A 142731-nucleotide genomic window follows, 5' to 3' on the forward strand; every position below is an offset into this window, starting at 1 on the left:
GAGAACCAAGCCAAAGAGGCCCCTGCTATAGAAAATGGATGGGCAGTGAGGTAAAACCTCCAGAATTGCCAGAGGAGGGCAGAGCTGGGAGTGGGAATTATGCTGTTGAACTGTATTTAGGGTCTTAAAAATAGTGTTTTTGACCAATTTATGTTAATAAAACAAACCCCCCGGAGGGACATTTTAGCCCTGTGGAATATTGCATTGAAAGCTCAAAAAGGGAAGTGAGGCTGAGTCCCTGCAAATAGCACACCCCTGGCAAGGAGGCCCTCCTTCCCTTCGGGCCTCTATTCCCAGTCTCCAGAGACACTTTCAACAGATGGACTGGATAGTCCGATCTCCTTCCTGGGGCACCATGACAGGAGCCTTCATTAGGACAACATGCTGACAATTCACAATCATCAACACCATGTCGTGAGTTTATAGAGTGTCTTCATAAAACCCAAGAGACCTTTATAATGGCTCATGGAGGAGTTCAGTTTAAACAGTTAATCTGTAATCTAAAACAAATCCATCAAGGCAACATATCTGAAGATATTGGTTTATGAGCAGTTTGGTTGACTAATGTCAATGGGGTAGGAAGAGGGTGGCTTAGGATAAAAGGAATACAGAGCGACACTTATCGCTATGGTTATATTGAGTTTGCAGACTAAATTTATGTTGTGAAAGTCGAAGGTGCAGAGAAAGCACAGCAGCATAATAGCTGATTCTATTCAGGAGGACTGAGACATGAAAGGGAATTTCAAGAAGATTTTTAAGCACTAGGTAACTGCCTTTCCAGGAAGAAGAACTGGTAACTCCAGGAGTCACCACCATCACAAGTTCTGTCCATGTCTGTAGCATTCCAGCTTCCATGGGGAGCGAGAGGCATCCAGGTGTGTATCTATGCAAAACCCAGCACCCAGGAGAGAAAAGTTATGCTAATTTTGAGAGAATGCCTGGCCATTGTGAGCTGTCTTAATTTTTTTTTGAAACCTAGCTGTAGGGCTGGAAGTTTGCAGGTGTACACAGACACTCACCTGGTTGCATTAGATGAAGGGATCCAATGGAAAAACTAACACTGGAGTTTGGCTGTCCCAGCTTGATATGGGAGAAATCATAGAATATCAGGGTTGGAAGGGACCCCAGAAGGTCATCAAATAACCACATAAAGGGGGGAACAAAATAGCAGGTGCTCTATCATGCGAGGATGTGGGAGAGCCTCCAAAACCTGCCTGCAAGAGTACATTTTTGCAGTTTAATGTTAAAGGTAGAGCTGGGACATCTGAACCTCTGTCCCCCAATCAATAAATTACACAATAAAGAGGAGAGTGTTTTGAGAGAGAAGCTACAGTCCAACTGAATTAGGTACATGAGTTAACACCTTGATAGTTGATGGCTAACAGGAGTGATGCAGTGGGTAGAATATTGATATTTGAATTGGGTAAGCGGCAGGAAAGGGAAAAGTCTACAGAGATGCCTTCCACCAGGCATCAACTGAGGCAATGGGATGAAGAGCAAAGAGAAACAAGCTGAATATGGGGAAGAACTTCTTAACTCTGGGATCTATCACAGACTGGAAAAGTCTCCCATAGAAAGTAGTGGAGGCCGATGACTTGAAGCTGAGAGCTACACTGAGGAAAGAAGCCTGCCGTTTCAGATGACAGGAGACCAGATGGCAAAGCAATCCATACGTTCAATGGGGATGAAGTTTATCAGTTTAGTCTACATCTTGCCATCTAGCTGGGAAAGTGTTTGGAGATGAGAGGAACGAAGTTACTGTGCTCAAACTTCTAAAATTCATTTTGTCTCTTGTACCCAGGTGCTGCAATCCAATCCCACATTGGCTTGGACGGGGCCTAGATGACCTAATAGGTCTCTTCCATCTCTAACTTCTGAGATTCCATGACAGAGCAGGTGTCTGCTGGGTCTCCAAGTTAAAAGTGACTGGCCAATTTTGCCTGGAATACCCTATAAACCTGCCATGCCAAATGCACCTCTTCAGGGGAGCAATAGTAGAAATAAGCAGGAGATCAAGGCTCCTGACTCCAAAGCACGTGCCAGTTGGCTGGGAAGTGTGACTGAAGGTTATTGCTCCGGCATCTTCTGCCTGACAGCTAATGGACCGCAATGTTTTTAAAAAGCAGTCTGAGGCATGACTGGCCAACCTGCTCACTATAAAAACCCCCAGCACATAAATATCACTGATTAAATAGCCACGGTGAAACAGAGCAAAATTTCTTTGGCTTCGGTAAGGTTTTGGAATGGACTTTCGTACCGGTTAGGTTGTGGACGAGGTTTCACTTTCTTTCTAGCAGCTGCGCTACTTACCCTTCTTGTACATCACTGAAAATCCTCCCTGTTAGCCATTGGCTCAGGTAAGCGCGAGAGGGCCCCTACATGTAGGTGGTGGTTGGGGGAACACTTCTCGCCCGGCCTAGCCCCATAGCATGGAGGTAGATAGTTTCATTTTCCTTTGGGAGTCAGCGCTGCTAAACAAACCACATCCCCTCCCCTCCGGGAATATTAGCCCTTGGGGGGGGGGGGGGGGATGTTGGTGGTAGTTGGTTGGCTGGGCACGGGGGCTTTGGGCAGACTGGGGAATAGCAGGGGGCACCAGCAGTCTTCCCCCTATCACAGCAAATTGGAACTTTGTTGGATGGTAAAAATACGTATTTCCCAGGGTGGCCCTTTCACATTCACTGTTTTACTTAAACACATTTAGTGCCAGAGACATCTCTTCCTCTAGGACAGGAGAGAGGCGGGTCAGACCGGGTCTGTTCTCCGCAGGGCTTCATTTGTAATGCAGGAGGTGCTGGGGCACAAGCAAGGTTTTTACATTCATAACAGACGCAGCAAGCCCAGAGCTGCCAGGGCTCAGCCCCGGCACAGATGAAGCACTGGTGCCCGGGGATGCTCAGATAGCAAGTGGGACAAATTGGGACAGGGGTTGGGGGAAGGGCATTCTGTGGTGAGATGGAAACCCTGGCACATGTCTACCTAGAGCCGGCTAGCTTGCAGCCTCTGTTTTGGTACTTCAGGGCCTCCTGAGGGATTACTTTACTAGGGCTCCATCTGGGGGCCAGAACCCCTATTACTTATTCAATTGTTCCGTGCTCTACTGGGCTGTATATTGGCCTTTGCTGAATAAACCCCATAGTCTTATTGGTATTGCCCCTCACCTCTGTCTCCTCTTTTTTTGCATCATCTTAAAATTAGCGTGTACGCTCCTTGGGGAAGGGGTCACCTCACACACTCTGGGGTACTGTTAAAATAGTAACCAAGCCAGCTGAGGATCGCTGCTCTCCACCATATAACAGCACTCCGAGGTAGAGAGAACCAGTAGGGTCAAGGACCAGATATGACTTGAGGCCTCCCAGCACAGCAGGGCTGTTTGGAATTCCCCCAGGACTGGTTTGAGAAGCCAATAATTAGTTTGGAGCTGGGGACATAGGCCAGAAGTTTCCACTGGGCCCCAGGTCTGTCTCCTCCAATAGTAGGGAGAAACAAGCCAGAATGTGGTGCAGAGAGAAGATTTCCGGGCCAGGCTCAGAGGTTGCTGTGCCAGACCCAGACTGTCTCACCCATTGCCTGATCTGCTCTGCTCTCTCCTCTATAGCAGTTTGGGAAGCCCAGATGGCTTTAAAAGCACCTGCATGCTGTGGGTGCCTCTAGAGGTGAGCCCATGTGCCCTAGAGCCATGGGAGGGCATTGGGGCATGCAGGTGCCTATTGTCCAAGACTGGCTCATTTTCCTGCCCTCATGGTGGAGGTCTGGAAAGATCCCTCAAGTCCCGCTGGCCCTAGGAAGGGGGTGGGCGTGGGGCAATCTGGGGGGCCAGGACTAGATCTACCAGGGAGATTCTAGTGTTTAGTAATACTTGAAATGGACTGGAGTGACCAACATCAAGGCACTGTCATTGTAAATGAAGTAGGAGGAAAAGAACTCTGCACAGCTAGGGGAAGTTGCCAGAGGGTAGTTTAACCCTCTCATGCCAACCCTCCCCTTACTGATGGCATTTTGCCCTGATGCCAGGCTTGCCTAGTTTAATGCTGCTCTGCTCATTTTAGATTTGCCCCTGGAGGTGGGGGCGGGGAGGGAAACACAAAACCCAAACAACTTCCAGTGGCAATTGTAGATCTTCCCTCTCCCCAGCACCATGGTAGAGGTACCCTGGGTAGCAGGATGGACCACTCAGGAGCAGAGTGAATCCCCATCAACTCGAGAGAGCAGGTGTGTGTGGGGGGAGGGGTGGAAGAGTGTTGTCACTGAGACAGGGTAATTGGTGGTCCTGAGTCTCCTAGACGGAGTGTCATGTCTCTACTCAAGGAATATAGATTTAGGGAGGGAGATGGGATCGTCCTGCCCTTGAAACAGGCAGTTTCTGACAAAGGGGACAGCAAGTTCTGGAGCCTGAAGAGCCGGTGGCACGTTTGTGGAGATGTGGCGGGGAGGTAAAGAGAAGGATTCTTTGCTCTGAAGCACCTTGGCAGTTCTGGGTCTGAAGAATGAAGAACTGCCTGAGCAGATGAGACCAGTGGGTCCATCCAGTCCAGTATCCTGGCTGGAACGCTGGCACATACCTGATGCTTCAGAGGAAGGTGCAAGAACCCCCAAGTGGACAGCCATGGAATAACCTGCCCTACATCAGATTTACACAAATCAGTTTCCAAGTGAGTGAGAAATGGCTCATGGTGGTTTGGGGGACCTGTTGGATCATATTAAAGAAGTTCTGTATTAAAATCACAAAGGAGTTTGATTCCCCAGAGTTTGAATTCCAGGGTATTACTAATTAACAGGTCTCTTGGTTTTTGGTGCTGTTTCTCTCCCTCTGTGTGAAACTTGCAAGCTGCTAATTGCGTTAGTACAGTTCTAAGACAGAGTCTGTTCTCAAAGCAATTCACACAGAGACTCAAAAGCAATACTCTGTAACAACAGAAATAGCACTCAGACTCCCCACCCTTTTGTTGTATTAACAATTGTGATTAAAATAGAGATAGAGGATGGATGTGGATGGATGCTTGGTGTAGATAATAACAATGATCAGGGAGGTGCCAGCCTAAGAATCCAGTGTCCATCTGCTGAAGAAGGCGACAAGTGGAAATAACCAGAGGACCCCCAGAGGGCAGACTGGAATCCACCCAACAGCCTCAAGAATGGGAGAACCAAAGAACAAGATAACATGTAGCAGCACGGAGCCCTCAGGAAAGTGCCATCTGCTGATTGATTCAGCAACAGCGTAATGAAGCAATTCCCATAGACTGGCATAGGAAGAAATTCCTATAAAAATGGACTCTAGAATGTGAGAACTTTGGGGTCTGATTCTGCAAACCAACTTCCAGGAGCATCAGATGAGCATCTGACAAGGCCCTGCTCCCTCCTCATGTCCAGGCCACCTGGCCAGTGGCTTGGCATAAGCAACTCTAAGGCTGATAACTATAACAACCTTGCAGAACTTCTGTGTGTGTATGAATGAATGTGTGAATAAATGAGATTGAATGGAATGTTATAGCTATAACTGCTTACTATGATTCTTTCTGTATTCAAAATAAATGTGGTATTTTGCCTTTTCCTCTTTAATAAGAATCTGCTGGTTTTTATTTTATTGGTATAACAGACCTACCTGGACTCTGCAGTGTGGTTTACACACATACAAATTATTATTTTCTAAGCACTAGTTTGTTTAAAAGATCATCCTGTGCCTTCACCTTAGCTCTGTACCCTCCACGCCCAAGTGGTGCCAGGAGAAACTCTTGCACCTAGCGGAGAGCTAACAATGGAGGGCTGTTAAACCCTAATGATCAGTTCAAATGGAAGTACCTGTGGACTAAGAGCTGGCTATTGCCAGGGGAAACTAGATTTCAAGTCTGCCCCCAGAGGGGTGGTGACCAAGCAACAGATCACCTGATGGGCAGGGCTGACGCTGACTCGGGGTGGTAGGGTGTCACCTGGCAAAGGAGGCTGGAAGTCTGGCAAAGGATGTAAAAGGGGTAAACAACAAGGGTGATGTCACGGTAGGGGTCTACTACAGACCGACCCGGGAAGAAGAGGTGCATGGGGCTTTTTTTTAAAACAAAATCATCCAAAGCACAGGACTTGGTGGTGATGGGGGACTTCAACTACTTAGACATCTGTTGGGAAAACAACTCAGCAGTGCACAGATTATCCAGCAAGTTTTTGTAACGTATTGAAGACAATTTTTTATTTCAGAAGGTGGAGAAAGCTACTATGGGAGAAGCTGTTCTAGATTTGATTTTGACAAACAGGGAGGAACTGGTTGAGAATTTGAAAGTGGAAGGCAGCTTGGGTGAAAGTGATTGTGAAATGGTAGAGTTCATGATCCTAAGGAATGGTAGGAGGGAAAACCACACAAGACAATGGATTTCAAGAAGGCAGACTTCAGCAAACTCAGGGAGTTGGTAGGTAAGATCCCATGGGAAGCAAGTCTAAGGGGAAAAACAATTGAAGACATTTGGCAGTTTTTCAAAGAGACATTAAGGGCACAAGAGGAAACTATTCCACTGCATAGGAAAGATTGGAAGTATGGCAAGAGACCACCCTGGCTTAACCGGGAGATCTTTAATTACCTTAAAAAAAATCCTACAAAAAGTGGAAACTAGGTCAAATTACAAAGGATGAATGTAAACAAACACAAGTATGTAGGGACAAAACTAGAAAGGCCAAGGCACAAAATGAGACCAAACTAGCAGGAGACATAAATGGTAACAAGAAAGCATTCTACAAATACATTAGAAGCAAGCGGAAGACCAAAGACAGGGTAGGACCGTTCCTCAATGAAGGGGGAAAAAACAATAATGCAAAATGTGGAAGTGGCAGAGGTGCTTAATGACTTTTGTTTCAGTTTTCACCAAGAAGGTTGGTGGTGATTGGATGTCTAACATAATGGACTACTAGTGAAAATGAGGTAGGATCAGAAGAGGCTAAAATAGGGAAAGAAGTTAAAAATTACTTAGACAAATTAGATGTCTTCAGGTCATCAGGACCTGATGAAATGCATCCTAGAATACTCAAAGAACTGACTGGGGAGATATCCGAGCCATTAGTGATTATTTTTGAAATAAGTCATTGAAGACAGGAGAGATTCCAGACGACTGGATAAGGGGAAGTTAGTGTCTATAAAAAGGGAAATAAGGACAACCCAGGGAATTAGAGACCACTCAGCTTAACTTCTGTACCTGGAAAGATAATGGAGCAGTTTGCAAACACCTATAAGGTGATAAGTAACAGTCAGCATGGATTTGTCAAGAACAAATCCTGTCAAACCAAACTGATAGCCTTCTTTGACAGGATAACAAGCCTTGTGGATGGGGGGCGGGGGGGGGGGAAGAAGTGGTAGACTTAAGAGGTAGGCTCAAGGCTACCAGTTCAGAGGATCCGACAGAGAGTTTCCAAAGGAACAGCCTGCTGTTTGTCAGCGTGCTCTGTAGGGAGTTGGGATTCCAGTAAATGTCTCAAGTCCTCGTGACAAGACAAAGACTGCCTGAAGGAGAAAGCTAAAGGGGACTATGCTTATTCCTAGCTACATAGTTTTCAGCACAGTTCTGCAGTATTCCCAGGCCTGAGTACCTTTGAAGAAGTTTGAATAGGGCTGTGTGTCATAAGCAGGATCTGGGGAGAGAAGCTTTTAGCAAGATATCTTACTAGCCCACTGAGCGCATCACAGAATCTCAGAGTTGACTTCTTACTGTACAGCCAAAACATTCAACTGAGTAGCAGAGCTAACCACCAGCCATTTCCAAAACAGCACTAAGGAAATGAACCCTGCTTTGTTATAGTCTATGTAGGATTTTATACCAAGCACATTACCATAGTATCTGAGCATCTTCCAGTCATGCATTAAGCAGAGTGACTAGCATCTCATGTGTTTGCTCTCCTTCCCCTCAGGGGAGAAGTGTGTGCAGGGGAATGCGTTGTTGTTGTTTTTTTAAGAGTATACACAGTGCTGTATTTGGTATTGGTAGAGAAAGTCAGGTCAAAAACTCCTTGGCCTTAGGGTGGAAAAATTTGTGATAGACCTTGGATCCTGTGGCAGTTCATTCCACAGGTTAGGAATCACTTTCCAAGAAAGCGGTCAGTTCTTTAAAAAGGCTACTTGTGCCCATGGAACTAGAAAGGGAGGTTAATTCAGAAGCCAACTCAGAGTGTAGTTAAGACAGCCATTAAACAGGTCTGAAATTGACACTGGTTTCATTTTCTCTTCCTATATCACAGAAGCCTGCCTGCTTTTCAGAGAATCAGTAGCAGGTTAGCATGTCAGAGCGAGTTTGGCACAGGAAAAGTATCCCTTCCTTGCTTTGTGGATTATACACTCTAGCCCTAGTGGACTCAAGGGTGGGACTATTAGATCAAGAATTTGCACAGAAGTCTTTCAACAGCAAGCTTTCCCCATTCTTAAGCTAGGATAGTATTTAAAGCCTCCAGAGAACTTGCAGTATTAGCTAATGATCACTGCACGTTTGTAGAGAACAATTAACTGAGCCCAGAAATCAAACATTGCTTCAATATACCCCTGAAGAGCATTTTGGTTACTTCTACCTCAGGATCCTTATCAAGGACTTTAGCTACTTTGCTTTCAGGTAGCTATTTGGTTGCAGTGCTCAGAGCTAAAACTCTGCAGACCCAGAGTTTTAGATTTGCTACCTGAAGCTGCTGGAGTAATTTTAACATGAACACTAACAAGACCACAGACTTGTTTAAAGCTACAAGTCCTCCTCTGAAGGAGCCATGTCAGTGAAAGTAACAGATTTTCTTATCACATTCAAGTTGCCTGCTCCCTTACAGTGAATATTTTAAGAGGTTTCATTTCTGCTGCCTTAGTATGCAGATACTAGCTACTGTTTCCTAGAGACCCTCACAAAAATAAAGAGTTGCATTTCATGAACCTCTCCTAATTAGCAGTTTATGCAAGAGAAAAGAGAGCACCAACTTGCAATCCTTGCTCACTTGATACAAGCCACTATAAGAATGAATTTTTGCTCCTAACATTCAGCAGGGATTAGGTCAGAAAGAGAGATGGAGTTTAGGGACATTCATTCCGAAAAACCAGTAATCTAGTATGCCTTGCTCTTCAGTTCTATACCTGGCTCTAGTTTCTAACTAATCTCAATATTAGTTTACTCTACTTCATTAACATTTACTGCTCCTTCTTTTCAAAACTTCCCTTCTCTCAGCACCAACACTCTTCCCCAACCAGCCCTTCACCAAACACTAGCAATATCTACTACTTTAGCAATCAATCTGCAAATACCCCTACCCCTCCCTGCGCCTTCCCACTACTTATAGATCCAGGGAGGCACTTAATTGCAATCACCTGTGCTAATTCTGGCCGGCAAGCAGGACACATCCTTCTATAAAACAGCTGATTAGAAGTGAATCCCACCTGGGAGTACGTTTGGATTTCCCTTCTCCTCCATCCCTCTTCTGCAGTTGTCTTACTGAGCCATAGAAAAATTGTGGTCGTTTTAAGTTACATATCAGATTCAGAGCAGTTTTGGATTATTGACAAGGGATTTCTACAGCAAGCTGGTTAGTGTACTATGATCTGAAGATACCTAGGTGTTGTATGCATGCTCAGTGGTATTATTGTTAACTGGTGTTTGTTTCTAACAGGGGCCCTGGTGTCTCTTTAATTCTTTACAAAATGCTATTAAAAACAGTGTAGAAAAGTTTTTCTTTCTGCTTTCTCCGTGAGGGGTATTTCAGCAAGGAAGAAAGACCCAGCCTTTCAAAGGTATTTAGGCTTCCAACTTCTGTTGAAATCAGTGGGCCTTATGGATCTAGATTTCAATTGGAGTTAGGTGCCTAAATACCTCTGAGGATCTGGGCTAAACAAAGTCCCGCTCACGCATGTGCTGAGTGATATACCCGAGCATAGCCTCATTGCACCTGAGGGGGCTGCCCAAATGAATGAAGTTAAACACATGCAGGATGGGGGCGAAGTAAGGTGTCTGACCCGCCTGTGTGCACAGAAGCTCCTTGCAGGTGTGGGGCCCAACTGCACAGAAGCTCCTTGCAGGCGTGGGGCCCAACTGACTATACAGAGGAGCAATGAAAAGGATTGTATGAAGCACTGCCAAAGTAAACAGCTGACAAAAGAGAAAGGGGAGGAATCTGTTGCTAACTTCTTCCAGTTATTATAGGCCTGGATCCTACCGTTAGGTCCCAGGGGTCCCCCTGTGTGGATCTGACTGTAGTGGGGGGCATTGTCACTTTAGGGGTTACCAGTCGCTCTAGTGATTCCAATATGATTGCTTTGAGCTCCTGGGAAGGAAGGGGCTACAGAAGTGCAAAACATTTGTTGTTCTACAATGATTTCAAACTTGTGGCCCTGGTTCAGGAAAGCACACGTGGATAGTGTTTTCCTGCTTCTGCTGGAACTTCCTTCCTCCTGCTGCTCTCCCCAGGCAGCCAGCAGGTGGAGATAGGCAGTGAGGGCTGAGCCTTGCCTTGCTGTTTGCTCTCTGAACCCGGCAGAGGAGCAGGAAGTGGAGGCAGAGTCAGCCTTGGGGAGCTGAGCTGTGTGGGGCATGGTGCGTGTAGGTGAGCAAGCGGTGTCTCCCTGTGGTTCACCAGTGGCGGGTCAGAGGGGGTCTGTTCTCCGCAGGGCTTCATTTGTCATGCAGGAGGTGCCGGGGGGGGGGGGGGCAAGCAAGGCTTTTACCTTCATAACTGATGCAGCGAGCCCAGAGGTGCCAGGGCTCAGCCCTGGCACAGATTAAGCGCTGGTGCCCGGGCATGCTCCGATAGCAAGTGGGACAGATTGGGACAGGGCTTGGGGGAGGGGCAATAGGTGCCTATATAAGACAAAGCCCCGAATATCGGGAGCGGCCCACTCAAAGCGGGACCTCTGGCCCCTCTGCGCTTGGGGCTGAGCTTGCGGGCGGATGGTCGCTCCGCAGCTGTTGCGGGGCTGAGCTGGTTCCCGTCCCCTTTCGCTGTGGGGCTGATCCGCCCTTGGGGTGGGGGGTGCCGGGTTGGCTAGCCCTGCCAGAGCCCCGTAACGCAGCCGCTCACTCCAGGTCCGCACTGGAGACAGAGGTGCCAATGGTGAGAGCCGTGCGTGTCGGGGGAGTGGCTGGAACGGGAATGGGGTGATGCCGTGTTCAGAATCGTGTTCGGCTGGGTGCTCCTGCAAGGGCTCTCGGTGCACCAGGCTCTTCTGGGATTCTTTATTATTTGTATGACTGTAGTGCCTAGGAGCCCTGCTCATGGCATGCTGGTTTCCCTGCAGTCCTACACACTAGGAGTAAGGTTCCCTAGGGCTGGTTGTTTCCCTGCAGCCAGGCCTGAGGTCCCCCTGCAGTCACAAGGGTCTGGCCATCGCCTGGCAAACAGCTGGGAGGTGTTGTGCGTGCGTGTTCCTCGCTAGCAATGGCAGAGCCGGGCGCAGGCTTTCTGATTTCTACCCTGCCAAACTCCCGGCCACCGCTGTGTTCAAGCAAAGATGCTGGGTCCAGCGCAAAGGGCTTGGAGACCTCTCTTGGAAAGATGGAGCAGGGACTGGCTTTTCATTGTGTGCGTCCAGTGCCTAGCCCAATAGATCCCTCATGACAGCCTCTAGGTGCTGGCACGAGACGTGCAATAAATAATAATTATGCATGAACCTGTGAGTGACCTGAGGATCCAGGCCCTGCTGTGATCTAGAGGCAGGCTACACAGATTCCGTCCATCCCAGATCCCCAGAGATGGCCCCTGGTGTGCAGTGCAGCATGGCGAGCCCTGCAATGGTCATCGCTCGCAGTGCTGGCCGCGGGACTTGGCCGTGGCTTTGTTCGTTGAGCTGGGCCGCTGCAACCAAGATGCAGGGGGTGGTACGGAGAGTGGAGGGCAATGGCGTTTCCGTGTCCCCGGAATAACAGACCAGCCCTCTTGCGCAGGGTGCAGGACTGCGTGGCGCTCGGCCTCCCCACATGTCGATCCTGTCCCCTTCCCTTTAGGGGCTGTCACAGGGACATGGTGATACTCCGAGCAGGCCTCTGCCCCGGCCTCACGGCAGAGATGATCCAGCTTCTGAAAGCCAACAGCATTGCAACAGGTAACGGGGCAGCCCGGGGGCTCAACAGTAGGGTCTCCCCCACCTGGACTTCTGGGCGAACCCCAGGGAGTAGTCAGAGGAGGGCACAGAGCTCTTTTGCCCGCTGGCCTGTGTTGTGGGGCTGTGTTCCCGCACCAACGGGTGGGACTGGCTGGGAGCTCAGTATTGCGCTCAAGGAGCATTCCCAGATCCTCCTGCTGGACTCTGTTCTCTCGCTGGAGCAGAGTAGGGAGGGAGATGGGGCTCATGCCTTCCTCAGCAGTGACGGGGGGCATGTGACTGAAGCCCCAGCCCGTTAAGGCAGCCAGACGCCACGGAGCTGTGTCTGTCTCCTCTCTGTAGCGGAGGCTATGTCTGCGCTGCAGTCCGCGCTGTGAAGGCAGCATAGCCGTGACCTAGCCGGCTCGAATAACAATAGCAGTAACGCTATGGCAGCGGCCACGCGAGAACGTACGCGGGGTCCCAAGCGGGTGCGTACAGTGTGCCGTGGCTTCCTTGCCACAGTTCTCTGAGCTCGCGAGCTCAGGGGTGTCTGCGCGTGCCGCAGTCACGCATCCTGTTCCCGGGGACACGCCCCCCGAGGCTTTGGCGTCGTGTCCAGCACCGCAGCGTTTTGGCACTTGGCACACCTTGTAGATTGGATGTCACGCGTTGTCTGCTGGGCCTCTCCAGGCTCTGCGGGGGCGCTGTCATGCTGCACTTAGGCGCTGTCTGCTATTCCCACGCCACTCTGCCAACGCATTTGGATCCTGCCGGGTTGCGCTCCCTGCCGTTGCAGCCCCGCGCATCTCCTGAGCAGCTAACGCCGACGGTGCAGTGGGTTTGCTCGGCCCCAAAGGCCGTTCGCTTTTTACCCTGTGTTCCTTTGCAAGCCCAGGAGTGAACGTGTCTCAGATGAGCCCTGTGACATGTTCAGTGAGTGCTCCTTTGATTCATCGCTGCTCAGGGAGTCCTGCTAGCCCTTGGGCTGAGCTCAGTTAACGCAGCTCGGTGTCTGTGTGTAGGTGTGTACAGCTGCATGTTATGTCTTCTGGCCCAGGGAGGACATGGCAGAATAGCCTCCCGCTGTGTTGTGTCTAAGGAGTTCCCTGGCATTTCAGGGCTGTTACATTTTGGCCTCCAGCTGCTTATCTCTGAACGTTACTTGCAGTGGTGGATCTTGTCTCCTCGGACCTGGAGGAAGTTGCCCGGAAGTGCTCCCTGTCCTACAAGGTGAGAAGAGATTCCTTGGTGTTGATCTTTAATCTGGGAGCTAAAGCTGTAGCCTGCCGGAGAGAGCCATGTTTAATCAAATGCTTTGATGTGGGTCGTCTGTCTGCAGAGACCTCACCCTAATGCATGAGTGGGCTAACAGTGCATCACCCACTCCAGTCAGTCTGTCTGCTGGGAGCTGTAGATCTGACCCGATGTTCCTTAGGGCCTTCCGTCTATCTGCAAAAGCTCCTTCTCTGGGGAAGTCGTCATTCTTTGTACTGAGGTAGTCCCCTAGCAGCCCCAGTCATGGACCACAACCCATTATACTAGGTACTGTACAAACCAGAACAAGGACAGTCTGTGCCACAAAGCTCTCTCCGAATTCTTCAGTGTCCCATTTGGGGATGGCCGTCTGTCCCCACAGGCCCTGGTCGCCGTGAGACGTGTGTTGCTGGCACAGTTTTCAGCTTTTCCTGTCAACGGGGCGGATCTCTACGAGGAACTCAAGAGCTCCACAGCCATCCTGTCCACAGGGAGTGAGAGGTGAGGACGTCGCACGTGAAGGGGAGTGGGGCAAGGGTTAAAGCTGAAGGGTTCGTCCCTTCCCCAGCCAGAAGCCAGGTTGGATTTTAAGCTTCAACCTGGAGACAGCTCGAGCCGCTTGGCTGAGATCTGAGCTGACGCGGTATCTGTCAGGGATTCCCTCCCAGCAGGGGCTGAGCTGGGGACCTTGTGCACCTGGAATCAGCCGGGCTGCCTCTTGAGAGGAGAGAGATTCAGCTTTGCTGGTCCACAGCGTTAGCATGTTAGCACCGGGCACCTATTTCAAGCCACCAGCCTACACTCCTGCAATTGAACCTTGCTCTGACCCCCCTGCCAAATGTATTAATCTCCCCATGCACTTGCACAGCTGCTGCATCGGTGCCGGAGAGTTTTATCCCATTCGGTTGCAGAACGTTATCAGCATTTGCCCAGGTGGCGATTTGAGCCATTAAGGATGGTTACTGCTGCCGGAACAGCATTGAGTTGTGATGGCCCTGAGCGTGAGGACCAGGCATAGAAATTAACCGTTCGATACTGGGTATCAACCACTCCGCCTTTCTCCTTCCCTTCTGCTTGTAATAATCGAGTGCGACCCCTCAGAGAAGCCCACCTGTTGCCTTCATGCTCCAGAGCTTCCCCATTCCCTGTTCAGACTCTGTTCCTACCCCTGCCCTGCTGTCGTTTGCCCTCCCTCGCCAGAAGCGGAAAGGGGAGCGAGGGGAAGGTCGGGGGAGAGTCTGTGGGGATGTGAATGTGCTGGCTAAGTACATCTGAGACACAGATACCCAGAGGTTTCTCATTTCCAGCCTTCATTAGCTCAGTATAGTTGATTCTCGTTGTTGTGGTGTGTTTCTCCTTTAGCTTGGACAAGCTGCTGGACTCTGGCCTGTACACTGGGGAAGTGACCGAGCTCACAGGAGCACCTGGCAGTGGCAAGACACAGGTGGGCCGTTCTGTGCCTAACAGAGCAGATGTTATAATGCCTCCCCCTGCCCCAGTTATTTAAGGTGGCAGCTCCCTACACCCTGTCACCTGTGGCATATTCGGCATCCACAGGGAAGAGGGAGCTCGGGCCTCATTCGTTATTCCACCTTTCATTGTTTGATGGTTGATACTGTGCTCACTGGTGCTAACTGGGGGATATTTACAACAATTGACCAATAAACAGCTGTTGCCGGACATATGGCGAGAATCCAGACTCATCCTACCCCCTGTGGCCACTGATCTTCTTCAGCTACTAGCCCAAAGAAAGAGACGCGTTAAACTGACTCATCTTGCACCATGTCTGAAACTTAGGGCTGTGAACCAGGCTTTACCTAGAGCACATGGCAGTAGCCTGGATGGAGTCAAAGGCCTGGATCTGTTTGGGGAGGCCTGCGTCAATCTCCCGACCAGCAGAGGTGAAGGGCCCTGGGGGCTCCGCTGTCCGGTCGCTGCGTCATAGTGGTTTGCAGACAGCGAGCCCGCTCCTTAGCTTGGCTCAGGTGCAATGTGCTGGGGTTCAGTATGAAAACAAGCCCCTCCGCTAGGAAGGATGGCTGGAATGGGGTGAGATCCATCCACGCGCTCTCCCTCCTAGGTGTGCCTCAGCATAGCCGTGAGCTCGTCCCATGACCTCAAGCAGAATGTCCTCTACGTCGACTCCACGGGCGGGTTCACGGCCTCTCGCCTGCTCCAGCTGGCTCAGACCAGGACGGGGGATGAGGAGGAGCAGGTCAGTGTGGCTGCATCACTGACTTGGTGCTGGGAGCAGTTGGAGAGCCACAGAGCTAGTGACTCCTCGGCTGGTGTTGCTGACAGCGGCGTGCCCCAGAACCCAGAAATCCAATTTTCCCTCTTATAGACTTTCAGGCAGTTCCATGCTCCAGCCTTTTGTCTTCTTGGGCTTCTCCTGGCTCCCTCTATGAGCCCCAAATCTTCTTTTCCTGGCTCAGTGGAAGCTCTGGGTGCCCAGCACCTCTTGAGAATCAGGCCACCTATTCAGGTCCCTTGTTATAGATTTAAGCTGCCAAACGCTGGCCTTAATCATTCTGTGCCTCAGTTTTTCCACCTGTAAAATGGGGATAATGGCACTGCTACACGGGGGCAGTGGGCAGGGATGAGGACCCTTGGATTAAAGATGCTTGTAGATGTGCTGGCTGAGAATGCTGGGCACCAGCTTCTAACGTATTGTAGCCACCCGGACTTTGAAAGGTTTTGTTTTGGGTTTGGACGTTGGTGCGGTTTATGGAGAGGGTAAAGGCCGGGTCTGAATGAGCTGTCTCTGCGTGATGCTTCTGCTCTCCTCTCCCTGCAGGTGGAGGCTCTGCAGAGGATTCAGGTGGCCCGGGTGTTCGACGTCTATAAAATGCTGGATGTGTTACAGGAGCTGCGGTGCAGTGTGTCCCAGCAGGTGGGTTTCTCGCTGGGATTTGTGTCAAGATCCACCCAGTCCGAGCGGTGGCCTGATCCTGGGAAGCCAGGGGGCTGCTCGCATGAATCCGAGTGTGCAGGATGGGGCGGACTGTTCTGCTGACATCAGGATTTCCAGGCTTCTTCAGGACTCCAATCTATTCATCCTGCCCCAGAGCTGCTGGTGACCACGCATCCCGTGCTGGCACAAGCTTTACCGGTGCCACTCTGTGTGTGTTGCCCTCACACTTTGCTCTGGGCTTTGCTCCCTAGGTCCTGAGCTCCTCGGGGCCGGTGAAGGTGCTGGTGGTTGACTCTGTCTCAGCTGTGATTTGCCCGCTCCTCGGAGGCAGGCAGGCGGAGGGTGAGTGAGGGGCACCGTGGAGCGAGCACGGTTTGAGGATTCGAAACTGGATCTCTGCAGCAAGGAAACACTGCAGCTGCCCATGGTGTGGACAGACAATTCCAGTGTTTTTCTTCTGGATCTCGCTAATTACCTGCAACATTTCCAGCTGGTATTCTGTGCTGTCGATGATCCCCAGTATAATCTGATCCCTGAGCCCCCATGGGATGGGGAGGGGAAAATTTTGTTGTTGTGTTTTATTCCAGGGCAGTGTGGGGTTATATAATGGTGCAGCAGATACAGTACACTTACTGGAGACCACCTAAAGATACCCCCCTTATTCGCTCCCTCCCACCTTGAACACCTAGCTGATTTCTTACTCATCAGAATTTTGTGGGGCTGCTGAAAACCTCTACAGATTTTGTCCCTGATTTCTAGTAAGCTGGGGGGTGGCGGGGCTGGATACTGCAGGTGATTGATACGGGAACTGGACGGCCGCTGGTAAAACACTTCACATAGGCCAGAGGGTAACTTCTAGTCACTACTGACTTGGGCTGCATTTGATTGTGCCTAAGAGTGAAGGATTCCATTGCCAGTCCTCTGAGCCATCTGGCCTGTAGTTATTGGAAGTCAGTGGAGAAAATGTCACCTAGCAACTGTCTGGTGGCTTGCAACAAGCAGGAGACTTGCAGTCTGTTTTCTAGAGGACAAGTGTGCACACTGGTCACCATCACAATTAGGGCTGCATGGCAGTCTCAGCAGAGAGGCAAAGGGTTGAATGGGTCATGGACAGTCATGTGGCCTAGTGGGGGAAGGCATCGTGGCCTAGTGAATATAGCATTCAACTGGGACTCAGGAGTTTTATTCCCGTCTCTCCAACTGGCTTATGGGATGACCTTGCATCAGTTGCTTCCCTTTTCTGTGCCTCAGTTTCCCCATCTGTAAAATGGGGATAATGCTACTGACCTCCTTTGTAAAGCACTTTGAGATCTATGGATGAGAAGCACCGTAGAAGAGCTAGGTGGCGATATTATTCTAGCACTGGTCCCCCCTGGCTCATGGGGGGTGCCCGTTAATGGGGTATGTGTTGGGGCTGGAGGAGGGAAAGATAGAACTGCTGCTGCCTATGGTAGATTTGCTCCCTGGTTATGAGAAATATCCAGGGACTGACAAATACGCACGTATCAACTGCACTAAGTTCCCATATTATATCGGGGTCACCTGCCTGAGTGGGAGTGCGGAGGACTGAGGAAACTGCTCCTGATCCATCCTCTCAGGAGAGGGTCCTAGGTCTCTAAGAAACTGCCGATGGAAGCCGGCCCTGAAATACCATTGTATCGTCTTCCACAGGCTTGGCCCTCATGATGCAGCTGGCCAGGGAACTGAAGACGCTTGCCAGAGAACTTAACGTGGCTGTGGTGGTGAGTTCGTTGGCCTTTGCCTTGCTTTTCCTGGGCTGGAAGCAGGGGATCCGGAGTTGAAAAGAATTTGGGGGCAGAGGATTATGACAGAGGTGACTCTGTTCAAAGCTGGACAGGAGCAGGCAACGGGACTCCTGCCACTCTGCAAGCATCCGTGGCCGGGGACTGTTCTCTGAACTGCAGCTCCACTTCCACAACCACCATGTAACCGCATGGTGAGAACAGAGCGGAGCAAGCGGTGGCTTTTAGTAACTCTGCCAACAAGCTAGTTCTACTCATTGAACTCCAGGAGGAGTTCAGGACGGGTAGATGACGGGACTGTTTGCATTGCTCTCTGATGCAACAACTGTTGTAGATTCCTATGAAATCTAGGTGTCTGGCTAGTTACCAGAGTGGCCCTTGAGCCAGTTGTCTTTGGGTAGGTACAGGGCATTACAGCATTTATAAATGGATGGTGACTAGAAAGGCCCCTGTGCTCTGTCCTCCTTTGGTTCTGGGGCTGGGTGTTCGCACTGAGGGTTTGACTCCTCGGAGGAGTGCTGTGACCCTGATCAGTGTGCCGAATGGAGAGGTCCTGGCAGAGAAAAATCATGAATAGTCAATATACTGGAGCAGGCATTAAAATGTATTGGGAGAATCCAGCTTTGCTGTTGCTCTGATCACCTATAAAGCAGCAAGCAAAGAAGCAGAGGGGGAAGAACAATCACAGATTCAAGGTTAAACGCACCACCTGGAGGGACTGCAGTCCTGAGGAATGAGGGAGTCTGCTATACGTTGGCCTCTCCTTGCTTCATTGCCAGTCTGGGGCCAGCATTCGTTTTAAGCCAACGCCCAGATCTTATTGCAGCAGTTTGTGTAACCCATGCAAGCGCGCTGTGGCCTTTTGTCTCCCTCTAATGGCTAGACCGTGTTTTGTGAGTTGAATCCTTTTGAGCTAAGAGACCTGGTGCTTTACCTCAAGTAGTAGAGGTTCATGCTTCTAAAACATAAAGTGGTGGCCAGGCAGGGATTTGGACTGTGGTGGACTGGAGAATTGCCTGCTTGGGGAAGCTTGTCCAGTACTGCTTGAGCTAAAAGATAAGCTTGGCAGCAGTAACGTATTTGTAAACCTGTATACATGGCATAGCCACTGGAGAGGCACAGAGAGCCACACCATGTTATATTTCGAAGGGCACAGGGCTTAATTTGTACCAGGGGTGAGCCCCGGCACCTCTAGGCTTGGCAGTTCATAGCCCTGGCACCTCTAGGCCTCCCGCATCAGTTATTAAAGTAAAAAAAACTTGCTTGAGCCCCGGCACCTCTTTAATTACAAATTAAGCACTGGACGGGCAGCATGGCCAGTCATGACAAGGAGCAAAGGAAGGAAAGGAACAAAAACCAGTGGAAGCAGCTGATTGCATCCATTCGCTCCCTCATCATCAAGAAAGGGATAGATAATAAGACAGAAAATATCATACTGCCTCTATAAATCCATGGTACTCCACACCTTGAATACTGTGCGCAGGTGTGGTCACCCCATTTTGAAAGAGATATATTGGAATTGGAAAAGGTTGAGAAAAGGGCAACAAAAATGAGGGGTATAGAACAGCTTCTGTATGAGGAGAGATTAATAAGACTGGGACTTTTCAGCTTGGAAAAGAGGTGACCACCGGGGGGATATGATTGAGGTCTATAAAATCATGAATGGTATAGCGACAGTAAATAAGGAAGTGATATTTACTCCTTCTCATAATACAAGAACAAGGGGCCCCCAAATGAAATTAATAGGTATCAGGTTTAAAACAAACACAAGAAAGTATTTTTTCACGCAACGCACTGTCAGCCTCTGGAAGTCCTTGCCAGAGGGTGTTGTGAAGGCCAAAACTATGATGGGGTTCAAAAGGGAGCTAGATAGCCATTGATGGACCCATCTTCTACTAATCTATTAGCCAGGATGGGCCGGAGTGGTGTCCCTAGCCTCTGTTTGCCAGAAGCTGGGATTGCGTGACAGGGGATGGATCACTTGATGATAACCGGTCTGTTCATTCCCTTTGGGGCACCTGGCATTGGCCACTGTCAGAGGAGAGGATTCTGGGTTTGATGGACCTTTGGTCTGACCCAGTGTGGCCGTTCTTATGTTCTTACGTTCTAAGTGTCTAAGTTTTCATTGCAAGAAGTAGCCATTATTGCTGATAACTGGCTGGAAATGATAAGCTGGTTTGTTGCATTCCAGGTGACTAACCACGTGACGAGAGATGGCAGCAGTGGTCACCTGAAACCAGCCCTAGGTCGCTCCTGGAGTTTTGTGCCCAGCACCCGGGTGCTGTTAGAGAGCAGAGAAGGCACTTGGGGAAAAGCTAGCACCCGTCGCATTGCTTCCTTAACAAAATCGCCCCGGCAGGTGAGACTTTCCGGAGAGCCCATCTGGGAGTGGTGAGGATGGCCGTGGAGAAGGTGGCTTGGAGTTAAGTCAGAGATAGGATGCCAGGCAAGGACTGAGTCCTTAGGGAAGTAATGCAAGAACTCTGGCTTCATTCAGGAGTCACCGGCAGGACGCTGTGATGGGCTTTGGGGACTTGAAGAAAATACAACCAAGCTATAAACTGTGGAAGTGCATGTATTTTCCCCCCCTGCTTCTAAATGGCCCATTTTATAATTCCAGACATACTAAATCAGTTGTTCCATTTCTAATTTGGGTCACACTGACTCAGTTGTTCCATCGAAACACTCCTGACTACGCATGGTCATTAAAGATCCCATATACCTACTTGCAAGAAGAACATTGGCTCAGATGTCCTGGTCAGTTACTAACATGGGTGACTATATCGTATTGTTCTCACTGCAGCTTCCCATTAGATACTATGGGCCAAGCCCTAAGATGGTGTAAACCCATGTAACTCCATTGAAGTCACTGGATCTATGCTGATTTATACCACCTGAAGATCTAGCCCTATATTCTGTTTCCCTTCCTGAGCCAAATTGTTGTCAAGTGTATTTGTATTGCAGTAGTATCCAGAAGCCCAAATCAAAATCAGAGCCATATTGTACTGGACACTAAATAAAATAGTTAGAGACGATCCCTGTCCCCAAAGAGCTTACAGTGTAACACTGATACTAGGTACGGATGTGCCCTTAATTATGGACTCTTAGGGCTTATCTACATGTGGACATAGAGGAAAGTTAATCTGAATTAACTAAATGTGTGAATTTGAAATGGATTAGTTAAACCACATTAAATCCCTGTGTGTATTTACTTTTGGAAGTGAATTAAAATAAACTGACTTAAAGCCACTTAATTCTGAACGAATGTGTTCACACCGGGATTTAATAGTTTCACTAATCCAGTTCAAATTCATACCTTCAATTAATTCGGATTAACTTTCCTGGATGCCTCGGTATAGACAAGTCCTTCAATAATGTGAGCTTAATTTCCTCTTGGCTTCCCTTACAGCCAACTGGGATTGAGGTGGAGCTGGACATCGGAAGCTGTGGGGTATTGGATGAGAGCCCAGCCGCTTCCGGAGCGGGATGCTGATGGAGAGTGAAAAGTGAACAGCAGATTACAAGGGCCTTTACTGTGGGCAGTAATATTAGCTGCAAAGGTGAAGACTGCAGAGCCATCCCAGGAGAGATGCTTGGAGTCCCAGAAGAAAGGACTGTAGAAACTGGGCTGTTAAGGAACTCCCTCATCCTGGACAAGAGAGGTTTGGGCTTCAAGGAGAGCTCGGAGGAATGCGTTTGAGTCGGACAAGCGCGGTGTGTGGCTGTACCACTCTTCTGGAGTGCGTTAAAACCACAGGCCCTTTCCTGGGGGTTTTGTGGATTGTCAGGGGAACCTTTGTCTCAGGGTGTCGTGAGGTGAAAGGGAATTTTGCTGAATTCTTTGCTGGGTAAACACCAGACCTGTTGGTAACGTGGCTTTTTATAGCTGCCTGATCCCAGAACCTCCAGCCCTCTGGTGAGGGTCCCTGGGAGGCCTCAATAAAGAATACCATCAAGACCTTCAGGAGCTGGAATTCCATCTACTGTAGCAGCCACTAGTTTTAGTCCTGTTCTACCTCTAAAGGGTCATCACTACAGCAGCTTTCAGGCCTGGGTCCCGCTCTGCTTATTCTGTCGCAGCATGAGGGTGGACACAGGCTGCTGAAGAGAAACCACAAGAGAAGTTCTCAGAGCTTTTTATGGTCACATTTTTGCTACCCAGATTGTCGGTGGGAGTATTGGTATTTTGGTATATTGCATAAAGAATTGCTGGAAAAAGGTATAAGTATCTTGGGCCAGATCCTTAGCTGGTGCAAACTGGGTGTTGCTCCTGACTGACAGCAGTGGCAGAACTGGTCCTGTGTTTACGCACTTCTTGGCTGATGTATTTGATACCACTTTCTGTATTCCTTTGACTCATTTTTAAAAAAATTATTATTATAAGGAATATTTTGCGTGGAAAACAGGAACTTTGTTTTAATGAGGTTATTCTAGACCAGCTGCTGCGCCTGCAAATGATCACGATTTCAGGTGAGGACAGATGGACTCTAAGGCCTGGCCTGAACTCAGGGAACAGTACAAAAAAACACCCCCCCCCCCCCCCCGATTTAGCTGAATCAGTGTTTGCACCGGTGAGAACATTAGTGTAGACAAGGCTCTGGTCTCTGGATCCATTTTTACCATCACGTTGATTAGACTTGCTTTTCGCTAATGCTGCGATGTAAACCGGTCCAGCTTCTTTCTATACCATGGCTCCCATTCCTGCTGGCACTGCTCTAGCCAAACTGGTGTTTGACTCAGGAAGGAGTTTTTGTAAATTTCCCCAGAGTACAAATGGACTTACGGTCTTCTATTTTCGTCTGCAGGCAAATGTCCCTGGTAATGAAAGGAGCAAAGAAACACACAAAAGGGATCTGAGATTTCGGTCTAATTGCCCTAAATTGCATGTTTTTCAGAATTTCCCAGGAGGCAGCAGCAGGTCTGGGTTTTGCTACCATTGGATTTTGTTTGTCACCTGTGTGTTGCTACAGTGCTTGTGAGAACCCAAGATCTCTGTTCTCTCAGGGATATAATTCAACAAGAAGGTGTACAACACCTTCCATTAACTCAGCCAACCAACAATGTAATGCGTATGCATTGCTGTGTGAGATAACAATAAGCACAATAGCTAAGTCAACGTGGTAGTCTAGGAAAGTAGCAAAGAACCATGTGACCAGATATAAATAAAATAGGTTTATCATCATTGGAAGCCATTTGTAATTATTATTTGTATTGATCCGGCACCAGTACCCGTGCTATGCGAACCCAAAAAGACAACCCCTGTCCCACACAGCTTGCAAACTGACTTTTGTCTTACAATCTTACTTTTCTGTGCAAATAGTTGTCATGCGTGTCTGGTGGAGATACAGGGGCCCGAATTCTCTGCTGCTGCAGATTGGCCCAGCTCCCTTAAAGTCACTATCAAATTTGACCTGTTATGTCTTTTGTACCAGCTGTGTTTACACACCGGTTTATAAACCTTTCAGGTAAACTCCTATCTGTCATTATTACTTTTTCCATTTAGTTTGGGAGTCCGAGGTGGAGTACAAACTGGGGGAGGTGGAGTAGGAAAGAGAAATTATATAAAAATTTCCAGATGCTGTCACAGATCCATAGAGGTGAAGACTAGAAGGGACTATTAGATCATCGAGTCTGACCTCAACCTTATGTAACCTGCATTTAGCCAGAGATTTTTAAAGCTACCTAAGCAATTTGAATGGCCATTGGGCATGCGGAGCCCTAAGGTGGCTTTGAAAGCCTCAGCATTAAACCATTGACACGTGCCTGCAACTTTAACCTCGCCTTAATGACATTTTGTGTGTGTTCTCTTCTGCGTACTTTGTGAGTCTTCTCGGATTCAGTGCACACATTTTCCAGGAGTGTCCAAGTCATTAGGGCAGATAGGGAAACGTCTCCAGAGGCAAAAAAACAATTTGTTTCTGGGCAATTGCTGTGCTCTCTCTAGTCACCACAAGTGCCAGTCAGAGGAAAGCTTCAGAGGTGAGATAGGAAGAAGTGCAGTGACTTGGTGGAAGGGAAGGAGGAGGGGAGAGAACTCTAGCTAGCTGGACCAAGGTCAGTGAAAGAAGAAACTGGAGAGCATGGACTGTGGGGAATGAGTGGGTTGGGAAGTAGGGGATGTGTGGTGGGAGATAGGGGGAGAACAGAGGGGTAGACATGAGGAGCTCTATGAAAGACCGCCTCCAAATGTCAGGGTGGCTATTTTGAGTGGGTGGGAAGTAGGCAGAGAGGCAAGGGGAGATTGGAAGAGTTCTGTCCTTCCTTTCCTGTCTCCTTCTTCCAAAGGCCCTAAGCCCTGTTGCAATAGTTTGATTTCACAGCTTCCCCACACTATGGATGACTGTAGTGACTCATCTCATGCCCCCAACTGGGGCAGAACACATGCAAATATTCAGAAGCAAGGAAATGAAGAAGAAACTCGAAGCAACTGCTTGTTCTCAGAGTATGTTTCACAATCATGGAGCTGTGATGCAAAAGGTTTGGAGGAAATTGCTAAGCAGAGAAGGCTTAAACTGCATAAAGCCGAGCTATACTGCTACAAGCTATCAATCCTTACACTTCAGGGAATAAGCTGCTCACCAGAAGGGGTCAGGAAGAAATGTCCTTCCTGGATCAGTGTACAGAGCCGATTTGGTGTTTTATGCCTTCCTCTGAAGCAACAGAGACAGGCTGCTGCTGACAGCAGAATACTGGACTAGACAGACCATCGCTTAGAGTGGGGCAGTTCCTACCTTCTTGGTGGTGGCTGTGAGGTAAATAACGGGGGCGAGTTTCATGACAGAGATAATGTCCTGAGTCTTCTGGCTGCATTTCAAGCACTTTGAACAGGTAAAGTGTGATGTAAGTGGCATGTATTGTTTTATCAGTGATGTTATGGTTATAGGGTCTTGCCTTCAGCTGAAAGGTAGGGGTTAGTGCAAGAGGCAGGATCTTGGATTCAGCAGCCAGAGCTGTGTGGCAAAGCATGACTTCCAACCAAAGTTGACTTTCCCTACATTTATAATGAAATCATGGCTGAACATGGCTTGTGTCCTAAATATCATGAGAATCTGGCTAATCATCTTGGTGCCCACACCCAGCTCTCCTCTAATGCAAGCTATGCAGTGTGCTCTTTGTACAGAGGGAGATAAGGCACCTTAGATAGTTTTCCAAATGCAGGAGATGAAATTGAAAACAGAGTGAAAAATGCATTCTGAGACATCCCTATCAACTGAAACAAAATCTGATGGGAGCTGCTCTGGCTGGAGGCTGCTAGGGCAAACAAGATGGTCAAATATCTCATAGAAGTGAGATTATCTTGCATGTACTTGACAGTACCTTTCTGCAGGGAGGACTCAATAGCACTCCACCACTGTGATATGTGCATGCAGCTGCAAGTTAGTGGAAAACCGCAAAGTGGCCAGGGATTTTTAATATGCACCCAGAGCAGACATGATCTCACTCTTTGCCCCCAAAAAGCCAGAAACAGTAATCGCAGTGGAACTCAATGCATCAAAGAGAAGAAAGAGCAGCTGTGACTCCGGCCAGGATCTGAACCCCCAGCAGGGCTGGTCTTGGGTTCAGATTTATTCCCCCAGTTGAGTCCCATGCAGGGATTCAAACCCTAAGCCAGCTCTTGCTTGGGGTAAATGTTTGAACCCTGATCCCTGTCCCACGGGTCAGGGGCGTCAGATCTTAGACCCAGGCCCTGCTTCACGGGATGATGTTGGAACCTGGACTCTGCCTGGGGGCATTCAGATTTGATCCTGAAACAGGGCCCTGCCCAGCGTTATGAAGCTCCAGCTAGGTCGGGCCTGGGGCTTTGCTCTTGGAGTCCAAGGGTGGGATTTACAAGGTGAGGGGACCCTGGCACCAGGCTCTGTAGTGGGGTGAGGCTAGGGTGACCAAATGTTCCAATATTAGGGGCTTTATTTTATATAAGCAACTCTACCCCACTCCCTGAAAGAATTCCTGATTTTTCACACTTGCTAGCTAGGTGAGGGGACCCGCCCCTGCCTCGGGCGGGATTCGAACCCTGTTTGCCAGGGACTAGTTATTTCCGCCCTCATGGTCTGAGCACCACTCCCGGCCTGAGTTGCGCTGCCCCCGCCTCCCCACCAGCGGTCGCTGTGGCGGCGCCGGCCGGCAGGGCCGAGAGGCCGCTCTAGCCCTCCTCTCGCTGGCTTCCACCGCTCTGGCCCACGTCTCGTTGGCTGGCGGCGCCGGGTGGGGAGTTGTCATAGCGCCGCCGCCGCGCGGTGCGGAGGGGGAGGTTCGATGCAGGCGCCAGCGCCCTTCCCCTCCCCCCCCCGCCCTCGCCGGAGGGGACGGCCCGGGCCGGGTGATACCAGAGACACCCCCTCCCGGGAGCGAGGGGCAGAGCAGGTGAGGGGGACGGGGGGTGGGAGAGAGGCGGGGGGGCTGCCCGGGGTTGGGAGGGTGGCCCGGGGTTTTGGGGGGGGGCGGGAGAGAGGCGGGGGGGGCTGCCCGGGGTTTTGGGGGGGGGCGGGAGAGAGGCGGGGGGGGCTGCCCGGGGTTTTGGGGGGGGGGCGGGAGAGAGGCGGGGGGGGCTGCCCGGGGTTTTTGGGGGGCGGGAGAGAGGCGGGGGGGGCTGCCTGGGGTTTTGGGGGGCCAGGAGACAGGCGGGGGGCTGCCCGGGGTTTTGGGGGGGCGGGAGAGAGGTGGGGGGCTGCCCGGGGTTTTGGGGGGTCAGGAGACAGGCGGGGGGGCTGCCCGGGGTTGGGGAAGGCAGGAGGGGCGGGGGTCAGGAGACAGGCGGGGGGGCTGCCTGGGGTTGGGGGGGCAGGAGAGAGGAGGGGGGGACAGGTGGGGGGGCTGCCTGGGGTTGGGGGGGTGGGAGAGAGGCGGGGGGGCTGCCTGGGGTTTTGGGGGGGCTGCCCTGAGTTTTGGGGGGAGCGGGAGGGAGGGATGGGCTGCCCGGGGTTGGGGGGGCAGGAGAGAGGCGGGGGGCAGGAGAAGGGGGGGCTGCCCAGGGTTTGGGGGGGCAGGAGAGAGGAAGTGGGGCTGCCTGGGGTTTTGGGGGGGGCGGGAGAGAGGCAGGGGGGCTGCCTGGGGTTGGGGGGGCGGGAGAGAGGCGGGGGGGCTGCCCGGGGTTTTGGGGGGAGCAGGAGGGACGGATGGGCTGCCTGGGGTTGGGGGGGCAGGAGAGAGGCGGGGGGAGCTGCCCGGGGTTGGGGGAGGCAGAAGGGGCGGGGGTCAGGAGAGAGGCAGGGGGGGCTGCCTGGGGTTGGGGGGGGCAAGAGAGAGGCGGAGGGGCTGCCTGGGGTTGGGGGGCAGGAGAGAGGTGGGGGGGCTGCCCGGGTTGGGGGGGCTGTCCCGGGGGGGTAGGAGAGAGGTGTGTGGGGGAGGTGTTGGGGGGTCATTGGGCTTTGTTCTCTCTTGGGCGGGGGGTGAGGCGAAGGGGGCTGTATTGCTGCGGAGGGGTTGGTGAAGGGTTGGAGAGCCCCTTAACAAAGTCTTGTGGGTAAAGCCTGAGCTTGTGGGGACTGGGAGTTAGGAGCTGCTGTATTTCTAACCCTCGCTGCAGTGTGCTGGCAAGTAAGTCCCCTTCCCTCTCTGTGTGCCTCGCTTTCCCCATTTGTCCAAGGGCCACAGTGACACTGAACGCCCTGGCAGAGGGTTTTGAGGCTCAGTTAGCTACTATGTGTAAATTCTGCCAGACAGTGGAGTGCTGTGGAAGTGTCAAGTGTTGTTATTTTGCCTAAACTGTTTGCTGTCATGTGCATTTTATCATGTCCAAAGTCCTTGCTCATTTGGTACAATGCCAGTGGCACCAGGATGCTGTTTTCTTGATGTAATGGAGCCAAACTAGTTTCTCAATGAATAACTTTACCCGTATAGTAGAAATACCCTTCCTGTTTTTATGTCATAAACAAAATCAGGCAAAAATTAAATATTTATCTTAACAAAGTGTAAATAACGATGGAAACGTTAACAGGAAGGCAAAGGGGCATTATCTGTGAGCCAGGTGAAAAGTGAAGGTAGTTTGCCTGTTCTTCAGAGGCTTTTTCCTGTAAGCTAGACAAAGTGTTGCTGGGGAAGTAATGACATGCCTTGTCAAGGTAGGCTTCTAACAAACATTGCAGTATTGTGATTAATTGTACATTAGTGTCTCACATTGAAAACTCACTTACACATAGTCCAGTCTGAATTTGTACAGATTAGGCACTTGGTGGGCGGGGAAGGAAGCACCTGCAAGTACTTTATGGAAGGACGTTCATGGAAGGACTCTTGCACTTCATGACAGTTCATGTATCTTAATCTAATGTATCTTTATGATAGCAGAAGGCAAGCCAATACTGTAGAGGTAAGCATGACATAAGAATTTAGCTAGCTAGAAGAATTTAGCTTTACAGTTCACAGATTCTAGTAGTGTGCAAGGTGATGTTTAATCTGCCAAGAGAGATGGAAGTGTGTGTCATTTATGTATTGTTTACTAAGACTCTGCATTGCCACTAATTTTTTTTCACAGAATATGTATATGTTATGTCCTAGAGCATGTTGTGCAATTCTTAATTAGATGTTCTCTTTAGAGAACGATAATGCTATGGTGTATTAAGTTGTGTTACTCGGTCTTTCTCACTTGACTGGATCAATAAGGAACTGGACTAAGGGAAATACTTCTCTAGTTTCAGCACTCCCTTTCATTACGCTGGTGATTGGAAAGTAAAGTAATTTTTTATTTAGGATTATCTTTCTGCAGGTTTGAAGGCAGTGGGGGGTTTCTTTTTCTTACACTAGCTGTACTAACTGCAAATTGATATGGCATAGATGGCTACAGTAATCCTTTTTGGTTTTGTTCGAAATTTACTCAGTGTCATAATTTTCACTAGTACCATTTTATTTTGTCAGTTCCAAATAAATTGAACCCATATAAGTATTAGCAGAAGAGTAGTGGGGGTGAACTATCTGTGTTCAAACAATATTTTTATATTATTTCCTGTATGTTCTAGATCAGTGGTCCTCAACATTGTGGGATACACATGCAGCTCTCTGTGTTTTGTGGGCCTCATCCACACACAACACAATATACCAGGAGTGGCCAAACTTACTGAACCTCCAAGCTGCATACAATAATCTTCAGAAGTTTGAGAGCCGCAAGACACACACAACCTGCCCTATGGGGCGGCACCTGCTGGGCTGTGGGGCTTCTGTCCCGATGCTCCCCCCGAGGGCTAAAGTCCTTAACCCCCTCCCGGCAGAAGCCCCATGTCTTACCACACTGCCGCAGGGCAGAAGCTCCGAGCTTCTGCCTTGCCCAGTCTTGAAGGTGGAGAATGGATGGGATGCTCGGGGAGCTCCAGGAGCCGCACTTCGACTGTGAAAGAGCTGCATGCGACTCGTGAGCCACCGTTTAGCCCACCTGCAATATACTCTACCTGTACGTCCCTGAAAATGTCACATGGGCCGCAGCTCTGTGCTGATTGGGCCGTGGGTTGAGAACCACTGTTCTAGACCCTCCCTTCTCTCATATTCAAAATACTATGTCCCTATAACAACTTCTGTGTTCACAGTGTTGGTGGTGAGAAGGATTTGTGGTTATATCAGCAAGCTGCCCTATGGATAAACATAACTGGTTTTAATGGAACAACTGGGTCCAATGAAACAAATTGATCCACCTAAATCCATTATCGTGTCTACTACACTGGCCAGTGCTGGCTGCTTCAGGATGCATCCTGTGAGTGGTTGGGGAACTGTCTAACTATAGAGCAGAGGGGTTTGGGCATTTCCTCTGTCAGTATTAATCAGACTTTAATGAAAGCAAAGATATCTTCCACTGTAATTTGTCTGTGGATAAATGTTTATTTACCCATGCCTTTACTGAGGTGAAATAGACTTCCACAGGTTTCCACAAGAGTTATGCCCTTTGAATGGAGTGTCCCCGTACCCTCTCTTCCTATGCTTGCAGGATTAAAAATAAAATTAAGGCAGAAAGCCATACAATAATATCTTTAAACTATCTGGGGCTTGTTAGCATACTAGATGCATTTATTTTGTCAATCTAATTCCTTCCTCCCTTCCCCATCCCAAACCTGTATTCCCTGTCTTTGTTGTTGGCTTTGGAAGTACATGCTTTTAATTTTCATAGCTAAAGATGTACTGATTACTTGTAATACTGTAGCCTTGTAATTCAACCCACCAAGTTTGTTGGTTTCATTTACTTATAACCTAGACCGGGGTGGGCAAACTACGGCCTGGGGGCCGCATCCAGCCCTTCAGACGTTTTAATCTGGCCCTCGAGCTACCGACGGGGAGCGGAGTCTGGGGCTTGCCTTGCTCCACACGTGCCGTGGCTCTGCACGGCTCCCGGAAGCAGCGGCATGTCCTCCCTCCGGCTCCTACGCATACAGGCAGCCTGGGGGCTCCGCACGCTGCCCCTGCCCCAAGCGCCAGCCTCGCAGCTCCCATTGACTGGGAACTGTGAGCATTCATGGCCCGCCATACAATTTCCATACCCTGATGTGGCCCTCGGGCCAGTTTGCCCACCGCTGACCTAGACTGTAAATTCTTTGGGGGCAGGGACTGATTTAAATGTTTGTTCAGTGCCTACATATTTTGGAAGGAATATTAAATCTAATGTTTCAGGCCTTAAACTAGTCTCTATAGAGATCATGGTGAAACCTCATGTCGAGGCAGGCTATCCTACAGCTGTCTACTGTGGGGATCATACACCTTTCTCTTGAGGTATCTGGTTAGACTTACTCAGTTTCTCTAAACTGGAGGTGAGGCTGATCAATCTGTAATTCCTGGAAACTCCTCAAGGCTTTTTTTTCTAGAAGATACATTTCCACATTAGTGACTTCAGAAAAAATTTTTGCTTTTAGAGCAGGGGTGGGCAAACTTTTTGGACTGAGGGCCACATCTGGGTATGGAAATGGTATGGAGGGCCATGAATGCTCACGAAATTGGGGGTTGGGGTGCAGGAGGAGGTGAGGGCTCCAGAGGGGGAGGGCAGGGGCAGCGTGTGGAGTCCCCTAGCTGACCCTACCTGTAGGAGTCGGAGGGGGGACATGCCGCTGTTTCCAGGAGCAACGTGGAGCCATAGCATGCGCAGAGCGGGGCAAGCCCCCGACCCTGCTCCCTGGCGAGAGCTTGAGGGCCGGATTAAAATGTTAGAAGGGCTGGATGTGGTTCCCGGGCCGTAGTTTGCCCACCCATGTTTTAGAGACAAGATGCATCCTTTTCAGGATCTCCCAATATCTATTGAGTACCTAGTAATTTACTGCACTTGAGTTTCTCAATTTGCTCTAGAATACTAATTAGATTTCCTTTTTTGGTAAAGCCACACTGACTTCCTATGTCAGGTAAGGTTTGAATAGGAATTGGTATGCCTTCATTTGTTTAGCTTGCCCCAAGAGCTAAACTATGTAAGTTGGGTTTTAACCTATGTAAGAGTGCTCACACACAAAAATGCATTAATTTAACTACATTAGTGCAACATCACACCCTTAGGTGCACTAGTGCAACTTGTATGTGTAGATCAGGGGTCGGCAACCTATGGCACGCGTGCCAAACACGGCACGTGAGCCGATTTTTAATGGCACGCTGCTGCCTGCCGGGTCCCAGCCACCAGCCCCGCTCAGCCTGCTGCCGAACCCCTGGGACCCCGGCAGGCAGCAGTGTGCCATTAAAAATCCTGCCTGCCCTGGCCTGCCCTCCTCCTCCCCCCCCACCCCCGTGGGGACAGGGTGAAGAAGGTTATTCCTGCTGGCTACTGCTGCAGGGCAGGCAAGCTCCCTCCTCCCCTGCCTCTTCCCCCAGCGTGCTGGGTTGCTGCCCCTCCTCCTCTTCCTCGACGGAGGGGGAGAAGCCGAGCCCGCAGTGCAGCGCACTCGCTGCTTCCGGGAGGAGGTGGAGAAGAGTTGGGGACAGGGCCTTGGGGACGGGGTGTGGAATCAGGGCATGTCCCCTCCAGCCCCCTGCCATGAGCCACTCTGGGCAGGGGGCTGGGAGCACTCCCATGACCCTAGCCCACACCCCCAGCCCTCTGTCCTGATCCCTGCACCCCCCTCACACACTCCTAGCCCTGACTCCAGCCCCCCCCACAGACCCAGCCCCCCCACACCCCATGCCCTGATTCCTGCACCCCCTCACATGCCCCCAGCCCTCTGCTATGACTCCTGCACCTGCCACACCCCATGCCTGGCTCTTGCACCCCCCACATTCCCACCCCCACTCTGAGCACCAAATGGGAGTTCCTGCACACTCTCCTCCCCCCCCCCCAAACATTCCCACCTGCACCCCTTGCACCAAATGGGAGCTGCCCAGGTAAGCACTCCACACCCAAACCTCCTGCCCCAACCCTGAGCCCCCTCTGTCATTCTAGCTCTTGGCCAGGCCCAACACCCCAACCTCCAGCCTACTCCTTCACCCCCAGCCCTGTGCTCAGTGCACTCCCACCCTCAGCTCAGTGCAGAGAGAGAGGAAGAGAATGGGCGAGAACCAGGGAGAAGGTAGGTACCCACTCTATGTGGGCAGGGCTGGGATCCCAGACTGGCAGTGGCCTGAGCCACTCGGCCCACTGCCGGTCTGGGGTCCCGGCCGCTGGCCCCGCTCAGCCCGCTTCTGGTCTGGGGTTCTGGCTGCCAGCCCCTTGTCAGCCGGGGTCCTGGTCGCAGGCCCCGCTCAGCCCGCTGCCGGCCTAGGTGAACGAAATCCCAGGCTGGCAGCAGGCTGGCGGCGTAAGATCAGCATTTTAATTTAATTTTAAATGAAGCTTCTTAAACATTTTGAAAACCTTGTTTACTTTACATATGACAATAGTTTTAGTTATATAATAAATAGACTTAGAGAGAGAGACCTTCTAAAAACATTAAAATGTATGACTGGCACGCAAAACCTTAAATTAAAGTGAATAAATGAAGACTCAGTACACCACTTCTGAAAGGTTGCCGACTCCTGATGTAGATCAAGCTTATGTTGATATTGTCCCTTGTCAGTGTCAAAACAATCTGCTCTAAAAGCAGTCATTCTATGGTATCAGTAAATCGCTTCTTCGTACCATACCGTTCAGTCAGTTTTGTGATTGTTAAAATCACCCACTGTAAACATTTGCTAATGAGAGGTTATTTATAGTGCTTTCGGTTTATGTGCAATGATGATATGTTTTGTAGGCTTGCATCATGCATTCATAGTTTTCTTACACATTCACGTCAATATTCCTTTGGAACTTTTTTCTCTTTAGATATCTGTGGCTCAGGCAAGGCACTGAGCAATGGAATTCTTTGGCTGGGAGGGGTGGTGGGTAGCAAGTTAAAGCTGCATTGTACCTTGCAACTAGTGCATTCTGATACAACACAACTTTGGTAACTGCTGTGGTCCCCGTGAGGAGAGTTGGATTGGTGGACCCTTTGTCCTTTAACTAGTTGCAGTGAGCTACTTTTATTCATCACATCTCTAATGGGGTCTTCACAGGTACCTGGTTTTGTAATTTTGAGCACAAATGGGTCCTGGAGTCCTGAAATAATTTTTTTTAGAATGATCAGTATCTCTGTAATTATAGGAGGATGAATGGCTTCTGTGTTTAGACAATTAGCATTTTTTTCTCATGTGAATCCAGGAAACTCTTCCCATATGTGCCTGACATTCTAGGCTAATTGCAGAGTCGGGTGAAATGTGAAGCCTAATAGATGGTTGGAGGGTGTTTTGGGGGGTGGGGTGATTAAACAATAATGAAACTGTTAGATGCTTGCAGGGAAACACTGCTGCCTGTGTGTGGACTTTGCACTGGAGAAAGTTTCAATTGTTCCAAAGCAGGGCTTGCTCTAAAATGTAGCTTTTGTGGCTGCTAGTAGCATAGTTGTCTAAATTACTGACTCTCTTGAGGCCATTATACAAGCATTGCAAAATATTTTTGGAAACAGTTTATTTTATGATTCAAATAAAGCTTTGTCTTAAATGTCCCTTCCTACTTTATAATCAAAAACCTAGAAATTGAGGAAAAGAATTCTTATATTTTTTAATTCACAGAATGCTGCAATTCAAAATTCAGGTTCTTCAAACTGGAGTCTGATATTTGCGTAGTTCATGCCTTGTAGTTTTTAAAGAAATTGAAAAACTTGTCAGGTGTTGTATGTGATCACTTGTTTCCTTATAAGGTCAGTCAGCTTCTGTTCTGTGTTGCTATTTCATATCATTTTGGTGCCCAGGGACCTCTGTTACCATAAGTAAGGGCAAGTTTACACTACAAAATTAAGTCAACCTAAGTTACGTTGATGTACAGCCGCCACAATAATTAAATCACTTTTACACATCCACAGTACACTCCTTGTGTCCGTGGTGCATGTCCTCACTAGCAGAGCTTGCACTGATGCAGAGAGCAGTGCACCATCTGTAGTTACCCCACTGAGCAACTTGCCACCGTCTAGCGCATAGTATTTTGGGAAGGGTTTGCACTGCGTCTTGGGGGCAAATGAGTCACACAGGGCTGACTGGAAACATGGTGCAGTTTTCTCTAACCCATAATGTTATCTCCATCCCATAGTTATCTCCATCCCATAATGTTTCACGCCTCTTTTCAAAAGCCCCACAACCCACTCCATCTGTGTGAGAAGGATGGATCCTGCAAAGCTCTGCATTGTTGTGATGAGCCTTGCAAGCATGGCACGCCTGATCCTGTGGTATTTGCAGAGCTGCCAGAGGAGCTACAGGGAACATGATGACTCCTTGCAGGCTAGGTTGCTGTGGGACATAGAAAGAAACAATTCAAGGTGGTTGTTGGATTCACAGAGCAGCTGCAGAGGTGGAGTGCTGGTTCGGAACCTTAGAAACAAGCACTGACTGTTGGGATCACATTGTTATGCAGGTATGGGATGACTCGCAATGTCCACAGAATTTTTGGATGTGCAAGGCCACATTCCTAGGTGTGCTTGTGTGTGTGTGTAGCTTTCCCAAGCCCTCCAGCAGAGTGACACCAAAATGAGAGCTGCACTGACCGTGGAAAAGCAATTGGCGATTGCTAGTGATCAGTTGGGGATCAATTTGGAGCAGGGAAATTCACTGTGGGGGTTGCTGTGATGCAAGAATGCAGGGCCATTAATTGCGTCCTGCTATGAAGGACTGTGACTTTGGGCAATGTGTAGGACATATTGGATGATTTTGCAGAAATGGTGTTTCTGAACTGTGGTGGAGGGATAGTGGCACACACACCCCTATTTTGGCACCAGACCACCTTGCCACAGAGTACATCAACGGAAAGGGATACTTTTCTATGGTATTGCAAGCATTGTGGATCACCAGGGATGTTTTACTGACATCAGCGCAGGATGGTAAAGGAAGCTGCATACACACACATCTTTAAGAACATAGGCTTGTTCAGAAAGCTGCAAGCAGGGACTTTCTTTCCAGACCGGAGGATTACCACTGGGGATGTTGAAATGCCAGTAGTGATCCTGGGAGACCCAGCCTACCCCTTACTCCCGTGGCTCATGAAGCCGTACACCAGCCACCTGGACAGCAGCAAGAAGCGCTTTAACAACAGGCTCAGCAGGTACAGAATGACCGTTGAATGTGCCTTTGGCTGTTTGAAAAGCTGCTGGTGCTGTCTACTCATGAGATTTGATCTCAGTGGAAAGAAAATCCCAATGGTTGTAGCTGCTTGTTGTGTGCTTCATAATATCTGTGAAACAAAGGGGGAAAAGTTTCTGCTGGGGTGAAGGGTGGAGGTGGAATGGCTGTCTGCTGATTTTGAGCAGCCAGATATTAGGGTTGTAAGAAGAGCTCAACAGGGAGCTATATTGATTAGGGAGTCTTTGAAAGACCATTTTAATAGTGACCCACAGTAAAGTATGTTGCTGTAGTGTGCTCTTCTTGGCATTGGTTTTTTTGAACCCCGGTATGAACCTTATAATGAGTGCTCAGTGTGTAGTAATATAACATTGAAAATGAATGTACCTATTGCCATTATCTGTGAATGATGTCAGACTCACCCAGCATATGTTGTGAACTAATAAAGATGAATTAAGTTTCCATAAATAGACTTTTATTCCAAACCCATGCAAACAGACATATTTATAAATGAATTAAACTTTATAAATACAAGGAAAAGAACCTTTGAAGGGGAAAGAACATTCATTTTCATTTCACAAACACCAACTGTATCTCTCACAGGTCAGTGTATGTGTGGCTGTGATTGCCTGTACTCTCCTTCAGGGTGGAGTGATGGGGTAGTGCATCAGCCCCGGATTTCCTGGGAATGTGTGTAGGGAGGTCCCAGAATGCAACTATCTATGGGCTGCAGAGGAAGGCGAGCACGGATGAACCTGAAGATCAACAGGAGTCTCCAGCATCTCTCGTTTGCTGCTTGAGAAGTGCTAGTAGCATCTCCTGCTGCTCTCGCTCTCCTTTTCCTTTGCTTTTCTCCTCTCCGTTCTATCCCTGTCCTTTCTGTCCTTGAGGGTGATCCTCCAAGCTCTGTGCTCAGTATCTGAAGCACCAGAGGCTTGCAGGATCTCTTGAAACATGTCACTACACGTCCTCCTCCTCCTTCTTCTTATCTGACTGAGCCGCTCCGCTGGTGTGGATGGAGAGACCCTCAAGGTCACATTTCCAGATGCAAAAGATACAGTACACAGAGGTACTATTGAGAGTGTAATCACAAGATAAACGGAAACTTGGTATCCTGAACTCACTCCCCTTCATCCACACAAGTTACAGGCACTACATTCTCACTTCTCCTTGGGATTCATAGAGCACAGCGGCAGTCCCAGCCATGGTGAATACCGCCCAAAGACGGGGCGAGTTGGGACAATGGGGGTGTGGTAGCTCATGGGCATGACTATATGTGGTTAGGGGAATTGAACTGAATGCTGGTACCGTTTTCCACAGGCAGTGGTGATGTTAGCTGAGATCTCACTCCTGCGTGTAATGGAGGCTGAAAGGGAACAGCTCCTGCATGCGTCTGTCTGCAGACCGGGACCCTATGCTGCTAGCCTGTGCGCTGCAATGGTGCCTGCTGAAGTAATTGCTGAGTGGTGTGGGAAAGTGTCCTATTGTGGCGGAAGAAATAAGGCAGCCCCACCCAGAAACCTTGGGCAGAGGATTGCAGGCTACCTCCAGAAAAGTTTCCTCGAGATCTTTATGGAGGATTCATGGGACATCCCAGTGCACTTAAACAAATTATTGTGCAGGGCTCCCTTGGCCTAATTGTACAAGGGAGTGAGAAGCAGATAGCAACTTTGCATCTATTGATTATTTCACTACGTGTTCAAGCATGATTTAAAAAAGAGTAAATGAACAGAGGTGTCCCTGCAGTTTCAAAGCAAATTGCGCACTTACCAGAGGTTCCTTTCCCTGCATCAGGCTTGCCCATGCTGGACTGTAGGGACTGGCTCGACTGGTCTGGAATAAACAGGTCCTGGCTGGCTGCACCACTGGGTCCCCCGGTCATCTGTCCCCCATACTACTCCTCCCTTGTCCAACATCACCTCCTCACTATTCACTCAGGGGCCTGTGATTCTGACTCCCCCGAAGTACCCCGGGGCTCTTCGGGGTGGTCTCAGCCGAGGATGGCACGCAGCTCTTTGTAAAAGTGGCATATCTGCAGCTCGGCACCAGAACAACTGTTAGCATCCCTGGCCTTCTGGTATGCCTGCCGCAGCTTCTTGGCTTTCATGTGGCACTGCTACGGGACCCTCTTTTAGCCCTTCTCCCTCATGCCCCAAGCGGTCTGCTCGCAGATATGGATGTTTCTACAGCTAGATCATAGCTGTGCCTGCACAGTCTTTTCTCCCCACAGACACAGGACCTGCTGTGTCCTCCAGGCAGGAGCACGTCTGTGGCGTGTAACCAGCATGGTCAGCTGGGCAGTCGCTAGGTGAGCTGTCCGTGCTAAACAAACAGAAAATGGAATTTCAGAAATTTTTTGAGCATTTAGAGTAGAAGGGTGTATACCTGTGTACCTGGCTGCTGGGCAACAAAGTTCAAAATGGTGATCATGGCGGTCACAGCAGGGCATGGTGCGACACCTCCCAGAGGCCACTAAAATTGACATAAACAATGCAGTGTCTAGACCGATGCTGCGTCGACCTAAGTACTAGGCCTATCGGGGAGGTGGAGTTATTAAGTTGGCGTGGTGGGTGGGTTACATCAACAGGAGCCACATTTTAGTGTAGACGCTTACAGAGTTAGATCAACATAAGCTGCCTTACGCCAGCCTAACTCTGTAGTGTAGATCAGGCCTAACCCTATTTATTATAGAGGCTTCCTTTACACAGAGGAGAACTGCAATTTTTGTGTTTATACCAAGACTTTTCCCCTCCCCATCTCTCTTTTTTTTTTCTTCTTCTGTTTAATCATTGAAAGGTCACAATCCTCTGTGTATGACATCACTATATTCCCATGAAAATTACACAAGTCATTCAATCCGCATTGTGACTTCCTTCTAGGATGAAGTAAGAAATGGCTAAAATGTGTTGCCACTGATGCTATTAAATATATTGGAGCTCTAAAAGTGAATTGAAATATTTTAAAAACACATACAAAACTGTAAGATGTCAAAATGTAGGTAATTATGTATATTTAAATATTACAAATAATTAATGCATTTTGGAGCATAATGAAATAATCTTTGCATTTCAGAGCCAGTTTGGGTATGAATTTCAGGTTTATCTTGAATAAAACTAGTTAAGCAACACGTTTGCTGTATTTGTAAGTCACTAGTATTGTATCTACCTCTAATTAAAACTGTGTCCAAGTAGAGTAAAAGCTTACAAACATTAGAACAAGCTGAAATCAGATTTTTATCAGAATACAGATGGACAGCAGGGCTTTAGGTTATGCTTACAGCTCTACTTGAGTTTTATACTTTGATGCACAATTCTTCTGCAGTATCATGGATTTCGACTCCTCTTTTCCAGCATCACAGTTCCGTCAAATTTGTGGTATCATTTTTCCTCTTCCAGTGTATAGAGTGTGAAAAGAAGCCCATTTCATGTATGACTAGCAGCATTGCTCTTTATTTTTAACTTCAAAAATGATTTTAGAAGTTGAAGCTCAATTAAAAAAAATACCACCACCAGGACCACCTAGACTCTGCAAGGTTGTCATCCTGCTCTTGTGCACAGTGACACCTCCCAGGGCTTTCTCTCTGGAGGCTTGGCTCCAAAGCCTGCAGTCCTTTTTGTCAGGGTGTTTCCAAGCTACCTTTTCCGATGGCAGGTAGGGAAACTCAGGCCCTCCCTCTCCTCTGGGTTCTAGTCCATGGACCACGTGGCAAGCAGCGAAGATCTGCTATTGCAGACTCCTTGCTGCCTCCCTGGGACTTCTTCCTACCTTGGCCTTCCTTCAGGCCTTTTCCCACAGCTCCTTCCTGGGCTTATTGTACAATCTGCCTGTTTCTAGGCGCTTCCTTCACTCTCTAGTAACCAGAGAGGAACTGCATAGTTTTTCCCTTCTTTTCTTGCAGCTCCTTTCTGATCTGGGCTTCCTCCCTTTATTCTCCCCACCGAGCTTCTTCCTTAGCTGGGCCCACCTGCAAGATGTAACTATGTGCCTTAATTGAATTCAGTAGCTCCCGTTAAATCTCTTAGTGCTAGTGTGGGGTATATACCACATCACAGGTACATGGTGTAGGAATCCTCCTGAACTTCTATTTGATACTAAACTCTCAAATTGAAACATTTTCCACCTCTGATTCGCTAGGAGACTACATCCTGTGGTGGTCCGAATGGACTTTGAGACTGGACTGTTGCAACATGTTATACTTGGGTAGGAATCCACAGATACTAAAGAAACAGCGAGTGTATAATGTAGAAGGCCTGCTGACAGGAAAGTTGGGTGGAGTTTGTTATGCCATTGTTGCGTTTGTGGTGCTGGCTACTGATCAAGTTTAAGGACCTGATGCTTATCTTCCAGGCCCTCGGTGGGCTAGGTGTGAGCTATTTTACAGAGCTTCTCTTCCTCTTTTCAAGATGTTTGTAATAGTTTCATTGTCCCTTAATATCAGCTGATAGAGGCTAATGGGAACTGGAGATGGAGACTTCTTGGCAACTGGTGAAGGTCTGTGGAACTCCCTTCCCAAGGAACTGAGGATGACCACAAAACTGACTGTTCAGAACTAAATGCAAGCCTCACTCCTTTCCCATATATATGTTTTACATACATAGATGCAGAGAGAGAGGACACACACTTACACTTGCATTGTTGTTTTACCTTGGTTAGGATTGGGGGAGAGGAGAATAGTTGTAAAGTGAAGTTCCCAGCCATCCTGCTGGCTCCAGGGCTTTCTCTTCTCTCCGTACTGTTCTGTATGTATGTTCATATATATATATAATTTTTTGTGGTGATGAGTGTGGAATAAATATCTAGATAGTATGGTTATATTAATGTGAAAGGATATTCCACAGGAACAATTTTCATATCTTTAAAATATGAATGAGTGAATATTTTACGTAATATTATATGTATTTGTTCCTCAGCATAGTCTAGGGGAGAGGGGAAAGGAGACCATCATTGGTAAGGTTCTACCAAATTCATGGCCATGAAAAACACGTCATGGACCATGAAATCTGGTCGTTTGTGTGCTTTTATCCTATACTATACGGATTTCATGGGGCAGACCAGTGTTTCTCAAATTGGGGGTTCTGACTCAAAAGGGAGTTGAAGGGGGGGGTCACAAGGTTATTTTAGGGGATGGTCACGATATTGCCGCCCTTACTTCTGCGCTGCCTTCAGAGCTGGGCAGCTGGAGCGTGGCAGATGTTGGCCGGGCACCCAGCTCTGAAGGCAGCGCCGTCACCAGCTGCGGGCAGAAGTAAGCATCGCAGTACTGCAGTTCCCCCCCCCGCAATAACCTTACAGCTTCCCTACAACTCCTTTTTCGGGCCAGGAACCCGACAGTTACGACGCCATGAAAGTTCAGATTTAAATAGCTGAAATCATGACATTTGCCGTTTTAAAAATCCTGTGACCATGAAACTGACCAAAATGGACCATGAATTTGGTAGGGCCCTAATCATTGGAGGTGAGTGGGAGATCTTTGGGGTGGTGGTGGTGGAATGAAAGAGCTCAAAGGAGGTAAGGGAAAAAAGGCAAGATTGGGTGAAATAAGCCAATTTTATTTAAAACATCTCAGATACAGATAACGATATTCATCTTTAGTATTTTTGTATGTTTTGAGTTAACTTGCTCAAAAGAACCTCACTGACTTACAAATTTTCCACTTTCCAATATTTGCAGATTTCCAGGGACCCTAATAATGACTGATAGCAAGATGAGCACTTTACTTAACATTTCTCAATAAACAAAACACAACTTCAGGTCAGTAAACAGTTATTTGATTCAGATTACGCCTCTCCCCCCTCCCCCCAGTTTTCCATTCTGCATTTATGCATCTTTTCTTCTGCCTTCAATCAGACAAGGCTACAATTTGGGTATTGTCCAATTCCTCCTTTTTTTTAGACAAGATATTGCACAATAGGCAGTTCTTGCAGCTTCTCAGGTTTTCACTCTTTATTACAGAAGTTTCAATGGGTACTAACTGCAGATTTTTTTGGGAATGTGTGGCAGCCAAACATATCAGAGATGTGATTTAAATATTAATTCCTACCTTGTTCTCTGCAGAATCCAGCATCAGCTTAAGCCTTCTATTGTATTTCATTCTCCGATAACTTAAAATTCTACTCCCTCCTAAGTGGAGGAATGGAAAGATCTAAAATTGAGGCATTGCATCCTGTAATGCAATTAGTTTTTACTAATGCCTGGTCTAAGCATAGAGTTATGCTGGTTTAACCAAAGATGCAATTTTAAACCAGATTAGTTTAAATGGGTCTAACTGTGTGTGTGGAAGCTCAGTAAAACTAAACGGATATAACTAGTTTTAAACTGATATAAGTGTGTCCACACAGGTGTTTGCACCAGTTTAAATGGGTTTTAAATTTACATTAAATCAGTGCAACTTCTGTATGTAGATAAGCCCCACAATTTCAGTGCTTGCAGTAATCTCATTTTTGAAAAGGAAATCAGTAAGGACACATTAAAAATCACACATGCATTGAAAAAAACCTCTCTCTTACTACAAACACATTATGTAATTAAAAGTGAAAAATTTTAAAGTGAATCACGTAGCTGAAGTCAATGTACTTAGATCTACTTACTGCGGGGTACACGCTACGCGATGTCGACTGGAGATGCTCTCCCGTCGACTCCCCATGTGCTGCTTGTTCAGGTGGAGGACAGGAGTCAATGGGAGAGCAATCTGCTGTTGATTTAGCAAGCCTTCACTAGACCCTCTAAATCAACCGCTGATGCATCCATCGCCGCACGTCGATCCCCCGGTAAGCGTAGACAAGCCCTGAGACTGCAAGATTTTTTGACATGGACTGTATAATCCTATATCTCTCAAAAGATTCTAGCACATTGTTGGTGCTGTGTTTAAAATAGTAATGGCTTTGCTTTCCTGGCAAGCCCTCTAGTAGCACAAAAAACAAGTTATAAATACTTCTCTAATAAAGTTAAATTCAAACTTTAAAGTACCGTGGAAAATAGTCTCGTCTCTTACTCCCCAGTACTGAAGGAAACTGTTTTGTCAAATTTTGTACCCTATCAGAATAAAAGAAGTCATTTTTTTTTCAACCTGGCCTTTAAAAACATACCAGCCAACTACCCCAAACCCTCAGTTATGAAGCACTAATTTCTGGTGTATGTACATAACTGTATGATTGATAAATATTGGAAGACTTAAGACTTACTCCTACTCCCATCTACTTCAGTGGGAGTAGTAGTAGACCTCTAGCTTCTCATTGCTGTATTCACTCTGAAGTATAACTTTATTCTGTCTACAAAAGTCCTTTTGTAACATGGCCTTTCTTACAACTGTTTGCAAACACATACTGAATGTACAATATACAGACCATGGTGTAACTTAAATCAGTTTATGTCTCAGGAAACAGTTTCAAGTGGAGCATTTTTTTATGTTCCAGTAGTACTTAGGAAATTCCCACGTTCTCAGGATTTGTTTGTCTAAAATTGTACACTCTAATTTTCTAGGATTTTAACTCTTCTGTCTCTGTAAAACATTTGGTTTCAGGCATTTTACATTCCTTGGTTTTCACAATTTTCTTCCGACAAGACAACCTTTTTATTAGTCTTCTATAAGATAGTACTTACTTACATAATCTAAAACAGTTATGTCTCATACTGTTAAATTTATTTGTAATTATTTGTGTGTGTGTTACTTTTTCAACTGACACATCCACCAAGGTCAAGTAAATCTGGTGGTATAGTATGCCAAAGGCAAGCAATTAATAATTGTTTCCATTAATTTTAAATACGATCACCTTCTAGAATATAGAGTTGTTGTATCACTGTGAATAATACCGTGGCACCAGGCATTTAGTGGGAGTTGTTATGTTAGCTAGTTAGCGCGTCACAGGGGGAATCTAGCCCTTGTAGTCTTCAATGGGGGTACTTTTACTTTCTGCAGCAAAACTAAATTACAATGAACTGTGCTCCGTACTTTTCCTCTCAGACTATAACAGCTCATTAAAATAAAAGGGACCAGGAATCCTTGTGCCACATGGATAGAATCATCATTGCTGTTATGACTTCTCTTCTGTCTCATGGAAGGCTGCTTTAGGTATGATCAGCAAGTCCGTCGTTGCTGGTGCTTCAGTGATGGCACAGCGTCTAGTATACGTCGGTCATTTGAGCTGCGGTTTACAGAAGTTCAAATTCCTAGGAAAGAGTTCTGTTAGTAAGGCAAACCTGGGTTTTCCCCCTCCCCGATTTTTTTAATTTTGACATTTCTGAAGAATTGAGTGAATTTACATGCACCAAGTGAACAACATAAATTCAGTCAAGCCGTCATCTGATAAACTAGATGTGAAAATGAATTGATAAAACAATGCTTCATCTGACAGTTGAAAACCTAACAGTATTTTAAGTAATCACAGCTGAAACTTAACTGTTAGCAATCTGTTTGCAAAAGCACCCCACCACCCCTATGGCCACACAACAACATCACAGTGAGGGAATAAGGCTTACCTGGTGTTACAATCCAACACTGCAATACTAAAATTGGGGTGAAAATTAATGTACAGGATACATGAAGGGCTATTTGCTGTATTGTGTATTATGTAAAGCAGAAATCACTGAGTAGACTTTGCACTCTGATTTTATTATCAGCTCTGAGTCATTGTACTGTGTAAACTTTAGTCCATTGCTGAAGTAATATTTGCCAAAGATATGTCACAAGTTTTGCCAGTTACTCAGCTGGAAACCTGATGACTGTTTCTCATGTGGTGCAGTTATCTGAAAGCGATCTCCGCATTCTTCTTTGTACGGAGAACTTAATGGGAGCTAAGCTTGGACATGTTTTGAAATTTAAAAATACTATATTCTTTATGCCAACTCCATGTACTCTTTGTCCTTTAACCAATGCTTTTCTTTCCTTACTTTTGTACTGCTGCTCAGGCGTATATCTGTATCAGCAAAACTTGTAAGTTTAGACAAGCTCAGAGAGAAGATACCTGCTACTGTGGGGCTTTTAAAAGTGATAGACAAAACAGATAAGATCTAATGGCTAGAAGTAAAAATCAGCAAAATTTAAACTGGAAGTAAGATGCATATTTTGAACAGAGAGGGCAATTAATGACTGAACAGATTACCAATGGATCTGGTAAATTCTCCATCACTTGGAGTCAAAATTGGATGTCTCCGTAAAAAGTATATGTTAGTTCAACAAGAAGTTGGTTGAGCTTCATGCAGGAATCATTGAATTAAGTTCTGTTTGTGTTATGCAGAAGGTCAGGCAGGAGGTTATAATGGTAGCTTCTGGCCTGGAAATCTATGAAAAAGCATAGGTAACTGGATTCTAAGTTTAGTTACCATACACACAAAATAATCAAGATGAAACCTGAACCTTATCTTTGAACTATTCTGCTGCCAGCTGGTCTGTTTGTCAATGTCTCAGCAAGGGCAAATGTTCTTTACTTCCATTCTTTCCTTTTTTTCTAGTTCACTGTGGTTTGGCGAGGCTAGGTGGTGTTGTCTTCATTAGCAAGTTATATATTACTTTATTCCTTAGTCCAAACACCAGTACAAATAGATTTACATTTTTTTCATAGATTCATAGATATTAAGATCAGACAGGACCATTATGATCATCTAGTCTGACCTCCTGCACAACGCAGGCCACCGAATCTCACCCACCGACTCCTGCAATAAACCTCTCACCTATGTCTGAGCTATTGAATTCCTCAAATTGTGGTTTAAAGACTTCAAGGTGCAGAGAATCCTCCAGCAAGTGACCCGTGCCCCATGCTGCAGAGGAAGGTGAAAAACCCCCAGGGCCTCTTCCAAACTGCCCAGGAGGGAAATTCCTTCCTGACCCCAAATGTGGTGATCAGCTGAACCCTGGGCATGTGGGCAAGATTCACCAGCCAGATACCCAGGAAAGAATGCTCTGTAGTAACTCAGATCCCACCCCCATCTAACATTCCATCACAGGCCATTGGGCCTATTTACCATGAATAGTTAAAGATCAATTAATTGCCAAAATCATGTTATCCCATTATACCTTCTCCTCCATAAACTTATCGAGTTTAATCTTGAAGCCAGATAGGTCTTTTGCCCCCACTGCTTCCCTTGGAAGGCTGTTCCAGAACTTCACTCCTCTGATGGTTAGAAACCTTCGTCTAATTTCAAGTCTAAACTTCCTGATGGCCAGTTTATATCCATTTGTTCTTGTGTTCACATTGGTACTGAGCTTAAATAATTCCTCTTCCTCTCTGGTATTTATCCCTATTTCAAGGTTGCAGCATGTTTGACTAGCTTCATTTATTCCTTTTTGCCACATAAACAGTCTTTCATTTTCTTCTAATTTTTATGTCTGTATTTCAAAGATTTTTTTCACCTTTTTCATAAGAACTCTTTGAATTTGTCTAAGTTGTGAAAAGAAAAGGAGTACTTGTGGCACCTTAGAGACTAACCAATTTATTTGAGCATAAGCTTTTGTGAGCTACAGCATCCGATGAAGTGAGCTGTAGCTCACGAAAGCTTATGCTCAAATAAATTGGTTAGTCTCTGAGGTGCCACAAGTCCTCCTTTTCTTTTTGCGAATACAGACTAACACGGCTGCTACTCTGAAACCTGTCTAAGTTGTGAGTGATTTAAATTGGATATGTACAAATATTGTGCATAAAACTAATTTGTCCAGAAGATTAAGTTTAACATCTTGGAATCTTTACCTATCTCTCTTTCTGTCTGAGAGCATACCCTCTTTTGGAGCGGTTTTTGTTAGCGTGTTAATGAAAACTTTCATGCTATGGGTTTACTCTGTTCCATGCCAGAGTACAGTCTGGAATATTAAAGTTTATAGAAAAATCCATCATTCTGACCATTGGAAAAACAGGTTGATTTCATATTGAGTGGCAAGATACTGTACCTACTGTCCTAGTCAATTTGTTCCTTTTCTCTTGAACTTCCTGCTCAGAGCTGCTGTTGTCGTTTCAATTTATAAATCAAAACTGAAGGTTCATTCATTTTTCTTTGCAAAGAATATTCATTATCACACTAATGTTTAGAAACTAAGTGACTTGAGATGTCTTGGCAGGCAAAGGCAAGATAAAAGCATTTCTTGGCCAGCTACCAAGAGGTTACATACTACTGACCCTATATTCTAAAACCGCTGCTAAAATATCCACTTCTGCTAGCTAAAATTAACTGAGTATAACCTTATGAGTTTTCTGCACATGGTAAGGGTATTGATCTGAATTCTGAACCACATAATCTACTAAAATGGAAACCTTAATGTGAAGCAGATCTACTTTGAACAATGTCTATGGGAGCATCATAGAATCACAGAAATGTAGGGCTGGAAGAGATCTCAAGAGGTCATCAAGATCAGCCCCCTATGCTGAGGCAAGACCAAGTAAATCTAAACCATCCCTGACAGGTTTTGTCCAACCCGTTCTTAAAAAAATCTCCAACGATGAGGATTCCACAACCTCCCTTGGAAGCTTATTCCGGAGTTTAACTACTCTTAGAGTTAGAAAACTTTTCCTACTATCTAACCGAAATGTCCCTTGCCACAGATTAAGCCCATTACTTCTTGCCCTACGTTCAGTGGACATGGAGAACAGGTGATTGCTGTCCTTTTTATAACAGTCCTTAATATATTTGGAGACTGTTATCAGCCTTCAGTCTTCTTTTCTCAAGACTCAACATACCCAGTTTTTTTAACCTTTTCTCACAGGTCATGTTGTTTTTGTTGCTCTCCTCTGGGCTTGGACCAGTTTATCCGCATCTTTTCTAAAATGTGGCATCCAGAATTGCGTAAGAATCAGCTAAGAGCATCAGTACTCTGGCAGCTCCGTACTATTTGCTGGGGTTTACATCTGGCCTGCTAAAGCTTCAGAAGCCGTTTTAATATAGAGTAACTCCTCTCTTAACGTTGTAGTTATGTTCCTGAAAAATGTGACTTTAAATGAAACGATGTTAAGTGAATCCAATTTCCCCATAAGAATGAATGTAAAAAGGGGTTAGGTTCCAGGGAATTTTTTTCACCAGACAAAAGACTAAATTTTATTTTATTTAATTTATATAAAGCAAACAGTCTCTCTCTCTCTGTATATATACATACACACACAGTATAAGTTTTAAACAAACCATTTAATACTGTACACAGTGATGATGATTGTGAAGCTTGGTTGAGGTGGTGAAGTCAGAGGGTGGGATATTTCCCCGGGAATGCCTTAGTGTTAAATGACGAACTAGCTGAGCACTCAAGGGTTAACACGTTAATGTAGCCTCACACTCTACAAGGCAGCACAAGTGGAGGGAGGGGAGACAGCATGACAGAGACACACCGTGTGTGTGTGAGAGAGGGGTGCGCATTGCCCCTTTTAGTACACTGACACCCTCCCCACCCCCCCACAGCAAGCAAGGAGCAGCTCCAAGGCAGAAGGCAGGAGCAGCACATGGCAATGGTGGGAGGGACAGCTGAACTGCCGAGGTAGCTGCCGCACAGGGAACTTAAGGGAGTGGGGAGCTGATGGGGGGCTGCTGGTCCACCCTGGTGCCAAGCCACCACCAGCTCGCTGCAACGGGCTGCTCTTTCTGCAAGCAGTGGACAAAGCAGACGGCTGCCAAACAACGTTATAAGGGAGCATTGCGCAACTTTAAACGAGCATGTTCTCTAATTGATCAGCAACGAAACAACGTTAACCGGGACAATTTTAAGTGAGGAGTTACTGTAGTCTCATCTCTTCTCCCCTTGGAGTTTGACAGGCAGGTTCCTGAAGATGATTTTCAAATACTGCATTTTTGCTGATAGTTTTGTTCTTTGATGTCCTTTGCAGGAAAGAGAAATCTCTTCCCTCCCAACCTGCCTCCTTTGAGGGCAGCCCCTCTCTTTCTTTAACACAAGAATTTTTCTTGCTTATCATACTCTTGGGTCGCTACTACTAGGGTATTTGTGCATCTCCCTAATTGCAGCAAATTCTGTTTCTTGTGGTAAATTAGCAGCAAAATTAAACTTTTGTGCTTTCTTATAATCTTATGGGTTGATGGAAACCCATAACCAATTATCACTATTTGTGGTGTTACATTAATGGCTGTCATTTACTCTTACTCATTTCTCTTAAACCTGGGAAGCAGCTTCTTAAGAACCTTACAGTTCAATGAACTAAAGTAACTGTTAACTTTTTCATATATAGAAGCTATTCTTTCAGACTTTATCAGCTAAGCAGGTTTAAGGATCTTCTGAAACCACATCCGAGTCTTATTGTCAACCTTCTGATAATGCTAGAACAGAATGTAGGCTTAATAACATTGAGCTCAGTCTTTGTTTCTTCTGGTTTGCTCATTCCTTCTTTGCAATATCTGAACTGGTGCAAAGTTTGAGTGAGTTGGCCTATCTTTTTAAGAAAAATAAATCAGGACAAACCGTAGACATTTGTATATGCTGCTACTGTGGGTGGCCTCAAGTTCACAGGAGTCCTTATGGGCTTAATGTGGATGTAGTTTTTTAATCTCTTGTGGAGGCTATGAATGCTTCTTTCAGTGTTCACAGGGTTCATATCTTGGGTCTGTAAACCGTAGGATCAAATTAAGACTCTCAAAACAGCTGAGTCATTCCATAAAATAGCAAAATTGCAAAAATGTTGAATTTCCAAAATACATAACTTCTAACAGAAATGTAATGCTCTGAAATTAGAGTTCAGAAAAAAGCATAGGTAAGTTCTGATGTGTATTTTATTTATAGTCTGTGCATTTATAGCCATTACCACTGGATACTGTGGTTTCAATTTAAGGCTAATACACATGATGAAGCTAAATACCTTCTGTATTATGACTTTGTACTATGGACTGCTTTTGTTAGACTGTATTCCTTGAACACGAGGTGTGTTTTCTTACTTTGGAACAAGTACCATGAACATATAATATAGAATGCTGGACTAACTACAGCTCCTCCACTAACATACTGGGACCTCAGACCTTACACCATGTCAATAACCATTTGTCCTGCTTTTTGTTGGTCATTAAACTTGTTTATAATTTGACATAAAAACTGTGTAAGGTTAAAAACCTTCTGGCACCAGGTTTTACACATACAGTTGTAAACCAGTCTGTATTGTTTATTAGCCTAAATGACCAGGTTATTTTTCAGTATGGTAGTTATCCCCAAATATTTGTTATATGGGATATACCGCCCCCACCCTCCGTTTCCCATGGTACATTCCTATTTAAAAACGTCTGGGCAAAAATAAAGCAGACTAGCCCCCTCAGCATATTTCAGAACAGCTTCAAATGGTATAGAAGTAAAGTCTGTGCACCTACACAAATAGATTATTTCCGTGGAAGTTAGAAAGAACAGGCTGTCAGCACGAGGTGATGTATGTAGACATAAGCATAAGAGACTAATTCAGTTAACCTGAAAATTTAAAAATTGCATACATTTGCTTTTTCATCTAAGGTGAGACGTCTAATTGCTGCTCTAAGTGTATAATTCACAGCATGACACACTGTATGAACTGTTTCTCCTGTATCATCAAGACTCTTGTTTTCTATTTGAACATTAAAATTTGCTGAACCTGCAAGCTTATGTTGTCATGCTCAGGCATGTGTCCACTATAGCGACAGTGGTAACTTTGATAGACCAAATTCACCTACACTTTGAAAGGATTAAAGAGTCCAGTAAATCTGCAGATTATTGGAACTGCACCAAACTTCAAAAGCCTCCTTGTTTAAGTACATCAGCCCAACAGGGCTGATTGTATAAAACATTCAAATACTATGTTAGCACCTCATGCCAAACACTCCTCAGAGCTTGTATTGATTCACCAATTTCCAAAGTATGGTTTAATCATGTCATAAAATGTTATGTAGGGAACATGCACAAACAGCCTAGCTAAGAAAAAAGGTTGACTCCAGGGGTTTGGAAAATCGAGGAAAATTGAACTGGCAGATACCAATGTTGACAGAATCTGGGAGATTTCAGGGGGGAAGCTTGCTGTGAATCAGGGGTGTGGAGTGGCTGCGAGGGGAGCTACTGAGAGTTGGCAGGGAGCAGCTGGGAAGGGGTGTCCTGGCAGTTCCTACTGCCATTCCTTGGTGCCCAATGCCATGTGTTCCCTCTTTCCGTTGGCAGCTGGCACAGTGATGCCTCCTTGTCCCTGATCCCAGTGGCTGACACGTGTGCTCCTGCCCCTCCCTCAGGCCAGGTGCCTATGCCAGGACCTGTGGTGGCTGGAAGGCGTGGAGAGAAGAGCAATCCTACCTGCTCCTTGGCGGTTGGCCTAATCTGCTCTGATCTCTCCTCCAGCTTCCGTGCTTGCCTCCACCAGATATTGGGCAGAAGTATACCTGAGCCCCCCAGTATTTCCATTGTGGGGGTGTTAGCCCCCCGCTCTGCCCCCTGCTTTCCTGGTTCTGCTGCCTCTGGACAGAATAGGCTGAAAGATTTAAAAGAAGCGTAAAAGTATCTGTCTGTTAACTATAACATGAATGCAGCAAATACAGGGTGGGAAGCAGAGTGTATTCCTTATGCTAGTGACTGATGACACCTAGCATATGGTCTGAGTGCCCAGAGGAATGTTTTCAGGCCTATGTGCTTAGTAGATTACAAATAAGTATGGAAATGTTATTGCAGAAATGGTTTTGCTCCAAAAATACTGAGAGGAAGCATTCCCCCTCCTCTCTTTGCTCTCCCCCTCTGTTTCCACACTGTTTCCTCAAGGAGTCTAGGTGGGGGGAGGGATAGCTAAGTAGTTTGAGCATTGGCCTGCTAAACCCAGGGTTGTGAGTTCAATCCTTGAGGGGGCCATTTAGGGATCTAGGGCAAAAATTGGGGATTGGTCCTGCTTTGAGCAGGGGGTTGGACTAGATGATCTCCTGAGGTCCCTTCCAACCCTGATATTCTATGATTCTAGGGGTATATCTCTTACCACCAGGGCCCAAGCAAATAGATACGTAGAGACATTCATAATTTCTTATCAGTTAGCTCCCCTGTATTCAACTGTGTTTCTAAATAAGTTAGCAGAGGTTAACACTGATTCACTGTCTGGAAGCTTACTGAGTGCAGGACGCAAATTAGGGTAGCTGTCTGTTTCCATTTCAGCTGAGTCCAGCTGAGTTCATGGGCACCGACACTGCCTGTTCTTGTCTGTTTACAGGCCTGCAGCTGTAGCTTTATATGTGGAGCCAGGCTGTCGAGAAAAACCAGCTAGGGTCTCGCTGTTAATCTTACACAAGCACCATGTGAGAGAGAACACGAGTCTCTAATATCTTTCTGAGGGAGAAATTCACCAGTGCCTCTAACCTTTCCCTTACTCCCTACTGCAAAGTAACTGAAAACTGCCTCACTCGGTTGTAGCTCCATAGTGTAATACAAATGACTGTTCTGCGATCATAGAGTTCTGAACAATGCCCATGCACAACAGAGTGGAATTTAAACATAGTCTTCCTCCTGCCCTAACGAGAGTCTCCGAAAAATGTCAGTAAAGTCCATTCTGAAACTCTGCCCGTGCATTTTCATTAAGGGTTTAGAGCATGTTGTGTGTTGCAGATATGTACGTTTTTGGCCTACGCCTGCAGTTGGTAAGAGAAAAGATCTAGTCCCCTTGCTACTTGCTGTCAAGTAGCTTAGTTAGTGAAGGAAGCATAAACATTTCAGTTCGTGCCCGGCCCTCACTTTGGTAGCAAATATGTGGCTTCCAGTACGTTATTTAACTTGTGTTTTTTCTCACCCTTTTAGTTATTATGTGGGCAACCTGTTGTAACTGGTTTTGTCTGGATGGACAACCTGAGGAGATGCAGCAGCGGCCGCAGCAGGGTGCCAGACCCCAGGCGTATTCCAACCCAGGTTACAGCTCCTATCCTTCTCCTACAGGTTCTGAACAGAACTGCAAGGCATGTGGGATGCACTTTGAAAATTCCTCCAGGAAGGTAAGGGGTGAATTTAGCCACTGATTTGGGCACCCATTTGGTTTGACTGACATACACAATCTGACTCCCAGATCATTTATTTACAGAGTCACTTTCAAGAGCCTGCAAAACACACAACCAAAGGAGGCCCTTGATTTAGGGACATAATGTATAGCAGAAGACAACTTGCCTTGCTTCTTTATTTCCTAGTTGCTTTCACAATTAGCTGGCACAAATGAAAATAACCAACAGTTCTTGTTAGCGCACAGTAGTCATGGCTGTACTGGATGCTTTATTAAAGGACAGCAAGCTACTTATAATCAGTTAAAGGGATACCACTTTAAAAATATGTTACCTACTGTTATTGCAATGACCACCTAGGGTTACTGAGCTTATTTGTAGATTGTTCAGGCATTTGACAGCAATTCATGTTGTAGTCTGTTTTTCCTGGTCGTCTTGTGGGCCTTTACACAGTAATAGGGGAGAAGAGAAAACGTTTTAAAAACTGGAAAATGCCATTGCAAAACCACAACAATTAGGCAGGTGTAGTACCTGAAATCATAACTAAGTTATTTTCAAATTGACTCTTTAAAACTCTTTAAAACATTTAGTCCTCAGCTAAAAAGCCATCACTGTTTATAGGGAGTGAATTGCCAGTTTAGTGTTCATCCCTGAATTTCTGCACTTCTTTTTTTGTTTTGTTTTACTTGTTATCCCGTTTTGTGTACTAGATCCTTGTGCATTGCAGCTGCCAAAACTATTGGTGTCACAAGATTCAAAATTAATCAGCAGCCTCTGGCCAGGGAAATGATTTAAATGGGGAAGTTCCTAGAGTGCTTCCTGAAAGTCTTTAGGAGCTGGTTAGAATCCACACTCCATGACACAGCCAGTATTTGATCTGTACCATGTTCTCAGAGTTAGGGTGATGAATAAAGAATGGAGGCATTTGACCTGGATAAATTAAACTTTTAAAAAACTCTATTTTAAGGTACTGCTTCATGACATAGTCTTCAAAAAGAGCTATAAAACCTACAATCAGCTCGGCAACTGCTAAGGAGTCATATTTGTTTTGGCTTTACCCCTTTTCAGGCATTGGAAATTTTGGACTGGGAAATTCATCGAATTTGACTTTGCATTTTTAGCCATGTTTGGATGCTCACATGTGTCTGGGAGAAGATAACTCTTGATAAAGCTGCTTTACCTGTCTGCCCGTAGAGACAACATGGATATGTCTGGTTTTGGTATTGTTATATTATGAGAATCTTACATTGCTTAAGAAACTATTCTAAGGATTAAAATTTTGGAAATAAATTTTTTTCGTAAGCAGGGTTCAGGCATATATGTGTACTCAGAACTCTGTTCTGAAAGTAGGCAGTTTATCTGTGTATAGTACTTTATACCACTACACTAGGCATCCTCTAAATATGTCCCCAGTAAGAGAGCATCTCTCTCTACAGAATACATGGCAAAAGAATTATTGAGAATCAAACTTTGACTCTTTTCCACAACAGGGAATAAAAGGTGAGGAATAGGTAATTTTTGTCAGCACAGTGAAAGATATGAATGAGATAGGCAGCCATAGTTCCAAGGGTGGTACATTATTGGTGGTAATAAAGACTTCATCTCTTTGCAAAAATCTAATCCACGAACAATGGAACCCTGATTTTTTTAAATGTGTATTTTAATAGAATCCATCCTGAAATTGATGGCCTACTACTTGAATCCCCATCAATAGCATCCCACAGAGTTGGTGGCCAGTTCACTGAAGGTAGAATTGTTTACTGATTCACACTTCTTGAGTTACTTATTCTCCACAGTGAGACTTTGGACTACCCATTTGCTCCATAATTTATTCAGATTTGTGCTTCTAAATAAAACCAACAAGTGTATGTAGTGTCGTGAAGATAATATTTTACTCATTTGTTTACCAAGATGTCATTAATGTTGTCTGGTCTAAGGTGATATGACTTCAGGCCACCATCAGGGAAATGAATTAAAGGATATATTAGAATCTGATTCTGCTGCAACAGGATCACAGAAAAAAACCAGTTACTCACCTTTGTAACTGTTGTTCTTCGAGATGTGTTGCTCGTATCCATTCCAATTAGGTGTGTGCGCACCGTGTGCACGGCCGTCGGAGAATATTTTACCCTAGCAACACCCGGTGGGTTGGCTGTGGAGCCCCCTGGAGTGGCGCCTTCATGGCGCTTGATATATACCCCAGCGCCCCCTCATTTGATTCTTGCTGGCTACTCCGACAGAGGGGAAGGGGGGGAGGGTTTGGAATGGATATGAGCAACACATCTCAAAGAACAACAGTTACAAAGGTGAGTAACTGTTTTTTCTTCTTCCAGTGCTTGCTCATATCCATTCCAATTAGGTGACTCCCAAGCCTTACCTAGGCAGTGGGGTCGGATTGAAGCAATGTGTGGATTGTAGGACTGCTCTACCAAACGCTGCGTCATCTCTGGCGTGCCGGATGATGGCGTAGCGTGAAGCAAAAGTGTGTACCGAGGACCAAGTCGTGGCTCTGCAGATCTCCTGGATTGGCACCTGGGCCAGGAATGCCGCCGCCGAAGCCTGGGCCCTTGTGGAGTGAGCAGTGAGGGGCGGGGTTGGTACGCCGGTCAGATCGTAGCAAGCGTGGATGAAGGACGTGGTCCACGAAGAGATCCACTGAAAGGAGACTGGGAGGCCTTTTATCCGGTCCGCCACTGCAACGAAGAGCTGGGTCGTGTTCTGGAACTGCTTCGAATGCTCAATGTAGAAAGCAAGGGCTCTACGAACATTGGGGGAGTGCAGCTGCTGTTCCTGGTGACTGAAATGCGGTTTTGGATAAAAAACCGGAAGAAAAATGTCCTGGCTGATATGGAAGTCTGATACAACCTGGGGAAGAAAGGCCGGGTGAGGCTGAAGCTGCACCTTATCTTTATGGAAGATTATGTAAGATTGTTCCGAGGTAAGGGCTCTCAGCTCAGAAACACGCTGCGCCGACATGATAGCAACCAGGAAAGCTGTTTTCCAGAAGAGGTAGAGGAGGGAGCAGGTGGCCAGTGGCTCAAACGGGGGCCCCATGAGTCTGGAGAGGACCAGGTTAAGGTCCTATGTGGGGACTGGCTGTCAAACTTGTGGAAAGAGATGGTTCAGGCCCTTGAGGAACCTGCCAACCATGGGATTGGCGAAGATCGAGCGGCCATTCGCACCGGGTGAAAAGCCGAGATGGCCGCAAGGTGAACTCTGACAGACGATGCTGCCAGGCCCTGCTGCTTTGGGTCCAGGAGATACTCCACAATGAGAGGCACGGACACCTGGAGAGGGGGCGTGTTGCGCTGAGTGCACCAGCATGAAAACTGCTTCCACTTAGCCGTATGCGTAGCCTGAGTGGAGGGCTTCCTGCTGCCCATCAGTACTTGCTGTACAGGTTCCGAACAGAGACGTTCTGAAGGGTTCAGCCACGCAGCATCCATACTATGAGGTGGAGTGTTCACAGGTCGGGATGGCAGAGGCGACCGTGACCTGGAGTAATCAGGTCGGGAAGAGGAGGCAATGGGACTGGAGTGTCCACAGAGAGCTCCAATAGTACAGGGTACCAGTGCTGCCTTGGCCACGCCGGAGCCTCCAGAATCACTTGCGCCCTGTCCCTGCGAACCTTGAGCAGGACCCTGTGCACAAGGGGGAATGGGGGAAAGGCGTGAAACAATCGGCTCGTCCATGGGAGTAGGAAGGCGTCTGTGAAAGAGCCCGGGGAGTGGCCCTGGAGGGAGCAGAACGCCAGGCATTTCTGATTGCTGCGGGAGGCGAACAGGTTGTCCTGGGGAAACCCGCACCTTCGGAAGATTGGGTGGATGACATTGGGGTGGAGTGACCACTCATGGGAGTGGAAGGACCTGCTCAGGTGGTCCACCAGCGTGTTCTGGAGCCCAGGTAGAAAGGACGCCACCAGGTGAATGGAGTGGGCTATACAGAATTCCCACAGTCAAACGGCCTCCTGACAGAGGGGGGAGGAGCGGGCCCCTCCTTGCTTGTTTATGTAGAACATGGCTGTGGTGTTGTCTGTGAGGACCGGCACACAACGACCCTGCAGCCACTCCAAGAAGGCTTGACAGGCAAGGAGCACCGCCATCAGCTCCGGGACGTTGATATGAAGGGAGAGTGCGGACCAGGGCCATATCCCTGTGTCTGAATGTCCTCGAGGTGGGTGCCCCATCCCAGGGCTGACGCATCCATGACAAGGGATAAGGAGGGCTGCGGGCTGTGAAAAGGAACTCCTTCACATACCGCCTGGGGATCTAGCCACCAGAGGAGGGAGGTCAGGACCCGCTCTGGGACGGTGTCCCAACCTGGGCGATAGACTGATATCAGCCAGGCCTATAATGGGCGGAGTTGAAGTCTGGTGTGCTTGGTTACATACGTGCATGAAGCCATGTGGCCGAGAAGACTCAAGCAACTTCTTGCCAACGAGGCTGGGAAGCTCTGAAGGCTCCGGACGAGGGCCACAATGGCCTGGAAATGAGCATCTGGAAGGAGGGCTTGTGCCTGCACGGGTCTAGAACCGCCCTGATGAATTCTATTCTCTGGGTCAGTTCTAGTGTCGATTTTGCGACAAGAGGCCTAACCGACGAAATGTGTCTATAACCAAGCAGAGGTAGGAGTGCACCTGTTCTCTGGTGCTCCCACGGATAAGCTAGTCGTCGAGGTAAGGGTATACCTGCACCTGCTGCCGACGAAGGAGACCAAAGGGAAGGGCTGTGAACTGATGATGTTCGCGGTTGACCACAAAGTGGAGGAAGTATCTGTGCGCCAGATGAATCGCTATGTGGAAATACACATCTTTCATGTCGAGGGCGGCGTACCAGTCTCCAGGATCCAGGGAAGGTATGATGGTGCCCAAGGAGACCATGCAGAACTTCAGCTTTACCAAGAACTTGTTGAGTCTGCGCAGGTCCAGAATGGGTCGAAGCCCTCCCTTTGCCTTGGGGATTAGGAAATAATGGGAGTAAAACCCTCTGCCCCTTAGCTCCCTCGGGACCTCCTCGATCACCCCCTTGGCGAGGAGCATCTGAACCTCCTGAATAAGGAGTTGCTTGTGAGAAGGGTCCCTGAAGAGGGACAGGGAAGGACGGTGGGGAGGAACAAAATTGGAGAGAGCATCCTGCTTCCACCATGTGGAGGATCCAGTGGTCTGTGGTTATGCGGGCCCAGGCATGGTGGAAATGGGATAAACGATTCAAGAAGGGTGGGGTAGGATCCTGAATGAGGTCCGGTATATCGTTCTTGAGCGTCCCTTCTTAAGGCCTGTTTTGAGCCTGAGGATGGTTCAGACTGGCCCTGACCTTGCGCAGACGGGGGTTGGAGGGCTTCCTCCTGCCATTACTCCCCTGTCTCCTATACAAATCCTGCCTCGGTCGAGGAGGGAGTTGGAGCGTTATTGTTGTGGCTGCTGCGGTTTGAAGGGCTTCCGCTGGGTAGCCGGTGTGTGCATGCCCAGGGACTTCATTATTGCCCTTGAGTCCTTAAGCGTTTGTAGCCTGGAATTGGTTTTGTCCGAAAACAGGCCCCCTCCATCAAAGGGGAGGTCCTGCAGTGTTTGCTGAAGCTCCAGTGGCAGGTAGGAAGCTTGCACCCAGGAGATATGCCTCATCGCTATCCCTGAGGACAAAGTGCATGCGGCAGAATCTGCAGCATCCAGCAAGGCCTGCAACAAGGTTCGTGCCACTATTTTGCCCTCATTGATCAAGGCCCCAAACTCTTCTCTGGACTCAGGAGGTAATAACTGCTTAAATTTCAGCATGGAGTTCCAGGAGTTAAAATAGTAATGGCTTAGCCTGCTGATTAGTGATCCTGAGCTGAAGACCCCCCGCAGAATAAACTTTGTGCCCAAACAGATCAAGGTGCCTGGCGTCCTTTGATTTGAGAGCTGGGGCCTGCTGGCCTTGCCATTCTTTCTCATTCACTGACGCTACCACTAGCAAACAAGGCTGTGGGTGGGCGAACAAATAATTGTACCCCTTTGAGGGGACAAAGTATTTGCGCTCCACTCCCTTAGCAGTCAGTGGGATGGATGCAGGTGTTTGCCAGATTGTTCTGGTGGTGGATTGGATAGTCCGAATAAGGGGTAGGGCTACCCTTGATGGAGCTTCTGCTGAGAGAATATCCACCACCAGGTCCTCCACCTCTACCACCTCCTCCGCTTGCAAGTTTATGTTCCGCACCACCCTATGCAAGAGGTCTTGGTGGGCATGGAGGTCTATAGGAGGGGGACCCGAGACTGTAGTGCCTGCCACCGCCTCGTCGGGTGAGGAGGAGGAGGAGGATACGGGGGGGGAGAGGGTCATCTAGGGCCTCTTGCGGAGCTGGGCCCAGCTGTCCTGTGCCAGTGACCTCAGGGCCCGGAGCAGGAACTGCTGTTAGAGGAGGTCCTGCAGCGGGAAGAGGAGCCACCATGGTCTCCATGCCTCCCGGGGCGGCGGCTGAGTGGCAGTAGCCTCTGGCACTCGTGGCTCAGACGGGGCTGAGCGAGAAGCCCCAGACAGAGCACCCTGTGCTTGGTGGTACTCCCAGTGTGTCCAGAACAGCCATTGGGTGGACCCTTGAGCAGGACCCTGCTCTTGTGCCTGCCAATGCCCAGCCCCTGACTCCAGGTGGCTATGGTCCCAATGGCGGCAGTCCGAGAAGCGCGACCCTGCCTCCGATCCCGAAGAATGGGAAATGGAACAGGAAGGCCACGGTGGTGCCGAGTGGATCTGCACGGGGTCGTGCCAACGGGGTGAAGTGAACGGTGCCACAATGCTGTGGAGCGGCGCCGGTATCTGGAACAGTGCCTGGATCTGGACCTGGCTCTAGACGATGAGCGGCATTGGGAGCAGCATCGGGTCCGGCATCTGCTCCTTGACGGCAACCAGTGGGCAGAGTGGTGCCGGGACTGCGAGCGGGAACGGTGCCGAGAACGAGATCAGTGCCGTGGCTCGACCGACGGTGCCGATGGGTGGATCAGGGCCAGCTTGCCTCGGGACGGTGCCACACATGCAGTACCGGTGCTTTGGCATGAGGCTATGGGGATGCCGATGCTATCATGGCAATAAGGTCCCTTGCAGTCGCAAAGGTATCCGGGGTGGATGGCAAATGGACCTTGACCACGCTGCGTACCGGGGAGTCCAGGGGTACCGGACTTAACGGCTCTCCTCCCAGGGCTGGAGTCCACGGTGCTGAGGCCGTAGATTGTGCCCCTCGACATTCCCCTGTGGGACGCGCCTCCAGAGGCGGTTCCAAGGAGGCTGGCCTCTGTGTCGGCGGGCCAGCCTTTGCTGGTTTCTGGTGCCACTTCTTGTCAGGAGAGTGGGAGTGGTGCCGGGCCGATGATGTCGGCTGCGGTGCCGGGGAGCGTCGGTGCTGTGGGTCTCAGTCACAGTCCAACCGTGGTGCTGCTCCTGCTGGAGCGCTGGGCACCGAGGCGCTCGGTGCCGGATCTTGGCGCGCCGCAGGAGGTTGAGGCCTGTTTGAGATGAAAGTCCCGCTCCTTCTTGGTCCGGGGATGAAAACCCTTGCAGATCCTGCACTTGTCTGCTTGATGAGACTCCCCCAGACACTTCAGGCACAAGTTGTGTGGGTCGCCCACTGGCATGGGCTTAGAGCAGAAACTGCAGGGCTTGAATCCTGGAGCTTTGGGCATGAGCCCAATAGAAAATCGGGGAGGAGAGGAAACCCCCCCAACCCACTAATCCTAACTAACTACAAGTATAACTATGAGCGATTATAAACTATGAACTATTATAACTAGCAACTGTAAGTGCTAGCGAGAGTGGAGACCAGCAAAGCTGAACTCCACAGTTCCAATGGCCATTACGGGTGGTAAGAAGGAACGGAGGAAGCGCCGGGTCGGCTGGGGTATATATCAAGCGCCATGAAGGTGCCACTCCAGGGGGCTACAAAGTCGACCTACCAGGTGTTGCTAGGGTAAAAATTCTCCGACGGCCGTGCACGTGGCACGCACGCACCTCATTGGAATCGATATGAGCAAGCACTCGAAGAACTCTGTATCCTATCCTAGGATGGCTGAAGCAGTTACTTTGAACTGTGATACCCAGTTAATATTTAAATCAAGCCACTTATATGTAAAACATAATGAATATGAAAGCGAAGTCCTTTCAAATTGGAGGCCATACAGATAAATGAATTTGTTAGAAGTGAGATTCAACAGAACGTTGACCTCTCAAAAAATATATTTTTTCAGGGTATTCAACCCCCTTACCACATATATATCAGTCCTGATACATTGTTAAATGGATCAGGGCAGAGAACAGTGAAGACGGTTGCAATGAGGCAAGTGTGGACATTTTCTTTGTATCTAATAAGATGCCTTTATATAATCATTGAAGCATCTTTAAAGGACATTCAATTGTTCTTGGTAGTGAAAGCAATCTTGTCTTCCTTATTCTCCAAGCTAACTTCTGATCCTGGCTTTCTGTTTCACAGGATGACCATTAATTTAAGTCAGGCTTCGCTGATTTTATATTTTTTCCTGCTGGTAGCAAGGTAGACCAGGCATTCTTCTGGGGCAAGGTCAAGTTCTCCTTGCTGCCTCCTCTTCCGCCCCCTGAGAAAGGTTTACGTGTCTCAGCCACTGGCTGACATTTTCAGGAAGGCCATTTTCTCTGAAGAATACTTACTGGAAAAGCTCCTGGCAAGCTCAGGTGTAAGATATAAAACAATAGCTCTTGTTAAATCTTGAATGTTGGCATTGACTCACTTTTATCTCAAACAAAATGATGCGCCAAGTGAATTGAATAGGAATTCTATAATCTCTGGAACCCTAGTTGTTAGTGCAAACTGAACCTTTCACAATTTAGAGCGTGCTGTCAAAGATTAAGTTCTAGGCAGTGTTTTGATTAAAATATTATAAAATTAGCTGATAGGTTGGCATTTGTGACAGATATGGCAATTCCCTGCAATATCCTTGAAAAAAACATATAGAATTACATTTAAATATATTTGGAGTCCATTGTATTAAATGCAAAGGTTATGTATTATTCTGGCCTGAGACTATATGTAACTTCTGTAGAGAGATGTGATGTAAGGCCTGGATGATCAAAGGACTATATTAAACAATATATGTCAGACAAGAATGGACTTTTGAGACAATAAACATGAAATGAATTTCCTGGGAAGTATCTACAGAGAGGTGAATGCAAATTCTCCACGGCCAGTTATACAAAAATGCAGCCTTTTGAAGCTACGCCCTGAGAAGTGGGCCTTTGTCTGCTGATCATCTGTTACATGAGGCCGAGATCAAAGGCGCAAGCTGTATAAAGGGAAGACTGGTTGTTCTGGTTCTGAAGTAAGGCTGTTATGAACTTGTAACCAAAGGAATAAACCCTTTGTTGGGTTTGAAGGATTGACTCCTACCAGAGACCTTGTTGGAGTTAAGGGCTGATCTCTGCTTAGCTTTTTAGGATGCATATAGGTTATTTTATTATTTTTAATATATTTTCTCTAATGCTTTCATCTTAAAAATAAACACACTTGCTTAGAGAGAGCTGTGTGGTAGCTTGTAATGGTTGTCAATTACAGCTGTTCATAGCCTTCAGAGAGAAAGCAAAGCACCCTGGCCTGTTGTAGGCACTCTGATTTGCTGGGGAACTCAGTGTAGGTACGCAACTGCGCAGTCCTGAAAAACCTTGGTTGGGAGGGAGGGTGGACACGCACCTCTCTCGGGAGAGGTGATGACTGAGGAACTGGGAACCTAGAGCAGGTGGGCTTGAGGGACCATGGAGGGGGGATACAGGTTGTTGCCCTGAACTGTGACAGGGTTATTGTTGCTGATCCCTTGCTGAGATCAGTTAGATGATGTATCTCTTGTACTATGCCCCTGTGGTAGCTGAACACCTCTGTGCTCCGGAGTGTTAAATGCAGGGACATTCTAGGCGAAGGGTCCTCAGCTGTGGAATGAGGTCCCTCTGCTGTTCCTTCAGAGCCAGTCTGCCAGGTTTTGAGTGTGGTGAAAAACTCAATCTTTTCAGATACGACTACCAGATGCTTCTAAACTAAAGCATTGCATCTCCCCTCTAATCTTCTCTGATGGCTAACTGGAAGAGGGAAAGTATTGGCCACAATAGATGTTCTCCATTAATATTTGTGTAATGTATCCAGATGCCCCTGTGATGAGCACCCCCACTGTAGGTTGTTAAAATAGGGATTGTTCGCTCAACTAATCTAGATGGTGCACAGACAACACTCCCCATCTTTGCACTGAACAGTGTTACATTGACTAGATCCCTTCAGGAGTCCAGTGTCCAACAAATCAGACCAACAGTAATATTTTATATTAACAAGTGGGGGGAGGAGGGGGAAACTGGTGAAGCTGGACAGTAACAAGAAGGGTTTCTTCAGGTATGTTGGCAACAAGAAGAAAGCCAAGGAAAGTGTGGGCCCCTTAATGAATGAGGGAGGCAACCTAGTGACAGAGGATGTGGAAAAAGCTAATGTACTCAATGCTTTTTTTGCCTCTGTCTTCATGAACAAGGTCAGCTCCCAGACTGCTGTGCTGGGCATCACAACATGGGGAATAGATGGCCAGCCCTCTGTGGAGAAAGAGGTGGTTAGGGACTATTTAGAAAAACTGGACGTGCACAAGTCCATGGGGCCGGATCAGTTGCATCTGAGAGTACTAAAGGAACTGGCAGCTGTGATTGCAGAGCCATTGGCCATTATCTTTGAAAATTCGTGGCGAACGGGGGAAGTCCCGGATGACTGGAAAAAGGCTAATGTAGTGCCAATCTTTAAAAAAGGGAAGAAGGAGGATCCTGGGAACTACAGGCCAGTCAGCCTCACTTCAGTCCCTGGAAAAATCATGGAGCAGGTCCTCAAAGAATCAATCCTGAAGCACTTACTTGAGAGGAAAGTGATCAGGAACAGTCAGCATGGATTCACCAAGGGAAGGTCATGCCTGACTAATCTAATCGCCTTCTATGATGAGATTACTGGTTCTGTGGATGAAGGGAAAGCAGGGATGTATTGTTTCTTGACTTTAGCAAAGCTTTTGACACGGTCTCCCACAGTATTCTTGTCAGCAAGTTAAGGAAGTATGGGCTGGATGAATGCACCATAAGATGGGTAGAAAGTTGGCTAGATTGTCGGGCTCAACGGGTAGTGATCAATGGCTCCATGTCTAGTTGGCAGCCGGTGTCAAGTGGAGTGCCCCAGGGGTCGGTCCTGAGGCCGGTTTTGTTCAATATCTTCATAAATGATCTGGAGGATGGTGTGGATTGCACTCTCAGCAAATTTGCAGATGATACTAAACTGGGAGGAGTGGTAGATACGCTGGAGGGCAGGGATAGGCTACAGAGGGACCTAGACAAATTGGAGGATTGGGCCAAAAGAAATCTGATGAGGTTCAATAAGGATAAGTGCAGGGTCCTGCACTTAGGACGGAAGAACCCAATGCACAGCTACAGACTAGGGACTGAATGGCTAGGCAGCAGTTCTGCGGAAAAGGACCTAGGGGTGTCAGTGGACGAGAAGCTGGATATGAGCCAGCAGTGTGCCCTTGTTGCCAAGAAGGCAAATGGCATTTTGGGATGTATAAGTAGGGGCATAGCGAGCAGATCGAGGGACGTGATCGTCCCTCTCTATTCGACATTGGTGAGGCCTCATCTGGAGTACTGTGTCCAGTTTTGGGCCCCACACTACAAGAAGGATGTGGATAAATTGGAGAGAGTCCAGCAAAGGGCAACAAAAATGATTAGGGGTCTGGAACACATGAGTTATGAGGAGAGGCTGAGGGAACTGGGATTGTTTAGTCTGCAGAAGAGAAGAATGAGGGGGGATTTGATAGCTGCTTTCAACTACCTGAGAGGTAGTTCCAGAGAGGATGGTTCTAGACTATTCTCAGTGGTGGAAGAGGACAGGACAAGGAGTAATGGTCTCAAGTTGCAGTGGGGGAGGTTCAGGTTGGATATTAGGAAAAACTTTCACTAGGAGGGTGGTGAAACACTGGAATGCATTGCCTAGGGAGGTGGTGGAATCTCCTTCCTTAGAAGTTTTTAAGGTCAGGCTTGACAAAGCCCTGGCTGGGATGATTTAATTGGGTATGGGTCCTGCTTTTGAGCAGGGGGTTGGACTAGATGACCTCCTGAGGTCCCTTCCAACCCTGATATTCTATGATTCTATGACTTTCCTGCCAGCAACTCACCTTGTAGTTTAATGGACTTGAATTACTTTTGTCCTGCATAGGAGTGTTCTTCTCCTGAGACAGATTGTGTGCTTTGGTGAATAGGAATCTTGAGACCTGATTTACGATCTGTACTGATTATGTGATAACCTCAGGATAGGTATAAAGGGGTGGAGATGATTCTTATCTAGAAATGTTTATGGGAGGAGGTTTTGCATCTTTCCATCGAGCCCCATTAACAGGTCTTTTATGAAGTTCCAGAACACCAGCAGAAGTCCCACAGATGTCACTGGCCAGGGATTCAGCTGGATATTTACCCTTCAGTAGGGTAAAATGGGGGAGCAGTGATCTAGGTTGAGAGGGAGCTTATTTAAGAGGTATAGTAGTCATACCTCTCAAGGCATTATCCACGAGAAGAAAACATCCGAACAGATCAAGCTCAAAAACCACACCCTGAATTCCTGTTCTAAAACAGCTGACTCAGAGGCGTGAATCTATAAATCTGCTTTCTTTGAACTTTATGCACAGTGGAGTTGAAGATTTTCTCATTCACCATAAGTAATTCATAAAACAAAAAAGAGGTTTTTTGTGTTTGGTTCAAGAGTTTCTATCTCTTGCTTTCAAGCCCAAGTTCTGATTCCTTATTGCTAAGGCTACGATTTAGTCACAGAGGGTGCGGAAGTCACGGACTCTGAGACTTCCAGTGACCTCCATGATTGCAGCCTGCAGCATTTAGGAGCCGCAGAATCCCCCATTGTCCGTGAGGGGCAGAGTGCTGCAGGGTAAGTGGCAGGGCCCCTGGAGCTCCAAGCCACCACAAGTGGTAGGGGAAACCCAAAGCTCCTGGCCCCGACAGGCAGCAGGGAACCCCGCAGCTCCTGGCCACCGCAGGCGGCAGTGGAAGCTCCAAGCTCCTGGCTAACGGCAGGCGCCCATGGAGCTGCTGTAGGCCCCCCGGAGCGGTGGGCAATGGGGGCAGCTCGCGGCTGCCATAGGACCCCAGAGCTGTGGGTGGCAGGGGCAGCTCGCGGCTGCCACAGGTGGTGGGGGCAACCTGCAGCTCCCAGGAGGGGGGGGACCCAGCAGCTCCTGGCCGCCGTGGGCCCTTGGAGCTGTGGGTAATGGGGGGCCCCTTGAGCTCTGATATCCAACCTGTGGTGGGGGACCCTGGAGCACCTAGCCACACATACAGCGGGCAGGCTGTACGGGAATCCACAGATCCCCATTTTGTCACAGATGTTTTTAGTAAAACTCACGGACAGGTAACGGCTTCCGTGAATTTTTCTTTATTGTCTGTGACGTGACAAAATCTTAGCCTTACTTACTGCATAGCGCTAAAGAGTCTGGACGGGAGTGCAAATTTATGGTGAAATCTAAAGGAAGAAAGCCAGTGACTAAATGGATGTGGGAAACAGGGGGATTAGTAATAGAATACAAATCCAGTTCAAGTTTGTAGTGATAGAAAATGATCTAATGGCTGATCTGTCGCATAGGCCACCAAAGTTTGGTCTCAGTCCAACTGCCAGTGGAGAACTGATCCTGACACAAAAATCTCCTTCGTAACTGGCAATCTCAAGAGAAGGGCAAAGTACTGAATCAGCTTGCTGAGTCACACCCTAGAGGTGGTCACTCTTGAGGTTAAGGTAAACTGCCAGACTTAGGAGGGGACCGAAAGTTTGTACATTACTGCATACGCTGTACCTGTTTTGTAGAGGGGAAGTGTCCCAAGTACGGCTGACCTGGCACCTTTTACTAGCACTGAATCCATCCATGCATAAAAAAACAAACAAAAAGACAAACAAAAAAACAGGAGAGAAGGAGGACTCAAGTGACTGTCCTAATGATGATCCTATTGTGAGTGCTCTCACCTGACTTTCAGAAATGCTGAACAGAGTTCCAGCTGTCAGCAGGAGCTGTGAGTGTTCAGAACCTCTGAAAATCAAGCCCCTGTGCCCAGGGTGCTGAGGGTAGTAGAAAAACTTAGATATGAACAAACAGAACTTAAACATTAAAATTGGTTTTGATGCTTGAAGCCGCCAGGCTCTCAGAAGAGCTCAGATGTTCCAAAATACTTAGCACCCAGCCACTGTCATTGTGACGTTGAAGGCCAGGTTCTGAAGAACTTACCTTGTTGCCAGTGTGCTGGGCTCCTTTGAAAACCTTGCTACTTATTTTGGAAAATAGAAGCTAAATTATTTTGAAAAACTGGCCATTGTTGTAAAACTTCTTCTTGTTTCCTTTCCTCGTGGCAGAGGCCTCCCCCAGCAGATAATTTATGCATGCTACTGTTTACATTTTTAAACCAGCACACACATCTGATTTACTTCGGAAAGTCTGTTCCCTTATAGGATAGTGTGGCATATTGCCGGCACTACTTTGATGGGTCTCGCGCTTTCTCTTCTTGGGGGGGTTCAGGGCACCGTTTCTCACCCCTGAACTGGGGTATTAACTGCCCCACTAGTGTCCTAGAGGAGGGGAGTGGAGAGGGAGGGACCCGGGCCCGCCCTCTACTCCGGGTCCCAGCCCAGGGGCCCTAGGGATAGCGGTAAATCGCTTAAACTAGAGGTTCCTTCCCCTGGGCTACTTCCGTCTCCTGCCCTTCAGCTTGTGGGGCTTCCTGCCCTCCCTCTGCACAAACCAGGTGTCCCTTTACCTAGGGTCTTGGTCGTCTTAGCCCACTGCAGCACTTCTCCAAATTCTCCTCTGCTTCCCTCCAAACTGCTCTCTGCTCCAGCACCAATCCACTCTGCTTCAACTCCTTCCCTTGTCTGATTGAAGCAGATCAGATGACTGGCTTCAGGTGCTTTAATTAATCTATAGCAAACTTTCTTCCCTCTACAGGGAATAAGGCTCCCTTCTGACCCTTTCCTGCTGCCCTCTGGCCATGCTGTATCACAATAGATAGATCTGTTGTATTCCATCTGTGATTTAGCTGGGCAGATGGGTTCAGAATAAACCATTGAAAACCGTTGCAGTGTTGGCATTCATTATTGTTTAAAAACATTTTTGTGATTTGTGTAACAGAATTTATCTAATTTCTTTTATAAGAACTGTGTGTTGAATCCAGACACGTCAGAAATATTTGTTAATTTTCTTTCAGTCAACAGCACACATTGTGTGCTTGACATATCTTTCATAAATAAGGTTTGATTTATCTAGGACAGTGGTTTTCAAACTTTTTTTCTGGTGGCCCAGTTGAAGAAAACGGTTGATTTCAGTAGAGCTGGGGATGAGGGGTTTGGGGTGCAGGAGGGGACTCTGGGTTTGGGGGGGCTCAGAGGTGGGAGCACAGGCTTACTTTGAGCGGCTCCCAGTCAGCAGCGCAGCGGGGGGGTGCTAAAGCAGGCTTCCTGCCTGTCCTGGCACTATGGACCATGCTGCTCCCCAGAAGTGGCCAGCAGCAGGTCCGGCTCCTAGACAGAAGCACGCAAGTGGCTCTGTGCAGCTGTCACCCGCAGGCACTGCCCCCCCCCCCCAGCTTCCATTGGCTGATTCCTGGCCAATGGGAGTGTGCAGCTGGTGCTCGGGGCGGGGGCAGCGGGCGGAGCCCAGTGTCGTGTCCCCCCCCCTCCGGAGCCAGACCTGCTGCTGGCTGCTTCTGGGACATAGTGTGCTGTCGCAACAGGTCGGGACTTTTAATGGCCCGGTCGGTGGTGCTGACCAGAGCCGCTGGGACCCAGTGTCTTACATTCTGCAACCCAGTACTGGGTCACGACCTGCAGTTTGAAAACCACTGATCTAGGACATGGGCTTCAATTTATATTATCTCCAGCTTGCATGTTGGTTAACCCCAATACCATTCTTCGATAATCACTCTAAACCTTTGTGGCTTGGTGTCTTTTCTCTCCCCCTCTTCTGTTTTGAGCAGCACATCTGCTTTGACTGTAAAAAGAATTTTTGCACTTCCTGTTCAAGCCAACCTGAAAGCAGTCCCCTTCTCTGCCATCTCTGTCAGCGGTTCCAAGCCACAGCGTTTCAGCGGGAGGAGTTGATAAAGATGAAGGTGAAGGATCTACGAGACTATCTGGCACTCCACGAGGTTTCCACAGAGTTGTGCCGTGAAAAGGAAGACCTGGTGTTCCTGATTCTTGGGCAACAGCCTGTAATCACCCAGGAGGATAGAATACGAATCCCACCGTTAAATTCTGGCACATCTGGACAGCAAAGCTTTGTGATTCTGCCAGAGACCAGCACAGCATCTTCTACCTCACATGGAGATACCTCTCCAGTGTCTGCAGACTCCATCTTGAGTCCAATAACTCAGGAACATCAACAGGTACACCAGTCTCCAGTTAGAAGCACCTTTAGTGTACTTATTCCCTCTCGTTGTCAGATTAATTATTGAGATGCTGCCTGTGTTTTTGCCATCAAAATTCTGCACATATCTTCCTTGATTAAAGATCAGTGCCATGAGACTGCAGGACTTCTATTTACCACAAACGACAGTGCTTCAGCTGCGTATTACGCATGGCTGTCCCATGTTCATAGTAAAGCTAAGTCCAGGGGGTCAAATCCTGAGGTCCTTGCTTAGGCAAACACCCACTGATTGCAGTGTTTGAGTAAGGACCTCAGACATTTTGCTGTAGAATGAATTCCTTTAGTTTCTGAATTGTTCTAACTTGTGAGTTTCATTGTTGCTGTTTGTCAGTTGTGGCATTTGTCCTGCCTGCATTAATGGAATTTAATTTTTTTTTTTTTTGGACTTTCAACCTTATTTTTGGATCTTGTTTGGATATACTGGATACTTCAGTCACTGTTTTAAGGCAGTCTGATCATTGCTTTGTTTTGCACCCTTACATCAGCACTGGATACTCCTGTGACTAATAAGTTATATGGATATTTAATATCTATACTGATGCTAAAGCATATTTTACTTCCTTTTCTAGCCAGGATGTTGATATCATACTGACAACTACAAGCAGCTGTTAAAATGTTATATCCTCATTCTGTATTTCCTTATTTCTTGTGCCAGGAGGTCTCCAAAATTTCAAAGTGATATTGGAGTTGAAACAGTGGGGGAGGAGGATGGTTGAGGGGGCTCCTGGAGTCTGATCATCTACTGATTTGGGTCTGCAGAAATGCTTTGACTGAGGCCAAAAGTTATTAGTCCTGGCACAGAGAGTGCCAGAAACGGTCCAGCTGAATTCTTTTAGAGGAAATTAGTCATCTGATTATTTATATTGCCTTGCTTTGTTGTTAGGCTTTCTACTGACTGCTGTGGAATGTTTCCTTAGGGCTTGTCTATACAAACACTAAGTTCAGAGCAAGCTGGGGTGTAAATCTACCTCACATTAGCCTGCCGCACACTAGAAGTTCCCTACTGTGCTTTAATCTACTCCTATTTCAAAGTGGGATAGATCCAAGTGCACTGTGGAACTTTGAGTGCATGGCAGCAGGGTCCATGCAGATACTTAGTGCACTAGTGCGAGGTGGATTTACACGCCAGCTTCCTGTGAACTGTTTGTTTAGACAAATCTTTAATGTTTAACATCTACTCTGGGCCTTCCTGGCGGGCTTAATTATCCCGGGGCCATCTCAGAAAGTGTGCTGCTTAGTTTCTCTATAGGTGTATCATGAGGCATGGTATCTTGTTTAAAAATGGAGTTATTCTTGAGGACATCTTTCACGTGTGGAGTTAGAAGGGCTTCTTACTGCCATCGCGGTAGCTCATGTTTGGAAATACCTGTGTTCACCTATGAGTTCTAAGTTTTTTCTCCAGCAAATTTCAGCTCCTGGCTTGACTCCTGGTTTCATCTGGTCATCTTGTGGGAATTCTCAGTAATATCAGCTCTTAAAATGCTTTTCATTTTCCTAAAGTTTTACAGATATTAACTGATCACAGTTACCCTAAGTAGTAGGGGAACATTCTCTCCATTTTTACTAAAAGGCAAACTGAGGTGGAGAGGATAAATACCATGCCCAAAGCCACAGATGGGGAATCAATAGGAACTGGGATTACAGGTCTGTTCCTTTCACCCAGTCCAGTGTTCAGAACCCCTGCCCTCCCTCTCCAGCTGCCATTGTCCTGTCCCCATTGCAGCTTCTCACCCCTACCTGTCCACACAGCACTCCACTCTAGGGAAGCCGTAATCTCCAGAGCAGTTTGAGGTGTGGGAGCTGGAGGAGAGAGGCAACTAATCCCTCACTTAACATCTCCAACACAACACCCCAAACCCAGCAACAATGTGCAGAGAGCACCGTGCCCTAATGGTCATTGAGTAACTGATCTGAGCAATCTTGAAGAGCGCCATCAAGTGGTCTCTCAATGAGAAACACAGCACAAATTCTTGACATATTCTAGTGATTGTGCTGTCAGTGACATCACACATGGATGCCACCTCACAATGAAGGATTGTAGAGCAGTGTCAAGATTTCACATCATGATAATCAGGTGGCTTTGTGCAACGCCATTTTGAGTCTCTATACCATCTGTCTCCTCCCAGTCCAGACTCGTAAGCCCCGTGAGAACAACATGTGGGGGTATATTGTACATCATCAAGTATTCTAACAGGGCTCAATATATAATAAGGTGGGACCTGAAAGGGCCAAATGTAACACTAAAGTTTCAAATTGAGTTTTACTTGTTTAAGTGTCAGGAATGTAGTATAGGAAACTTACTTTCTGCTAACGTGGCTCTGTTTTGTCTTGTAATGACTTTCCTAATTCCACACTTGAGCTCTGTGCTCAAGCCCATTTCCACTCTGGATATGCAGGGAGATTCCCTGCTGGTGAAAGATTTATTTCCTCTTCTAGGCAAATGGGCATGTGCCGCCAAGCCAAGACGATATGACAGAAATTGAGAATGCAGCAGAAGCACCAACAGAGGAGGAGACACAGGTTTGTGTGTGTCCCCTAAAATCAGACCATAGAACTAGGAAGGGTTCTTATAAGGGTTATTTCGTCCAACAGCCAGCTAGTGAAGAATTGCCCCTACCGCGGGTACTGCACAGAGCAGCAGAATAGCAGTTCGGAGTACAGCTGCCAGAAGACACTTTTCTGTACGTGGAGAATGGCAGGACATATGCAGAGAACCTGGTGTCACTTTAACACATGTGTCCTCCATAGTGGAGGACATTATAATGTAACTTTATAATAGGAGGAGGTGCTTTTATCTCCCTCCTAGAAGGCCCTTGTGTTCCTCGTAACTGAAGGGATGAAAGATCATTCACCTCCATGGATGAGTTCCTGCTAGTAAACCTACGAAAAGCTGCTTTGAATTCTGTCATCACATTGTGAGGTCAAATGTTAGTCTGTCTTTGTTCCATTTCAGTCTGTTGACTCGGAGGATAACCTGGTACAGGGACGGAGGGCCTCTCTTTCTGACCTAACGAGTGTCGGAGACATTGATGCACTCTCTGTGCGACAGCTGAAGGAAATCCTGGCTCGCAACTTTGTTAACTATAAAGGCTGCTGTGAGAAGTGGGAGCTGATGGAGAGAGTGACCCGTCTTTATAAAGAGAAGGACCTTCAGCATCTGGGTAAGGAGGAGGAACTGAATCAGTTTGCCAGACTAACTGTCTTTCTCAACTCTTCGCTTTGGCATCAGCAGAAGCAAGCAGCAAGTCAAAGGGAGAAGGGGCTATAGTCTCCTTTTTCTTCCCTCCCTCTTCTCGAATGGCTCCTCCAAAAGTTTCTGCCTCTGCCCTTTGCAAGTGAGAGTTGGGACAGAGGCATCAAGGACTAAATAAACAAGGCAAGAGCGTGTCAGAGTGAATGCTGGTAAACTTATGGTTAGGCTTAAAGAGACAAGGTGGGTGAGGTAACACTAATTGTCAACCTCACGTCAAAAGATACAAAGTAAATATCCTTAAATCAAACTCTTAAGTTCTAAAGCAGCCCTATCTTACTTTGCTTATGTGTACATTTTGATTATTGATGGAAATATTTAATTCATCAGTTTGTTTGTACTGTGAAACCTGTTTATCCATATTTACCAATAATCTAACCTGCCAAGCCTATGGTTTACCACTACATGTGTTTACCTACATAAAAGCTTTGTTAGTGTGGTTCAACTCAGGAAGGCAACTGCTCCATTGTGTATTGAGAGTGAGAGTGATTGACTCTAGTGACAAAATGTGTTCTTCCTGCCAGAGCCAACAGAGCTGTGGAAGATTCGAGCTACCACCTAATTCTTAAAAAAAGGAGGACTTTTGGCACCTTAGAGACTAACAAATGTATTTGAGCATAAGTTTTCGTGAGCTACAGCTCACTTCATCGGATGCATTCAGATGAAGTGAACTGTAGCTCACGAAAGCTTATGCTCAAATACATTTGTTAGTCTCTAAGGTGCCACAAGTCCTCCTTTTCTTTTTGCAAATACAGACTAACATGGCTGCTAGTCTGAAACCCACCTAATTCTTGTGCATCATCACCAGAACTGTTAAGTTCCAACCAGATGCATCCATGCATATCTGTGGCCAGCAGTTTCTATAGGTTATTACTGAGGGGCAGTAGTTGGAAAATAGTTGTTATATAGGTCTCACTGAGGGCTTTGTTAGCTCTGCAGATTCTTTGTTCCTGGGGGTGACTTGCAACAAGGAAAGAACCCATTTTAATTCTCAGAACTCAGGTTGAGTTTCAGGGCTAGTAGTTAGAAAAAAACGTTTCTTTATTTGTAAACTGAGGCTATTTGTTATGGACTCTGAGAGGAGATAAACATGGAAACCCGCTATGCCAATTGTTGAGAATCATTTTAAGAACAGAATCTTTAATTTTCAGGTTTAGAGCTGTATTTATTTTTGATCATCATTTACAGGGGAATATCAACTTAAATCAAACCTCTCTCTGAAATTTGTAACGTACTATCGTTAAAGTAAGATTATAACTAAAGGAAGGACCAGAAGACTTTTCTTCCTGCATTTTGTTTACTTTGTGCTTTAGCCAAACACTTTGCATAGTCACTCAGTTTGCCTCCTGTGAGGATCTTTTGTACCAGAACATAGTGAGGAAAACTTTTAGAGAAATTGTGTAAAACCACAAAATTGGAGTTCAAGTGATGTCTTTTTATAAAATACAGAAATAATTTAAGATAGTCATTTTGCTTTGTAAGGTCTTAAATTAACTGTACTTGAAGTAGACAATCTATTAGCCTACCCATAGTCGTTGTCCTACATAATGCAGCTTTTCTCCTCTCTTTTTATATTGCAGTTTCTGACACGGATGATCAAAATGGTAAGTAATTTGTTTGTTCAACGATCTCACCACAAAGATTCTCAGGACTAGTTGTTGCTCTTGTGTGCTCATATGGGGGGGTGTTTGTTCTAGGCATAAATTTTCAGCTCCTCCTTCTCAGATGATCAGGTAAATAGTCCCACATCGGTATCAATGCAGGGCCAGGAGCAGGACTGTTTACAAGTGCTTAGTACACTTGTGAAAAGATGGCGCTTCTGAACTTTAGTCTCACATAATTATACATAATTTGATATTTGACACTGAAGCCACTATTAATATATGTGTATTGGATAACACTGAACATCCTGTCCTAACGCCATGATATCGTTTCTTTAAATCTAATACGTATAACCCCTTTTGTCTTCAGTTTCCTCAGGCAGTGCAGGGCTCCCTAGCACTGAAGAGAATCTCTGCAAAATCTGTATGGACTCACCCATCGACTGTGTCCTGTTAGAATGTGGCCACATGGTCACCTGCACCAAGTGTGGAAAGCGTATGAGTGAGTGTCCCATATGCAGGCAGTATGTGATAAGAGCTGTCCATGTATTTAAGTCCTGAGTGAGCATGAGGAAGACCAGTGTTGCCTTAAAGCCTCATCCGCTGTTAGAGATGGTCAAAAACCTCTACAGGTAGGTCAGAGACTGGCACGCAGGACCTCACAAGAAACCTGAAGTTCACAGGCGAGATGAAGAAAGGAGAAAGCTTGGGGAATTGTTCTGATTAAAGCCATTGACTGGCTGTGCCCTTCACACCACAGTGCTTTACCCTGCAGTACCTAGACTCCAGGAGCCCACCGTCAGCAGCAGAGACGGAAATAATTAACAGCTTGCATTCTAGGCTAGCTTGATCAACTGATGAGGGGGGACAAATAATCACTTGGCTTTCCAAAACTGACCCCAGCTTCTGAGGCTTATTTCCTCCACAGTAATAAATAAGGTGGACTGAGGTTTTGGCACGACATTTGCTTTTGTTTTGCTGCTACTGAATTCTCCCATTCTGGTTCCCTCTTTAATTTGCTCTGTTCCAGGTCACACATCCACTGGTATTTTTATTTTCAGGGAACAAAATCTTATTGGGCTGGTTCCCTCTCCCTAGGCTTTGCTTTTTTTTAAAAAAAACGTGTAACTTTATTTTAATCTCTAGTTCCTTATGCTTGCAGGCCAGGCTGAACTTTTGTCCTCTGTGGCCTTTAGCTTTTTCATATTCAGAATTTATTTCAAAGCCAAGCCCTGTAAGATCACGGTGGAACATTCACTATTGCTACACCTTAATATGGAAAGGAGGCAAGACTTCATACTGTTAAAGATGCATTCTTCCCCTTTGAAAGACAAGAGGCAGTGAAGTGGCTTAGGGCATAGAGCCTCCTCTTGAAGCTTACCCAGCATAGGCAGCATTTGTCTTCCTCCCGCCTACAATTTGCCTTTCCTTGGTGGTTCTTTGTTATAACACCAAAGGACGGTGTGTCGCCTGCAGGGTACGTAAGAAATCCCTGTATACCTGAACTGGCTGAGAGTCAACCTCCTCCAGTGACTAATGAGTTGGGACCCTGAGGCCCTAGTCCCCTACCATGTTTGAACACTAGTGGAAAAATCCACTATGGCCAGAGTAGTGAGATTTTGGTCTAGGACTGCCTATGCTCCTAAAAGGGATTGGTGAGACATTTCAATCATGAAGCTCTCAGCAGTGTATTCTTATAACAATCTCCTAAGGCCTAGAGATGAAGCTGTCAGAGAGATTGTGAAGTTTGGAGGACTTTTTCCACTGTGAACCTCTACAGCTGGGTTGTGTATTTTCAGTCTCATTTCTTGCTGTCTGCTGATTTGTCTTATGATTTGAGGATAGTGATGATCAGTCCCCAGCCTTCCTTTTTCTGCCTGTTTACCAATTCACTGTTCCAGAGTCCTGATGTGTTGCCAAATATGCAAAGACGGTTTGCTGAAGAGCACAAGATAACTTCTCCATTTTCCTTTTATGGGGATGAGGCTACAGCTTCACCCTTAGAGAGAATTCTGCAAGGTAGACTTGGGACATCAATCAAAAGCTGTTCATGACATCTGTGGTTTAGAAAGTCCCAGTGGACCTATTGCAGTGTTTTTTCCCCTCTATGGGGTATTAAAAAAAAAAAGTTATCTTACAAGGTGTCCTGGAAATACTCCATTCTGAACTGCCAGAAAAATATTCAATTTCAAAATCATCCTATTATGCGTTAAATAAGATTTTTCAGCTAAATTAGGGTTACACTGGGGTCTTATCTTATGCCACATGGCTCCTGGACCCATTTAAGGCTTAACAGTTGTTTCCAATTGTTTTTCACACACAGTTGTAGGCCTTACATGAACTGTAACTTTGAGTTCTTCTTACATTATCATACTAAGTGCAGGGGTGTTCCGAATGAATGTGTGGGCGCATGCATGGTATGGTATGGGGCCAGGAGCAGCATCTCTATACAAAAATTGTATTTGTCCACTCAAATGAGAGTGGCCATTCCTAGGCTCTGCACCATTAGAGAGGTCTGTAAAGAAGCAGCTTCTATGGATGGATCTAGGTACGCTTGTGGTAACAGCTGGTAATCTTAAGTAACTGCCAACCTATGTAAGCTTTGCAACTATTTAACAGTGCTGTAAATAACAGTAGCAATGCCTCTGCTGCAAGAAATGCCTGGGGTGCGTGGTGTCTTTCTTGGGGAAGAGAGTAAACCATTCCTGGTGGCTCATAAGTATCATTCATGGATAGATATTTAAAGGAAGGGGCCTCTGCCCTGTGATCTGCAGCACCTGTCTGTTAGAGAAGGCCTTTACTTTTAGTGGTAGCAGTTCCTGTAGAGGAAGGACAGGAGCCTCACCTTGTTTCATGGATCTGTGTCCTTGCCCTGTCTCTCTTCATTTCATGGTAAGAGAGCTGCTACTTCTGGACAGTTTGACCTGTTTTTATAATCTCTGGCAAAAGGCTGAGCCCAGACTTTCCTAAACAGAGGGGTACTGATACATATTTTGCCAGCAGCTAAAGTGTATTATGTTAAATACTCTTCCCATACAAGTAATGGCTGAAGTTACTATTGAGCTGTTCAATCATGAATGGGAAGAGGGTGTTTACATCAACCTCTACATGTGGCCTAAACTTATGAACCCCTTGATCTAGCAAATTCACTGTGAAAAATAATGCATTTTACCATGTTCAGCAATAACCTCAGGCCGGAGGGGCTTAGGTGGAGGAAGACACTTTCCCTAGTCAGTGAGTAAGTTTACTTAGCTTCTGGTCTCTAAGGTTCTTCTGCCTGTATTATACAGTAGAAAGGCCCTAGTGCAGATCAGTTTTTGCAGGGATGATGTACACACCCACCTCAAGCTTGCAATTTGCCTTCCTAGTTTGGTAGTGAATAGTTTTCCCATTGCAAAAATTGATTCTTTGCTGTAGGGGTGACTGATAGAATTTATTTTTAAGTGAAACTTTTAAAAACTAGAAGAAACTGGTTCATAATCCAAAGGAATATACTGATCTGAACTAATAAATATATTAAAATAGTCAAGTGCTTTATGTACATTGTACACATTTGTTCAAATATTTTGAAAGTTAATGTTCTACTTGAAATGGATTCTATTAAATTCTTTAAATCCTAGTAAATAGACTAGTTTTGGTACAGAGTTCTGCTTTATAATTTTATAATAAAGTGAAAATTTGATTTATCCAACTATTGATATTTTCTGAGTTTCTCTCTTTTTGGGAACAGCAGAGGGCTTGGCAGAGATGTTTGACTTACTGCTGCTTTTGAAGTTTAAAAGATAAGGAGAAGCATGAAACAAAATACCCCTATGCTGTGTAGTATATGAACCTGAATATAATGTAAATTCATCACCAAGCTCCCCCGACCCAACCTGGAGCTATTCTTCCTCAAAAGTCTGAGGAAGAAAAGATGGAGAAAGCTCAACTCTCAACAGTAGAATTCTTTAACCTACTTATAGCAAAGTAGTCAACTGCCATTGAAGTCAACAGGACTTGAGGGTGATCAGCCTTTTGCCATTTTCATATTATGTGTTTAATGCAGGTGTGTGTAAACACTGATAAGAGCCAACACAACCGCTGCAAAGCAACTTGTAACCAACATGCAAAGTTAAACTACATCCTAAAGCTTAAAGTGAGAAAGAAAATTAAAATAAAAACCTACATTAATAGGCCTCACTAACAAATGTCTGAAATCCTTTTGAGCATCTTACTAAATTGATTCCAAGAAGACTGTTGGAAAAGGAAGAACCCAGTGTGTTTCCTTAGAATTCCTGAGCATGTTTTGGCCTAAATTTATCAAATTGCTTTATGTACCTGAGGGGCATAGGTCATCCCACCTGATAATCAGATCCATTAGACCATCTCTAAAATGACTTTGAGAGGCAATTTGGTTACAGTCCACATTCAATGGAATGATACATTCAATGGAATGACAAAACTCTGAACACTGCCTCACTTGAGGTAGAAACAAATAATCCAAGTGTGGATTAGAGAAATATTCCTAGACACCAACAAGCCAGAGATCTTCGGTTCATGCTAGAATGGAACAGTCCTTAAGTTAGAGGCATTACCTTGAGAAGCAAGTTGTTATAAAATGAGTGGGGTAGAGCAAGCATCCCACCGCATCTACATGCTTCCACCGTTTCCTTTATAAGCAGCCTAGGAAAATCAGAGAGACAAATACAATTTTCCTTATAGTACCTTATTTAAGTGCTGCCATGAGTGAAACAGTCCAGCCCAAACCTTGGGTGCTGAGTGGCCTTCCCTGGACTAAAGACTTCATTACCCTGCAATGATGGAGAAACCACATGGTACATTCACATTACAGGAGCTAGAGGTTGAGGGGAGAGTAGGGAGGCTTCATGTTCTACAAGGTGGGGCAGGGGAGAAGATGCATCTGCTGCTTCACACGCCATGGCACTGGGAGCATGAGCATCATGCTATCACTTGAACCTGACCCAGCAGCTACAAGTCTGGCTGTTCTGAGCCAGCCTTGCTTGTAACACACTAGGACAATCACAACAGTAACTTTCTAATAAAGCACTTGGACTCCAAAATCCATGATTTTTTACTTTCCAAGTTATCAAACCCCCATTAAATATCCATCTATTTCTCTGCAACCCTATTTTCTATAGGAGTACCACCCCCAGGCCATACATGAGCTGTCTATTCATAAAGTTTAGTGTCATGGAATAGTCTGCAGTATATTTAGATGGCAAAACCTGCAAATAACTCAGCTCCCAAGTTTCACTCCATGAAATGTGCACAGCAGCCAAGAGATCAGATTACTTCTCCATGGCACTGATGTAACCAACTTCTACTGGAATAGTCTGGTGGCCACAATTCAAGGAGATTGAAAAATTGGAGGGGGGTTTAGAGAAGAGCCATGAGAATGGGAAAAGATTGGAAAACATCCCGGATATTGATAGGGATCCTGGAGTCCGTTTAGCTAAATCTTCTCTTAAGGGATGACTTGATCACAATCTGTAAGTACCTACATGAGAAACGGCTCTTCAATCTAGCAGACAAAAGTATAGCAAAATTCCAATCCCTGGAACTTGAGGTTAGACACATTCAGACTGGAAATGAGGCACAAATGTTTACGGTGAGGGCAATTAACCACTGGAACAACTTACCCAAGGCTGTGGTGGATTCTCCACTGCTGGCCACTTTAAGACTAGATTTTTTTTTCTAAACACATTAATTCAGGGAAGTCCTATGCTCTGTTATATGGTCATAGTGGTTCCTTCTGGCTTTATAATCGACAAATTCCAGGAGACACTGACACAGAATTAGCTCTTCACTAACTGTTGATCCCAGCAGCCTGGTTGTGACAAAAGAATATCTTGGGGACACAAACCCTTAATGGAAGTTTATTTGGCCCAGTTTTAAAATGAAACACTGTCTAAACTGTTTCTGGATGCTAGCCCATAGCTCTGATTGTTAAAACACGTTAGCCTAGCCAACAACAGTCTTAAAATAAAACGGAGGAGAAAATACCAAGCAGTATAAATGGCAGAGTGTTTAGACTAGCCTTCCTTTGTTTGAACTATAATAGTGCAGCAAGTTCATACTGGTAATAGGTCTATAGGAAGTTGTACACGCTGCCAGGGTTTGTCTTCTGTTCAGATACAGAACAGCCTGAGAAAAATATCTGTGTCCTTACCGGAAAGGAGAAGACACTGTGTAGTTTTTATTTATAAAAATACCCAAACTTTAAAACAGAACAGATGAAACCAGCACCGAGAGCGAATGGACGGGTTCAAATGATGGGCAGAAAGAACGGATTCCAATGGTGCCATCTTTTAGTGAGATCTCTGAATTCATTCCAGCTGGCACTGATAAAAATCAAAGTGGTTGCTATGGATCCTTAGAACCCACCTGTGAGGAACTCCAGGCATTTGATAGAGATGTGGATAGAAAAGCAAAGGATCTCAGCCTTTCTTCCACCTGCCTAGTTGCTGCTGTTCCCTTGTGTTCCTAGAGCACAGCAGTGTTGGGCCAGGTAGCTGCCTTGAGTTTTTAACGTGGGGCCACTAGCCTCTGTTTCCGGATACACTCCCAGATCCAGTCAGGAGAGACGCGCTTGGCTCCAAGGTTCTCATCAACATCCCCTATTACATGTGTTGCTGAGGCAGTGTCGAACTCTTGCACAAGGTCTCCATCATACGCCACAAAGTACCGGCGGATTTTGCTGAAGTCCTCCACGGAGGGCGGTAGGTACAGCTTCACCCCTGTAAATATGTCCAGCAGCATCTGCAAATTGTGGGGAAATAGAAAAAGATGGTGAGGAGAAATAAGATTGGGAAAGAGACTAGAGTGGTCTGGGTGCTTTACTAGATTAAGCGCTCTTTAGGCATGGACTCTCACTACATACAGCTCCCACCGCAAGGGGGCTGACAGAGGTCTCTGGGTTCTACTTGTGAAAGTAGAATGAATTATATTGAAATTATAATTCATTAAAGAAATGCTGCTTGAAGGGTTTGCTGAAGTATGGTTGTCAGGAAGAGAAACATCAAGGAGTGTGAGACAATGGGTCCTCAAACTAATTAACTTAGAGCTCCTACTGAGCTAGGAGATTGGTAAACATTAGTATGCAAATAAGATATGTATATATATTGTCAGTTTCTGCTTCCTTTTGTCTCCTATGTTAAATTGGCTTTCCCTTATCTGTTTAAATAAGTTAGCTTGAGCTTTTGCAGGAGGCTCACATATCTGGGTGCACTGGCAAAGCGCTTTGCTAATAAACAGAGTGGTCTGACAAATTCAGTGAGTCTTGAATCTGACTTTGACATACTGCAACACAAATAAGGATGCAGCTTATTTAATACAAGCTTTGGGAACAGACTCTCTTTCCTCCATGCTGAAAATGTTCAGTATAGTTTCAAATGGGACCTCCCAGCAGGAGGTGAACAGGGAGCACGCTGAGGAAGCAAGATGCCCCCCAAACTCAGATGGGTAGGAAGCGCAGGGCGTTACCTTCTGTGTTGCCACTGTGCAGTGTGAAAGCTACACATCTGTTCTGAGACACGTAGTGGTGGATTAGCAGGTGGTGCTGTAGGTAGGGGTTAATAGAGCCAACCCCTTACTCACTCTGCAGCAATGCCTGCTAAGAACCCAGCAGGACCCCCCCCAAGCAGACATTGTCAAACTGAACAAACGCCCTCCAGCTCCCCAATCTCAGTTCTTTGAAAGCATTCAGCAGGTTCCAAGCACAAGCCCCTCAAGTACAGAGTCCTGTGCGCTCAGAAGAGGGGGCTGCAAACCAAGAGGATCCTGTTCTAATCCCAGTTCTGAGGCTGTCTTGCCCAAAGAGTGAGGGATTTACAATGGTTTCAGTTAATCCATCTGCACTGGGACCTCTCTCCCACAGACACACTCCTGTGAAAGTCAGATACTGCAGCTGAACTCTACGTCCATAGCTAAGTGCCTTACCAAGAGCTACAGGGACACGATTAGCCCCAATAGCTACCTCTCGCCGGCTGCTCTCGGGGCCCAGTGACCGAAACATGTCTGCTGCTGAGGCTACGTCTACCCTAGACACTTCAAAGCGCTGCCGCGGGAGCCCTCCAGCGGCCGCACTGTGAAGTGCGAGCGTGGTCGCGTGCGAGCGCTGGGAGAGAGCTCTCCCAGCGTTCCATCTCCACGAGGGGACCGGCTCCGAGTGCTGGGAGCGCTGTTTCTAGTGCTTGGAGCCTGACCACACGAGCGTGTTGAAGCGCTCCAACTTGCTGCGCTCGGGGGGGTGATTTTTCACACCACTGAGCCAGCATGTTAGAGCGCTATAAAATGTAAGTGTAGCCAAGCCCGGAGATGCCCAGTGACTTTGGCAGTTGGTGTTTTTCAGTTTATCTAGTGCAGCATGGTAGCCCTGGGAGTTCGCACTTGCTATCCCCATCAGGAGTGTTCCAGCCGACACTAACCCAGGGACTGCTCCCACAGGTTTCCATGGACCTGGTCCCGCACCCCACCCCCAGCTCGTACAGAGCGAAGCAGAGGCGTTGCGCTCTCTCTCTCTCTCTCTCTCCATGCAAAGGCCACAAAGCTCAAACCTTCCACAAAGAGCTCAGCAGGGCCAGCACAGCCTGCTACAGGAGCCAATGCACTTGCTTGTTGAAGGATTTATTGCTGATTGGCACAGCAAAACCCAATTTTTCCAGCCCGTTCCTCATCTACTGTGTCACGTGAAAGCTCCTTGTCCTCACCTGCAAGTTCCTGATCAGCTCTGCCTGCGTCTCCTGTCGTACTGTCCCCACTGCCAGTCTGTCCAGGCATCTCATAGGTGGCTGTGCATTCCTCCACACCATGCTCTCCGCATGGAACACCTCCCCAGACTGATCCATGATGCGATCGCTCTCCTTCTGCAGACCCACCTGGCCTATGATTTCTACTGGCAGTCACCCAACTAATGGCTAGGGCTGAAGATCAGTTGATTTATTTTAAACCGCCAAACTCTACAATCTTTTCGGGGGCCTAGGCCATATAGCCATGTGACTTTATCCTCCCAATGATGAATCACTTACGTAAGCCGCACAAGTACACTCGTTAATGCAGAAATGGGAATGGCTCAGAGGCTTCATACTGCAGACACAAGGTGATCCCCAGCTGGGATCAGGACAGATACTTCCTCCCCTGTGCAACCCGACCGCTTCCACACACAGCACTGCACCAGCGACCAGGTGCAGTAACAGTAGCCGTGCCTTCCATCACAACATCTAGTCCAGCCCACTGCTGGAGTCAGGACAATGGGCACCGATGTGCTCTGGGTTGACAAGCCCTGTTATCTCAGCCACTCCGTACTCAGCGTGAAAGGAAGTGGGGGGAGGCAGAGGCTCAGCCGGAGGAGCTTGCTGCTACCATTTCTGCTTTTACATATCACCGAACTCAGACTGGCTTACAATGGATCCAGTGGTCAAATACTGAATCATCACTGCTTTGCCCAGGATGGAGGGCAGAGGCGGACTGAGAATGCACACTGCGTAACAGACAACCCCTGGAAGAGAGCTAGGCTCTTGAATGAGCCAATATGCCTGCTCACCGCATCTACGAGAAGCCACAGCCATTTCCTGCAAACCCCAGCTGCAGTGCAACACATCAGCGGGCTCTTTCGTGACAGAAAAATCTAGTCAGTTAGTTTCAGTCTTTAATGACTAGCTAACAGGCTTCTTTCTGAGAATGGCTGGGAAAGGCTCTAGCTCTTCTACATGCTGATCTGCTAGCACCTTCCTGGGTGCCCAGCTCACCTGCTGGTTCTCTCTCCAGGTCTGCTCTGCAACAACAAACAACAGCCCCTCTGAGGAGCAGTTCTGCTTGTTCCGAGTCTCCTTCCCAGCCGAGACTTGGGTCTGCATGTGCCTGGGGGTACGAGGCCCCAGCTCCCCTGGAGTAACTCACAGCACATTCCCATTGCTTCCTCCTGGCTCTCCCCCCCCCCCCCCCCCCCCACTGGCTTCTCCAAAAGACTGAATGTACCTCCTCCTAGCCTGAATGGACTGTTGGCTTGGCCCAGAGATTCGGTACGGTTCTGGCAGATCTTCTTCCACCGGGTGCAGTAGCCAAGAGCAGCCTGATGCTCAGGTTGAGGCAGGGAGGCTTAAAGCACCCACCTGCACATGCCAGGCCTCACGAACTGCAGCATAGCAACCCTTGTTTTTCAGACAGCCGGCTGCTGCCATGCCGGGGAATGTGTCCCAAAGCAACGGACTCCACTCTGCTGCTCCCTGGTGAGCCCACTGTACTGTGCGGAGAGCGAGCAGACCTCGCAATGCCGAGTTAGAGGACGTGCCTCCTTTCCCTCCCAATCTCTGGATCAACTGCACAGGGGGCAGCTCCGGAGCCCAGTCTCCCTGAGGTGGGGCTCTGGGTCTCCACAGCTCCTTGGGCTGGACGCAAGGCGGCAAAGCTGGAAGTGAACCAATGATGGCAGTGCCCCCACTTGGCAGTGGCATGCTCCAGGCCAACCCTTAGCCCTTTTCCCCAGGGCATGGCTGGCTATTGCTTGCTGCTGGGCCATGCTGAATTTGACCTGCTGGGAACAGCTGCTTTACTGCTCACCTGAGAATACTACTGCTGCTACCCAAGGTTCAGGGGAAGGTTACATCAGGCCAATAGACTCCAGTATGGCAGACACCTTAGCAGCCTAGCTGCCCCCTGCACAGCACATGGCCTCTGCTTCAGATTTGTTCTGAAACACTAATGCATTCCCTGTCTCTTAACTGCCCTGCAGCTCCCGCACTGCTCTGAAGCCAGCCCCACCCAGCCGTCCATACCTTCTTTCTGTTGTCATCCGGCTCAGCTGCTTTCCGTTTCTCCCCTCGCTTCTCCTCCGCCTTCTTTGCGGGAGATCTAACAACTGCTTTGCTGCCTGTCAACAGGAATGGCCTGGGTTAGTGCATTTTGCAGAGACAGGTGTGTTTTAAAGCAGGTTTGGATGCGCAGAGGGAGAGAGGAGAATAAGTTCCCTGCTCTAACCACTGTATCTGGGATTGCTTTTATTATTGACCAGTGTGTCTCAATACTGGGCTGTAGGACCACATCAGCCTGGCTTCCACCTCCTCTCACTCCCAGTGGGCCTCAGAGCCCCAGCCACTCACTTTACACTGTGAATTGCCACGCCCAAACTGCAGGTGCTCACACCTTTGCACAGTGCAACTGACATGAACATTAGGTACATGGTGCTGCAACACATACACCAGTGTTAGCTGAAGGCAAACGAAAGCCCAGCCACCAAACCCAAATCCCCAGAGGCCCTTAGACTCTGTGGAGGGCACTCTCTTACCTTCTGGCTTCTTGGCTTTTGCAGGTGACTTGCTTGGGGGTGTCTTAGCAATTCTGTGGGGTGTGGAAGACCTAGAATTTCCCTCATTCTCGCCACTGCTGCTGGCTGTGGACCCCTCCTCCTCTGCTACAATATTGAAATCGGACTTCTCCTTGGAAAGCTGGTACAGCTCCTGTCCCGCAAGGAAAAATTCTGCCCGTTAGCCACAGTGGAATTCCCTGACATCAGACATGATATGCCCAGAGACACGAGACACAAGTGATAAGCCAGGCACTCCCTTGGGATCCTCCACCCTCTCCTAAATTCCTAGCAGCTGCTCCACACAAGACACCAGGAGAACATAAAGGGTCATGATTAAACACCGAAAGACAATGGTGAGGCTGAGAACAGAGCTGACCAACGGGTGACTAGTGAAGGCAACCAAGAACCCATTTCCATCAGTCAAGGAAGTGACAAGTACAAAGATGCAGTCATCATTAATCAGATTTATTATGGTAGTGCCTAAGCCAACCAAGAACAGGGCTCCACGGTGCTAGGCGCTGTACAAACAGAAGCACATGGTCCCTGTCCCGTACAGCGTACAATCTAAATAACCAAACCAATCCCAGAAGCAGTGCAAAAATGCAGCCTACCACCACGAACACCACTTCCGGCAAATGTCTTTGTACACACAATGCAATCTGAATTTGCCTGCAACTTTATGAAGGGGTTTCCCTTTGGATTGATGTCCTTACTATGCTGCACCTGGGAATATATTACAAGTCTCACCTTGAGTTGAGGGAGGTTGGTGGCCGTCTTCCAGTCTTTGTCATCTCGGATCCGGGTGCAGCGAGGGAAGCGGATGGAGATCCCATCTGCAGTGTGGGCTTCTGCTTTAGAGAACTCAGCACCTGTGATCTCCCACACAGGGGCTTTCTAGACCAAGAATATTGGAGATCCATCAGCAAGGAAGCCCTACATTATTTTCCTTTGTAATCCTCCATCTCATCTACTAACTGAATGCATGTCTGGCCCCCCCCCCCCACTACAAGAGATCAGGCCAAACTGAGCTAAATACACACAAGTTAATTCATTGAGTGTTGCCATTAGATCTTCTGCCAAACACCTACAGGCAGCCATATCTAGTAACTCTGTTGTATTTTCAATTATATGACCAGAAACATCACAGACTGGGTTTACGTGTGTGTCAACTTCGAGATAATAAAATGTAACAGATATGCATGGCACTGAAGCGGTCTGCAAAATTATGGAGTGACAGTAGCAACTTCATATTTAAGGTTGCAATTCAATTTTCACCAGCCCTTTAACTTCGTGAAGCTCCTTTCTGCCTGAGAGTTCATGTGAGGTCCCTCGCCAGGATGGATTTGTTGGGAAAAGTGAGTTTGCTAAGATCAGGGGTTTCAGAGAAACAGGATTTTTCCAGAAGTAAACGAGTCCTCTAAAGCAATGGTTTTCAAACTTTTTTCCTGGGGACCCAGTTGAAGAAAATTGTTGAGGCCCACGACACAACGGAGCTGGGTCAGAGGGGTTTCGGGTGTGGGAGGGACTCTGGGCTGGGTCAGAGGATGGGGTGTGGGGGTGAGGGCTGCAGGGTGGGGCTGGGAATGAGAGGTTCAGGGTGTGGGAGGGGGCTCTGGGCTGGGGCAGGGGATTAGGGTGTGGGAGAGGGTCAGGGCTCTGGGCTGGGGGTGCAAGCTCTAGGGTGGGGCTGGGGATGAGGGGTTTGGGGTGCAGGAGGGGGCTCTGGGTTTGGGGGGAGTGATGGCTGGGGCAGGGGATTGGGGCACAGGCTTACCTCGGATGGCTCCCTGTCAGCGGTGGTGCTAAGGCAGGCTTCCTGCCTCTTCTGGCAGTGCAGACTCTGCTGCGTTCCAGAAGCGGCCAGCAGCAGGTCTGGCTCATAGGCGGAGGTGCGCAAGTGGCTCCACGCAGCTCTTGCCCACAGGAACTTGTCCCCCCACCCCCCCCTCAGCTCCCACTGGCCAGGAACTGGCCAATGGGAATGCAGAGCTGGTGCTCAGGGCAGGGGCAGTGCACAGAACCCCATGCGCCCCCCCCCCCAGGAGCCGGACCTGCTGCTGGCTGCTTCCAGGGCATAGTGCGCTGTCGGAACAGGTAGGGACCAGCCTGCCTTAGCCGGACAGCACTGCCAACGGGACTTTTAATGGCCCGGTCAGCGGTGCTGACCAGAGCGACCTAGTGCCTGACTTTCCGCGACCCAGCACTGGGTCTCGACCTACAGTTTGAAAACCACTGATCTAAAGGTTTTTGTCAATTCTCTCTTAGCAGCTTGGGCTGGAAACCTCAATTTTAAAGTATTTTAATCTTAGATGAGGTTTGATGCACCGGAATATTTTTCCCAAGAAAGGCTGCAAATGCAACATTAAGAACTTGTGCTTCCTCTCAGTGCCCCACCACAAACTGCTCTGTAGCATAGAAAACCTCTACCTTGACTAAGAGATTAGTGCACTGCTGCGTGCCACCCCTGGAAAGCATGATCTGTCCATGGAAGCACTTGCCTTTGGGTCTGGAACAATGAAGTCTGGATAATAGATCTTGTTAATTTTCAGCCAGCTTGGAATTTTACTGGGATCCTAGAAGTCCAAGAGGACAGGATCAAACATAGGAAGGGTGATTATTACAACAACATGCCTGTTAAAATACGAACCTGCTCCAACAGCAAATATGTGTTAAAGGGACGTTAGCCCTTACCCTGGTTCTTGTCACGCAGACAGAAAGCAGAAGACCAGAAGTCCAAAGTGCAGACAGTGCGATGTTTATTGGGGTTAATCAGGCAAGCATATCCATAGCACTGCACACCGGCAGAGCCTTTATCCCAGTGTCCCCCCTTTCCCCTTCCTTAGGGGGCATAATTATAAAGGTCCCACCCCTTACAATTTATGGTCATATTCGGTTTTGAAGGGTCTTGGGGCTTCGGCACCACTTCTTTTGTATCCCATGGGAAGGCTACGGAGTGAGGTTGTGCTTTGGTCAGAGACAGGCATTTCTTTGGCCTTTTCGTGTTTCTTATATCTTCCCCCCCCCCGCCCCTCCCAACTGGTTACTTGACCTTATCTCAAGAGAGGAGTTTGAGGCAGAACTGTCCTTCAAGTGTGCGTTCGTATATTACACTCCCATTCTGCCCAGCAACACTTTAGCTCTCTCTCTTGTTCCCCCCTAATCTGCTTGTGGGCAGATGCAAGTGTCTTTGTTTACACATTAGTAAGAATATAAAAATATCAAAAATCAAATGGGCACACAAGACCCAAAATTCTATCTCAGGCAAATATACAGGCCTGAATATGACATCATCATCACTAGCACTAAACACCTGGTAGATTAGCAACAGCTCATTGCATCTCCACACAAGGGATCTCTACCACTAAGAGCCCAAGGTACTCCCTCATGCCCCAAGAAAGCAGGTACTGGAGGCAGAGTATCCTTTAGATCTGCAGCAACCCCTCTCCTGATTTGGGAGAATTGGCTTCCATCTGTATGTGAACCAAATCATAGCCAGGTAAAATTAAGTGTTTCCCCGAACAGTTTAACTCGCTATAAACAGATTTTAGTCTATACAGATTTGCCAGGCAAAATGAATTCTCAACCTTCTAAAATACGAGGTAAATGCTCCAAGCCCAGTATTTGCAAACTTTCTACACCTAGATGAGATTTAAAGTGGCCTGAGATATTGGATTTCGGCATCAAAGGCACTTGCGTTTGAAAGTCAGGCCTTGGCATTTCTGAAGTAACACTCCCCTCTAGCGGCTAGTGAGGTAAAGCACAGCAAACCACACCAACTGCCATTTGCTGCTGCTCGTCGGAATGTCTAGTAGCCTAAATGGGAATCGAATGGCGAGTAGCCTCCCACGCTGAGCTTGGATCCAAATATAAGATGTGCCCACCCAGGCACATGCCAGAGCCCCCCTCACCTTGCTGATCTTCACCATGTCCAGCTCCTTCTGCAGGCGAGCCAGGGTGGCATCATCGTGCCCACCCGCGCACTTTGTCACCGTGCACCATTTCTGGCTCTTGGGGTCATAGCAGCCCATGAGGAAAATGGACATCATCCCACCTGGAACAGGGAGCAGGGGTTTCAGCATCGGAGTGCCAGGAGGAGCCCACCACTTCACGGCACACAAAGAGCCATCAAGCTGAACAGTGGGTCCCAGTCCCTGTGAATCTTGGGACTTTAGGCTTGTGACCGGGATTCCAGCCAGGCAAACCCCAACCCACAAAGCTTAACAATGAGCATCTGTACATTGGGCCACAGTGCGCCAGCTGCCAACTCATTCGGCTCAGCGCACTCTAGCCCACAATGGAGCCGGGCTGCTAGCTGTATTATGGGTTACAGTACACCCACCCACACAGAGGAAGTGGCAGGCAATAGCTGGTACAGCCAAATCTTAGCCAAGGAACAGCACAGTAGCCTGGAAACCAACGAGCCAGAGATTTTTCTCCCACCTGAAGCATAGGCAAGTTATCGACTCACGTTAGTTCGAGGAGACACACCTTTACTGCCTTGTCCATAGAAAGCTCCCAGAACCACCAAGTCTGCCGTGTCAGCCATGGCACCTTCATTCAGATAGTCCTTTTTCACTTTTAGCCAGTGACGTTTACCAGGCTCGTACGTACTCTGCAAACAAGCAAGAACGCTGAATCAGAAAGAAGCCTATTCAGATTTCTGTGGGGAACCATTTAAAAAAGTGGCCCAGGACTTCTATTTGGCCACACTGTACTTGAGCTGTGTTTCCACGACTGGTCTTTGGACTGGGCTGGTCCCTGAGATCTCCCTGACACAACTTAGGAATGCAGCAAGTCAGTCCCTAGTATCCAAAAGGTTGAGAAACATTGTACTAGAGCACTTTGATACACCAGTTCATAAGGAAAGGTTTAGACTAAGGCTTCCAGTGTTCATGAAACCAGCACCTACCAAAATCCAGCATGACATGACACTTCAAACACAAGCTAATAATAAATAAGTGACACGTAATGTTTTCATCCATAGGTCTCAAATCACTTTCAAAGGGGATTGAAGTATCATCCACATTTTACAAAGGGGGAAACTGAGGCACAGGGAAATGTAGTGACATGCCTATTGTCACAGAGCCACAACTAGAACCCATGTTTCTAGACTCCCAGTTCAGTGCCCTAGCCACTGGACTACACTGCTACAGGAACATGAGCGCAATACAGCCCTGCTGCAGGGACATCAAACGCATTTAGAAAACCCAGGAGACCAGATGGCAAGAAAACAATATGCGAGTGCGGAAGGAATTAAGAAATGGTTTAGGTAAGAAGCAGTGTCAGTAATCTGGAGCTCAAATGAAATCGACTGTAAGGCATTCTCGGCATAGTTCAAAGGCTTTTATCTACTTAAGAGTAGAGTTCAAGGTAAGATTAGATTAAAACAATTTAACATTACATATGGTGAAATCTTATCCTGAGAAATTGTTACTCCAAGATTCCAGAGAAAGTCTAAGCAAGGAAAGACCGTGACCGTAAGCAGACTTGCCTTTATATCTTTCAGCACCAGTCCTTCCAGCCCCTCACGGATGACTCGAGTGATCATATCTGCCAGATCTGAAGCTTTCTGGAAGAGAAAGGAAACGGTTGTGTTAAGATTACCCTACCAGATGGGGCTATGTTCACGGACATTCCTGTGCCGACCATTACAGCTCTCAGGCAGGAGCAGAAATGCATAAAGAATACGAAGTGACTGCAAGGGAAATGAACAAGAAGCTGGTTTCAGCAGGTGATTTTCAGAGCGAACAGTCCCACTTTTGCTTTTCTCTACTGTCAGTCTGTGCATGCAATGACGACTGCCACCAATGTCTCCAAACACAAAGAACTGTCATTGACCTTACAGTAAATGTGGTTATTCTAGATGCGTCATCCAAATGGATTCCAATTCTGGTGCACACGACTCCACACATGCGAGAGCCGATTCTTTTGGCTGGCAGTGTCTTTTGGGGCTTTACCTAAGTCTTTGACATCCTTGTGCTCCTCACCTACGGGTATAAGACGGTGGAGCAGACCCAACTGTCCCTCAGTTCCTTCACCATACAGCATCCAGATGTATTCCATTCCTCTATTGTAGAGGAAGAGGAGGAAGGCTGGTTGTGGAATCCATGTGGACTACAGAGTCACTGAGGTAAGTAACTGTTCTTTTGTCAAGTGATTGTCATATGGATTCCACTTCTGGTGACTAAAAGGCAGTAATCTCATTCAGGAGGTTGATATTAGGAGTCCTATTTAAATAATGACAGCAGGACAACTCTACCAAAGCAGGCATCAGACCTTGATGCCTCAGCGAAGCTATAGATAGTGCTGTGTGAAAGCATGGACGGACCTCCACCTGTTGAGACATCTCAGATCTAGAATCAGGTGCTAGCTTCCCTTCTTCTTGGGGATTAGATAACATCAGTAAAACCTCTTCCCTATGAGTTCCAAATGCACCTCCTTCCACTGCTCCAAGATTTCGAAGGAAATCCACTTTTTTAACAGTTGCAACAGGGAATGAGGTGGGAAGGAAGCAACTGAAATGGGATGGAATATCCCTTGTTATAATTTCTAAGAACCATTAATCCGAGTCCAGGTCTCCCAAAAATAAAAAAGATGGTTGCCAAAGGGGGAGAAAAAATGGGGCATAAATCTTGGAATGGTTCTGATTGGCTCTCAACGATGGTGACCAACTTGCTGTGAGGTAGAGACAGGGTGTGCAGTTGGGGAAAAAGAGGCACAGGGCCTCCTGTGCTGGAACCCGTTTGTCCCTCAGTGGCTCCGATGTCCTTTATGGCTTGTAGCAATAAGCAGAAGGTCACTGCTTCCTCCTAGGAGCTGGTGTGCAAATGCCCAGTGAGTGGCTCTTGAATCTTTCAAAGCATGCAGGGATTCATCAGTAAATCCATTGAACAGATCACAACCTTCAAATGGAAGGTCCCCAATCGTCATTTGGCCCCTCTCTTTCAGTATTTCCAAAGATTAGAGCCATGAAGCACCGCTCATGTTGATGGAAGGGGACACTGACCGAGCTGCTGTATCTGAAGCATCTAATGCAGCCAGTAATGATGTTTGGACTACTTAAGATCCCTCACTCACAATGGATTTCAGCTGCTCCCTATGTTCTTGCAGGAGCTTTTCTAACTATACTATTAACTAGCCTACGAAAAATTGCACAGAGTAAGCAGACACTACAAAGGTTCCATATTGCTGCCACAGATTGTAAGAAGTTAAAGAAATGATGAGCCCACTCCAACCTTTAGGCCCTCAAGCAGGAGAATGTGAGGGCATGTAGCGTGCAGGTGCAGCCCTAGCCACTGAAGGCCAAAAGAATCTGAGCACACCAGAAGCGGAATCCATGAGGACAATCACCAGGATAAAAATCACAACAATTGCAGAACTATACTGCTGCTCCATTAATCATGGGGCAGCAAAGTGCCCAGGTCATAGGCCAGAGAGATTACTATTTAAGATGCCTTTTTGCTAGCTGAAACTGAACTCACCGTGACATGCTTCATCTCAGAGAAGAGTATCCGGTTGGGGATTTCCACCATGTTATCATGGAGAAACTTTCGACGCTCACGCAGGGGCCTAAGGAACACAGTACACACACATCAACCAAGGAGAAGCAAAAGATCCCCATAGACACTAAGTACTAGTCACACGAACATTTAAACAGCACTTTGCAAATGCCTTCCTACATTTATTTCTACACATAGAAGTAGAAAGTTCCATTTTTAACAACTTGCACTTGTAGCACTGATAACGCACGGAGCTCAAAGTGCTTTGCCAATACTGAGCAAGCCTCACAACCCCTCTGTGAATTAGGCAGCCTTCATTACACACAATATATTCTGTATACATTATACAAATGAACTGTGGCACACGGGAGTGACATGCCAAAGCTCACAACAGGAGTAGTTAGTGGCAGAGTTCTGAACAGAACCAAGGAGTCCTGGCTTCTACTCTTTTGCTCTCAAATACTGACCACATTGTAAGCAATACTAAAAATTTAGAGTGTTTTATTTCCTTCCTAAAATTCTGGCTGGAAATCGGTGTCCTACATTCCATTTGCCAGTATGTCAGCCAGAATTTTGGGGAGGAAAATGTGCAGAGCTATCTTCAGACTAGGGTTGATATTTTCAAAAGTGCCCCACTTAAAAGCTCAAGTCCCATTTTCAAAAGGTACTTAGGTACTTAAGAGCCTAAATCCCATTGTCTTTCAGTGTGACTTAGGCTCCCAAATGCTTAAGTCAGTTTTAAAAATGGAATTTAGGTGCTTTAGAAAATGTTGCCCTAAACCTATTTCTCCATCCTGAACATCAATGAAGCTGTCGGTCAAACTCACCTGTCCATCAGGCTGGTGTCATTGAAATAGATGCAGTCAAACACAAACAAGCAGACATTGGCATCCTGGAAAGCAGCTTTCTGCAAAACAATTAAGATCAAAGAAATCAATCTGTTTGAGCATCAAAATTTATTATGCAAGCAGGAACACAGGAGAAATGTGACTATATGCAAAGTGCTCTCAAGCGTACAAAACACTAAACAGAAAAATATTTTCCCCTCTTTGATCTTTCATACTAAAATTGTATTTTGTAACAGTCATAAACATTCTTACAAAGCCTGATTTAAATTTACAGTGTCTCTTTACACATAAAATAGGAAAATAAAACATGTTAATAATTCCCAAGTGACCTGGTAGTAAAAGCTGCATGATATTAATGGCTTAAAGCAACCCAAGTATAAGGAGTTACTGCTATGGGGAAAACCCAAACAAACCTTCCATTGATTTCAGATAAGCAGCTCCTCAGAAATCAGTAAAACAGTCCTAATTTAATTTTCAGTTTATGGCCCTGATCCTCACCTCAGTTTAACATAGGTCTGAACTTTAAAATCATGCTGATGTGGACCTAAAGCTCACGTCAGTATCATTTTGTCCTTTTCCACCTACTAAAGAATGTTGCAAGCAATCCTGAACACTCAATGGCAGAGAAGCCTGTAAGTGACTGATTTGTCCCTGAAAAATTTTTTTTTCCTTTTTTTAATATCCATCCTGGGTTGAAGTTTCCCAAACATCTCGGCCACCATTTGATCAGATGATCTTCTGATAATCTGGTGCACTATGTCTCAGCTGAAACTTCTAATTTACACTATCACATCCTTGGGCCAGGGGCCAGATCTTCCTCTAATGTTCTGTTCAGCACTGGACAGGTGAATGGCCTTAAGTGATAATGAACTGCATGATAAAAATGTTTAAGGTGACAGACTAATCACGTCTAAACCACCAGCTTTAACCTTCAGACCACAGCAGCAACACATGGCAAGTGCCCACTTTGGTACCTTATGCACTCCAAGGGTCCCGAAGGGTAGCGGTTTGCCTGCTTTGTTGTCAATCAGAAGAACTTCTGCATCCAGGATCATACTATTTCCACCAGGGAACGCCTGGGGGATGAAGTCCTTAAAATGGGCTACCTGAAAAAGCACATAGCAATGACTTACTTTCCTTACACTCTCTAAGTCTGCCTAGGGGTCTGTCTCACTCCTTTAGCAAAGATGGGGCCCCCCCACCCTTCATGAAGTCCTGGGAGGAAAGCAAACAGCAATACACACAATGTTTTCCACTCAGAATGCAATGTGCTTGGCTGGACAGCTTCTCATTACCCCAGCAGCAAGCGATCGTACACTGGAGAGATACATAAGCCACAGCTAACTGAACCAGAGCTTTAAACACATGGGAACATACCTGCAGTAACCTGCAGGAGGAGCAAGTTCCCCCTTTCAACTTTGTGTAGCAGATAAGGCTGTAGTATTAAACACAATGCCATTCACAAACCCCACCACATCCTACTGCAACTAACCCACGCCATGTTGGCAGCCAAAGCATCCCTGACAATGAGAGGTGTAGGCAAGAGATGGGGTAGGTACAAAGGAGGGGCAGAACCATATTCCTGCAGACTTTCCCGGGCCGGGAGAGGGAGTTATGGAGAAACATGGAAAGGAGAGGTAGGAAGCAGGTTTGTATATAGGACATGAATTCTAGAAGATTGAGAGTGAGTTCAGACTCAGACTTTCAGAACAAGGTACAACAAGTCTGAGCCTCTCCATGTGCCTCACAGTAAGAATCAGTTCTCTTGCATGCCATAAATACACCCCCTAATGGAAATCTTACCAAGTGCCCAGCATCATTCACCTGCCTTCACGCACGGTGTCTTTGAATCAACCTCTGAACGGGTGGTGTCAAAATGACCCTCAACCCTCAGTTCCCAGCAGTTCCTGGGCATTTCCCACAAATTACAGGATTAGAAAACACATTTTATAGTGATAGACTTAAAGAGCTCAATATATTTATCATAAGGGTTAAGGGGTGACTTGATCACAGCCTACAAGTATCTACACAGGGAACAAATATTTAATAACGTGCTCTTCAATCTAGCAGAGAAAGGTATAACATGATCCAATGGCTGGAAATTGAAGCTAGAGAAATTCAGACTGGAAATACGGCATGAATTTAGAATGATGAGAGTAATTAATCATTGGAACAATTTACTGAGGATAGTGGTGGATTCTCCATCAGACAATTTTTAAATCTACATGGGATATTTTTCTGAAAGATCTGCTGTAGGAATTATTTTGGGGAAGTTCTCTGACCTGTGTTGTACAGAAGGACAGACTAGATGATCACGACTGTCCCTTCTGGCCTGGACTCAGGTCTCAAACATCCATACTGCACTATACAGACCTTTTGACTGGGATGGGCAGCTTGAGCTGTATCCAAACTGCAAAAATCACAGGGCTTGCACCCAAGGACTCAGGCTGTGACCCAACCCCCTAGAAGGTTCCTAAGGACCCAGGTCCTGAGTGCTTGCTGATCCAGGTCAGGCTGATTTGTGTGTGGAAGAAAGCAAGGCTTAGGCTCAAACCTGAGTCAGAGCCCAGGCTTACTGTGCAGTGTAGATATACCCCAAGAGGTTAACAATGAATTCTGCCCACAATGTTGAATGCAGCTTTTAAAATTCATATTTAATATGGTACACAATGGTCTGCAACAGACACTGGGCTTCTTGGCTCCAGGAACTGCTGGGAAATTCACAGTTTATCACACAAGCCTGGAGAGGAGAAAAGCAAACAGAAGACAAATTACAAAAGGGAGCTTAGGACTCTGCTTACTTTGTGAGGGAGGACAGGTTTGAGGCTTCGGCTGAAGTAGCTGAAGTGATCTCCATTCTTGTGGACCTGGACTCGCTCCCCATCGTATTTGATCTCTGCATACATCCCATTGGGGCACTTCTTCATGGCGTATTCAATTGACTTGCAGGCTTCAGCCTTACAGAAGACAGGAAAGAAGAATCCCATGAAAACTTCACTTGTGGAAGTAGTGACTGGAATTACTTTTAACTAGCTTCTACAAAACTTCCCAAAGAAAAGCCAGAACAAACAGGAGAGAGCCAGAGAGATTTTTGCTTGTGTGACATCACTACAATACTTATACAACACACTTAGTACATGGAAGAGCAGTTTAAAGCCAAGTATTATATCAGTGCCTCACACCCCATCACCCCAATCTTGCACAACCATTTATGCTTCTGTTGATTCTTAAAGGTCAGGATATCTCAGGACAGTTTGTATGAGGATCCTCATCTCTGCCTCCTATGTAGGGTACTGAGGAAATCCATATTACCAGCATGGGCTGAACAGGGGTCATCAGTGAGGCCTGGACGCTGAGGGTTCGCTTCAAACCTGGCAACTTGTCAGCCTCCTGCTGGTTCCTCAGCACTCGCTCCACCACATTCTGGAGATTGCGGGAGGCTTTGAATGCCTCATAAGCATTAGGATCTAAAGCATCCAACCTTTAAACAATTAAGGGGGAAAAAAAGAAAGTCACTCTCTCAAGCCAAGCCTTCTACAGACAGTTAAGGAGGTTGCTGCCTGCTACCGTTTTTACTTCTCAGACAGTAAATGTGGAACTCACACATGCTTTGCACCAGCATTCATTTTCAGATCATGCTTTATTAGCCTGATGATGCATTTCAGGTCATTCCCTGTGCACCTAAAATGAAAAGAGGATTCAATCAGAAGATGTTCATCTGACCTACTCCTTCCCTTGATAATAGGGAAAGGAATCTGCTCCAAACCTCAGTACCATGGGGTAAACACTGCAGCAGAATGAGAGCATGACTACACAGAAGCAGAAGATGGGGACCCCCTCTGAAATTTGAGTCCCATAGAGTTTTTAGCTTATACAGTGTCACTACAATAGCAGTTATATAACACAAGGTGGGCCTCTCTGCAGAAGAGCAGCTTAAAGCCATGCCACCAGTCACTGCAACGTACTTTTTACGGCTCTGAATGACTGAGGAAATTGAGCTCCCATCACTTTCCCTGGAAAGCGAGGTGTATAATCGATTTCACTGTTACATGTGTGTTATACAAATCACAAGACAGATGGCACAGCTGCATTTCAGCAATATCACCACTGTCTAGGTAGGAGGTATGCCCACTGTCTGCTGAAGTTAGAGCAGCTACAAGCCACACACTCAGCAGGTCACAGTACGGAAATCAGGGTGTCTGGTATTGATTGAAACACTCACTCAGCTCCCAACAATCTATGAAAGTAATCAAAAGAAATGCACTCAGGAGATGGCTTGCCAGTGATCTAAATTTTAAGATAAGGCTCTAAAACTCTCCAGAACCATAGAAAGAATGAGAAGGACTTGTGGCACCTTAGAGACTAACACATTTATTTGAGCATAAGCTTTTGTGGGCTAAAACCCACTTCATCATTCAAATCCCAGCAGGGTCAAAACCTTTCATCCTTCAGCAGCAAACTAAGTTCCATGCAATTTACTGCATGTGGTGGTGAGGGGGCTTTTAGAAGAGACCTTGTGTGAAATGTCTAAATATTAAAGATGCCATAGGATTTTACACAGGGATTTGCCCTTTTCTCACTGTTGCACAATGGGTTATTTAGCTGATACAACCATCTCTCGGAGGAGGGCTATCCAGTGCTGTTTTACATAGCATCATTGCAAACTGCTTTGCAAATTATATGCATAGGAGGTCAGAGGAGAGACTTCTTTGTATCAACCTTCTAGACCAGCGTTTTTCAAACTGGAGTCTGTGAGGGTATTCTAGTGGGTCCGCCAGCCCCGCTGATCAACTCCTCCCCCTCCCTCCCTCAACTCCTCTCCATCCTTCTCAGTGCCTCCTGCACACTGGGGAACAGCTGTTCAGCGGCATGCAGGACGCACTGGGAGAGAGGGGGAGAGGTTAAAGGGGGGGGGAGTTGATTGGCGGGGCCGATGGACCCCCGGAGTATCCTCAGTTCCCCGGTGTGCAGGAGGCACTAGGATGGATGGGGTGGAGTGGGGACGGGGTGTGCTTGGGGGAGGGGGCGGAAAGAGGCAGGGAAGAGGAGGGGCAGGAGTGGGGCCCTGGGGAAGGAGTGGAGTGAGGTCAGGGCCTGGGGCTGAGTGGGGAGCTTGAGGGTCCGTGAAAATTTTTAAATCAAAATGGGGGCCCTCAGGTTGCTAAAGTTTGAGAACTGCTATTCTAGATGTTGAGCATTAGTGTCATCTCAGTGGGATCTTGGCCCTGGCACCCAAGTAAATGGCAGAGCTGAAAATTTTACTGACTTCCTCTACCCCTAACTCAGTTAAAGGATGATTCTCTCAAGTCGATATTTTCCAGTGAGGGACAAAAGAGACCAACTCCTATACAAATTAAAGGAGAGTTACCAAAAAGATTGAGAACATGTCGAATCTGGGAAAATGGAAAAATCCAAGAAGGTCTCGCTGCAAACTCCAAGGAATTCATTCTTTTGGCAATAAGTAGCAGTAGAATAAGAGCTTATTTGCAAAAACCAAGAAACAAGCACTTGACACACAGTCATTAGGAAAAGCAAACAGGAAGCTGGCGGAAGTGGAGCTCTTATCACACATCAGTTGAGAAAAAAATTGATGGTGGCAACAGTTCAGTCTCATTGACTGAAAGATTAAACACGGACGTCTGCGCTCTGTAACACTCCTATCCACGTCAGCTGAATTAAGTATGGACGGAATGAAGTATCAAATACCTGACTTTAGATAGATGAGTGATACCGAGTCTGTGTGGCATGGTAAATATCAGGGTCCAGATTTTTAAAAGTGATTTTGGGCGTCCAACGTGAGATGCTTTCAAGCCATCTGATATTCAGAAAGTGTTGCTGGGCACTGCAAATCAGGCCCCTTTAAGGTATCTCAAAAGCTAAATACCCAAAAATGGAGGCACTAAAAATAATTCGCCACACTGGAACATCTTGGCTCACGTTTTTATCATTATTCAAGTCCGGAAGGATCAATTCAAAACCCTTACGATGATCAAAGAACAAAAATGTATGAGATTTTACACTCTTACAGGCCCCAAAATATATGGCTTGAAGAACTTCGCAGGGTCCTTCAAATTTAATCCCCTACAGTAATTCTATTTCTTCATATACAGAAGTTGTAGAAAGATCATTAACAACTTCATTTTGAAATGTAACAAATTAATGTAAATTAAAAATACGGTAACGGGTCCATAGCCTGACACTTATATGGTGACTGAGCAAGACATGCCCAGGTTCTATACGGTTTCTTCCCTCACAGTGGCTGAGAACAGCAGCTTTACATGCAGGTTGGATCTGAAGTTTCTCTATTAACCTTTTGCTTAGTGCTGGTGCTAGATACCGACTCGATAGCCAAGACTGAAATTCTTTACACAGCGCATGAGCAAAAGCAACATGCTCTCCACGCTGATCAGTACTCAAATGAGATTTAACTCTGCCACTGAAGGACCCTTTATAGATGCGAATAGCAAGTTCAGTCTGTATGGCCTTTTCAGTCAGTAACAATTGTGGTTATAGTTTTTAAGGTGCACACTTATCCACTAGGAACTGCACTGAGACAGACATTTCACAGACTGCCAAAAAGCCAGAGTGCAAAGACTACCAATCTGGGCCAGATTCAAACCAGTTATCTAAATGTAAGAGACAGATCCTTATCCCCCTTAAAAAAACAACCAGAACCACCCACTGGATTGTGCTTATGGCCTCAGAGTTAGACTTAACCCGTGTCTCACCCTACCTGCTAGCCATATCCTGCAGCACACTTTGCTGGTCATCCTCCTTGGAAAGCTTTGAAAGTTGAGTGAGGAACTCATCCACTTCCTGGATGGTAAGGAGACTTTTGGCAGCAGGAGGGCAGGACTTGCTCTCTTCAAAAAAGATGCGCACCGTTTCGGAAACATCTCCCTGTCTCCAAAACAAACAAAACCAGGGTGTTTATCAAACCTTTGGCAGGAGACTAAGGCAAAAGGGATGGGGCACTGGAGATGAAGTATGGGTCAATAACTAGATCTTTAGTAGGAGGGGAAAAAGGGAGTCTGATGCCAGACCTCTATGAATGGGTCACAACCAAAGAGCGAGGAAGGGCAACAATGATGCAGCACTGGGATTGTCTTCCCAGCCATTTCTTTTTTAAGTGGTATATGCAAGACACAGACCCTGTGTCCTGCTGTCATCATATTTTCCACCACTGCAATATTTGGTGCCTTTAATTTCCTCACCATGAATCCAATCTTGTAGAGTTTATGTGCCATGAACTCTTGCTGAGTTCACTGGAGGCTAATACACTCTAAGCCTACAGAAGTGGACCCATCATCATCGTTTGGATTACAATTTTGCTTTTATTTTAAAGTAAATCCTTGCAAAACAATCAGTTAAATGGGAATAAGCCAGACAAAACAAGAACCTCTAGGGTAGCTGTGGCAAAGATTTCAGTGCATCAAGTGCAACCAGAGGATTGTTCAGAACTTTTGCATTACTACACCTTTAGTCCTGGATGCTGCGGGTTAACTGATGCGCAGCATAACACTAGCCTGCGTTCTGTTGGAATACCATTATATAAAAGGTCCAGTTTGTGGGAAGCTTCATGATGAAAAAGAATCACCAACTGCAGCTCTGAAAACTTATAATCCTTTCAAGTGAAGGAAAATTTGCATGGTTTCAGTATCAAGAGGCTGAACAGTGAGATGAAATGAACTTGCAGTCTCCTTTACTGACCTGCTCCAGGTCTCGGACCATCTCCTCCTGGCTGCAGTTGAAAATCCTGCTGAATAGCTTGACAATCTGCTTGTCGTTCAAGTTGTAAACACTTTTAATGACACCTGGTAATAGCAGCTTAATAGTCAGGTAGAGGTCACCATGGAAGCCATCTGGAAAAAGGCAGGTGCATCATTAGAAACTACCAGACATTGGTCTCAGCAACAGGCTCTAGATTCACGTACACAGGGGCCATCAGGTAAGTACTAACTCTAAAAGACAGCAACACAACCATGGCCCACCATGTGTTGCCCTATGGGGTACTACTCTACATTCAAGGGCACCTCCCAGTTGGTCCTCCATAGCTAATTCCGATACTGCAAATTTAGCACCAGCTACAAAAATTTCTCCTGATCCCGCCACGGGACCCAGTCTTATTGAACTTATTATCTAGATAACAGACAAGAACAAGGCAGTCCACACTGTAGGCACTGTCCACATCACAACAGACACAAAAGTGGTGCAGCGCATAACTCTGAGAATCACATCTTACCCATGGACTTGACTGTCCTTTGTCCCCATCCCTGACAAAGCTGGGTGGTCTTTGCTGTTCATTATTTTCAGATGCCCTCCCAACACAGAAAAATGCCAAGCAGGAGTCACACATACCTCCCGCAGTTCCTTTTTGCAAGAAGTCCTGAATGATCTGCGTTTTCACGTTATAGCTGGGCTTCTCGGCAACCATGGCGCACAACTTTCTGAACTCCCGCAGCAAGCAATCCTTGTGCTTTGGGTCACACTTCTTTGCAGAGAGGCTAGACTTGTGGGAAGAGCTTTCAGGGGCTTCATCAGAGTTGCCCGGTTTAGCTGTACAAAAGGAGACACAGCATGTATTTAACTTTTAATAAGTAGGTTGGGAGGATACGGTACAAACTTTGAAGATGAGGGTCACTACTGTCCAGGCAAACGAAAAGCAAGAACAATCCCTACAAGCTGGCAAAGCTTCAGATGTGAGTAGCAAAGCGCACATCAATGAGATTTGTAAAATCATGATTGAAAATCTGAACGTGCATTTTTAACAAAAAATTCAACTACTTTAGTATGTACCTTGCACTCAGAGCACGTGAGAATTTTCTGCAGTTTATGAAATAAAGTTAAAATTGCAATGAAAAATCATCACGCTGACGGATAATTTCATTTTATTCTCACTTTATAGGCAATTCTCCACTCCAGCATCAGGTTTCCCCAATACTCTCACAGCAAAAGGCAACCTTCAGTGGAAGAAAAAGGCTTGACAAAGCTGCTGGCTCCCTTAGAATCCCTCCCAAACCATTTTTCATTTCTTCCCACTCAACTTCCAGAGGCAAATGCCAAGATGGAGCCCATCCCATGAGTCACAAACCGGATCTGGACACCTGATGTACAATACGACCAGTTCATCCAAATAAAAGCAGGGGACTTGGAATTTGTTTTAACTAATTTGGAATTTGTTTTACTATGCAAGAGGTGAGGGGGCACAATCTAATTTCCAGTTGCATATTGATAAACTAGGTTCTACTGTAATTACTTTGGGTACCTGGTGAGCATCTGTTTGTCTTGATGTTACAGAGACAAGAGGATAAATACCTTAGCAATAACTTAGTTAACTAAACCCAAGCCTCTTTACTGCTCACAAGGTTCAGGAACTAACCAGCAAATGCTCAACTTATTGCAGAAGCTTTCAGTTAACAGGATACTACTCCACTTGGGAGGGATTAAAAGATCTGCATAGCTTCTGGACAGTTATATTCTGAAAACCATGAGAAATTTATTTCTACACTTGCCAACTCTGTGGTTTCCCTTCCCTCACCCACAAGAAAGATGGATGCTCAATTTCTTAGAACTAAACTGGACAAAACTAGAAAATAGCATAAGAGAGAATCCTACATGGGCAAGAAAGACTGGGTGAAGTAATGGAGTCTTTCCATCTCTAGCTTCCGTTATACAATTCTGAGCACGATGAAATAACTTACAAAACCAGAGTTTGTCCAATACAATAAAACACGTTTACTGAATTTTCATTAGACATGAAGTTTTTTCCAGTGGAACCAAGGCAAAGAACGGCTGTGCCCACATTTCTGAATTCACAATTCTGAGGGAAAGTGATTTTATTTTAACAAGTTTCACTAAATATTAAAAAAAATCCCAGATTGTGCTACCTGATTTATTTCAGCCTTTCTTCCTGTAGAAAAAGGTGCAGTTTCCAAATCTCAAAGGCTCTTCAAAGAACCAGCCAGGTAGCCAGTGTAAGTCACAAAATAAAAATGCTCTCCACTTCAGTTATAGGTTTCAAAATCACTGTTCATGAATACAATTGAGTCCAGATCCTCCTCCCCTAATGTCAGTCAGAGCTTTTCCACTGACAGGTACAGGTCCTTCTGATTACCGATATCTGGAGTCAACATTCCATCTAGACCAGTGGTTTCAACCTGTGGTCCACGGGCTCCTGGGGGTCCGCAGACTGTGTCTAAGATTTCCAAAGGGGGCTGCATTTTTTAGGGGCTCGCAAACTAAAAAGATTGAAAACCACTGATCTAGACATATAAATGCAGTTCTGCAGTCTTACTCTTTCTGGGCAGAAGATTTGGTAGATTTTATCCCTTTTGTACACATCACCAAAATAATGCAAACATCAGTTCTTTTATGACTGACATCTTAGAAAACACTTAACTTTGTCTACACAAAGTAAATAAAATATGAAGTTTTGTTAGCATTAAATCATTTCTTATTCATTAGATATAAACTACTGAGGTCTGACTCAAATTGAAACTCCACCGCTAATGCTAATATTATAAGAGGAATAAAGGTTCCCCCAGCATCAGCGTAATAATTCCCACCTGTGAAGCCAGAGAATTTCTTTGGTGATGGATTGGGGGTAGCTAGCAGCTCCTTCTTGGGACTGGTTATCTGTCCACTGGGGGAGAGCTTCGCCTGGATAGTCGCCTTTTTCTTAGGTGTGTTCGCAGCCTTGGAACTGGCCTCTGTAGAACATAGTAAGAGGTAAAGCATCGAGTCAAAGCAACCCATAATCCCCAACAACAAAATCAGGTAAGTAATTCACAATACTTTGCAATGAGCAACTTGTGTGAGAACTTACAAACAATTAACCCACAAAACACATTGAGGGAGGGGATAGGTAAACATTTTACAAATAAGAAAACTAAGAGTGGTTAAGTGATATGACAAAGCTCAAACAGCAAGATAGAGCTAGCTGGGAATGGTAGCCAAGATTTGAGGCTCCAGTGTCTTGCTATCACCATTAGACAACAGTGCTTCTCTCCTCCACTCTTTTAGTGCTTGAATTCGGAGAATAGGTCTTCCCTGCAGAGTTAACTCAGGCACTTGTTTAGATGTTGCCTCTAACCCCTCTGATCCCCACATAAAAACCTTACATGAGTTTAGGGATGCTTTAAACCTGGGTTAACTGGCCCATCTGGGGAGGGATAGGCTAGAGCCTGGGTGTCACTTTCACTCAGGCTGATAATCCTCCCATTTTTCAGTGAGGATGTAGGCTAAACTACTTGGGGCAGGGACCCTCTTTTTGTTCTGTGTTTGGACAGTGCCTAACACAATGGGGGCCTAGTCCATGAATGTGGCGCCATGGTAATACAAATAATAATAAATAGCTCGAATGCCGATAGTCCTCCAATGCCTTCCCACAGTTCCCCTCAACTGCCCCCTAGGACAGACAAGTTCTCTCAACTCACTGGGAAAGAATCAGAGCACCTCAGCTCACTGCAGTTCAAAGATAAATTCATGGAGGATAGGTCCATCAATGGCTATTAGCCAGGATGGGCAGGAATGGTGTCCCTAAGCCTCTGTTTGCCAGAAGCTGGGAATGAGCGACAGGGGATGGATCACTTGTGATTATCTGTTCTGTTCATTCCCTCTTGGGCATCTGGCACTGGCCACTGTTGGAAGACAGGATACTGGACTAGATGGACCTTTGGTCTGACCCAGTAGGGCCATTCTTATGAACCACGGGATATGTTCCCAGACGTTCTAGTGACACACAAGTGAGGGTGCAGCATCAATGAGGACACAATAACTCAGGTATGCTTTGTGGTATGGCTGCTCACACTAGGCTAACCCAGATAATCACCCAAGTTAACTCTGCCATGAAGACATACCCTGAGTATCATGGAGCAATGAGGAAGGATCCACTCCAAAGCCTTAGTTGCCAACCTCTTTGGAAAAAAATTAAGTTTTGATTCTTAGATGGTTTCTAAGGTAGCCAGGGTCTGTAACAACTGCAGAAGCAATGCACTCAGCCCCAGTGGAATGATACAAGGCTCCTCCTCTTCCAACAGTGACCACTGTCAACTGATTAAACAACTAAATGGTATGACTGACTGCAAAAGGTGAAAAGCTTTTCAAGGAAATGGCTTAAAGATGAGAAATTTGTGAAGGGAAGTCCTCAATACAGACTGGGAACAGAAAAAAAAATTACGACTCAGTGGAATAACTGGTGTTGTAGAAAACAAAAGCATAGAAGCAGTACTGATGTTTTAAAAAGCAAAAGCAAATGCAAATACGACCAACTTCAGTGCAAGCAGGCCATTTTTAGGACAAATTAAGTATATGGTAAAGGCAATTGCAATAAGGTGACAGCAACTGTAAAAGGCTTGTGGAATTACAGCATACAACACTAGCCTCCAATCTTTCTTGAGCAAGTAGATTAATTTAACCAAAGAATTTAGCTACACTTGCTAGCACCTGACACCTCCCATTCACCTGTACATGAGGGAATTGGAGCAACTTGGGCTTTTCCAAATCCACGTCATGATTTCACAGCTCTCAATCTCCAGGATGGATTACAGCACCACTGAATGGAAAGTGGCCCATCCTGGAGACTCATTATAATGCAGAGGAAGAGCCAGCTGCACTAGTCACAAAGAACTGCAATGCCATTTACTGGTCCAGATACTCTTGGGTAGGAATCACTGACATACAGCATTGCCTAATATTACCGATTATTAAGGCCCCAGACAAGGGCACAGAGGCTCTCCCTCAAGCATCTCACCTGAGATATACTGGTTTATCATATCTTTCTCCGGGTCCTGGAGCTCTTCCCAACCCTCCAAGTCTGTGATGTCTTCAATCTTCTTTGTTGTGGCCCGAGCCCTCTCTAGCTTCTCAAAAATGCACTTCACATGGTACCACTCCTTCATCTCCCCGCCCGACTCTGTGAAGGGGTTGGGGACCACCTTCCCAATGCGCACCATCCCCTTCAAGATCTTCTCCTTACATTTCTTGCAGCCGGCTGTGCCGCGCTTGGCATAGTCCACGCAGTACCTCTGTTCCGCCATCTCATCAGGGACCGCGCAGACCCTTCGATGCCAAACATGCAAAGCTGAGGGCACAGCAAAGTCTTCAGCACAAGCTCCCTGGTTTCTGCCGGCAGAAAGGAGAGACTTATTTCTTACCAGCAATCGGAACCAAGGAAACGGGCCGGCCACCAGGAGACGCAGAAGGCAACTTTCAAATCTCAGCAGAAAAGCCTGTCTCTGGGGCAGGCAAAGTCCTTCCCTTGTGCTGAGCGTCCTGGCAGTCTGTAAGAAGAGGCTCTTGAAAACGGCCGGCATACAGCCCCCTCGACGCCACACTAAGCCAGAGAAAAAGGGGAACAAATCAAGGCGCCTTCCTAAGCCTCTGAGCAGCGTAAGCTGCCCCCCGAGTATCGCCCCAAGGGCTTTCCCTGGGCTGAACCCGGAGAGAGACACGGGAACGGGCCAGGTGCAGGCCACCGGGTCGCGGCGGTTTCAACACCGGCCGTCCCGGGCCAGGGGAGCGGCGGGGGGGGGGGGGCAAGACAAGGCCGCCGCCGGGGGGAGCGGCCCTCGCCCGTGCCCGGCTTGGGACGCCCTGGGCCGGGGTTTGCAGCAGCAGAGGCGGCGGGCGGGGCGGGGAGGGCCCGGGAGCGACTCGGCGGCCGAGCCGGGGACGCCGCGGCCCCGGGAGGAGACGGGCCGGGCCCCGCCGCGCCGCAGGCACCTGGTTCCGGCAGCCGCGGGCAGGAGCGTCCGGGGACTGACCGGCCCAGCCCCCTCGGCCCGCGCCGCCGCCCCCGCGTCGCCTTCAAATCCGGGACTCGCGGCCACGCAGGGCGGGCATCGCGCATGCGCGCGGGCCCGCGAGCACGGGCGGCTGGGGCGGGACGGGCGTGGGGCCCCGCCGGCTGACCCCGCCCTCTGCAAGTGGCCACGCCCCCCGGTACTGACTCCGCCCCCAGCGGTGGCCGCGTTTCTCTCGCGGGAGCTTCGCCCCCCTCAGGCACAGACCCTCGGTCCTCAGTAGGGTTGCCAACCCCTCCAGGATTATCCGGGAGTCTCCGGGAGTTAAAGAGTAATCCTTAATGAAAGATCAAGTAATGTGATGAAATCTCCAGGAATACCTCCAACCAAAGTTGACAACCCTACCCCTCAACAACTCCGGTCTCAGCCTAGTCCCCACCTCCTCATGGCAAACCCCGCCCCCTCAGCACAGACCCCGCCCCCTCAAGGCAAACCCCGCCCCCTCAGCACAGACCCCCCCAAGCAACCCCCCATCAGAGACCCCGCCCCCTCAACAGAGACTCCACCCTCTCATCAGAGACTCTGCCTCAGCACTGCAGACTCCGCCCACTCAGCACAGACCCCGCCCCCTCAAGGCAAACCCCGCCCCCTCAGCACAGACCCCCCCAAGCAACCCCCCATCAGAGACCCCGCCCCCTCAACAGAGACTCCACCCTCTCATCAGAGACTCTGCCTCAGCACTGCAGACTCCGCCCACTCAGCACAGACCCCGCCCCCTCAAGGCACACCCCGCCCCCTCAGCACAGACCCTGCCCCCTCAAGGCAAACCCCGCCCCCTCAGCACAGACCCCCCCCAAGCAACCCCCCATCAGAGACCCCGCCCCCTCAACAGAGACTCCACCCTCTCATCAGAGACTCTGCCTCAGCACTGCAGACTCCGCCCACTCAGCACAGACCCCGCCCCCTCAAGGCAAACCCCCCCCTCAGCACAGACCCCGCCCCCTCAAGGCAAACCCCGCCCCCTCAGCACAGACCCCCCCAAGCAACCCCCCATCAGAGACCCCGCCCCCTCAACAGAGACTCCACCCTCTCATCAGAGACTCTGCCTCAGCATTGCAGACTCCGCCCCCTCAGCACAGACCCCGCCCCCTCAAGGCACACCCTGCCCCCTCAGCACAGACCCCCCCAAGCAACCCCCCATCAGAGACCCCGCCCCCTCAACAGAGACTCCACCCTCTCATCAGAGACTCTGCCTCAGCATTGCAGACTCCGCCCACTCAGCACAGACCCCGCCCCCTCAAGGCAAACCCCGCCCCCTCAGCACAGACCCCCCCCAAGCAACCCCCCATCAGAGACCCCGCCCCCTCAACAGAGACTCCACCCTCTCATCAGAGACTCTGCCTCAGCATTGCAGACTCCGCCCCCTCAGCACAGACCCCGCCCCCTCAAGGCAAACCCCGCCCCCTCAGCACAGACCCCCCCAAGCAACCCCCCATCAGAGACCCCGCCCCCTCAACAGAGACTCCACCCTCTCATCAGAGACTCTGCCTCAGCATTGCAGACTCCGCCCACTCAGCACAGACCCCGCCCCCTCAAGGCAAACCCCGCCCCCTCAGCACAGACCCCCCCCAAGCAACCCCCCATCAGAGACCCCGCCCCCTCAACAGAGACTCCACCCTCTCATCAGAGACTCTGCCTCAGCACTGCAGACTCCGCCCACTCAGCACAGACCCCGCCCCCTCAAGGCAAACCCCCCCCCCTCAGCACAGACCCCGCCCCCTCAAGGCAAACCCCGCCCCCTCAGCACAGACCCCCCCCAAGCAACCCCCCATCAGAGACCCCGCCCCCTCAACAGAGACTCCACCCTCTCATCAGAGACTCTGCCTCAGCATTGCAGACTCCGCCCCCTCAGCACAGACCCCGCCCCCTCAAGGCACACCCTGCCCCCTCAGCACAGACCCCCCCAAGCAACCCCCCATCAGAGACCCCGCCCCCTCAACAGAGACTCCACCCTCTCATCAGAGACTCTGCCTCAGCATTGCAGACTCCGCCCACTCAGCACAGACCCCGCCCCCTCAAGGCAAACCCCGCCCCCTCAGCACAGACCCCCCCCAAGCAACCCCCCATCAGAGACCCCGCCCCCTCAACAGAGACTCCACCCTCTCATCAGAGACTCTGCCTCAGCATTGCAGACTCCGCCCCCTCAGCACAGACCCCGCCCCCTCAAGGCAAACCCCGCCCCCTCAGCACAGACCCCCCCAAGCAACCCCCCATCAGAGACCCCGCCCCCTCAACAGAGACTCCACCCTCTCATCAGAGACTCTGCCTCAGCATTGCAGACTCCGCCCACTCAGCACAGACCCCGCCCCCTCAAGGCAAACCCCGCCCCCTCAGCACAGACCCCCCCAAGCAACCCCCCATCAGAGACCCCGCCCCCTCAACAGAGACTCCACCCTCTCATCAGAGACTCTGCCTCAGCACTGCAGACTCCGCCCACTCAGCACAGACCCCGCCCCCTCAAGGCAAACCCCCCCCCTCAGCACAGACCCCGCCCCCTCAAGGCAAACCCCGCCCCCTCAGCACAGACCCCCCAAGCAACCCCCCATCAGAGACCCCGCCCCCTCAACAGAGACTCCACCCTCTCATCAGAGACTCTGCCTCAGCATTGCAGACTCCGCCCACTCAGCACAGACCCCCATCTCCTTGTGGCAAATCCCTCTCCCTCCTGACAAACCCTCCCTCTCACCCAAGACCCTACTCCCTCATTCATAGATTCCAAGGCCAGAGGGGTCCATTGTGGTCACCTAGTCTGGCCTCCCAGCACAGGCCAGAGAACTGCCCCAAAATAATTCCTGGAGCAGATCTTTCAGGAAAACATCTGAGCCTGATTTTAAAATGGTCAGTGATGAGAATCTACCAGCGCCCTTGGTAACTTGTTCCAACTGTTAAATACTCTCGCGGGTAAAAATTTACGCCTTATTTCCCATCTGAATTTGTCTAACGTCAGCTTCCAGCCACTGGTTCACGTTAGACCTTTCTCTACTAGATGGAAGAGCCCTTTATCAAATATGTGTTCCCCAGGTACTGTGGATCAAGTCACCCTTTAATCTTTTCTTTGTTAAGCTAAATAGAGTCAGCTCCTTCAGTCTATCACTATAAAGCAGGTTTTCTAATCCTTTACTCATTCGTGACTCTTCTCCAAACCCTCTCCTATTTATCAGCAACCTTCTTGAATTGTGGGCACCAGAACTGAACACAGTTTTGCAGCAATGGTCGCACCAGTGCCAAATACAGAGATGAAATAACCTCTCTATTCTTACTTGAGATGCCCCTGTTTATGCATCCCAGAATCACATTAGCTCTTTTGGCCACAACATCACACTGGGAGCTCAAGTTCAGCTGATTATCCACCATGACCCCCAAGTCTTTTTCAGAGCTGCTGCTTCTCAGGGTAAAGCCCCCCATCCTATAAGTATGGCCTGCATTCTTTGTTCCCAGATGTATACCTTTACATTTAGCCATATTAAAATACATATTGTTAGCTTGCACTCAGCTTACTAAGGCAATGTCTATGCTACCACTTGTCAGCAAAACTTATGTTGCTCAGGGGTGTGAATAAACACCCCTGCCCCAAGCAACGTAAGTTTCTCCAGCATAAGTGGTAGTGTGCACAGCATTATGTTGGTAGGAGAGCTACTCCCACCAACATAGCTACCGCTGCTTGTTGGGGGTGGTTTAATTATGTCGACGGGACAGCTCTCTCCTATTTGCAGAGAGTGGCTACACAAGAGATCTTACAGCGGTGGACCTGCATGGGTACAGCTGTCCTGCTGTAAGGTCTGTAATATAGATCTAGCCTAAGAGATCTAGATCGCTCTGAATCAATGACCTGTCCTCTTCATTATTTACCACTCCCCCAATTTTTGTGTCATCTACAAAGTTTATCAGTGATGATTTTACGTTTTCCTACAGGTCATTGATAAAGATGTTAAATAGCATAGGGCCAAGAACTAATCCTGGTGGGCCCCAAGTGGCAACAGACCTGCTCAATGACAATTCTCTGTTTACAGTTACATTCTGAGATTTATCAGTTAGCCAGTTTTAAATCCATTTAATGTGTGCCATATTAATTTTATAATTGTTCTAGTTTTTTAATCAAAATGTAATGCAGCACCAAGTTAAATGCCTTACAGACGTCAACACTATTACCTTTATCAACCAAACTTGTAATCTCATCAAAAAAGGATATCATGTTAGTTTGACAGGATCATTTTTCCATAAACCCATGTTGATTAGCATTAATTACATTACCTTCCTTTATGTCATTATTAATCGAGTCCTGTATGAATTACTCCAGTATCTTGCCTGGGATCGATGTCAGGCAGACAGGCCTATAATAACCCATGTCATCATGTTTACCCTTTTTAAAAATTGGCACAACATTAACTTTTTCCCAGTCTTCTGGAATGTCAACCATGAACCAAGATTTATTGAAAATCAACTTTAATGATCTAGTGAGTGGCTTAGCCACTCTTTTAAAACTCTTGGATGCAAGTTATCTGGATCTGCTGATTAAAAAATGTATAACTTTAGTAGCTTCTGTTTAACATCCTCTAGAGATATTAGTTGAATGGCAAACTCCTCCTCCTCAACACAGACCCTACCCCATCATGGAAAACCCCTTCCACTCAGAACATACCCTGCCCCCTCCTAGCAAATCCCACTTCGTTAGCACAGACCCCACGTCCTCAGGGGAAACCCCTCCCCTTATGGTAAATCCCATCCCCTCAGGCCTGCCTATACACCTTGTGGCCCTAACTGCTTGGAAATCCAAGGCTGGAGATCATTATTGCTTTTACTAACCAGAAAAATAGAGAAGTGTAAAGAAAAAATAAATTAACTTCTTACATGTTGGCAAGTTAGACACCTAGAGTGGTTGTTGCCATGGATATAAATAAGGTTCACCTGACATGACTAGCAATCTAAGACCAGTACAGGAGCCAATAGGAAAGCAGGACTTCATTATCAACATTCCATCAGCTTTATAATGGAAGATAATGACCAGGACCCAAATCCCTTAAATCTCAGGTTTTGGCCCAAATTTTTTTCATACACCTATAAGACAGAACAAATTTAATTGCTTCATTTATGGTACAGTGCTGGAGAGATTATCAAAGCAAAAGGTCATCCTCTCCAAATCTTCTGGTAATCCTTAAATTGATATTTTTTTTGGTCTGAAATTAAAGTCTTGATGCAAGACTTGTTTCAGTTACATTCCAATGAATCCAATCTTCTTGGTATTGAGAAAATGTCCAGAATCACACTATATAAAGGGAAGATGTCTGGAATTTTAATAACTGCTGTGAACAAATGTATCCATGGCCGCTAAAGTAGGTATGGAATCTGGGTATTAGCAGGAAAGGCATAAGAGAAATAGACAGGATTACTGAAAACAAGCACGTACATGGAATTATTATTTGAAGAAAGGTGGAGTAATGCTGGTGAAATAAGGGATTAAGCTGTTGTATAATGAGCCTATTCAACTCAGTTTTACTCATTTATTTGCATATTATTTGCCAATAAGGTTTATTTTAATAGGGTTTAGAAAGGAAAGCCTATTGCAGCCCTAATGGCAGAGTCACAACTAGAATGGTGTGTACATATTCACTTTGAACAGGATTCATAATTTGTGTGTGTGAGAAGTGGTTTCGAAGACTTTCCCGGGTTCTGAAGTTAGAAAAGGTGTATGTTTGATTGACTCTTCAGTTTATTTTCATGGTCATATCTGTTTGGGTGAAATTCACCTCTGAGTAGAAGGCTAAGCGCCACTTAAGTTCCACTAGAAACCTGTCTTAAATGGGATTAGTGACGTCTAGGGCTTTTGCTAGTCCTCTGCACAGGGCTGAATATCATCTGTTGAGAACTCATAGACAAGGTACACTTTCATTCACTTCATGTGCATTCACAAAGGTAGACAATGGGTTCTCTGGAACCAAAAGTGGAAGTAGGCCTTGGTTAACATACAAACAAAAGAGCTCTGATCTCAGGAGAATAAATTCCCTCTGCTATTGCACAGTTATTATGGTCCTGATCCAATGCCCAATGATGCCAATGAAAAGATTCCTGTTGACTGCACGGGCTTTTGATCAGGCGAGTGGCAAAACCAAATAAAAGTTGGGAGTTTAACTCCCTTAGGCTCCAGCGCTCACTAACAGGTGATTACTGAAAAGGGCAGACCTCTTCCAGCAACACACAGTCTCTGGATCTTACTTCCGATGCAGCAACGTATCTCGAATCGCAGCAACATTATCTCTTCTAATACTAGTGTTGTGGTATCATTAAAAGCAACTAAATATCAAGGCTGTAAAATTAAGACACCCCTCAAAATGCAACACAGGAAAATTTCTAATGACGTTTTTTGTTTTTGTAATGATTCCCGGGCAAAACTGGACCCTGAGTGAAAAAGGCCTTTGAAAACCCATGTTTAAAGAAAATAAGTAATTTTGACAGAAACGGGGCATTGTGTTTTCCATAACACCCCCACCCCAAAGAGATTAAGTGGGTAGGATGATCGACACCTACTGAATATGATATTGAAATATCAAAATGAAGAATTGCTAAATGGTAGGATTAAAAGCTTTGAAAGCTGTATTTTAATGATTTGTAATTATGGATAGTGAATGAGTTTCGATGAGGTAACACTTAGGCCAAGGGTGTGCTGGCATAAGTAGTTTTGCCAATTTTTATTTTACACAGAATTGCTGATCTGCTTAAAATGATGTTATTGCTGACTGCAAAAAGGTCGCATGTGCTGGAAGTTTTGAGGTAAAAATACACAAACTTGTAAAAAGAAGCCTTTTTTCTGGGAAGTCCCAGGAACACGGTGACAAAAAACAACATGACTTAAAAACTGCATAAACAGCAACAAATGCAGAGATTGTGTAAACTAAAGCTTGCATGTGCATAACGTATGGGTTGCATAAAACCCAAAGGCTTGATGTGCTAAAAGCTGATTGGAGAAAAGTTAAGGAATAAGGATTGTGGAAATTCATAATAATCCAAGTGAACAAGGTCCAAATCAGAGAAACACCTGACCAGAAACTGAAAGATGGGTCTGAAGGAGAAGACCAAGGGATCAGGGCAGGTGATGACTATCATCAAGTAGAGGAGAACTTCCCGGCATACTGGCATGTGGTAACTTGGGTCCTCTACCTATTCCATCTTGTCTGGTATTATTTCCTTGCATAAATGTGTGTTCAGATACTATAGTGACAATAATTCTGTTTGAAATTGTATAAATAAAGGCAAAAATTGATTAAGCCTAAATTGGGTGGACTTGTGACTCAGTTTCCCACTTTAAATCCCAACACTGGCATATTATTGTGTGACCCAAATGATGAAATGAGAATTCACAGGTAGAGTTAAGGCTGAAATGCCCAGAATGGTAACTTCTTAAAACATCCTATTTCATTCACGGAATAAAACAAAAACAATATTTCAAAAGACAGGCAATGGCCAGCTGAGGTCAGCCAACCAACTTCCACTCTGTGCCTGTGTAACAGCAATTTTGCATGCTTCAAAAAAGCATCACCAATTGCCTGAGAGACCGATGCTGTCATACGTGACTTTTCATGAGGAGGATTTGCACGATAACTTTAAGGAATCTTCTCTCTAATAAATCCACTTTGTTTATCAAAATGTGGTTCCTCTCCTTCCCCTGCAGTAACCACAGTCCCTACTGCATCCCCCTCTTCCTGGGCTTTAACGTAGGCTGCCTCAAATTCTCCTGCACCTGCATGTGCCAGAACTTCAGCCCCTCTGGGACTCTCTCTCCTACCACACACCTTGCACTATCTCTTCTTTCCAAAAACACCAGGTGAGTCAAAACAGGGACCTACATTCCACTCCAAGATACCATCATGGACATGAGGAGGGGGACACACCACTGTTGATGTTGTTGCTGCTATGGAGACCCTGAGGCCGGTCTCCATCCCCCAAATTTAACATTAATGCCAGGCTGACGTATAGACCTGCAGAGAGGTCTGTTCATGCCACTAAGACTCTGAGCCTTGGCTCCATTCACCCAGATTAATATGAATGCCAGGCTGCTATCTAGCTCTTCAGGGAGGGATCCATTCCATAAATATAATCCTTGCCTACCCAGTTCCAGGCTCCAATTCTCAGGCTTCTCAGACTAGTCCCAGTCTCCTTACCTAGCCAGTCCCAGTTGCCCCCCCCAGCCTAGTTCCTTGTCCGATCTGTCTATTAGCTCCCCCTCCTCCCCCCCGCCCGCCCACTGGCTCCCACTCCCAGTGTTCCTTCCCAGGCCCCTCATCAGACTGTCTCCCCACCCCCACTCTGGCTTCTTGTCCCAGTCTCTTTACCCAACCAGTCCCAGTTCTCCCCCCACATCCCTGCTCCTTGTCATAGCTGGCGCTCTTTTCCCCTACCCTTTTCCCCAATTGGTTGCCCGTCCCAGCCGTGTTGTCCAGCTAGTCCCAATTTCCTTCCTCTCCCCAGCTCCTCATCTGATCTCAGCGCCCATTCCAGCAGCCAACTGCCCCCCAGCTTCCACTTCCCACTCTGGCTCCCAATCTCCCCCCCAGCTCCCAGCCACAGTGTCTTTGCCTAACCATTCCCAGCCTGCCTTTCCCCTTGGCTCCCGGTCTCCTTGCCCAACCCATCCTAGTCTCCCCCCTCAAACTCCCAATCACAGTTTCCCTCCTCTCATTAGACTCCTCAATCCACTCCTTTTCCTCTCTCCAGCCTGTCTTTTGTCCCCTCTGCATTAAAATCAGGTAGCTTCCCCCTTCTTGGTGCCAGCAGGGGGATCACTGAGAGCACAGGAGAGACGGGCTCTCTATTCTCAGTTCCAGTGCTTGGCCCAGCCCTGGTCCTGAGCAGCTGGGAGCAGCCATTGAAGGGTTAGGGATAGTTTCCATTGCAGGGAAAGTCCTCGTGAACCTCTGGGCTGGAGCAAGCTCAGTCGCTCTGTGGGGAGGGATGGCACATGTGCAGGCTGGTCAGCACCAAGAGTTGTAAGGGGCTGGAGCATGTTCAGTGAGAATGGAATTATTTCTGAGATTTTAGCTGTTAAGTTCTAGCAAGTCTCTACTGGCTTCAAGAATTTTTTTTAACACGGGTGAAACAATGTACTTTTCCTTCGCTTCATTCTCAGAAACAGCTAAACCTTTTTTGGCTGAAATTTCCCCAAAACAATTAGCCTGAGACAGATGTCCAGCATCAAAAATTTCAGCCTAAAGGGTTAAAATTTGGCAAAAGTGATCAGCAACTGAAAACAGGGTCTTATAATGGAAAATGTTGAGCAATCTAACCAAAGGTCTGCTGCCAGCTCTACCTATCATAACATCATCCTATCCATCACCCTTTCTGCATTGCTGGTCAGCCCTCTCTACAATGATGTGCTTCCCCATAGCTCATGGTTTCTTGAAGGACGTCTTGTATAATGGCAGAGGTGTGAGTCTGGTGAGCTGAAGATGGCTTATTTATGATTGTACATTGTCAAAGTTATTTTTTAAACAGCAGAGAGTAATTAAACTCCGCTATAAAATAACTGGGGAAGTGCCTGAAATAAATACAATAGAGACAGCTGCATGCTGAAATAACTTTATTTAAAATGACATTAAAAAGAATCTCCATCCTGATCAGGAACATAAATCCAGACTCTTCCCTCCTCTCCCCTCCCCGACTGCCTGAGCTGTCTCTTTAAGAAAAGAATGTTGTAACTGCCTGAAAACAGGTGTTAACTGGGCGGGGAGCCTCTCAGCCGCTGCTGATTAAACCCAATTTACCAGCCTCCTCTTGCTATAAAACTCCCAGGGAGCAGGCCTGCTGCTTTATGGCTCTATGGGGGAAGGAAAGATGTGTGGGGATGTTTGCAGAAATTAGGGCTAGGCGTTGGTTTCAAATGCTCCATCTTTTGAATACCCAAACTCTGACAGCCCTGTGGATAGGGGAGAGACTATAGGAAGTATTAGCTCAAAATGAGGCCTGAAGTGCTGAGAACATCTGAACAGGGACCTCTCTAAATTAGGTTTAACTAGTTCCTATAAATCAGGATATCTTTCTCTCTAGTGGCCTCAGAGGATTACTAAATTAGTCAGGAAGTCTAGAATATGGAGGTTTCCTCTACAAACCGGTAGGCTGGGTATTCTGGATCTAGCCTCAGAGGAGAAGGGGCTGACTTTTCTTGTACAGAGACTTGAGAGGTCTTCTTCAGATCTCTCAAGCCTTTAGCTCTAATCTACAGCAGTACAGTACTTCAGCTAGACAAGAGAAACCTCTCCTGACTTCTGTCTCCCTTGTTAAACCTATTATGTCAGTAACTATTGCCTGATGGTAACTTAACTGTCTTCCCAACCTTACCTACCTTCCTCAACTGAATGAATTGAGTGAAGGGCTTTTTAGAAACAAGGTTTGTTTTAAACCTACTTATTCTTAATCTCCCTGTTCTAAGCGATCTGAGCCAAGATGAATATTGGTACCTGAATGTATGTTGCTATCATCTTCTCCCTCTTAAAACTAACTTGGTTAATATCATGGAATGTCTTATGGGGGGTGAAACAACTTCTGGGAACATCCAAGAAACTCCATTGTGTAATGCTGGGTGGAAAATTAGGATTTATGAATGGGCAGTCTGAGGTCTAGTAGCTATAATGTCTACAGTCCTACCTACCACAGGAACCTAGGTTAATTGGTATGTGTCTCAGGTGTAAAGCAGGTATGCAGTAAGTCTTTTTGGCTCTGGTGTTGAACAGAATCTAACTCCTATTATTACACTGGAGTCAGTAATTAGCTGGAATGTGTGCCTGACAACCAGGGCCTCTTCTCTGGATGCTGTGGCAGCTTTTAGGCCCTTCAATTGTCTATAGGACATACTGAATCAAACATTCCCTTAATCTGAATGGGGAACACTAAAAATGAGATTTAACTGCTTTTTATAAATCAAGTTTTTTAATCTCCTTTCTAGAAGAAAACACTGTAAAGGAAAAGACTGTCTAGTTGCTAGCAAATAGCTGCTAATGCATCCTTGCTCTAATGAAATGCCTTGGAGGGGTAATGCATGGTACGAACATGATCTGGACTAATACACTGCAGTAACTAAAAAGCAGATCTAAGTAAATAGCAAGAGTTTCTGGTCCCCAGTTTCTTTAGAATCTCAGGTGTGCTTTCCCCTTCTGAGCTTAGAAATGCAATGCACTTAAACACATGAGCTGAAATGACTTGTGGCTTAGTGATGAGGGTATTAAGAAATCCTATGGATAAACATTTGCTTAAACTGCTTTTTCCCTCCTCCTGATAGGTTTCCAAACATACTCTTCTGTTTCTGAATCTGAGTTGCCCATTCTTTACTTTGCTTTTGATTCTGCTTAACAGCAAAACATTCTTTCCACAAACCAGTCAGTGAATAAATGATTACACAAAATAACCAGAATCCATTGTCCACTTACACAAACACCTTTATTGGTTCTCACTATTAAAGGTCTAAGTGGTGCTTAAAAAATGCAGACAGAAGTTGCTTCTCCTAGCTGAATCACCACAAAAAATCTAACTTCTGGATTGCTGGCTCAGCATAGGTGGGGAAGAGGTTACACAAAGGCACTATTTTGCCATATTCACCAATCCTCTTTTCCTATTGCAAACTTGGACGTATCTCTCTAACTCAATAAAACCATTTCCCCATTAGAAGCCTGTCTGAAACTTTTGGGTGTACCTTCAGAATTTTGAACTAAAATCAGGTGAAATGCAGCAGCAGCTATCTCCTTGGGTTGCTTTTATTAAAACTAACTTACTGGGTCTTCTTCTAGATGAAGCACCTCTCTGGGCCCTGGTCTACACTAGGACTTTAGGTCGAATTTAGCAGTGTTAAATCGATGTAAACCTGCACCCGTCCACACAAGGAAGCCCTTTTTTCTACTTAAAGGGCTTTTAAAATCGATTTCCTTACTCCACCCCTGACAAGTGGATTAGTGCTTAAATCGGCCTTGCTGGGTCGAATTTGGGGTACTGTGGACACAATTCAAAGGTATTGGCCTCTGGGAGCTATCCCAGAGTGCTCCATTGTGACCGCTCTGGACAGCACTCTCAACTCAGATGCACTGGCCAGGTAGACAGGAAAAGAACCGTGAACTTTTGAATCTCATTTCCGGAGACACTGGGAACTGTGGGATAGCTACCCACAGTGCAACACTCCGGAAGTCGACGCGAGCCTCGGTACGGTGGAAGCACTCCGCCGAGTTAATGCACTTAAAGCATTTTCTGTGGGGACACACACACTCAACTATATAAAAATGATTTCTATAAATTTGACCTAATTTTGTAGTGTAGACATACCCTAAGTAGGAGTCCATTAAGAAGCAACACAAGAAACCAGCTGCAATAAGCTGGTAGACACCAGTTGCGTACTCAGTGTGGGTGTTGTGGAGGATTGATACCACATTGCATTGCCACTAGACCAACTATTCAGCCTGCCAGCATGCTATCTGACCATTTACTAGTAAATCAGTATCCAACCTCTCAGAGGGCACTCAAACTGTGAGGAGCTAAATGAGTGTTTTGAGTTTTTTCCACACTAACTTGAAATCTGGATTGGGTGGGCTTTAATACCCAGCCTGAAATGGCTCTGCTCCATCCTTCAGTGTAGTTGCCACTTATTTGATATGAGATGTAGCAATTTCACTTGAGGAATCTTTCATCTTGCCTCTATATTTAACTTGGGAAGAGGTGCCATTCTTTGCTTTCAGTGAAAGCAAGTCAATGTCTCAACTAATCTGAAAAGTGTGGGTGCTACAAACAGCTAGGAACACCTTCATATTTAAAGACCCAGTAATCGCCAAATGAGATCTTCCCTAGCTCACACAGAGCAGAGTTTGTCAGTTCATCTTTCCCATCGTAAGATGTTGGACTTGTACTGCCAAGCCAGGCAGCTTTATAATTTAGCTTTTAGGAGACTGTGCTAGATGTGAGCTAAAATAGTAATTCTGAATCTGCTTAACTCAGTTGAGTCTCAAAGTAGAAGAATGGTGTAACTAAGAAGGCATGGTGAATGACATCCTTGTCTATTTTGGCCTGGTGATATAAGTCGGGGTATTCTTTGGTACTGTATTGTTTACAAAATATACATACAAGCCTGTTTCCCAGAAGGCAGTAGAAGAAGCAAGTAGTTTTCTTGCCTGGAAATTCCCAAGCCTGCCTTTCCAAGTTCTGTGCCCAAGAAGCATTCTACTTCAGCTCAGCGTCACACTCACCACGGCTTCTCTTGCTTTCTGCCTTTCACACCAACCCAAAACTTAGATCCTGCCTTTGTAATATTTACCTGGTTTAGGTTTTACTCAGGTCTTGGCATCTGGCAGACTGCCTTGGGCAGTAGTTGCTATTGTTTCTACCTCTCTCTGTATGAAGCAGGTTAATTGCTGCTTCCATTTAGCCAGAAAGAAAGGTGTTTAACACACCCATTGGCTTTAATCAGGTCCCTGAGTCCTTGGATCAAAGACTCTCCATGGCAGCTATTCACAATTTCCAGCAGAGTACTCAAACTGTAGCTATAGTTCCCTGTCGCTCCTTGACACTAAACAATGCAGGGAGGGGAAAAAAAATTCTGCCTTCAGGTCTATGTAGCTACATTAGCACCGACCGAAAAACCTAACTGTTTTGAGCCAATCCCCAGGGATGAGTCCCATATGGGGATTCTCTGAAAGTATCAATAGAATAGTTAATAGTTTTTTTGTGAAACCAGTCAGAGGCCAAATTAAATCCCTGCACGAGTGGATATTAAGAAATGGGCAACATGAGAGCAGATGAAGTCAATGTTGATATGCAACATCTGGAAGGGATGTGAACTATTCATACACCCTTTTTATGGGGTTCCAAACACCACAGCGGAGACCAGGTTACTGTAGGCAGTTCACTGAGCACTTCTGCTCAATGTGGAGTAGTGGTTTAATAAAAAAAAAAAAAGCAAACCACTTATTTTTAGGATGCATAATAAAAGGAATTAAATGTTACGCGGTGCTGCTGTATAAAGCAATTGTATGGCATCACTTGGAATACTACTTTAGCTCTAGTCTATCTACATCAGAAGATAGAAAGGGGGGCTCATACGTGGCTGAGTGACTAGAAGCACAGAATCCATTAAATACTGAAGATTGGGACTAATCTTGGAGAGGAGATGAATAGAAGAAACGTGGTAAAGGTATGCAAAATGAACGGCTAGAAGTTCCTAAGCTACCTTCCCTTATTCTTTAGAGAGGGTAAAGAGAGAACATCTGAAATTGAAGAGTGGTAAATTTAAAGCGGAAAGGAAATTTTCCACACAGTGCACAGTTGGCCTCTGGAACTCCTTGACACAAGATGTCACTGTGGCCAAGAGCTTAGCAGGATTTAGAAAAAGTGGACGTTGCTTTTATCAATCCAAAAATATCCAAAGTTAAAGCTAAAAACTTGAGTCCTGGAAGGGCTTTATCTCATAACTGCCTCCTGCAGGGCTTCTTGAACCTTCCTCTGAAGCATCTGGTACTGGCTGCTGCCTGATAGCTGGCAGTGCACCTTTATGAAAAGCATTGCAGTTCTGAGCTACAGACCTTTCCTTTAGGTCTGAGACAATGATTTCTAGTTGCTTCTCTGTGGTCTTGGAGCTTTATTTTCCTCCATGAAAACTCTTTATTCTAGTCATGGCACAAAATCTGACAGATTTTTCAGGTGTGATCTTAATATTTCAGTTTGTCCTTTTCCCCTAATAGGGAATTAAGTCCCCCCGATGCTCAAAATAGTGAATAGCAAGTTTACTTCAGTTTCCAGTGGGAGCTGGTTAGGATTCTAAAGGTACTGCTCCATCTGGCATCTCTAAACTTTTTTTATAACTAAGTTGAATTGGTAACTTGAATAAAGCTATCTAGTGCATACCTTAACCAAGATTGCCTAGTTTTAGGGCTTTTCTTTCACATTGAACCATCAAATCCTTATAAAGAACCTGTTTGGAACTGAATGCAGGCCGGTTTTCCTTCCGGGAATATAAAATGAGCCCAAACTCCTAGCAAACGGCACCTTTTGGAAGAGGAACCATCTTAAGATTCATGAAACAATATACTATGTGGGGTTTCTTTGCCCACTACTAACAGTCCGAGTTGAACATCAACTTGCTTTCCTGAACATGCATATTCAATTTAATCTTTGTAAAAATCAAAGAAACTAGATTTAAGACCACTCCATGCATTAAATGAAACAGGCCTGGGTGTAGACACTGTCTTGAATGATACAAAAAGAGGGTAACTGTTATACCAATAAAATAAAAACCAGCAGGATCTTATTAAAGGGGAAAAGGCAAAATACCACATTTTCTGTGAATACAGAGAATCATAGTAAGCAGTTATAGCTATAACATTCCATTCAATTTCATATTTATTCACACACACACAGGTTCTGCAAGGTTGTTGTTATAGTTACCAGCCTTAGAGTTGCTCAGGCCAAGCCACTGGCCAGGTGGCCTGGACATGAGGAGGGAGCAGGGCCTTGTCAGATGCTCATCTGATGCTCCTGGAAGTTGGTTTGCAGAATCAGACCCCAAAGTTCTCACTTTCTAGAGTCCATTTTTATAGGAATTTCTTCCTATGCCAGTCTATGGGAATTGCTTCATCATGCTGTTGCTGAATCAATCAGCAGATGTCACATTCCTGATGGCTCCGTGCTGCCAGATGTTATCTTGTTCTTTGGTTCTCCCATTCTTGAGGCTGTTGGGTGGATTCCAGTCTGCCCTCTGGGGGTCCTCTGGTTATTTCCACTTGACGCCTTCTTCAGCTGATGGACACTGGATTCTTAGGCTGGCACCTCCCCTGATCATTCAATTATTATCCACACCAAGCATCCATCCACATACATCCTCTATCTCTATTTTAATCACAATTGCTAACAAAGCGAGATGAATACAACAAAATGGCGGGGAGTCTCTGGGTGCTGTTTCTATTGATAGAGTATTGCTTTGAGTCTCTCTCTGTGTAAGTAGTTGTTACAAAGAATTGCTTTGAGAACAGACTGTCTTAGAATGTACTAACACAATTAGCAACTTGCAAGTTTTACACATAGAGGGAGAGAGACAGTACCAAAAACCAAGAGACCTCTTAGTTTAAATTCCAGGGTATTACTAATTATGGGGAATCAAACTCATTTGTGATTTTAATGCAGAACTTCTTTAATATGATCCAACATAACAGCATAATCAATGTCTTGTTCATGTGAATTAAGTATGAATGTCAGTGTAATTTCTTGCTCCTTAGAATTGGCAAGGCATTCTGATGTTTTTACTAGTCTCAGAAAATGAGACTATACTGGGAGTCCTATTTCCATTTAGTATTCTGCCCTTGACAGTTAAAGCTTGATATATATATATTTTTCAAATCATGTTAATGGTGCTTTTAACTCCTTTCCAATGTCTTGATGCAGGAGTTACCATACACCTTTACACTAGCCTTCTCAGCACCCGCAACACTGCTTCATGATTAAATCATTCTTGCAAACTTGGTTCTCCCATTTCATTTTAATATCTTAGAGTTACAGGGTCTCATAACTTTGATCGATTCACTTCCCATACTTTTATAGCTGCCTATATAACATCTGATCCTTAAATCTGACAATTTATGTCCCCAAGATGACTGATGGAAGGTAGCAATATATTTTAAACATTAAAAACAAAGATCTAGCAATAGAACAGAATTGTATGGGGGCAATGAAATGGTGTGCGTATGAATCAACTTCAAAACTTGATCTCCAATTGTAGCTAAATCTGTCCCAAGTCGTCTAGAAACTAACAAATCCATCTTAGGAGCAATTTTGCCTAATTCAAGAGGGGGAACATGAATTCCACCCAAATGTGCAGAACAATGGGCGTAGGAAGGCATCTAAAAGGAAGCATTCTAGATAAAACTAGAGAGCTAAATGAAATAAAGCATGACAAACATCTGTGCCCCATGTTCAAGCCATCTTTAACTTTTTTTAAAAAAGGCCAAGGAGCTCCCAAAAACCAGACTTGGTTCTGCACATACGTAATCAGAGGAAACCACCAGTTTGGATCTGAAGATGAGTTCTCAACTGCTTCAGATCAGAAACTTAGGTCAGAGACCAGTTAGCATTTACATTGTATTAAAGAAGCACCCTACTGCTAGAGGTGAAACAAAGGCTTATAAAATAGAAGCCACTTGGGAGCCAGACCTGGGTAGCATGGCCTTGGGGCAACCTCCTCCTATAAACAGGGATACCAGCCAACTCCAGGTGTAGCATGGATCCAATGTTTGTAAAGCACTCTGAACATGAGATGCCACACAAGTATCAAGCATTCATAGATTTCTGTGCCTCAAAAGGAAGGATGCAAAACTAATTCAAATGCCAGGGCAAACCAGCCCCATCTTCACTGCTGGCCGTAGAGATACAAAGCTATCAAAAAGAAGGCTTACTCTCCTCTGAGGCTGCCTGCTACCAGGCTGCATAGCCTCTTAGAGCTTCTGAAGAGGCGAGGGGGTCAACTCCTAGGGGTTGCCATAGAGGCTGCTACAACAGCCTTTCCTAGCCATATTGAGGCTAACATGTCATGTCAGGGCTGGGGGCTTGTGAAGAGAACAAGTGCCCCTTGCTCCTGGACTTCCTGGCCATTATCTGACCAGATGTTGCCACTTAAGGCCTAGACTGAAATATGTCATCAGTAGAGCTGGTTTAGCTCTTGTGCTAGGAAACCAATGCCGAGAGATGGCTTGAGCAAAATACATTGCAATGAGAATGGATAAACTCGTGTGATGTGCAGCAGCATGCACTGGAAATGCAAACCGTTTCAGCACAGAGGGGGAGGTGTCCCACGTCAGCATGCTGAAGGAAGCTAGTTGCTCACGTATGCAGGGGGGCAGTTCCTCTAATAATCGCCGTTCCTCAGTTACATGCTAAAGGAGTAGGCAGGTCTCCAGACAGTTAAACGGAGCAATAAAGGTCTCACTTTTATTGATTCTCAGCTGAAGACTTCTTACCTACTCATTCTGTTGAACAGATGTGAATTCAGACTCCTTTTATGTGCGGCCTTAACCAAATGCACAACCAGGGCACTTGCATTCTTAACAGGAATGAGCAAATAGCGGGACACGCGCTCTGCCAGGCAGGTGCAGATGGTGATAGTAACAAATCCTTACATTGCTCAGATCCAAGAAATGAAGATAAAAATCATCCACTCTTCTTATTAGAAGGTGGCAGCTCTTGCACACAGCACATTCCTGAGCTTGAGTCCTCCTTTTTTTTTTTTTTTAAAAGGAGCAGGGTTAACCCACGTGTCCCATTTAGACAAGTTAAACTAACTCTACTTTTCCGGAGTTAAATAATTGACATTTTGCTGAATGTTGCTTCTCGGGAGCAGCCACATTCCTGGAGTAAATCCTGTTCTGGACACCTTCATTCCCAGAAAGATGTGAGACTCTAAACGAAGGGTATTAAGAGCGTAATGGGCTTAAAACGGTAGCCATAACTAGCCACAAATCAGTGGCAAAGGATTTATTTAAGGAGCTACAAGGAGGCACGACTTGGAGCAATGGGATTAGACAAGCCATTAGTTAACAAATTGCATTAGAATATTTCCATCAATTTAGCTACATCAAACTACACTGCTTAGAATCTCAAGAGGAGGCTACTCACTACAAAAATGTCTCTCAAATGGCACCTGTGTGTCTGCCGGTGCTATTTGAACAGGTAAATGACTGTTGGCTTCAAATACCTCTACAGTAGTGTAGAAAAGGTAAACAGACCACTCACGTCTCCACTGTGAGAACTACTTGCCCTGGTTTTTGGAAATGAGACACCCACACTGTCATTAAACCTATTTAACCTCAATTGAGTTGCTTGAAAACAGAGTAACTGCAGCTGAAGGAAGTCCAGAAAACCACTTATGGAGAAGAACTGTGTGTGGACACAACGGTTCAGGTAAACTCCTCCTGGTGCAACCTTCTGACATAAACAAGGCCTAAGAGGGAAATTTTAGCTGAACATATGAAGATGTGTCCCGACCCAAGGCTTCTTGCCTTGCTGCATGACAGATGCCACAAATTGCAGCAAAACTGTGCTCTTACTGTACAGCTCTACAAGAGGCCTCCATTGTAGCAATGTTCATCCTCTTTGCACAGTTGAAAGTGCAAGGGAGGGATTGCAATGGTTGTAAAATAGCCACCTGGTGTTGGAAGCCCCTATAAGCTTCAGAGGCGGCCTTCTGCAATTAATCAGCGTAGTTCAGTGTACTTATGTTGCCAACAGTGCTGTAGGAAAACTAGTTGTTGGACTCAAACCAAGGTCTCAAAGTTTCTGGGCAACCTATCTGTAGCTTTCTTACTGTATATGAAGTGGCCAACATTTCAACAGGACCAGATGTTTGCTATTCTCTTGAAATTATTTCTTCCCAAAAGTCCTTCAAGGTAAGCCTTCAAAAATGGCTTCCAGTGTCTCCTCCAAGGTAGGCAAACCCAGAAAGGTTGAAACATTGTTTTCTATAATGGTTTGCTGAACTAGCTTACTTTCAAGAACTCCCTTTATTTGTATCCAGGGTACTTGTATTTTGGCTTCTGAGCACCAAAGGCAAGAACTCTGAGAAGTGTAAATGGCCTGCTGGCCACTTATCCCCATTCAGAACACGCAGCTAAATTGGCTCTCGTAGGGTTCTGAGGCAATGGAATAGACACCTCCGTGCTTGCCTGGTGGTTAATGAATTGTGATTTTTTTTTTTTAGTTGGCTTGGCAGATAAGACAGGACTGGCCAGGTATAGAGAAGAGGATCAAGCTGGCAATCTGCCCTCAGATGGTCAGTAGTGGCTCTGACCTACAGCCCTTGGGAGGACAGGTTGCATGTTTGATAAAACTCAAAACACCAGTTATAATCCAGTGTAACTGGGCCAGTCTGAAATATTCAGATCCTCTAGGGCTGCAATCCTGATTGTAGATTCAGAAATAGCAAAACCAGGAGGATGAAAGCTCCCTCTAATCTAGGCAGGTGAATAGATCAAGGGAAAGATTAAAGGGAGAAAATAGAAATGTGTGTATGGGGAAACTTAATGTTCATATATAGACAAGGTGCCAGAGGTAAATGGAGCCCTGAAACCCGGGAAGCTACAACAGATGAATCAGCAGGAAGCGCTTCAGTGTTTGACTAGTCAAACGCTAAATTATGGCAAAATAATTAATGGATACCTCCAGCACAAGCGTGCTTTTCAGTTTCAAAGCTGAGGATTTCACACTAGAACAGATGGTTTAGGCTAAAGCAGCGGTAGTTGAAACATGTATTTGTAGAATATTTGTACAACGACTGAAGTGAATACGTAGACATCATGTCTACTGTGCAGGAAATCTGTTTCTCTATCTCTCAGCATGTATGCGTGACCATGGGTCTGTCTTTTAACCATGGTTGCTGGAGCTGGGATGCAGATTCCTGCCAAGTGACAGGGCCAGGAAATAAAGATCAGTGTCTTATTGCTACACTTACCTCTGATAAATCTGTACAGTAACTGGGAAACTGACATGTTCCTATAGCTCATGAAGTTATTAAATGCAGAGCATATCTCGATAAACAGTGACAATACTCCACTGTTAACCTATTCCCTTTTTTAGGAATGATGGCTGCTCCCAAACAGCTTCCAGCATGGAAGTCCCTCCCAGCTGTGCCAGTGGGCACTTATGGCCTGTCAGTCACATCCAAGTTCCTACCAGCCTGAATTATATCGCGGGGTGACCCCAGCACACTGCTAGTCCCAGGTTTTCCTCCACAAATGTCCTGCACTGTCCAGCTTTCCTAGACAATATAAGCTCCTATAAAGTCTGCCATTTTATTAATGAGCACGATAAACCTATGTCCTGTTATCCCAAATGTAGTTCCCCAGACATACTGGATTAGATACATTACAAATTTACAAACCGATTGAGTACAACTAATGACGCATAAATCAAAAATAGTTACAAGACAAAGAGCAAATGCAACTAATGCCTATCTTAGCATGCACGGCATGCATCCGATGAAGTGAGCTGTAGCTCACGAAAGCTCATGCTCAAATAAATTGGTTAGTCTCTAAGGTGCCACAAGTACTCCTTTTCTTTTTATCTTAGCAAACTATGTTAAATTCAAAGTGAAGTTTTTCTCACAATGTGCTCGCATATCAGTGATGAAAGCAGATTTCTTTTTCGGTGTATCCTTACCTATAACTCAAGGGTATTTACAGATTCCTAATCAAAAACTGAGATTTAGTTTTGCTTTAAAATATCCAGCATGTCAATTCTTGGCATGGAATACACATCTGATACTGTGCCAGCACTGAGTTTTCTATAATCACCACAAAACCTTAGTGTTGTCTTTCCTAGGGACCAAGACCACAGGTGATGCCCTTAAGCTGTCAGACTCTTTAATTACTCCTAGGTCTAACATGCTTTGTAATTCTGTACAAATTTGTTCTTGAACCTTGCCAGTGGCCCTGTAGGGTCTGCTGGGAGGTGGCTGTGTGATCCTTCTGTAATGATTTTATGAGTTAGCAAGTGTTGTCCTGGGCTTGTTAGAATACACTTGTTTTCTGCAGCACAGACAACACCTCTGTCCTCTTGACTGGTATTAATGCCCTGCAGATACTGATACTTTCCAGAGTTGAGTCTGTTTGGCATTCAGCCATCAAATCAATGAAGTGCTGTGCCTTGGTTTCCCCTTTTATACAATAGATCATGTTTGCCATGGCTTCCCTGCTGGAATAGGCTTTGTCTGTTTACATGGACTAGCTGGGGAACAGCACTACCATGAGCTTTGTTAACATTTACTACCTCAAAAGGTCCTTCCCAAGAATCTTGCATTTTGTACTTTTTTCCCCCCACAGGGCTTAACACCAAGAAGTCTTTTTTTTTTCAAAACAGTATTTACAAGTATTTTTATCACGCCAGGCCTTTTGTTCGGATTGACTGTCTTGAAGGTTAACTTGAACAACATGCATGATGTCTTCACTTTTTTTCTGAACCTTTGTCCATATTCAGTTACTGGCTCTTCCTTTCGCCTCAGTGTCCCCAAGGACCCACAGGGGCAGGCCTGTGGCCTCCGAGGCTGGGCTGTCGGCACCAGTGATCCCTGTTTCTGTGGCTTCCTGCAGTGAATCCAGCTAGGCCAGACTCCTGTATTGTAGCCCTTCAGCGTACAAGGAGTATTCTCTTTTAATATAAAGTAGCTTTCCTCAAGGGCACTAGGCCCTGCAAGAATTACAGAAAAGGGGTGTTTGCACCATGTATCCATGCCCCAAACCACAGGGCAGGGTTTCAAGCCCTTCTGTGGTGCCTTTCTTGTTGTAATTTTTTTTTAATGGACTTTGTCTCTTATGATAGAGGGATGCTGCACCTCTGCCTTTTTAGGGCTGTTCTCCCCTAGGTTTACACATAGTCTAGGACTAGACCTTTCACACACTGAATTGATTTCTTTGTGGCTTGCCACAGTCATGGTAATCCTTTGACTTCATACAGATCTTTCCTCCTGCCACTAACTCCATGATGTGTTGATTGGGTGGGATCTCACTTGTCCCATAAACACCCTCCCCATCCCCCAATCTCCCTCCCATTTCACAAATATCTCTGAGTCTGGCATGGTACAGGCAACGCTCTTGGGACCTGTCTAGCAGGTCGCACAGTTCTAAGCCAGAATAAGCAGCGATGAAACCAGCTGTGAAGGTGTTTATATTGCCAGAGATCATGTGGTGTTTCCTTGCATGCTTCCAAGATGCACAAACTCCCTGAATGAAAACTCCTAACTGGGGCGGTAGTGGGGGACAGGTACTGAAAGGGTTCGTCAGGGTCTCTCACGGTGCTGGTATTAGGCAGGTTTGTTCTTTGTCTGAATTTACCCCACAGAGAACTAAAAACAGTTTAGCAATTTGGCACTTTGCAGGGTTCATCATGATCTCAAGTTAGTGTAGAAATCCATGAATGTATGTATTTTTGTCTTTGTCTGTGCATCAGTTGGGATATCCTGGCCCCTCTGGTTTCTGACAGAGGTGTAATTTTATGTACTCAGAAAAGTCAGATTTTTCTTCAAAATGCCAGATTTCCTAGACTTTCAGCACCACATACCCCTTTGCTGTGGCATTCAACTCCATAGTGCGCCAAGTCCCCAGGATGGCCCTCTCCTCAGCAGTATGGATGCATGTCTCTTGCTGCTCAGTTTCTGCACACAGTGGCATAGTGGGAATATAAGTTTCACTCATTCTGATAGATAACTAGGGAAGAGAGGCTTCGGGGGGTGCACTTCAAGTTTTGCAATTCCAGAGTCATTTGTGAGGGAGCCAAATTTGTCAGGAATGTTTCTGGGGTGTTGGTATGGTACTCTTTTCCACGCAGAAAAATATATATTTTACTATTTTGAATGTACACAGGGTTGCATGTGCCCAGTTGCTTTTTTGCAATGTGCTTATAGCCAGAAAAATGATGAGAATTTAAGGGCAAGGAATGTCTCTGCCTTTCAGACTTTTATTGGCAAAACGTTCCAGGATTCCACATTCATGGTGTACAGTTCCAAAGGCTGTGAGGTGTATTTTGTCGATAGTTAGTGACGGCAAATATAGTACAGAGAATGGATCACTCAGGGTAGTAAACTAATGGTCTTAACTTTAACAAACATAGGTATATGTTTTATAGACTCTTGACTCAAGTTTAGAAAGTCCCAGAGGCAATGGGGTTTGCCTGGCTCTTAGTCTTTCCCTCAAAACTCGCCTGTTTACAGCTCCGCTGGCTCCTGTGCCCTTGCAGCTGTCTGGATCTGTTACTTTGTTGCAATTTAGTGGGCTGATTTAAGAAAACTTCAGCAGACAGGTCACCCTTAGTAGTTCTTATGGATCCACAGGTCCAGGGCTCTTGAACAGCTCTGGAGGAGTCCCTGGGAAGATGCCTTCTGTGTGTCAGTCCTGTTAGGGTCACACACTCAGAGGGTAAGCCACTTGGGGTCCCCACCTCCTGGGACTGAACCTTGGAGGGTCACTCCTGCACCCCGGGTCATGCCATGAGCTCCCTGCAGCATGTTCATCTCCGTTGGTCACCAGAGGGAGACTTGGACACCAAAAGGGAGCACCTCCCCCACCTTCCTTAACTGGCGTGATTCTCTGCCAGCGTTGTGAAAGCAGAAGGGCTCATTAGATGTCTGGAACATAGAGTGAAAAGTCATTAGTTAACATGGAGAAAAGTTAAGCATAGTCCATCTGAGTCAGATCAGAGCCTTTAGAGCCAGTCCAGAAGCTTCTCTCGGCCCTCAGCAGCCCACACTTACCAACCCCCCCTGGCCACTCCCCAGCCCTTTGTCCTCCAGCTGGTCACACCTAGCTGGCCTCCTAAGGAGGGTGGGCCATCCATGGTCATCTGTTGCTAGGTGCCATGGGCCCCCAGCTAGCTAGGCATCAGTCATGCCTGTAACACAGAATTTGACAAGGGTTCTCTGTCCCAGAATGTCCCCACTCCAGGAATATCTTCCCATTAACCACCACCTTCCAGTCGCTCTGGGGATCAGAGGTACCTGGGCCTGGGGGAGTACAAGAGGACATGTATTCTGGGGCCTGGAGTGAGAGCCAGCCTGCTTGGCTCCAGGAGTGAATTATGTGACTGGCCTTGCTGAGGGAAGCAGTCACAAAGCCAGCTGCTCAGGGGGTAGTGACAGAGCCACCGGTTGTTTCCCTGGTTGAACAGAGGATGTGTTAGCCCCTCTTTGAGGGATCTGTTTGGCCACCATTTCCTTTACCTTTGGGCATTGTGCCCATTTACACCCTTTTGGTCCTCAGTAATTACATCTCAGGTCTCTGTGGTTCCTTAGAGGAAATTTGCTGCCCTAGGCCACTTCCCACAACTCTGGATTTACTGGAGTCCCACTTCTGGGATGCCTCTGTGGGTTCCCTTGCCCCGGATCCATGCTTAGGCCAGTCCCCTTTGGGTCTTTTTTTTCATTCGTGTCCACAAACTCATAGGCCAAGCTGCCTGCACTCCACAGGTCTTTAGGCTTCCTGTCCACTAACCACAGTTTCGGTCCTGACTACAGATTAGTAGTATAAGGGCCCACCATCAATCAGACGTTGGCCCTGTTCCCTGACTTGTCAGGCCCCACCCACCTGTCACCCTAAGACCTGCCCCAGGGATATTACTTCTGGGGTGAAGATGGACACATGACTGAAAGCAAGGGGTGTCATCTGACACCTCTAAGAACTCCTCCCATCGACTTCTACTAATTGGGTGGGTTTTGCCCCCTGTAGGACTGTCCCAAGAGTGTTAGCTTTAATTGTGACTTTTTCCCTGACACAATGCATTTTGAACTATATACATAATGTTCGGGTTCCTGTTTGCACATACTTAGTAAAAGCTTTCTCAATTTCATCACTTTCACAAGCAGAGTTCATCATATCGTCTATGAAAATCATTTACTTTATTGGTTAGGAAACAAATGGTCATCGTCAAAAGCATGGGGCAGCCCCTCCACAAAACTGATGAAAGGGATGTTCCCGAGCAGCTCTTTATACAGAGGCTGGCAGTGACTGTGACATCACACAATGTTCTCAGGCGTAACGGACAGTGTGTGTTCGGCATTATCCAACACACTTTTTATAAAGTAACTTTTCCTGCAGTTGCTGGGCCCTGCGAGAATTACAGAAAAGGGGTGTTTCCACCTCCTATCCATTTCCAAAAGCCATAGGGCAGGGGTTTAAACCCTTCTCCGAGAATCCTCTTGTTGTAAACTACTTTCTGCGTTTTCTTAAGGGCCTTTGTCTCTATTTGCCACTGATTTTTATTCCTTATGATAGAGGGTTGCTGCACCTCAGTCTTTTAAGGGGTGTTCTCTCCCAGCTCTGCGCTATAGTCCAGGACTCGATCTTTCAAACTGTGTCAAAGTGGATCGTTTCACAGTTAGCTACATTCAGGGTAATCCCTTTGACTTTCATACAGGCCTTTCCTCCGTACGGCTTGTATCTGTATGTTTTCGGGCCGGCTGATGCACACTCCATGATCTGGCCGGATCTCGCTTGTGAGGTCCCCTAAATATTCCCCCGAGAGGAGAGCCCCAGTCATCCTCCCATTTCACAAATATCACCGAGTCAGTGTCGTGGTCCAGGGACTGCTCTTGCAGTCTGTCTTAAAGGTTGTATAATACGAAGCAGGCGTAAGCGGTGGTGAAGCAGGCTATGAAAATGTTGGTATCACCAGAGTCCCAGTAGCGGACTATTGCATGCTTTCAAGACACACACGCTGTTTCATCGTCTATAAACTCGCAGGATGAAACCTCGTAATTGGGGGCAACCAGGTACGGAAAGAATTTGTCAGGGTCTCTCTCGATGCTAGTATTGGGTAGGTTTGTTCTTTGGCCAAATTTACCTCACAGTTTTAAAAACAGTTCAGTGATTTGGTGCTTAGGGGGGTTCAATGTGATCTCGTGTTAGCATAAACACATGCCTTCTTTCCGGTAGAAATGGTTAATTTACTTATTTTGTGTTTCTTTGTGCACCAACTGGGATACCCTGAAGCCTCTTGTTTCTAACGGAAGTGTAATTTTATGTACTCTGAAAAGTTTCAGATTTTTCTTCAAAATGCCAGATTTTCTAGATTCATAGCCACTGTGTATCCCTTCACTAGGGCAGTGTTCAATTCCACCATGCACCAAGTCCCTAGGATGGCCCTCTCCTTGTCAAAATGGGTGCACATCTCCCACTGCTCGGTTTCCACACAGGTTCGGCATAGTGAGAAGAAAAGTTGGCCTCCCGCTCTGACAGGTAACAATGGGGGAAAAGAGGCCACTTTAACTTTCACACTTCCAAAATAATTTGCAAGGGGTCCAGATTTGTCATGAACTATATCAGGGTGTCCGATAAGGTATTCTTTGGTTTTTACAAAAGGGTACAGGCTGGGAAAATCATAGGTGGATTTCTTCACTGGGGTTAAGTTTGTAATACAGGAGGATAGCGTTAGTCCTCCCCCCGAAGAAGAGCATCCCTAGGCATGAGACACGGAGGCAACTAGGCTCTGTTTAAGAACGACAAGCTCCCTATCTATTTCTATCCTCACCTCCCACTTGTGCTCCAAGAGGGTGCTCACTACATAACCAAGTCTTGCAGATAGTCCATCTTCTAATAAAGAAACCCAAGAGTTGCCCCCATCATAGGGTTCTGTGTTTTTTCACAATAGGTGATGCAGTCGTGGAAAAAAGAGGCTTTAAACACAAAGGCTGGTGCGTACCCGGTCAACGATGGCGTAACAGTCTTGAAAGTAGGAGCCTACCTGTAATTCCCTACCCCGTAAAGGATGCTGTAGCTGTGTATTTTCTTTGTGAGCAGTACTCAACAGCCACCGAATAGATGGGGTCGAATCTCTTTTTCCGTTTGTGATAGTTGGCTGGAGGGAGAAGAGCTACTGTGTTAGGCTGCAAAACCATAAACCTGTACATAGCCATGCAGACAGTTGCCAGGCTTATGTACAGGAAAGGATCTATACACAATTTTACCTCTGAATTTCAGGGCACCGCTACAATATCTCTGTCATCTGTCATTTTCATGATCTCTTCTCTGTACAGGATACAGGTCCATCTCAAAATTTTGACATCCTGCTGACAATAATATGCAAGCTCTTTCTGCAAGTCAAACATCTCATAGCTGTTGACCCGATACCAGTCAAGAAATTCTGCTTTCTCCCCAGGCATCATGCTGTCGACACCATAGTGCTTCACCCCAGGCATAGGCCCCACATAAATTTGGTTTTCTAAAGTGTTAAATGTGGGAAATACCCTTTGCAACCTTCAAACCCCATCGCCTGCGGCAGCTTGCTAAGCTTTATGGGCAAGATGTTTCAAGTGTCTATAAAATGAACGCCTAGGCCTTAACTTTCACACACTAGTTTACTACCCTGACTTATTATTTCTACCCACATCTTTTCCTTCAGTAACTGTCTAACAACAAAGTACGCATCGTAACTTTTGGATTTGTGCTCTATAAACATGTAGTCCTGGAACTTTTTGCCAATAAAGGGCTTAACAAAGGTAGAAAGACACACACTCACCACCTTTAAATTCCTAGGATTTTTCCAGCTTTAGGGAAAATAGCAAATATGCAATTGGGCACATGCAACCCAGTCTCCTGCGTGCATTCAAAGTAGTAAAAAATACTTCTTGGTGATTCAGGCTTCTCATGCCGTCTGTAAACACAGGTGGCTGTCTGCAGCACCGGTGATCAAACCCTGACCCTGCTTACAGCGCCTCCCTTTACACCTGTGCCCCTTGTCCACGTAAGACCCAGACTTATCACAAAGTTTTAGACAGGCATTCGACTTGCTTTTCGATGCCCAGTTGACGTGTCTGTCTAAACACTCTTCGGACCGACAATACAGTCTACAGCTAGGACACCTCAGCTGCTCGCTCACGCTGTCAAAGCACGTCCCACACAAGCAGAGACAGTAACACCTGCAAGAGTGGGCATGACTCTACGCTGCCTGGCAAAACTCAATAATTTTTCACACTGAACAACTTTTTCACATCCAGAGCCTCATAGTAATCGTGCAACGGGATGAAAAGAGTCTTGGGGTACACCGGGCCTCCTGCTTTAACCCCCCCACCTGCTTGTTGACTCATAAATGCTGTTCAAATGCCACCACATCTCAGCATAATCTTTTTTGATCTGACCACCCCCGTTTCTCATGCAACTTTCTCGCCCCAACTGACCACTTCCCTCTGTAGGTTTACAGTCGGACATGACGGCCAAGAGGCTGCCCGCAAAACGCAGATTGGTACCGGTGTAAGTCAGGTCCACTAAACACTCTTTTTATGGACGATTTGACAACTGAGAATAGAATTTAAAACTCTCTACAGCTACCCCCGCCTGTGTTTTTTACAACCATCACAATGAGGCGCAACGTCCCATCGACTTGCATCTCTCTAGTGCTCTGTAGTAGCTTTCAGGTCTGATTTAAAGAATCTTCAACAGACAGCTCCTCCCTAGTTCTTATCAAAAACAAAGGGTTGGTTAAATTACGACGCTCTAAAACATACCTGAATGCAATCATCGGGGCTAGCCTACTGTAAACGTCATCGAGAACTAACTGTATCTCCCCCCCCATGTATGGCTTCAACCACTTGCTGAGCTGAATTTATTCACTCAAGACTGACAAAACAAAATTCCTCACACTACACCGACCCCCCCCCCCCAGGTAATTCCCATTGGCAACTTCTGACTCGCTCCATATACAAGTCTGTTTGGGGGTCTGCATCTGCATTTTCAGGGTTACTTTGTGGTTCCTCTACGGGATCATCCCCTGTGTCTTCTACGTCTGACGCTATGTGAGAGTCAGACTCCGAGGGGACACCGCGAGGATCATCAGGAGTAGACGGGGACCCATCTAGAGAGCCTTCTGGGGAATTTTTAAAATCACTTTGAGAGTCACTATCGCCCCGCAGGTCAGATTGTGCCTCCCCATTCTCAGACACCAGTTTGAGCGCCTCCAATGGGGGGCATCTCGTTCGTTTGTGTGTGTTTGTTTTGTTCTCCTCATCTCTTCAGCCTCTTAAAAAAATGTTAATAGTGACCTTTGCCCATAACTTTTTGGCAGCCATCTATGTATCCCCCAAACACTGTCCCCCACCTTTGTTTATGCCTTAGCTGTTGTGTACACTTGAGGGTGCCTCTCTTACCCAGGCCCCTTTCCATGAGTAGTGAGGCCCGCTCAGAGTCCCCTCTGGAAAAATCAAAGTATTTTTCAAAATCACCCACACAAGAGCTTTTGTCTTTGATGTAATTTACAGTCCTCCTTTCTTTTAGAACCCATGGGGATATCAGCTTTCTGAATGAAGTCCTATTTTCCCCAAACTTTTTTAGAATACTGAAGACAAGCTGTGTCTAGCTTAAGGAGGTGGGAGAAGAGTTCGTAACAATTGCTAGATACTTCATAAGGAGAAAGCCCTGCACTGTAGGAGCTTTCAGGTTTTTTTTATTCACAACCCCTAAAGCGCGTGCTTTGGGTTTGTGAATGTGTGGGGGTTTTTTTGCACAGTTTTCTCAGGGCTTGGTTTGGTGTTGACCGCTGAGGAACTGGAGGAGTTTGTGTTGTTGCTTTTTACCCGTCTGTTTTTTGTTTTGTCCTTGGTCTTTATGTATCTGAATGTTGGACTGCCCTGATGCTTCTGCTGTTTTGCATTGGGGTTGTTAAAGGTCTGAGTGGATTCGTGGAAGAGTCCCTAAAAAGATCCCTTCAGTGTGTCAGCCCCGTTAGGGTCAGAGACTCACTAGCGTAAGCCACTTGGCTTCCCCGTCTCCTGGGACTGAACCTTGGGGCCTTCAGAACCCCTGGGTCATGCCGTGAGTTCCCGCAGTGAGTCCATCTCCATTGGTCAACTGAGGGAGACTGGGCCACCCAAAGGGAGAAATACCCACCACCACCTCCGCACTTTCCTTAACTGGCATGACTCTCTGCTGCAATTGTAAAAGCAGAAGTGTTCGTTAGATGTCTGGAACATAGCATAGTAAGTCCTTAGTTAACATGGAGAACAGAAAGTTATAGCATAGTCTGTCTGAGTCAGATCAGAGCCTTCTGCCCCTTCTTTAGTGCCAGTCCAGAAGCTTCTCTCTGCCCTCAGCAGCCCACACTTACCAACCCCACCTGGCCACTGCCCAGCCCTTTGTCCTCCAGCTGGTCACACCTAGCTGGCCTCCTAAGGAGGGTGGGCCATCCATGGTCATCTGTTGCTAGGTGCCATGGGCCCCCAGCTAGCTAGGCATCAGTCATGCCTGAATCACAGAATTTGACAAGGGTTCTCTGTCCCAGAATGTCCCCACTCCAGGAATATCTTCCCATTAACCACCACCTTCCAGTCGCTCTGGGGATCAGAGGTACCTGGGCCCGGGGGAGTACAAGAGGACATGTATTCTGGGGCCTGGAGTGAGAGCCAGCCTGTCTGGCTCCAGGAGTGAATTATGTGACTGACCTTGCTGAGGGAAGCAGTCACAAAGCCAGCTGCTCAGGGGGTAGTGACAGAGCCACCGGTTGTTTCCCTGGTTGAACAGAGGATGTGTTAGCCCCTCTTTGAGGGTTCTGTTTGGTCACCATTTCCTTTACCTTTGGGCATTGTGCCCACTTATGCCCTTTTTGTCCTCAGTAATTACATCTCAGGTCTCTGGTTCCTTAGAGGAGAATTGCTGCCCTCGGCCACTTCCCACAACTCTGGATTTACTGGAGTCCTGCTTCTGGGATGCTTCCATGAGTTCCCTTGCCCTGGATCCATGCTTAGGCCAGTCCCCTTTGGGTCTTTTTTTTCATTCGTGTCCACAAACTCATAGGCCAAGCTGCCTGCAATCCGCAGGTCTTTAGGCTTCCTGTCCACTAACCACAGTTTCGGTCCTGAGTACAGATTAGTAGTATAAGGGCCCACCATCAATCAAACGTTGGCCCTGTTCCCTGACTTGTCAGGCCCCACCCACCTGTCACCCTAAGACCCGCCTTAGGGGGTATTACTTCTGGGGTGAAGATGGACACATGACTGAAAGCAAGGGGTGTCATGTGACACCTCTAAACTCCTCCCATCGACTTCTACCAATTGGGTGGGTTTTGCCCCCTGTAGGACTGCCCCAAGAGCATTAGCTCTAATTGTGACTTTTTCCCTGACACAATGCATTTTGAACTATATACATAATGTTCGGGTTCCTGTTTGCACATACTTAGTAAAAGCTTTCTCAATTTCATCACTTTCACAAGCAGAGTTCATCATATCGTCTATGAGAATCATTTACTTTATTGGTTAGGAAACAAACGGTCATCGTCAAAAGCATGGGGCAGCCCCTCCACAAAACTGATAAAAGGGATGTTTACCGAGCAGCTCTTTATACAGAGGTTGGCAGCAATTACGACTCTCTAAAACATAACTGAATGCAATAATCGGGGCTAGTCTACTGTTAACGTCATCAAGAACTAACTGTATTCCCCCCCCCCCCCCCGTGTATGGCTTCAACCACCTGCTGAGCTGAATTTATTCACTCAAGAGTGACAAAACAAAATTCCTCAATACACCGACCCCCCCCCCCCCAAATCTAGGTAATTCCCGTTGCCAACTTCTTACTTGCTCCATACATATATGTATGTTTGGGGGTCCAGATTGACAAAATGAACTTCTTCCCCAGTGCCACTCCTCTAAATCTAGGTAATTCCCAATGCTAGCATCTCGTGCTCCCTGTACACATCTGTCTGGGGGCTGCCCATCCCAAAAGTTGTTTGGTGGTTCTTCTGCAGAACCATCAGATGCCTTCTACATCAACATCAGACACTATTTGAGGGTCTGCCTCCAAAGAGCTATAACATGGCTCGTCAGGAGTGACTGAGAGCCCCTCTACAGACTCTTCTGGGGAATATTCTAAATCACTCAGTCACCACTACCCCCTCCAAGCCCAGGGACAGACCCACGTTTCATTCTCTGGCATGTCAGTTTGAGCATACACCAGGGGGGCAACTTTTTTGGGGTTTTTTCTCATCACTTTTTAGCCTCTTAAATTTTTTTGTAGTAACTCTGCTGCCAATCAGTTATGGGCCAATCTGTTCCCCAAATGCTGATTTCCCCCCCATCAATGTTTTCCCAGTAACTCTTGTGCAACCCTGTTCTTACCCCAATACCCCCCAAACCCTGAACATTCAAACACCTTTTACCGCCCCTTGTCTGCACAACCTTGATATCAATGCTACAAGTTAACCTTTGAAAAACTTTCACTTTTTTTTTAAAGCTTTATATGTGTCTTGTGCCCTCTGGACATCTGGCGTTGCAACGACCAAGACAAAACCATCTATCGCCTCTCTTGGAAGAATCCTAATCTTCCCAAAGAGTTTTAACAAATTTTGTCACTATCTCTGAAGAGACCATATGTCATCAATCGTTTCAAACACTCCATGACTTTTGCACTGTGTGAACTTTCACATCTTTTTGTTTGCAATCCCTGAAGTGCAGGTTTCTAAATCTGTGTTTTCACTCCGTTTTCTCAGGGCTTGGTGTGATGTTCACCGCTGAAGCACTGGAGGGGCGTCTGCGTTGCCTTTTACCAGTGTGTTTTGTTTTGTCCTTTGGCTTTGATGGATCTGAGCACTGGATTGTCTTAAAGCTTCATGGTCTGCGGCTGCTTGTTAGTGAAGGGGTTCAGAGCCGCTTCCTGGTTATGCTGGCTGTGTCTCTGTTCTGACTATGGCATTGTCAGAGTTAGAGGCCTGAGTGATGCTAAATTGGAACATCTGTTTTCTTAAATACCTATTTGATTTTATTCTCAACAAACTTAACTCTCTAATCTCACCAACTCTTCCCCAGCTATGTGTTTGCTTAAAAACAAAACCAGTTAAATGACCAAACAAATACTCAAAATATATTTCCTAGGCTTCAATTGTCAGCTGCCCCGGGAGAATTTTCCTTTTCAGCTTTCCTTTTTGGAGCTTGTTAACAACCAGTTGAAGGCAATAGTCACCCTGACAGCTTTCCAGATACAGGTCAGCACACAGGGCCTGGACTTTGCAGTTTATCTCCTCTGAAGTCCAGTTCACACAGCTGCTGGCCCGGCGCATTTATAGCACAGCCCTTGGTCTTCAAAAAGTTTACCACTAAGACAATGATTAAGGACAGCATAAGCAAATGCAAACAATAGACCGCATAACTTTTATGCTCATGTAGCATAGGCACCATTAGCTTCATTAAATTCAGCCATCGTCCTCGTCACACTTGGGGTTCTCTTGAACAATTTGTGTTGAGAGAGAAAACAAGTTGAGCCTGATTCATCTTTGCTCTTGGCAATGCTGTCCAGGGTCTCTAGAAAGGTGGTGGTGAGCTGTTGAAAGATTTGTCAAAAAAAAAAGATACAGCTGTAAGTTCCCACGGTTTTGTGTTTAGATTTACACAACCTTAGGATGGCTCCTACCCCTTTACAATCCCCTGGCCTTCAATTTTTTATATTTACCTGAACATTTTCTCTGTTCACCTTGTCCACCCCTGACTCCAAACCATGGTTCCCCTCCTCCATGGGCACGGAGGAGTGGCCATCACAGTTGTCAGCCTTGGCCATCATGAGCACTTGGGTCTCATGGTCAGGTTCCAGCATATTGAGCAACAGCTGGGCCTGTGGCTGCTTCCACCTTCTCAGAAGTGGTGCTGATGTGTAGTGCCTTCTTCATTGGTGACCAAGCACCCTTGGTGCTAAAAATGAATTCTGGGGCAGGGTTTGTGTGAAGGAGGCCATGTTTCCTCTGTTTTTTCAGAAATTGTGGGAACATTCTTGAAACAAGGCCTCTACCACACGGCGATGGAATTAAGCTCCAGAGGTTGGGGTTTGCAGCCTAAACCCTTGTGCTATACCTATTCTGACGGGCACACATTTCCCTTCTGGGAGGGCCTACAGTAGGGTGACAGCCTGTCCCTAATTGGGCGGGACAGTCCCAAAATGTACATTTCAAGTCCCAGTCCTCTGGGAAAGCATTTGTCCCTGATTCCCTGTAGTGCCACTCCATGCCTGCCTTAGGCTCAGGGGCAACACCAGCCTCTTCCCAATGGGTAGGTGTGGGATCCGAGGCTCCCCACAGTGGCCTGGGCTCCTGAGAGGCTTGTAGCATGGCCCACAGCTCTCCCTGGTCACATCCTTTCCCTGCCCTGAGTCAGGGGAGAAAACAAGACAGGCCACATTGGCATTACACCTGGATCAGTCTCCACCAGCCTATGAGAGGGGAGAACTTCTACCAGATTCACCTTCCTATCTTGCCTAGCTGTTTGCAAGACAAACCTAGAGCCTTTAAAACACCTCCTGTCCTTTGGACAGGGAAGGCATCTCTTTACAGGAGCTCATTGTTCAAGGGAATTCACCCAGCAGAGCAGCATCCCAGTGCAGAACAGCTGGAGCCTTCGTAGCAGTTCTAGGGTCTCAACATGCTCAACATCTGTATGATGATGGTCAGACTAACCTGGGAACCTGCTGATCATTGAGACGTACATTGCTGAAGAGGCCTGCGAGAGGGTCCTATTGGGTTTCATGGTGGGCACAAGCCCTCCCCCAGCTTATGGAGGGGAATCGACTGAGCCTGGGACAACAGGAAAAATAACAAGGACAGGTGGGAAGGTCAAAACAAGGGGACACTGAGCTGAGAACCCCAGACAGCACTTGCTGCTCTGTGATGGTGTCAAGGGAGTCAACAGATGCAACCCAGGGGAACTGTGCCCACAGCCAAGAGAGGGGCATCCCCAGAGCTGGTGGAGGGGACAATGGGGGGAGGAGGAACTAATGTCACGGCCAATGGAAGGGCCACGGCAGAGGGGGGCAGCCCCTACCATGGCGGGCTGGGCCTTCCCAGAGAGGCTTTTACCTTTCTTCCCCAGCCCTTCCTGCTGGCTGTGGGGGACTCCCCCAAAATTTGAGGAGATTGAAGGCATGGGAGCAACTGAGTCTGCACCTGTGCCCACTGCTGCCCCAATGGGGAGGATGGTGGGCAGCCCAGCAGCAGCAGTCAAGAGGATAGCCACAGGGGAGGATGGGTGGGAAGCAGGATCAACGTGGTGGGCCCCATCTACTGTATCTCCTGTCATTTGATGGGACTTGGATGAACACCGAAGGAGGGGAAAAGGCTAACCACTCCTCCCCGCCAGGCTGCAGGCAGGGCAAGAGGGCACCAAGTGAAACATCTAATCAGGCAGGGACCCGG

General features: G+C 46.7%; 3 protein-coding genes across 14 annotated transcripts; 2 read left to right on the top strand and 1 right to left on the bottom strand.

Moving 5' to 3' along the window:
* The first annotated feature begins 10468 nt into the window (after positions 1-10468).
* Positions 10469-21911, top strand: RAD51D (RAD51 paralog D). 3 transcript variants are annotated; one of them, XM_073315526.1, is made up of 11 exons: positions 10469-10539; positions 11877-12034; positions 13185-13246; positions 13653-13771; positions 14633-14714; positions 15351-15485; positions 16068-16163; positions 16436-16526; positions 17856-17926; positions 20139-20306; positions 21357-21911. In XM_073315526.1, exons 2-11 carry the CDS (start codon positions 11953-11955, stop codon positions 21438-21440), a joined length of 990 nt encoding a protein of 329 aa, XP_073171627.1. In that variant the 5' UTR covers positions 10469-10539; positions 11877-11952; the 3' UTR covers positions 21441-21911. The 3 variants fall into 3 exon arrangements, with proteins under 3 accessions (XP_073171627.1, XP_073171629.1, XP_073171628.1); XM_073315528.1 differs by having other exon boundaries at positions 11937-12034; XM_073315527.1 differs by having other exon boundaries at positions 10479-10529.
* Positions 21912-26155: 4244 nt separating this feature from the next.
* RFFL (ring finger and FYVE like domain containing E3 ubiquitin protein ligase) lies at positions 26156-75564 on the top strand. Of its 9 annotated transcripts, XM_073315555.1 has the most exons (9): positions 26157-26311; positions 34431-34751; positions 41123-41203; positions 52140-52330; positions 68344-68751; positions 71229-71312; positions 71746-71953; positions 73623-73646; positions 74014-75564. In XM_073315555.1, exons 4-9 carry the CDS (start codon positions 52145-52147, stop codon positions 74202-74204), a joined length of 1101 nt encoding a protein of 366 aa, XP_073171656.1. In that variant the 5' UTR covers positions 26157-26311; positions 34431-34751; positions 41123-41203; positions 52140-52144; the 3' UTR covers positions 74205-75564. The 9 variants fall into 9 exon arrangements, with proteins under 9 accessions (XP_073171662.1, XP_073171656.1, XP_073171655.1 ...); XM_073315554.1 differs by lacking the exon at positions 34431-34751; XM_073315559.1 differs by lacking the exons at positions 26157-26311; positions 34431-34751 and adding an exon at positions 27348-27484.
* A 4255-nt stretch (positions 75565-79819) lies between these two features.
* Positions 79820-107207, bottom strand: LIG3 (DNA ligase 3). 2 transcript variants are annotated; one of them, XM_073315551.1, is made up of 20 exons: positions 107015-107207; positions 106044-106625; positions 103858-104001; positions 101651-101848; positions 101003-101154; positions 100026-100192; positions 96896-96973; positions 96605-96773; positions 96094-96249; positions 94267-94398; positions 93272-93351; positions 92427-92514; positions 90437-90514; positions 89434-89557; positions 88854-88996; positions 87444-87518; positions 85693-85839; positions 84925-85096; positions 84416-84510; positions 79820-80402 (listed from the first exon to the last, which is right to left on the bottom strand). In XM_073315551.1, exons 1-20 carry the CDS (start codon positions 107139-107141, stop codon positions 80169-80171), a joined length of 3141 nt encoding a protein of 1046 aa, XP_073171652.1. In that variant the 5' UTR covers positions 107142-107207; the 3' UTR covers positions 79820-80168. The 2 variants fall into 2 exon arrangements, with proteins under 2 accessions (XP_073171652.1, XP_073171653.1); XM_073315552.1 differs by having other exon boundaries at positions 106044-106414; positions 107015-107204.
* Between the last annotated feature and the right edge of the window lie 35524 nt (positions 107208-142731).

The sequence above is a fragment of the Lepidochelys kempii genome, chromosome 17 (genome assembly GCF_965140265.1).
Source record: "Lepidochelys kempii isolate rLepKem1 chromosome 17, rLepKem1.hap2, whole genome shotgun sequence".
Classification (NCBI taxonomy): Eukaryota; Metazoa; Chordata; order Testudines; family Cheloniidae; genus Lepidochelys; species Lepidochelys kempii.

What these genes read in the sequence shown, in the direction of transcription:
- LIG3 (XM_073315551.1), bottom strand. Translation starts at nt 107,141, where the DNA reads ATGCGCGATGCCCGCCCTGCGTGGCCGCGAGTCCCGGATTTGAAGGCG. An exon ending in TCATTGTTCCAGACCCAAAG is followed by an intron (nt 85,840 to 87,443) that starts GCAAGTGCTTCC and finishes TTCTTGGTCTAG; the next exon opens with AAAGCCCCTGTGTGGGAGAT. An exon ending in CCAACCTCCCTCAACTCAAG is followed by an intron (nt 85,097 to 85,692) that starts GTGAGACTTGTA and finishes CTTGCGGGACAG; the next exon opens with GAGCTGTACCAGCTTTCCAA.
- RFFL (XM_073315553.1), top strand. An exon ending in TAACTCAGGAACATCAACAG is followed by an intron (nt 68,752 to 71,228) that starts GTACACCAGTCT and finishes TTCCTCTTCTAG; the next exon opens with GCAAATGGGCATGTGCCGCC. An exon ending in TGACACGGATGATCAAAATG is followed by an intron (nt 73,647 to 74,013) that starts GTAAGTAATTTG and finishes TTTTGTCTTCAG; the next exon opens with TTTCCTCAGGCAGTGCAGGG.
- RAD51D (XM_073315526.1), top strand. Translation starts at nt 11,953, where the DNA reads ATGGTGATACTCCGAGCAGGCCTCTGCCCCGGCCTCACGGCAGAGATG. An exon ending in CTGGCAGTGGCAAGACACAG is followed by an intron (nt 14,715 to 15,350) that starts GTGGGCCGTTCT and finishes TCTCCCTCCTAG; the next exon opens with GTGTGCCTCAGCATAGCCGT. An exon ending in CGGGGGATGAGGAGGAGCAG is followed by an intron (nt 15,486 to 16,067) that starts GTCAGTGTGGCT and finishes CTCTCCCTGCAG; the next exon opens with GTGGAGGCTCTGCAGAGGAT.